General features: G+C 41.8%; 2 protein-coding genes across 3 annotated transcripts; both read right to left on the bottom strand.

The window, feature by feature from the left end:
* Positions 1 to 11,350: 11,350 nt before the first annotated feature.
* On the bottom strand, positions 11,351 to 74,866 carry lrp2b (low density lipoprotein receptor-related protein 2b). Its single transcript, XM_015361864.2, has 77 exons — positions 74,809 to 74,866; positions 73,484 to 73,606; positions 72,031 to 72,147; positions 70,494 to 70,604; positions 70,095 to 70,208; positions 69,821 to 69,937; positions 69,142 to 69,285; positions 68,426 to 68,542; positions 67,091 to 67,219; positions 66,529 to 66,698; positions 65,679 to 65,902; positions 63,826 to 64,032; positions 63,524 to 63,726; positions 63,034 to 63,174; positions 62,071 to 62,274; positions 61,339 to 61,531; positions 60,559 to 60,684; positions 59,849 to 59,979; positions 59,047 to 59,184; positions 58,422 to 58,703; positions 57,804 to 58,043; positions 56,910 to 57,029; positions 56,392 to 56,508; positions 55,829 to 56,206; positions 55,128 to 55,376; positions 54,527 to 54,738; positions 53,946 to 54,130; positions 52,917 to 53,145; positions 52,378 to 52,555; positions 51,891 to 52,019; positions 51,136 to 51,302; positions 50,756 to 50,899; positions 50,373 to 50,482; positions 49,805 to 49,982; positions 48,969 to 49,182; positions 48,496 to 48,732; positions 47,889 to 48,080; positions 46,657 to 47,577; positions 46,119 to 46,284; positions 45,467 to 45,625; positions 44,797 to 45,086; positions 44,098 to 44,301; positions 43,234 to 43,476; positions 42,047 to 42,172; positions 41,542 to 41,661; positions 40,606 to 40,737; positions 40,026 to 40,227; positions 38,546 to 38,841; positions 37,401 to 37,917; positions 36,906 to 37,058; positions 36,058 to 36,228; positions 35,226 to 35,449; positions 34,091 to 34,268; positions 33,140 to 33,336; positions 32,476 to 32,718; positions 31,950 to 32,078; positions 30,923 to 31,042; positions 30,009 to 30,125; positions 29,264 to 29,380; positions 27,606 to 27,743; positions 27,131 to 27,253; positions 26,256 to 26,384; positions 25,681 to 25,812; positions 25,105 to 25,230; positions 24,088 to 24,231; positions 22,949 to 23,117; positions 22,208 to 22,336; positions 21,258 to 21,478; positions 19,768 to 19,950; positions 19,045 to 19,164; positions 18,166 to 18,253; positions 17,902 to 17,966; positions 17,073 to 17,196; positions 15,446 to 15,524; positions 14,173 to 14,289; positions 13,349 to 13,408; positions 11,351 to 11,618 (listed from the first exon to the last, which is right to left on the bottom strand). Exons 1-77 carry the CDS (start codon positions 74,864 to 74,866, stop codon positions 11,586 to 11,588), a joined length of 13,533 nt encoding a protein of 4,510 aa, XP_015217350.2. The 3' UTR covers positions 11,351 to 11,585.
* A 3,953-nt stretch (positions 74,867 to 78,819) lies between these two features.
* On the bottom strand, positions 78,820 to 118,183 carry LOC107079266 (mucin-13). 2 transcript variants are annotated; one of them, XM_069185727.1, is made up of 15 exons: positions 117,845 to 118,179; positions 94,268 to 94,921; positions 93,552 to 93,695; positions 92,898 to 93,041; positions 92,244 to 92,387; positions 91,360 to 91,476; positions 90,813 to 90,922; positions 89,706 to 89,764; positions 88,966 to 89,096; positions 87,952 to 88,089; positions 86,212 to 86,254; positions 84,172 to 84,209; positions 83,445 to 83,532; positions 81,886 to 82,066; positions 78,820 to 80,630 (listed from the first exon to the last, which is right to left on the bottom strand). In XM_069185727.1, exons 1-15 carry the CDS (start codon positions 117,921 to 117,923, stop codon positions 80,496 to 80,498), a joined length of 2,205 nt encoding a protein of 734 aa, XP_069041828.1. In that variant the 5' UTR covers positions 117,924 to 118,179; the 3' UTR covers positions 78,820 to 80,495. The 2 variants fall into 2 exon arrangements, with proteins under 2 accessions (XP_069041828.1, XP_069041829.1); XM_069185728.1 differs by lacking the exon at positions 93,552 to 93,695 and having other exon boundaries at positions 117,845 to 118,183.
* Positions 118,184 to 128,318: the final 10,135 nt, after the last annotated feature.

Below are 128,318 nucleotides of genomic sequence, written 5' to 3'. Positions count from 1 at the left end.
GCCCGCACACACACAAACACACAGCCAGGGGAGGAGGAGGGGAGATGGTAAGGTCCAAGGGGTAGGCTGTAGGTTGTATGTTAATTAGCATGAACTGTACGTGCCATGAAATGGTTAACCCATGAACAGTACTGCTCTTGCACCCTTCAGAACTGTTGCCTTTGACCCAGTGAATTTCTGCACACAGTATGAGAAGCCAGCTCTAATATGCAGTGTTCTCAGATGCAGGTATGGTACAGTATACTGTACCTTCAAGTAGTTCATCTTTAGACCAGCTAATTCAAATGCATCTTTTATATTTTTGGAAACAAACTGTTACCATTTAAAAACCTGGTGCTGTTCCATAGAACAGAAATGTGTAAAAAATGAAAAATATGCTCACAGAGCCCTGGCTGTAGAGAATATGACAAATTCTATCAAAGCACATTTAATAAATCTGTGATTCATCCCTTAGAGCCAAGTATTCTTCAGTTTTCCTGGGAGACAACAGCAAGCATAATCTGAGTAGAAACCACTATGTCAGCATCACTGGTTACTTACAGTAAAGAAACAGAAAAGCCACATTTTGAATGTTCTCCGTCTAACCCCCATGCTCCGTGTTGAAGAAATTTCTACAAACTCAGCTTCGGTTTATGGTTTTAATGTTCTATGTAGAGCTTTAGACCTGACAATCCACTGACTGAATCATTGTGAAAGGAACATGTTTGACAGCAAAAGGCTCAGCCAGTTTATGGCAGAGTCTGTTTGGCATTAACAGTCACATCTATGGAATTGTTACGAGCGGCCTGATCAATGCTTAGATTGCTTCAGTTTTACTGGTATTAAGCTAGTTTGTATCCAAATTTGAGCTACACGGTAATCTTTCAATATGTTTTGGTTGATTTTTTGTAAACAGAAGAAAGATGTGTGGCACCTAAAATTAGCCATTTATTGAACAAAAGAATCTTCTGTCCCACAGGCCACTCAGCCTAATAATGAGGTACAGTATGTCCTGGCTCACACAGAAATCTTCTATTAATAATTTAACTAATCATGGGTAGAGTCCTCTTATTGCTAACGTATTGGCAATATTAATTTTCTTTTAGGTTATAAACTATTTATAAGGTGATTTCCAAACATGAATATAAAGGGTAACTGTTTTGACTGCCACATAAAAGATATTCATATTTACTCCTTGGAGCTCTGGCCTGCCACTGAGAGAATCTGTTCATGTGCAATCCTGTTACTGGAACCAATGAGTGTACAATACGTGTCAGGTTGGGATGACATACTTAACTGTTACAAGTGTCATAGTAAAAGGGTACTTATACAGTATAAACATATATTTCAAATACATCAAGACACTGGCAAAAAGAAATAGAAGTAAAGATGTCCTAAGCACAACATTGTGAGCATCTACTGTCACTGTATTGTATTTATGGGAGAGGTGTTTTTTATTCTACTGTCAGGGTTCTGTCCTTCAGAGCAGGCTGGTCTAAATAGCTACTGTTTATCACACAACCAATCCTTGATATTGTTGGCAGACCTTAAATTAGATGTTTTTTCCTGTGACTACTGAAGTCTTAACAGCTATTGAATTCACTGTTTGCTGTACTGGACAATAGTTTAATATCCAAATAACATGCTGAAATTAGTTTCATAAACCTAGTTTGGCATAACAAATTCCTGCATATTTAAAATTACGTTTAACGCATACAGAAATGATATACAGTAACCAAGTAATATATTGGCTTGATCAGTGATTTGGAAGTGCAGTGGTTAGCATTGCTGTCTCACAGTGCTGGGGCCCTGGGCTCAATTCTGGGCCCACAGTGCTATCTGTGTGCAGTTTGTATTTCACCCCGTGTTTGTGTGGGTTTCCTCCAGGTGCTCTGGTTTCCTCCCACAGTCCAAAGACACACTGGTAGGGAAATTGGCTTCTGAGCAAACCGTCCCTGGTGTGAGTATATTTCCCCTGTCTTTTACAATGGCCTGGTCCTCCAGCGAGTGTCCTGCCTTGCGCCTGTTGCTTGCCAGGCTTGGATCTGGTTCCCCTGTGATGCTGAATTGGATGAAGTGGTTAGAAAGTGGATGGATGGATTAGATACAGTAGATGGATTTGCCAGACCTTAATTGAGCAGTTTCGTAATAATCCTATCTAACACCTGTCATCTCTGGGAAATTAGGGAGACAAACATCTGCTGTTTTTGTTCAGGAATTCCTATTCAAGACTTTTACAGGTATGGACTCTTTCTCAATCAGCACAAACATAAGGAATGTAGCTTGTGTTAGAGCCTACGATATTTTGTTTTGTTTAAAACCTTCCCCAGTAAGCTAGTAAAAACCCTTAACACGTTACTGCAGCCTCATTCACTTCCTGCTCCATTTATGCGGCAGAAGATTAGATCTTTTTGATAGTCTCTCTCTCTCAAAGTTCTGCTTGAAAGGGTCCCATCTGTTTACTCTCATATAAACACACGTTGCAGTTTCCCGAACTGCAAAGACTTCATTAGTGTGGTTTGTTGAATGCTCAGGAGGTATAATTGAAAAATAATGCCTTGAACCAGTATTTAATCATAAATTAAGTGCCACATTTACTGAGAGCTGCAAAGTGAACAATTACAAAACATATAGGAGAAGGAGTCAATGAACAAATTTGACTACATATGGGCATACAGTACGAGGTTTGCCAAAAGTGGCATCCGAGTCATCTCTGCCGTCACCTTTCTCGGTCTCAAGCAGAGGCGTAGCTAGAGAGGAAGAACGGGACAACATTTGTGATAATAAGGCCTTGCCACCCCATTTTAGGCATTACTTAATATTGTCCCCCTTATTGTCTTAAATTAATCAACAAAAGAAACTGTCCAAGCTGTTGACTCTGGTGCAGTCATAAAAGTTTAAGGATTGGTAGGAAGGATAAAATATCAAGGACTGCAAGTAATTAAACTGCATGGGCGATATTAAACTGTCATGGGATGAGGAGAGATCATCTACCATGAATGTGTGCTGGCTTATTATTTGGGAAGATGTAGTCAACGACTTTAAGGGTTTTCTAGCAGTACAAAAGCAAATTTTAGCCACAGTGAAGCTTGCAAAAGAAATTGAGGTGGGGAGTTTGAAGATATGAAACAGGATTTCCAGTACCAATGATGAACCAATGAATGAGGAACAAGAGCAGATAATATCTGATTGTGATATTTACTGTAAAATAATGTTGCTGAAGAGGGCGTGTAGGGGCAGTAAAATCCTGTTGCTTTTTCCGTAACATTAGTTTTTTACGGTACAGGGTTGTTAGCCTTGTGCCCGACCTCCAACATGAAGAACCTGGCGCCCAACATCGTACATGAACCCACTTCCCTAAGATTGAGTCTCATGCTCTACCAACAGAGCTAGTCAGAGCCTGAGCCAGATTATATACCCATCCAAATTCATATGCAAGGCAGACCCACCCTACAGGGAAATCTTGATTGAAATTAAAACAAAAGCAAAACAAAACGGCAACAAAAAGTCACTGTATTTTTTCTATGCCTGAAACAGCCACTTTAGCTCCTGATGATCCTCAGCAGTCAATATCTGCAGCATGTCTCTATGATCTCCAGCCTTCGTCTTCATCCATTTCAATGGTGTTTGAGGCCAAACTTCTTGATGATCTTGAGGATCCATCGGCCTCAAACAATTAAAACCTCAGCTTCCAAATGCATCCGCATCAAGAGAAGTCTTCATCATCACCATTCAAAGGTAAGCATTTAATAATTATATTACTCTATGTTAATGTCATAAAGGTTTATGCTATTGTCGTACAGTATATTTTTTTATTTGTTATTAGATGTTAATTTCATCTAAGGTTCAGTATAGGTAGGGCCAATCATTTGTGTGTATACTATTATCTATATAGGGGTTTACGGGAGACTGTACATGGCTGCATTCACATATTCCTGTATAATTGAAATGAACTGGACAGTTGCACTTCATTTAATTTCTCGATCTAGGGAAACTGCTGGAATCAAATTAAACACTTAACCGTAAAAATGAAGAGGGCAATAAAATGTATGAAACTGAATTGCAAAAACTTCCAATTAAAATACCAATAGCCAAAAACAGTGTGGAATTAGGTTCCAAACTACCTTTCTAATGCCAAATGTAATTGCAGGTCTCCTGTTCCTTCTCTTTTTATTAGCAGCAGTAGGAGCAGGAAAGTTAAATTAGAATGCAAAGCAGGTTTTTAAACCCTCCAACAATGACAATATCACTCGTGTGGATGTAACATCACAGTTTTCAGAGGAAACATTAAACGTCAGGGAAGGCAGCTGTATCTTCAATAATGTTCACACAGCCAAAAATAATTTTCTAGAATAAATCTGTTGTGACCTACAAATAATATGAAGCTCCATTTACAGCTGCCAGTGATTAATTGTCATCTCTCAAACCCTCAGTAGTTCTGAAGAATTCAGAGCTTTTTAGCAAAAAGGATATAATTCTGACAGCAGTTTAAAATTCAAATGGTGATTAATGGAAGTAATGTAGTGTTCAGGTCTAATAGATTTATGAAGTTTTTTGTGAAAAAAGATCAGGGGATCAAATCTCAACCACATCCACTCTACTACATGTAAGTATCTTGGGTTGGTTTCTTCCATCTTTGCACACTGGTTTGTTGGCTGCATTGTTTTCCCATTCTTCTCAGCAGATTTGCTCAAGCTCTTTCAAGTTGTCTGGGGACTTTGGGACTTTTGACTGAGTCACTCAAAGAACTTTCATAATCTTAGGCCAACCCCCAAGCTTTGAGCTTGTGCTGGTCATTGTCCAGCTGAAAGGTGAATTTTTGTCCCCCATCTTAGGTGTTAAGCAGGTTTTCCTCTAAGACTTGCCAGTTCTATACTAAGCTTTCACAGCCCCAGATGATGAGATGCAGGGTTATAACAACATTGCTTCCACTGTGCTTGACTAGGTTTGCATCAGATGTAACACTCTGTATTTACAGGTCCCCTTTGTGGAGTGACTGAGATATTGTTGAGCCTAGAAATTTTCTCCCCTTCTCAGCCACTGAACTCAATGAACAGTTGCAACCTTTTGGTAAGTCTTCCAATAACTTTGAAGACAATTTGAGATTATTTTCTTCAAATAAATCTGCATCTGTAGTTCATTCTGCTTGGAACTGTGGGAGCAACCTACTGCTTCTTAAAAGGTACCCCATGACATCATTCACTGCAAGATCACACAGATGCACAGATAGGGTCACTTTTTTCATGACAGCGTCACCATTGAGGAAATAATCATACAATGACTGGCCAATGTCCATTTCATCTTGGAAAACGCAAGAAAATAATAATAGTCTTGTGTTGTAAAATGAATTGTGAGCTTTTAATTCAGATAGAATTGACACAAAACAATGGACAATTTACACAGATACCACCAGAAAGCTTAATTATTATTGACATCTTCCATTTTCAACCCTCACAGCATCTAGATGTTGAATTATGTTTTCTGATTAGCAGCAAGGCTGGTGAATTTCTGACAAATTTGAGACCTGTGAGTAATTCAGCATGCTGGGAAATATTAATTGTATTTAGTGCAGAGGTTGCAGAGATGAGCAAGTAGCAAATGGATCAAAGTGAATTATGACCACCTTCCACACTGGAACTGAACGAACATGCCAGGTAATATATTTAGGGTGAGAGGTGATGACTGGCCAAGATTCACTCTGCTTGTTATTTTCTCGAGCTCTAATGGCGTTCCAGCTCCTTCTTGTTATGCTAACAGTCCCTTATGCATACTGTATGTCTATATGCAGAAAGCCTTGAAGATTGTATGCATCACACCCTTTATGTGGGGTTACTTTCAAAGTGGAATATTTAATACATATGTGGAACAATAAAGCAGTGATTGTGTTGTCATTGTGAAGAGTTAAAAATGCTTCCAATGAACACTGTTTTAATCTTAATTTTGTCATAAAGTTCACTCTTCTGTTATAATGTAGCATAATGTCGTTCTCACTGCCCCCCCAACTAAAATCTTTTTTTTCTTTTGATAAAGAAATTATAGTGTATAGTGCAGTCCTCTTTTGCTGTAATCAATGCTACAATTCAGAATATATGAAAATGTTTGTAAATTAATGTTCTGACAGACCCTTGAATACCAGTGACAGATTCAATGTCATTTTCAAAATGCAGCAATCCACACTGTTAGAGGTAATTTTGAATTTCCTGTTTAGTGGTATGGGATGCTTGTTGTGAATTCACAGTTTTCCAGGTACTGTGTGTCAGAACGTGTCCAGTCTCTCCTTGAATGGCCATGGGCACTTACTGCACCGCAGTCAGCTCTTGTCTTTTCACTTTAAGTGGAGGGAAGGAGGATTATTGTACCAGCTCTCACAAGCATAAAAATGCAATATATGCAGTACTGAAAAAATAAAGGTTAAAACTGTATTAAGGTTAAACTGTAAGCATCTTATTCTTTTAAGTCTTACTAGCAGCTCTCTACAAAGTCAGTCCTCGGAAGCATACCTAACTTTCATCTCTTTTCCATTTAGGTAGCATTTGATATCCAGCTATTATTCTTCCTATACCAGACCACCACTACTCTTCTTCCAATTCAGGGCCGCGGGGGAGCCAGAGCCTAGCCCAGCAAGCAACAGTTACAAGGCAGGCTACAGCCTGGACAGGACAGCAGGCCATTGCAGGGCACACACACACACACTCTCACACCAGGGCCAATCTTCCTGGAAGCCAATTTACTTACCAGTATGTTTTTGGAGTATGGGAGGAAACCAGAGCGCCCAGAGGACATGGGCGATACACACAGTACTGCATATCATGAAAAAGAAACTGAAATAACATTCATAACAAGTTAGCCCCTCATCTAGAGATAGAGGCTCCACCCCCTTTAGAAAATAAGAAAAAGGATAGTTATATTCTGGAGAGGCTGAAAGAATAATTCTGCACAGGTTTAAAATTGGGCTTTAGAGAAGCGAGCTGCCTCTGGAATAGCAAATATTCAAAGCAAGAAAAGGCAGAAAAGATCATTTAATAGGATAATGAACCCAAAAAAAGACATGACAGGCAAAGCTGCTGATGTCAGCTACTTTAAATTCAAAGAACGGAACAGCAGACAACCTGTGGACACGCTTTCTAGTTTTAATGTCATTCCCCAACAGTACTGCTGCAAGCCTACTGCCAGAGTCAACAACAGCATCTCACGTCAGGTTTAGTTTGTAAAGATGAAGTCTGGGCTCATATTACACTTCAGTCGATATTTATTGGATTTCATTCTTGTTTCACAGTTTAGGTAGTCAAAATGACTCAGAGAAGCTCTGAGCTGTTAAGTGGCCTATCGATTTTCATCTCGGGTTAGCGCCCAGGGCCTGAACACGGGATTCCCAGTCATAACGACCCCCACGCTCCCAGCTCCCCAACCTTGGATGGAAAACCCGGTTCAGTACAAGGAAACAGCTTCTGGTTGTGGTGGTGTTTGGGGTTTCCAAACGCTACTATTGGAGAGTTCAACAATGCCGAAATCTCATGAGACACACAGTTCCACAGATAATTAAGCAGCAGAACCTACTGCTGTCACAGATGTTTACTGTATATTCCACACTGAATATACCCAAGCAGGAAAGTCAAAATATGTTTGTTAATGCTAGTTTTCATAACACATCTTATATTATAACAGGTAAATGAGGGAAAGAATAATGTAGCTGAATCCATTCATTATCAGAATCTTACTTATTCCTGGTAAGGGTTATGTCAGCCTGAGCCCAGTCTTGAAAGCAAAGGGTACAAAACAGAACTACACTGTGGACACTGAATACAAATTGTATTTGGACATATTGTACTGAATAACCCCACACAGAGACTGGAAAAGAGAAAGGATTACAATATTTCCCCTGTAGATGTCCTATTGCCCCAGAATAGTAAGCCTGTGCTGTAAGAGGTTCCATCTTTCAAATAAGTTCAATAACCCAAGGTCCTGACTACTTGGGTAGTTCACTGGGGCTAGAGAATTTAACAGAGGGCAACACAGTGGTTAGCGGCCCTGGTTCAATTTCAGATGGCCGGGTCCTCTGGTTTCCTTCCCACGGTCCAAAGACGTGCTGTTAGGTTAGTTGCCTTCTGGGGAAATTGGACCTGTGTGTATCTGTGTGTGTGTCATGGGATGCTCCCCTGCAAACCAGAATTGAATGAAGTGGTTAGAAAATGGAATTCATCAAAGATCTGGCTTCTGTGTGTTTCTCAAAAATATAGAAATTCAAAAGAGCCAATTCCAACATCATAGGGTGTTTGTTTAGTAATAGGCACTTCGAAAATTAGGCAAATGGGAGTTTCACGTTAAAAGGGTTACATTAAGAACCTGTTCTGCAAATCCTTGCTCCTTATATCCTACCACTTCATCAAAGTTATGTTCATGTTCTGTATGAGATAAAGCAGTAAAGTGTCTCTCTGTCTTTTCCAAAACTGTGCAAACCCACAAGTAAAACCTTCTCTCTGGCAGAACATGAAGGGAGTGCCCTTGGCTGTTTAGATTCAGATTTCAGTTTTGCAGGCTGGCACATGGCTTCTGTAGCTACAGCCTTCTGATCCCATCACATTCCTACGTTTCTTTACATCAGTCTGTAAAAATTTCAATTGGAATGAACTTTTTCAAAGTAAAAGAACTAACAGGCTTACTGCCATAACTTCTTTAATGTAGCAGCCTCCTGTCCAGGAATGTCTAGTTAAAATCCCTTGTTCGATATTAAATTAGCAGGGTGGGCCAGATAACTTCCTCTCATGCGATCAGTCTGCTGATACAGAACATACAGTACACAACAAATAGGAAACGGAAGCTTGCGACAACCTGTGTTCATACAGCTTTCCTTAACAAAACTGTCCAGAAGTTTGGAAGTGTAGGTGTGTTTCCCCTTTGATGGAAGGCTTTGAAAGCAAAAAAAGTAGATGGGCCATATAGCCTGTAGAACAATGTGTATTTAGTATGCACTTTTTCCATTTAAAGGTACAGTACAAAAGTACAGTATACTGATTGAGTTTAATTCTAATACCATGTACCAGATAAAGCTACTGTTCCTACCATTTGAAACATGTCATTTGCAAACCATTTTTTGAAAGAGGCAATGGAATTAGATTTAACAGCATAGCTGGGTAGCTAATTACAGGCTTATATTTACCTTACATACTCTTTTCTTGGTACTCTTTCTTTACAATATCCTGCACAAAATATTTTTTTAATTCTAAAACTAAAGAAATGCTTAGAACAGTATATGAATCAAATTTCATATTTCCATTTATGTCTAGAGCTGACATTACTGGTTAAATCTGCTTTTTTTAATCCTCTTCAAAATCTCAGTCAAGACTCACATGAGCCATCGTCTAGTAAGGCTAAAAAGATTTAGTGCTTTCAATCTGCTATGTGCTTTTCTGCAGTCACAGGGATTATTCTGAAAAATGAAATTTCTCAGTTCCTCATTTTGTAAGGAAATTATGGCAAGCATAAAGCTACTATGAAACTTAATATGAATCCTTCTTGTGTGATAGAATGGTTACCTTCATAGTTTTTTGTAGGATTGTGATGTAAACGCTTTTACACATAACATTCATAATTCCTTGTATTTTATACTGCCTTCAATTCCAAAGCACCCCAGAGTTTAACATATTGAAGGAGACCCACTTCCATCCACCACTGAAGTGCAGCCCTACCTGGGTGATGTGTAGCAGCCCTTCTGCACCAGAAGCTAGGTCCTTTATCCCATACTGTATCAGGTAGAGCAATGGCACATAGCTAAATCAAGAGGGAACTTAAGAGAGGTCAGTTTGCACAAGCCCAGAGTGAACACGGAATTTAACACTCCTCCTCTTTTGAACTCTGCCATGGGATCTTTGATAACAACAACAGTCAGCACCTCATTCTAACTTCTCATCTACAGTACAGCACAGTACAAAATTCAGCTCCCAGAGTGTCCCCTACTGGTCTCTCAACACCACTTACAGCGCCAAGCTGAGGTCTCCCTTCCCAGGGCTGACTAGGTACAGTCTTGCTCGTCTTCTGGAATTTGATAAGAAATGTGGCACAATCTTTGTGTAATTCATACCTCTTCAAAAACGTATAAAATGCGAACTATTCTGTTTGGATTCTGGCAAAGGATAGAATAGGATGAAGAAGTTTAAGCAAAAACAGAATCTATGGGTTACTCATGCAGTCATCACACAGTTCATCCACTTAACTAGTTCAATTACTGAAATCAGAGTGCGGAGACTGTCTGTATTACACTTATGAACTTTGTAAATGCACAGGGGAACTTTAAAACTTTCTTTTGGATATCTTATCCAGTGGATGATGAGCAAAGTCTTCTATACAGGTTGCAACCGCAATGGCTGATATTGCGGCTTTGATCATGGTCTGTGACTAGTTATAATTATATCCCCAAGTACTCATGTCTGGGCTCTTGGTTTCAAGTTGAAGATTTTTTGAAAGAAGCTGCTGGGTTCTAGAATGCAACAGCACAGCCTCTTCTCTGCCTCAGTCATTTATCTGCATCCTATCTATGGCTGCCTTCCCTGACTGTTCCTCTGGGGTGCTACAAGGTCAGGCTCTTCTTCCAAACAGCTGCAGCCAGGAGCAAAGGCTTTAAACTGGCTGATATTCCTGTCAGCACTTGAACTGCACTTGAGCGTTTCAGTTTGTTCAGATAACATTGCTGGGAATCCCTGGGCTGTATGAAGGTGTTTTTCCATCGGAAAGAGGAGGTGGCCTTCTGTAGTGGGGCGGAACTGAGAAGAAAGATGAGAACTTTAAATATTGATGGCGTCTCAGTAAAACTTCAAGAGGTCCAGTCTACTGGACTGGAGACTGTTACACTGAGCATTTTTCCTGGGAAATTTCCATAGTAGTTAAAAGAAAGTGTAAATGGTCCATAAAAACTTTAACTGGATAAAACTTTTGTATCCACTATAACTTGAAAGTTTAGCTTGGAGAATTTTCCGTAGAATCTTTTCCATGGTTACGATGGGTTTGTTGTGGTTTTCCCTACATATAACACACCTACAGTATGCTTTGCTGTACTGGACCGTGGCGATGTTGTGATAAAACGTGTTCCAGGTTTCTGAGAAATGTACTATACTGCTTCACGGTATTTGCAAGGATCAGTGTGGTAAAGTATTTATCACCCAGTTTAAAGCCAAGGCTGACCATACCCCACATCACAGCTTGTTCACTAAATATGTAGATGCATTCTGGTTCACAACTTCCAGACCCATCTGAAGTATCTATTGGGCAAGCCATATGGCATATGCACCAACTGCCCAACAGTATATGCTTAAGGACTGTATATGGCACAGACACTCAGTTTCGTCTGTCATTGCCTTCCAAATTTGAAACCAAGCCATAAGGAATCAAATCATTTATTTCAGAATTGTTACAATGAGTCCATTTACTGTATAAGACAAATATAAAGAATTAATTACACAGTTACAAAGTCATAGACTGGGTCTCGCAATAACCTTCTGATGGTATTCCGCAGTTCCAAGTGAAGTGCTTTGCAGTAGGTGTAACGTATTTCCGTAATTACAGCAGGTGAAACTTCCAGATTGCACAGACCTGTATTTTCCCACAGAATTTAATTACTGATTCTCCGCATTCTTGTTTGCTGAATCCTGTAAGAAAAGCATGAGGATAAAACTTCAATGAATAAATAAAAAGATCTTATTAAATTACAAAAAAAACTTGTTAAACAAGTGACAGAATACAAAAAATGTGTAAAGAATCTAGTAGTTCAAAGCATTTGTTTAAAAATGCCAAGGAGGTTGGCAATTAAGCCAACTTCCAGACTAACACAATCAACAGCGCATTTTTCTTCTAAAATAAGACTAAACAAAATGACCTTTGCAATTACTATATTAAAGAAAAACATGCTTAGTAAGGAAGAAAAATACTATAAAAGTTTAGCAATTAGATACAGAGATTCAACAGCTTTATTAAATCCATATAGCTCTCTCCATACATACAGTAGATATTAAATTTTACATTACATATTTAAAACCAGAGGAATACAATGCATTCTTATACTTTTCCTATTTAATTTGTATAGATAAATTTCCCCACATATTCAAAGGTTGTCTAGGTTTAAATCTGAATCCAAGGGGAAATTTGTGTCTTTTTTTTTATTTTTGAACCTTGCTGCCCTCTCAATTCAGACTCTCTCAAGGAGAAGCATTTTGTTTTCACCTTCCCTGTCCGGGACGACCCCCCAACACTGAGTGCTGTGCAACATCCATGTACTTCCCTGCAGCTTGGGTTAACGAGATTTGATATGCCACGCTATTTAGCCATTCGGTAAATGACACTTCAGTATGAGGCACCATCGGCCATCTATTTTCTAACTGCTTTATCCAATACAGGAGCGTGGGGCAGCTCCTGCCTACCCCAGCAAGAAATGGAGACACCCTGGACAGCAGGGATAGTTTTCCCAGACATCAATTAACCTACCAGTATGTCTTTGGACTGTAGGAGGAAACCCACACAAACATGGGGAGAACATACAGTACAAACGCCATGCAGGCAGCACCCCAGGAATTGAACCCAGGGCCCCAGCACTGTGATGAAGCTTTGCTAGCCGCTTCACAATTATGTTGAAAATCCATAAAGAATTAGAAAGCTAAAACCTAGAAACCCATCAAGGACTGGGCTTACCACCTCTCTGCATGCCACACACCCCGTTTCCTCACCCCACCCGAAGTGTAATGAATGTTTTCTTTCTGCACTATTTATCACTTTGCTGCTGCAGTTCATCACACTGTTTTTAGTGTCAGACACGCTATGCAACTGTCTAAAAAGATAAACTGCAAACATGAATCATGAATTGCGAGCAGATCAAAAGAGTCCAAAAGGGCAGAACAATCAGTCTTATTTTCAGGAAGGATGCACTATATTATCGGGCAGTAGCTGTCAGTAAGTCTTCAAGCTGACAGACTCTCACCATGGGCAATTCCATTTTTCTACTGTATTGTCCCCTCCATGTCAAAGGACTCCAGAGCTTTCAAGCCTTAGCACAGTTTATAAGTAACACATTGGATAAAATCGGTTTATACAAAAGTGATTTCAGAGAGTTTTTCGAGCTTTTCAGCTTTTCTAGTGGATAGGGAGAGAGGCACAGCAGCTGAAAACTGTGGCAACAGAATTTATTTGACACCTTGGAGCAATGAATAAATCTTGTGATCTTGGCAACAAGTAGAAAACATGATTTAAGTAATTACTGGGTAAAGGAACACCCTCAAGCGTGTGAAGGACTTTTACTGTAAATTATTTGAACTGTTTTGGAGTCTTAAAGGGAAACAATGTGCATGTTAGGTGCACGATTGTTTTAACGCAATCCCCTTTGTCCTACCTCATAAAACGGATTGTCAAAAGCGTCACTGGGCAAATTATCCTTGAATAAACCTTGGATCTGCGGGAAGAAAAAAAGAACAATTCAACCAACTGCACTGTTATTCCCAAGCAACCACAAGCCTCGTTTACCTTATCCGTTCTGTTTGTCCTACAGCATAATGAACAGTTTGTGGTAAATGAGAAGGCTCCACTAAGTAGCAGAACTACAACACATTAAATAAACTGCCCCCAAAGCAGTGGAATTATGAAAAGCTTTGTGTTAATCCATGTACTGTAAAACCCACTGTAATGTTGCAAGTTCATTCTAAGTACCAATTCGCCATGATACTGTATATAGTCGAGAACATCAACAATCCTCCATTTTGTGCAGCCAGAACAATCCACAGCTTTCAATCCAGTTGAACAGCAGTTGAACCAGTGGACCATGCAGTTCAGTCTCACACAACGTTACCCTCCTTATGTCATCAACTAAAGCCCGTTCTGCTAGAAGAGTGTGAATGGGAATTAGCTGCAAATAGTTCAGAGCCACATCATTTTCAAGTTTTGCTCTTCTGAGGATCAACACTTTATGCATTTCTAATCTATTAACGGGAGAACAGAGTTCCAGCTCTTGTCCTGGGCCCGACTTTTATCCAAAGAGCACATTTTATATTTCATTTGGGAAAACTCTGGATTCAATTAGTTACCAAGCAGATGCGGGCTTTCCATTCGTTACAGATTTAGGATTTGTGAGTTTTCAAATAGATATAAGGCAGCATACAGTTTATGGAGCTATTAGGATCTAGTCTCTTGGGCAGTATATGATCAACATCATGCCAATACCTTGGTGGATGTGTTGGTAGCAGAGTTTGGTACCTCTCCGTTAACAGTCAAAGAGGAGTACACTGGGTTGTCAAAGTTCTCTCCGTTTTGTGCTTCAGCATCTGCAGTCACTTGCTGCTGAGAAGAAAATGGTTAAAATCTGTTAATAGCTAGCACAACCTCAGCCAGACAAGTGCCAGCCTGTGCCCTTCAGACTGCTAGAAGGTGCAGTGTTGCATCCTAATAAGCCCACAGTGAGAGAGAGAGAGAGGTGCATGGAGAACAGGCCCAGCGAGATGCCCACTCGCAGCTCTACTCCAGTGCTCTGCAATAAAGAGCCCTCTGGCTTCCCAAGGACTGCCCTTCAAAACTCCGACACAGTGCTTTGTCAGGCCTGAGGGACACAGCCAGCCTTTCTCTGGCTTCAAAAATAACTTGTGAAAAGCTAGAGGCCGTTTGAAAATTAAAAAATATGTATTCTAAAGGGGAACATAATGCCACAGCCGGTTTAAGCCAGTTTTCAATAGCATTCAGGCTAGAAGAAGCATTAGATTTTTATTTTGATGCTTTTAAAATGTACTGTACATGCAACACAATGCTAAAGAGAACAGACACATTCACTGCAGTAGTCGTTAGCCTGACCTTGTGACCTTGATACTGTAATAATGCTCATGATATTTATACATAGAAGGGTTTGCTCTTCCAAACACTTTTGAATCCCTATTTTATTTCAGGTTTGTTTCAAGGACTGTTTCATGCCTTCATTGCAATATCTCTGTTGAGATCTTTCAATAACTTGTTTACTTTTCATCCTGAGAGAATTGTTTTGGGTTTATAGGTAAATAGCTTTATATTATTATAAATAAGTATTGGCTGTTGGTATTTGTCTTTATCATGGGGAGAACATACAAACTCCACGAGGAGAGCACCCCAGGAACTGAAGCCAGGGCCCCAGCACTGTCAGACAGCAATGCTGCCCCTCACGTGAAAGATCAGCTGCCAGTTCACTCACTGCTACATGCCCTCTGTCATAAATGAAGTACAACATCTTCAAGCAGGCATAGCAAAACACATGACATTTTAAACTCTATAATAGTTTGATTATTATTGCATTGATTGCAATGCTTTGTTTTCGCTTTTGTATTTATCATAATCAACCAGATGTTCTTGGAAAATTATGCAGAGCTGCACTGACTTCCTCTAACCACCTGGTTGATTCACTGGGAAAGAGACTGAGATTCACAGGAAACAGATGTGAAAGAATACGTTCATAATGAGATAAAGTAATACAGACCGGACTGAGGTTTACAAAGTAGACTGCCACCTCTGCTGTGTGTGAGACATTGGAGGGACTGAAGTGTTGTGTATGATTCCTGAAAAACATCATTTAGACGCACAATTTTATATGTCTATCCAATATAAGCAAGATGATATTCCTGGTGAGGGTCACCAACAAAGAGCCTGTTCCCAGAAGCACAGGTTACAAGGTGATTCCGAGAGAATAAGACTGCTCACCCTGGACGGTAAACTTGTCCATTGCAGGGCCACACAGAAAGAGACAAATCAGAAGAGCTGATCAAACCTAACCAGTCTTTAAGCAGTGGAAGGAAAGTGTAGCACTGGAAAACACTCATGCAAAAACATAGGGAGAACGTGCAGCCGACAAGGCACCCCATCCCAACATTCAACCCAGGACTTTTCTTACTGCCTGTAAGAAAATACTTTTTACAAACCATTATGAAGTCTGTCTTCATAACATGTAGCATTCTAAGCTTCTGTGCTTCTCTGACATTCGGTTTCTTTTATGATTATTTAACAATGTGTGTGTGCACAAATCAACAGCACTTCAAAGGTGTTTGCAGCACAATTAGTATTTTAGACCTGGTCTCCAGCAGCTTGATGTATCTATGAGCCCTCAACAATAAACATAATGTACAAATCAATTAGCTACCACTGTTTTATTTATTTAGGCATTATATTTACTCACTAAACTGCACATTAGTTCATGGCAGCTACAGTACATAACATTTTACAATGAAGGACAGATCGTAGATAAACTTTATTAATGCAAAATATTGCAGCATATTTATTGTATGTATGAAACTGCTGTTATTTTTGGACTCGAGTGGATGAGTTAGTCTGTCCAGACATTGCAATGGGGGTTACGCGCCAGCACAAGGACCCCTTTTTGTGGCTGAAGAGGATGCTCCACCTGTGTGGCAGTATGAAAAGGTTTTGGAGCACATGATTATCATACAATGACACTGCAGTGTGAACTGGAGCTTGGTATAGTTAATATGTTAATAGTTTGATTCACACCAGCTTTCTTCTCTGTGAATGAAAATGAATGTTTCTGAAGAAGAAAGACTTTTGAGAGATTGTCTGCATCAACACTAAAGTATCCACCAATACATTATTTATAACTAAGAACTATCCAAACTTAGTTAATGAAAATAGTCATTTCCAAGTTCAGTTCATACCATGTTTTCAACAATCGTAATGTTCTCTTAATCTCTTACCGGAGATAAGTGACTAATAAATTTAACAAATGAAAATTATCCATCAAATTAGGCTACTGATTTTTGTGAAAAAGTAGAAAATATGAATTCACTGCATTGGTTTTGTATAATGATTAGGCAAAATAAAAGTTTCACAATCTTTTTGTAGTTATATATTATGATGTATCAACTTTATTCTATACTTTATTTTACCTTGTTATTTATCATACAACCACATTTAATATAGTACATATTATAGCTCTGCGTGATTTCACCCAAATCACATCATTCACTCCTACAACGAAGGCTTACACTTGTAAATATTTTTCTTTATGGCTCAGAAAGCGTTTTGAGAAGAAGAATTTGTAAAGAGGGACATGTGCTTCTGGTCTGATTGACCGGTGGCCTGGTGCACAGACTCACCTGAAGAAACTGACGATGCTGTCGTAGCTCATGACCGACCTGAGCCTGGATTTGGTTTGGGCGGCATAGACCAGACATGCCAACAGAACCAGCACGGCCAGGGACACTCCCACAGCAAGACCCACTACAAACACAGACGACAGTGCATCAGCCTTTATCCGCTGAGGGTACAGGCTCTACCACCGCAGAGTGTTCTCCTCTGCCCTTCCCAAAACCAATCAGGCAAGACCTGGCGAAGGGCAGATAATCTGACACCCAGCCCCTGGAGGCCTAAACTCAGATGGTTTTCCAAGTCTCTAGCACATATCCAGAGGATATGGGCTCTATCATGAGTCAAACCTGAAAATATATTACACAAATCCAAGACTTAAGCTAATGATTAAGGGACCATTTAAACCCTTGGGTTGATTATCCAAGGATTTTATTTTGTATATATTATCCCTCAGATGGATCATAGTTTTCCATCCATAGGCCGCTAAGGTCTCACACCAGCTTCCTGTAGAACCACCTTGAGTCCTTTGCTGCAGGGATGAAGGGGCTGCAATTAACCAGACTGCGTTTCTGTCATCTGGGGCTTTTGCACCACCACTTGCTGCTGCATTTGAAAAGCACATTTCCCTTTCTTCAAGACATCAATGGACAATTCCCTTCAAGTTGCATCTCTGTACCTGATCTTCATTGCATGACAGTGAAGGGCATACTTGACAATGCGTGAACCAAAAGCATCTGCATCAATGTGCATTACACAAGGATATTATGTGGTTTAGTTGGCAGATCTCTTACTGGTTGTGCTTGCTAAAGGAGACTGTTATGTTGACATGTACAGTACCTGACTGCTGAAAGTGATGGTTCTCTCCTATCTGGCAGAAATCTCCATGCCAACCATGAGCACACCTAGAGGGCAAACAAAAATATTGGTTTGTTGATTTTAACATCTATAAATTCTAGTAATTTACTTAGGAAATAGCTGCTCTCCCAGAGGGAAGTGTTTGATCCTGATCTGTTAGGATTTAAGAACAAAAATGAATACAGTGAAAAGAAAAGAAAAAGAATGCAGCTGCTTCAAGAAATTGCTGCTGCAGCAGCTCCTTACTTGCACTTGGCTTGACCATCGTCGTAGTAACAGGTGGCGCCATTCTTACACAGACACAGGGGAGGTGTGGGAGGCACAGGATCGGACCCTTGCAGAGATGAAAGAGAGCTGAGAATTAGAATTTGCTTGAAAATAAAAGCTTGCAAAGTCGTTTTGCATATGTAACTTAATGTAGAGAGGTGTCCTGTTGATAGCTTGGGAAAGCCAATGCGAGAATAATGTACATGAGAAATCAGCTGAATGTAAGCACATTAAGCCTCAGATAACCCATAACCATGAGAGAAATCAATCGATTGTTTAAACTGAGATTTTAAGGCAGCCATACCAAGAGAATGTATGATAAATGTTAGAAATAAGAATTAATAACCATATATATATATAGTATTCATTATGCAACTTCTATATATTTCTTTCATGCAGTGAACCAAAAATGAATCACTGCATGGATGAACAATACACAACACAGTGTAATTTCTATATGACTAAATTTTGCAGCTGTGATCACAGATTCAGATCAAACCCTGAACTGGGACAGGAAACGTTGCAAACACATTCACACTACTTGGCCTCCCACAGCTCATAGCACAGTCTTAGATAAGCCTGTCCCAGCAGACAGGTACTTATATCCTAAGAGTACAGGACTAAAGGAGATTTGTATGACAATAAATCATTCAGATACAGTGCTGTGTTGAACTCCAAGGATATATTGGGTTTTAAACAGTGTCTACAAGTGGTATGATAAGGCTTCACACAATCAATTTAGTCAGGACACAAGCAGGGCAGCTCTGCACAGTCTAACGTCCAGAGTTCTCCATCAAGGGAACTGCAATGCTCAGTTTGTGAAAACCGTTAAAAATCCATTGTGGAAAATTCACCTACCTGCATCACAGATCATGAAGCTGCCCAGGAAGAAGTTTGTGCCCTCTGGGCATGCACATGAATACCCCCTGGGCTGCAAAAGGCACAGGTGGCTGCAATTTCCTTTGCATGGGTTACTGACTGAACCAGACAAGACACAGGCCGATTGTCAGTTCCTGATCACAGAAATCGAGCCCTTATCCCCAACCCAAGTGTCATTACTTGCTACTCAGTTTCCTTGATGGATTGTGTATTCTCACTGTTCTGAATTCCATAAACATTGTAAAAAAAGGAATGCATCTACAGTGTGCGATTGAACCTCATTTACTTGGTCATGCCTTTTAAATAGGGAGAAAATGTAACTTGTGATTTATGACTTGGAATATGTCTACATCACAACAGACAATCACGGTAACTGAATATGGACATGTTTGACCATGCTATGGTGGAACAGTCTTCTGGAGCTTGAAAGGCATTCCAAATATGAGGGGTCACCTGGATGGGTTTTTATGCATGTTTGCTTGCCTGCTCTATGGAGACGGCAACTAAATCCCAAAAGAGGCTGAGATGCGCACAGTGAACCAGTACAGAAGGTGTTAGCATGGGAAATACAGTATTTTGATTACTGGAACATTAGACTCAATAGTACAGACATGTGAATGAAGGGCAGTACAATAGCACAGAAACCTTAAACTCGGTTGTTTGCAAAATTTGGGATTTCAGTTTGACTGTGCGTGTACTCACTGTCTTTGCCATTGTATTTCTGCTGCTGATAGATGTTTACTTGGGTCAGCCATGGGCCAGCAGTCAACAGTTTGACCTTTGACCCTTTCCCAAACTTGTGCTGCCTGAACACTTCTCCTTTTTCTCGAGTGCTCCAGTAAATCTGATCTTCAAACACACTCAGGCTTATGGGATTCTTCAAATCTGAAAGAATGACCAACACAGTAATAAGTGATGTGTACTGTACCTGTTTGAGGAATGTGATTTGAGAGTAGTCTTCTCCACCCACAAGAGGGAATCAAGCTCATGTTCAATTAAGATCAATACTAATAGGAGGATCGCGTCACGCTAAGAGCAGCAGGTGTGTGGGATGTGCCCTCAAACTTTGTTGTTGAAATAAACTACCCTACCTGATTCTGATTTTCATATGCACTGTATTGAGCGATACATTTGTATATCATTTAAGAATGTTTGACTATTATTCAAGTACGAATGCGCTATTTCTGACCTCTATCCAGTAGACCCTTAAAACACGATTCTGCAGGCTGCATCTGTAATCCTTCTCTCTGCCTTGAGTCACTTAAACCTACAGTCCATCCCCAGCACTACGCTACTATCCTGCAGACGCAAACACCTGTTCTTGACTTTTTGGTACTTTAAATGATCAATTATGGTTGTGCATCATGCTTAGTAGCTAACATTGTATATCTTGCACTGTTCCTTGGCTCAGTGGTGTAATTTATGCATTTGTTTACTGAATTGTGTAAAGAAACTAATCCGTGTGTACTGGTGCCAGTTCCCAAGGATAAAGGCTTCATGTAAACTAACAGTAATTGTTCTTCCTTCAGATTAAGATTCCTGAACCAGACAGGTATGTCTCTGTAAAGGTTTAATGTGGCAAATGATGGTAAAAGCTAGATAAAGTATATTAATTTACATCAATGCACAGTGGTTTGGAGGATAGTGCTTCCTACTCATGACATCTCAGGACTAACTGGAAGGTGGGGATAACATTATAAGGAATAGCCACTGGATCCTAACTGGAAGGATTTTCTATGAGTCCAAATACAATTGGTAATTGTCACTCATATTCACCTTGTGTGTATCCTGGCCTAGTTTTCTCCTGAAATGGCCAAACAATGCAAATTAAACTCATCTCAAACCCTCACTGGACTGCGCTTTGACTCCTTGCTTCCCTACAATATAATGGCCTGTTTTATTCAGGAGTTACTTTTGTCCTACTCCCCACTTTCATTTTTCTAACTGTGGTCTCCTGTCTGTCCTCCAAGCCCATCTGTACACTGTGGGCGACAGGGGCTTCTCCTGCTATGCCTCAAAGCCCTGGAATTCTATCCTTTAGGATATCAGAGTCACCTTTCCTGAGCTCTTTCAAATCAAAGACTCAACCTCAGAGTCTGCCCCTTTGCTTTCCTTCCGTATTCCAAACCCTCATTGTAAATACCTGCCAGGTACAGTATTTACAGTGGTTAACTCCTAAACGGAGTGTTTACCCATATACAAGGCAATACGCCGGTCTTCTCCAGATGGCAGGATGGATTCTATGAGGTTCTCCTTAGCATCAGACCAGTAGATGCGGTCGTTATTGGCATAATCAATGGATAGTCCTGTAGGCCATCCTAACTGACTGTCCACCAGGACTTTCCTCTGCTGTCCATCCATCCAGGCACTCTCAATCTTCGGGGTGTTGCCCCAGTCAGTCCAGTACATCATCCTGCACAACAGGCAGGAAGATAGAAACTTGAGTTCACGCAGTCTCTTCATATCTTAAACCAGGGCTGTCCAGTCCAGGTCCAGTGAGGGGGCTGGGGGGGTCAGGGGAGTCACAGTCCGACAGGTTTTATAGGTCTTTCCATCACCGGCTCCACGGGAGAACCTCAGATCAATTCACCACTCACTACCACCCACTACTCATTGGCCAAATGGCCACTTCTACTTTGTAACCTCTCTTTGCATTAAACTGGAATGAAACAGTGGTTTCCAGGACCATAAGGTTATAAGGCTGCCAGCTACCCTGATGGATGGGAGTGCAAGACCAGGTTTGAAAGTTTTACCTAAAAAGTGTATATGAAATACCATCCAATTATCCAACTATAACACTAATATAATATATTACTACATAGCATCAGACAATACACTATTTCCTATAATCTACTAATATAAATATTTTTTTAAAGATCTTAAATATTTATTAAAAATTAGATTTTCCTATTTTTTTCCTGATGAATTCCTTGGTTGCAGTGCTGTATGTTTTGAGTCATTGTCGTGCTATATTTTAAAGCACCACCCAAAAGAATGGATAACTTTAACTGCTGCCATCATTAGTTACAACATCAAGAGACAAGTTGCAGGTACAACTTACTATGACCAGGATATTTGCATTTTTGGAAGGCAGCAATACTGCAGACAGAAAGATGTGGTAGGAAACCCTAACTAGACTCACCTCAGCCTGGGGTTCACTGCCAGGGCAGTAGGCTCATCAATGCCCGATTTGATCAGGTGTTTTCTGTAGCGCCCATCCAGCAATGCCACCTCTATCCTCTTCTTGCCTGCATCTGCCCAGTAAAGGTTTCTGCAAACAGTTTCAGGGTGCATTTTCATTTTGGAGATTTTTGCATTTTTGGATATATAAAGCATATTGCAAATACAAAGCTGATTTATTTTTGCTACCCTTTTGCTTCCAAGGACATTTGAGCACCTTGCAGTACAGATTTAGAATCTTTGTCCACTCCAGTTACAAACCAGTACTACAAATTTACATAAGCACATTCAAGGTTTTGGGTATGGAATTTCAAAATTCCTTTTGGTAACCGGAAGTGCAATGCACAGGCAGGAATAACTGATCAAACGTTCAAGCCCCAGCCAACTTAAGAAAACACAGACAGATCTGTATTTTTGGCATTAGGGAATAATTTGTATATATAAAATAATTACGAAATAACAAGCCCATGAAAACCTTTCAATATTAGTGTAGCTTCTTTTTAAAAAGAACTTCAGACACTAACCAACACAACAGGCAATGTGTTAAGACTGATTCTAATCAATGCAATTGTGAGCATCAAACTAACAAAATTGCAGTTCAACATGATTTTGCTATGAAGAGCAAAAAACTATTTTCCAGTCTCCCAATATAATATTTTTATCTGAAAAGATAAAAAAAGATATACTTATAGAATTCTCCTACCTTCCTACCCAATCCACTGCAATGCCGTTGGGCTTCATAATGTATTTGAGGTTAAGAGCCAAGGCCACAGCAGCATTGTTACTGTGGTCACTGTCCTCAGTGGGCAGGTAGGCTCTTTTGATGGCTCCCTCACTGGTACCCTTCCCCTCTATTGTGAAGTAAACCATGCCTAAAGGCAAAGACAAGAAAATTCCATTTTAAACCCAGAGAACATCTCGCTAAACAAACCACAAATGTATTTGCAAATATCTGCATAGTTCTAAGAGAAAGACTGAAAACGGTCAAATCTCTGCTGGGCTGCAGGGTGATAAATCAGAGAAACCCATAGAGCCAGAGGAGCTGCATGCATGTTCACAGGCAAGATCTGTGATGGGCAGTACAGTAACACAGCTTCCGTGTCCCTCCATGTGCTCTGCGGTATTGTGCTCAACAGCACAGTGACAGCCTCAATGACCCGCAACACAACTGCCATTGAAAAGTGAATAAACAAACTGACACGCAATTAAATAATCATTATAACTTTGGTCAATTACAGTGAGCAGCAAAAAAGATAGAGACCAGCTGTTCATTATTCACGCCTCCAATCGGATAGAATGAACAGCTCATCAGTAATAAAGATTTCATTTAGGAGAGTCAATGACACTTAGGGAGACTCATTAGTCTATGGCAAAAGATAATTAGCACTTCTGAAACATGGATATCTGGGGTAAAAATGAAATAATTAAGCTGAATGAATCATAAAAAATGTTCTAATCCTCTCCTTTTTCTATTATATATCAAGCCTGTTGTCCTTTTGCATGGTGCATAGCAATATTGCATTTTAAAACAATTAAAAATAGTGCACAGCTGTTTAAAGGCATCTTTAAAATCCTGTCCTGTCTCAGTAGGATACGGTTATTCGACTAGATGGTTAATTCTGCTTCAGGGAGAATCTTTCCGTATCTTGACTGATACTGTATTTTTCAATTATATTTCAATGCTTTATCCAAGGTGACATACTAACAGCTGCGATTACACCTGTGCTGCGTTGACAATTTTCAGTTTACAGTAAGAGCGCACGGCAAAACCCGCTCAGATCCCATGGCCAGATGGCAGCCCCTGCTGTGAAGGGGGAGGGATATGGGAATGGGAGCTCTTACTGTGCCCTGTGTTGTTGTGGTCCCAGTCATAGTCCAAAGCTACTATGTGCTCCTGGTCCTCGATGTAGTCGCGATACTCCTCCAACATCAGGTTGTATTTCCGGATTCGAATGTTCTCCGGGAGCAACATCAAAGGGCTGGCTCCTAAGAGACAACACACACAGACAAAACACAGGGGGGCTTCAGCTGAATACTATTTCATCCACCTCCATCTTCTAACCGCCCCATCCAGCTCAGAGCCCATCCCAGCAGGCGGGGGTACACCCTGGACAGGTCACCAGTCCATCTCAGGGCAGATACACAAACAGACCTCAGGTCCGGAATCGGGCGAGGCAGCAGCGCCAACCACTGTGCCACCGTGCTGCACAGCTGTCTGGTTTCTATAAGTCGCAACTGTTCTCTCTAAAAACATCAGCATTACAATATTTTACATAAATATGCATTTTAGTGCAGCTGAAAATCTGTGAAATGTGATGCACTGTAATAATTTAAAGAAAAATGCTTCAGTGACCACCCTGTTGTAGTTTTGGATTACATTTTGACATCAGCCCAAGGAACAGGTGCAAGCAACTGCTTCTGCCAGTCTTATCAGCAGATCTTAAGAAACCATGAGTGTATGCTACTTTTACTACCAAATTATAACCAAGGAAAGACTATATTTGAAGATCCAGTTTGCAGAGCCCAGTCATTGTTATAACGTTTCAACTCAATATCTCTCAAACTGCAGAGCTCTGACATATTCAGACAGCCAAACAAAAAACATAATAACAGTGTTCAAGTTCTGAAAAACATCCATAAATTGAGTAGAAACATCATAAATGCATATACTGTAGGCCAAGCTAGCAAATGAACTGTTGTGTTTCGTTCTGCTGTGCCTTTTGTGCTAGGGGTTGTAAGCCCTCCCTCCTCACCACACTACCTGGATGTCAACACTGCTTTTCTTAACATGACCCCTTTTTCTTCAAGCCAGGTATCTGGCCACTCAAAACAACATGACGTGTCAGAATTGTTGCTTACCTTCTGCTTCACACTCACTCCCTGCTCCCACCTTCCTGTAGCCCGAGGCGCACAGACACTCATAGCTGCCCTTCATGTTCCTGCAGTCCTGAGGGCAGGTTCCGTAAATGTCACACTCGTTGATATCTGGGGAAGACCGAAAGACGCCTTACTGCTAAATCACAGAGAGGACATTTTCTGTTCAGAAGTAAACAACACCCATGTTTGAAAATACCCTTGCCATTTTAATCTGTTTGCATGGACAGCCAATATAACAGAGTATTTTAAGTCCTGGAACAGAAGAAATACCAACAAAGACACGAGGAAATGAGATTGAATGAGAGACGACGCCCCAGTTCCAAGTTCTGACTGAAAAGCAAAAAAAATTGCCGAATACTGCAAAACACCTGTCTGTTGTCTGCTGGGGGAATCTGCTCTTTCTGACTAGACGATTTGGTCATGGTTAAAATATTGTGGCTTGCCAACGGAATTTGAGCAGAGGAGGTGTTGTGGTATCTATATACTTTTAATGCAGTGAAGCTGTGCCGTGGGTAAATGCTGGGGTGCCAATGACAGGTGTCTGGTTTCTGAAGCTACCGTTGCAGTTGAAGGGGTTCTTGGGGTCCACAGAGAAGCCTGGCCGGCAGGAGCAGATGAAGCCCACTCCACTCAGGCTGGTGCAGTTGTGCTCACACAGTTTCTCCTCGCAGCTGCGGTTGTGACCGAAGTCTTGAAAGATAGAAGTAAAAATAAAAAGAACTAGAAGGAGCTGTATTAACAACAATAAAGTCAGCTCTTCTTTGCTCTGAAATTAATTGTAAAATTAAAACGGTACAAACCTAGGATGAGAAGAGATGTGAGTGGAATTACACATTGGTTTTTAGCCTGCCTAACTAGCAGTTTATTTGGAGTACGGACAAGTGGAATAGATTTATCATGAATCAAAAGGCTTCAAAAGTTGCTTGGTCAATTTTTTTAATACGTTTTCCTTAAGTAAAAATTGCTTCAGCAGTTTTACCGTACCTTGTTTTACCCTGCTACTGTTATTGTGAACACTCCTTGTACTGTCTGCACTTGCGGTCATAGAAAACGTTCAAGCGAGATGGAAAGAAGAGCGAGTCCAGCGACGCCGCCGAAGCCGAGACTCAGCGACGCGAACATTGCGTACTCACTGCAGCCCAGCTCGTCCGACAGGTCCCCGCAGTTGTCGACGTGGTCGCAGACGTGTGTCAGTGGTACGCAGCGTCTGTTTGCACACTTGAACTCCTGGAGCGTACAGGGTGCAGGAGTGGGCTCCCGGCCTGCAGGGCACAGACACATGCACACACTCTCACTTATGTGTGTATAGCCCCTTCCGTGGATAAGTGTCTTCAAATGACTGAGCTATGCAATAACAGTGGGAATTAATGATTAGAACAAAGGCACCCATACAACGTGAAGCAAGGCAATAAACTAAGCAAAATCTGGTCATGTGGGAAGCATTGTTATAAAGGGGACTTGTATAAACAGAAATAGGTATTACCTGCTCTTTCAAAATCAGGCTCTCTGACATCCGTTGGCAGTGTGGATTTTATTTATCCTAGTGAGAAGCTCTAAATGAGGGCTTTGAGGGAGTTATTACCGACATTTTATTTATTTTTAAAATAACATCAGGGATATTGGCACAAAACCAATCAAACCAAAAGCCAAAAAAAACAAATAAGCTCACAGGAATTATCCTCAAAAAGACCTAGTTTCAGCAAGATAAGTGACATTTCAACAAACGGAAAGAAATCAACAAGCAGACAATATCTTTGATCTTTTAACATGGCAGTCGAGGACATGAAAAAACAAATACAGGGTAATAAGGTTACAGAAGAGCAGACAGGAATGAGGAAGGGAAACAGAACAGCCAAGGAATTTGGTTTCAAAGTCCCAGCAGAAACAAGTGCTTAAGTTCTACAAAAAGTCAACATCTACAGGAAGTGAAGTGACAATTACATGGTTTGTAATTGTCCAGTAACAGACATGATGGGAACGACCAGTTTGAAAGCACTGCATGACTCACACAGGTCTTCTGTTTCGTCACTGCTGTCACCACAATCATTTTTGCCATTGCATATCATCCCAGCGTAGATACAGTAGCCATTGCTGCAGCGGAATCTCCCCGGCGGCTCACAGGGGAGGGTCACTGCAGGATCACAAAGACAGAAACCCCCTGGGTCAGTGGACTGACCAGCTAGACAAAGACTCTTCTCTAAATTTTGGTTTGAAGACTTGGTTGAAAAGGTCATAGGTTTTAACTTTTTCCTTCATGTCCTGAGTCCAATAGGATTTCAGTGAGCACCACTGGAAATGTTACCATTTTGTGCAGCTGACTTTAAAGGTCCCTTTAAAGTGTGTAATCATATCACAGATTGACTGTTCAATGCCAAGCACTTAATAGGGAGATCTTTGTTAATTAAAGAAGTTAGATCATAGTGTGAGAACAGTGCTGTACTAAGTTCTAGAGCTTATTCTAGTGCCACAGAATTTCCACCTACAGCAGAGTCCAAGCTGCTCATCTGACTGGTCCCCACAGTCATCGTACCCATCACACACCCAGCTCTTGCTGACACAGATGTGGTTGTGACACTCAAACTGGGTTGGTGGGCACCATCTTCCCCCAGGATAGCGTGTCGCTGTGGGGCACAAGAGCAGGAAGAACAAGAGCTCAGTGTAAGACGAGAGTAATGGAAAGAGGGCATTTTCACCGAGACCTGGTGTCTGGAAACAGTTCCCTTGCTGTGGTCCTGCTGTCTGACATCCGAGGGCCCCCAGTCCTGCAGATGCAATGGATGCAATGGACTAGCATGAAATGTCATGATACTTCCAGAAAATCTTATAAGAATTACAACTCTTAAAAGTTACAAGTCTTACAACTTTTCTCATGTAATTGCACTTTTATTTTTGCATCTATTTATAACTGCACTTCTCATTTGGTTATGGATAATCTCAGAGGCTGTAAATTAATCTTTGACAACCACTCTTATAAAACCATTATAACACTTTGCCATTCATGGTCAAATCAGAGCTTATTTCTGTGAGCCGTACAGATTATACTTAGCATCAAAGAATGTTTTCCACACTAATCAGTTACTTTTGGTGTTAATGTGATTTGTAAGAAGATTTGAAAGAGAAAAGAAGTCTGCTAATCTAATAGTGGGATACCTGTGCCCTGCTGAGTATTAATTAAACCCTTGGGTCCATGTTCGATTCTGGGCATCTTCCTGATGAAATTCACATGGGTCCTCCCTGTGCTGACAAGGTTTTGCTCCAAGTCCTCAAGCTTCCTTCCCGTCTCATGCCTGCTCATTAATTCACCCTGTCCTAGACTCTGTCCTTACCATGACTCTGAAGGAGAGCTATCTGTCATCACTGTCTCCTGAAGACAGCATTCTTTCATCAGCTAACAACATTCATTTCTCTTCTTTTACTCTAAGCAGAGATTATTAAATTACTGTTAATTTACTGTAAGCATCTGCTATCTTGCTGCCTGTTCCCACTTCATTCTTCAAACAGCGTTACCTTCATGAGGTCTCAAGGAGGGTGGCGATTCATGGGATGGAGCAATGCTTTTTACCAGATTTAATGGTTTTCAATAGGACCAAGAACAAAATTGTTCTATGGAAGGGTGACAGCTCTGTGAAGTCTTCCCCATGTATCCCTGAGAGTCCGTTCGTTGGACTGGAGGCTCCTAGCATTTTGACCAATTAGCATATTAAAAGTTCTGCCAGAACAAAGTAGCTTTCTCACAACATGAGGCTCCATGACAAGTGTTTGTGCTTACTCCTCTTTGTGCTTTGCAATTCACTGTACACATTAACGGAGCTCATTAAACTACAAGAGGACTCTACTACTCTACTAGAAAGAGGATAGATGATATTGCTCTTGTTCTTTCCTTACCTTGAATATCTTTTATTCTCTAATGTGCCATTCTTTTTTTATTTTGTCTTGGCTCATTAAGCTGATTTACCAAACAGAGAATGTCTGTGAATAAAAAATGTCCCTCTCCTGGACTGCCACCGAGGTAGCATAATACTGTACACAGCAAAATTGCGCAAGTCAGCAAATAAATATAAACATCTAATTGTGTAACTAAGATCAATAAGCTGTATAAGTTCAGAATGAATACAAATCGCAGTCCTGGGCTGACACTCACGGCACATGGTCTCGTCTGTGAAGTCCGAGCAGTCTGGCCGCCCATCGCACTGGAGAGAGGAGGAGATGCAATGACCTGAGTCGCACTGGAATGAGCCAGGAAGACACTTCTTCAGCTCTGGGATGAGAAATGCCCATTAAGGGGGTACCCGTTAATTTCCCAAACTCTTTTTTCTGGCGTATGAGGTCTTGAAACGTTTAGCTCCAACACAGGCATTCATTCGAAGCACACGTTCCACCTCGGTTTAACAACCTAATGAATGTGGATGCCCAAATCAAAATTTGTAATGGTTCAAAAGTGAGTTCGTCTCCCCACAGTTGTGAGTTTTTCTGCATTTTCAAAATCCAGTTTAAAAGCAACTTTTTCTAAAGTCTCATTTTTCAGAGCCAGAGCCATGATTTATATTGCATGATGTTGACAGATCATGGGAATTGGAGGCAAATTATTTTTTTACAAAAAATGAAAGTCTTCAATTATTATAAAAACTGGGGCTGAAAACTTCTAAAGTATTAAAAGTGACTCATTTCACCAGATCCATGCTATAGCACTTGGGGTAAAAATGTCTTGTTTTGGGGGAATCTTCTGTTAGGGGGAGTCAGTCTCCGAGGACTCCTGGTTGAAGAGGTCCTGCTCTCCAAAACAATTGAAGAAAGGAGACATGCTTCATGGGAAAAGGCAGCTTCCTTCCTACTTCCTGGATCCTGCAGGCTTGGGAAGAGCAGGAGATGAGGGCGTGGGGCCTCACCACAGTCGTGCTCATCCGAGTTGTCCCCACAGTCGTTGTTATAGTCGCAGACCCAGGCTCCTGGGATGCACAGCTGGTTGCTGCATCGGAACTCACTCTCTGTGCAATCTCGTGGCACTGTGGAGACAGAGCGGAGTGGGTCACCACGCTGTCGCAGTACGACGTTCTGCATCCTTTTTCATCAAATCCAATAAACAGCAGCTCTCAAATTAAAAACATGAGGTACATAGAAAAGCAGCTTTTTAAAATCTTAAGTAAAAGACACTGTCGGTGTCAGTGCAGTCTTTTTTTTTTTTTACCAGAACAATGTAATATTGTATATCTTTACATTAGAATACTTTCTGTGAATGAAAAACAAAGAAAATCAAGCTGTAGTTCTCCAAATGCAAAACTGTCTCAGGCTCCACTCAACCCCTTAAGACAGATCTGGATTTGGGAAGGAAGGAGTGAAACACGGAGTCCTGCGGGATCTTGTACTTTTCAGATTTCTTAATCTACATTCTCATTCTACTGCAAAACAGTGTATACTGAATGATCCACACATAAGGCCATTTTGATTGCACAATTAAAAAAAAAGTTTAAGACTTTCAAGTTAGGCATGATTTCATATACAACGTTGCAAATGCAAAAGAGTCATAAAAAGGTCATAAATTGTTCAATCATTTATAAATATACTACAGTTGAGCAGTTAATGGGGTACTTGGCTTGGTCAGGCTTGGAGTCACTTCTGTTGTGGTCCGTGTTGTTTGGGAGAAGAACAATGTCTATTACACTTTCATTTGCTTGGGAGGCCATGATTCCTGAGGCCTTCGGTTTCCTGAAACGTGCAGCGTCCCCCAGATTGCAGCCCATGCTGTGGGAAGAACTCTCAGGTTAGGTTGGGCCCCAGCCTCTTGCACCTCCAGCAGACTCACCGCAGTCGTGCTCGTCGGAGCCGTCCCCGCAGTCGTCTTTGCCATCACACCGCCAGCGCACAGGGACGCACAGGTGGTTGTCGCAGCGGAAATCTCCCTGAGGGTGGCAGGTCACGCTCTCTGACAGAGGGGGAGGGGGAGGATTTCATCAGGCATTTCCACGACAACGTTGATTTCGATGCATCATGACGAAACAGGGATGAATGAAGTAATCCTTATTGTCACATTGCATGCACCATTCTTCTAATGTGGACTGTACCGAGACTGGCACTACACTGTTACTGCCTATGACCAGTTTCAAAAAAAAGATTCATATCTGGCATACTTTAAAATATTTTTCCTTTACTTTTTGCGTTTTAAGGCTAAACATTCATGCAAGGGTAAATTAAGACCACTATTTGTTCTTTACTGAAATGGCTATGTTAAAGGCATAATTTCTGAGGTCATTAGAAGGAATAATCATCATGTACATTTCATGACATATTTTAGTTTTGGAAAGAGCATATACAACCACAAGGAAAAGATTTTAATGAAACACTTCAGCTTTGGTATTTTCAGATGCTTACATTATCACCAAGTGGTACTTTGTAACTTTTAAATGGAATTTATGCAAATATAAGAGAACAGGGAAAAGCCAAAAATAGTTAATTGAATAATGGATCAATGATCCTCTAAACCCTTTGCTCTTTTGTCTAAGACCAAAGAGAAAAAATCTTGGCTGAATAGTATATTAGTCTGTAGTATGCAGTCTTTGTTTTAGCATTCCAGTGAGGTTTGTACAGTTTAGCATGACAAGGATAGAATAAAAAGTGTTCCTAAAGATTTCTCAGAGAATTCTTTTTTCCTTTTTCCCCAATTTGTTTCTGAATAGCTGCCCCCACCTCCACATTCCTCCCGATTCTTCCCAACAGAACTGGGTCAGAGTTAGGCTTGAAGTCAAGAAGGCTCATGCCTGCAGCACAGTGCCGGCTCCTGAGACTGACAGCACTGTGATCCACAGTCCAGCAGTCCAGCTCTCAGCGCTTACCGCAGTCCTCTTCATCGCTGTTGTCCACACAATCACTTCTCCCATTGCAGACAGCCCACTGGGGGATGCACTGGTAATTGGTCTTACAGGAAAATTCTGTCTCTCCATCACACCTGTGCTCGGGACCATCTAGAGAGATAGAGAATACGAGAGAAATAAAATCAGCTTTATTATGTCTCCTCCTCTAGAACACAAACATAATTACAAATGAGGGAAGGCCTTTCAGCTTTCTGAAAACCATGTGGTACACCTTGTGTATCCACTTCAGTTGTCGTTTGTTCAAAGAACTCTAAAAGGGTGGAAAGATCTGCCTTTTGAAAATCCATGTTGACTATTCCCTAGATTGTTATTTCAATATTGGTGTTCAATTCATTTAATTCTGATATTTGTTACCTTAACTTTACTTGTTCAATAATTACTTGATTCAGTTCTCTCCCCCTTCCTACAGATGGGCACTACATTAAGAGTTCCAATCCGGAGGAGGGCTGGGTCCGAGGACTGGGCCTCAGGCTGCGTCCAGACTCACTGCACTCATCGGGCTCGTCAGAGTTGTCCCCGCAGTCGTCTTCCACATCGCACACGTAGGCCTGCGGGATGCAGCGCCTGTTGGCACACTGGAACTCCCCGGGGAGGCACGTCTTGGAAGGGCACTCCTGGACGTTTTCATCACTGCCATCGGCGCAGTCTGCGATGCCGTCGCAGTGCCCGGAGAGAGGGATGCACTGCTTATTGGCGCACTGGAACTGGCTCTCCTCACAGCGGTGATCGCCTGGAAACAGAGCACGGGTCTCCTCCTTTTCTGAAACACTTTGGCTAACAGCACAGCCCACAGCCCTCCAAGGAATGTGAACAACAGTTTAGCCCCATTTGTTAAAGTTTAAATGAGGAAAATGAGACTTCCATCGAATAAGAACGTGTTCCATTTTAAGTTTAAAGAACTGTTCAAACAGAAAAGCAAATAAACATACCATCTTTATTATGGATTGTGTGTATGAATCTTATTTAGCTTTTTATCCAATTAATGCATAGTGTGTATATTCTTGTGCAACTGTAGACAAAGTGTGAATTGATATTTAGTTTCTCTCTTCCACCTTATCCTCCTTCTTCATCTAAAATAAGACAAGGACAAAACATACTTAGTAACGCTGACAGGATTTCTACTGAATTTAAATGGAATCATTGGTACGAACTGCAAAGGGCTGGGTCCTCATCAGATCCATCAGGACAGTCGTTGTGCTTGTTGCACAGAAGGTGAGGGATGATGCAGTTTCCATCATAGCACTGAAACTGGCCTAGGGGGCAGTAGCGAGTCGGGCAGGACCTGGGTTCATCTGAGCCATCCCCGCAGTCTGATTGGCCATCACACTTCCACCAAATAGGAATACACCTAATGAAGAGTGAGAGATGGCAGTGAGGATTGTGGGTCTATCTAATTTTATATTCATATTTCACTGTCATTTCTGAAGTCCATTGTCTTGACTTTTTCAATGCCTTTCAGGATTATTAATGCTTTAATTAGGCTCGCTTCCAGCTCTGAGTCTTCATGTACAAATCTGAGATGCAAAACCCTTATTAAAATCAGTTGAGCTGGATAGTGCAGCATACATTTTGGAATAAGTACTTTTAATGTTTAAAATGATTCATCCTAATTCATATTGTTACTTACAAGAACATGACAAACAATTGTCAATAGGCTATGCCTATGAGATTCCTTTAACTCTGAACTATTTGTTACAATACTACCACCATGTGGCTTGCATCAAGAAAATCTACTCAAACCTTTTCATCTATGCACCATAATGAAAAATGGCAAATGCAATCTTTAGCTGTCCCAAACTGTGGTAACCAGTTATTGATTCTGATAACGAGCATGTTGTATGACTCGGTGAAGCTTTTAGTTTACAGCAAGGTACTCATAAGCCCCTGTACACAAGTGTTTTTGGGTGGTACAAATTAGCAAAATTATCCCTTGGTTATAAATGCAGTGATTCAAATACAACATTTTCCTTACTGAAGAGGATAAGGGAATTCCTACGAGGCAGAGGCCACAATATATCTTTATTTTCTTCAAGTAGAATAAAGAGTGCATTATTCTAAATTAAACCCACTTTATGAAAGCAACATCTTTTTCTAGAGCTCACTTTTCATTGTCTCCGCAGCGGAACTGGGTGCTGGAGCAGTCGGCCACACACTGGATGGTGAAGCCGATGAAGATGGCGACGAAGTGGTTGGGACACTCGCAGGACGAGAGCCGGCCCCCCGGAGCGATCAGACACAGGTGACTGCACTGGGTAGAGCTCTTCTCACATGGGCTCTCCACTGAAGACACAGGAGAAACATCCCAGCTCAACAGCTCCACTCTGGATTAAGAGGCTTTTCCAGATGGCTGGCAATCACACTAAAGGGTCTGTAGATTCCAACACGGACATATAGCCTATTGCAGGAGAAAATCAGGAGTGGTGATGAAAGATTTTGAAACTAAAAGCATAAGAATTAAAAACTTTTTATATCAATATACAACTGTCCTCTCTTAACTCCTTCAAAAAAGTATATCTCAATGAAAAAATGCTCTATCATGTGATTTCATGTTTATTTCCCCTGCTCCTTACTGTGCCACATTCAGATGTAGGAGAAACCCTTGTAAACATCTTATACAGTATTTCAAGGTGACGTACAATTCTTTAACCTTGCTGTGCACGTTATAACTACAACATGATACGCCATATATACGCATTTGATTTTTGTTCACCTTATATTTCCACCCAATTTGGAACCTGTGGTTATTTAAGAAGGAGTTCATGGTTACTGGTGGTACATGGCACAGCAGAATGGCCTCGCCGGCACCGGCAGTTAGAGGCAGTTGACATAGCAGTGATGGGACGAGCAGCGTTTCTCATTGCTGTGAGTGCAAGCCTACAGCTGCCAGGCCGGTGGCAGGACTCTGTTCTCCGATGGCAGAGAAGTGGACCCTAGCTGACGCGTCTTACCCCTGCGGTAGTGCTCCCTTGCCTGTGAGCCACTGGTGTGGAAACCCCACACTTGGAGGGGGGCGGACACGGCATGCCCAGAAATATCGGGCTCGTAGGGAGTCGCTTTACGGATCAAACAACTGGGAAGCCTCAGCTCATAAATGTTTCACACGACCGCAGGCGCTTTTATTGTAACCATGGTGACACCACAGGAAAGCCACAGTGAGGCTAAAGGGAGAAATAAAGAGGACGTGATGTGAACACTCCTGGGCAGGAGGCCCCGGGAGGCGCTGCGCGGAAGACCTACTGCGCGGCTGTCTGTAGGGGTGGTAGACGCGGATGTCGTGGGGCCGGTGTGTGTTGTTGACCATGGAGGCCCGGCCCTGCCCCGTGAACTTGTGAGCCCGCTCCACAGTGTGGGTGTTCCAGTCCGTCCAGTACACCGTGTCCTCGAACAGGGTGACGGCGAAGGGGTGTGGCAGAGTGCCCGCGATGGCCGCGTGCCGGTTCCGGCCGTCCACATCCGCATACCTGGCAGGGGAGGAGGGGACACAGCCGCCTGGAGCAGCTTGTCAACATGAAAGGAATGAAGAACTAACAGAAGGGCCCAGACAGCCCTCTTGTTACTCCAAGGCAATTATTGTTTTAGCATATTGAATATTATTATTTTCCAAAGATTTCACTTTACTTCCGCACTGATAGACTCAAGGTATAAATTATACCAGACATATCCCAGCTCTCTCCTAGCAGTTCTGCTTTAATTGTGACCATGCACTGGATTTATTGGGAACCAATTTATTTAATATGTTTTACACCAACAGGCAATAAAATTCACACAGATTAAACAAGATTTTTTCAAATGCAGCTGATGTCACACAATTGTGTTGTAAATACCACAGCACCACAGCTATTATTTTCTTAATGTAATGCAACAAGAAGAATCCAAAGAAGCCAAGAGATCAGTTTACATTGTTATAACATCTCTGTGTTCCTACCATTCACCTCCATGTTCATCCTTAATGCTACATTGCATAGAAGGCCCTCTGGTATTACTAATGGTTAAAATAGCAACTAGAGAAAATCTAAGGAAGGTCAGCCTGGGTTTCTGATAGAAGTGTGGAAGGGCTGCTTGGTCTTACTCCAAGTAGTCGAGATGGGCATCAGCAAAGAAAATCTTGTCCGTAGTGTAGTCTATGGTCAGGGCTTTTGGCCACGCCAGCTTGGTTGTGATGATGGCCGATGCCTCCTTGCCATTCATGCCCACCCTGCCAATAAAGGCCTTGTTGCCCCAGTCTGTCCAGTAGAGCCACCTAATGTGAAGACCGGGAAACAGAACAGCACATATCACTCTCCAGCTCCCTGTGCCCACTCCACATAGGCATCGCCCCCTTGTGGCTGAAGCAGAAGCTTCCCGTGCTCATCAGAAGAGCACCATCTCTCACCACCTTCTCTGGTCAGCATGAAGGTCTTTTTGATGACATAGTTCATTGTGATGTTTTGATTCTGCTGTTGGAAGCTGATGAAAATGGCTGGTAAGGATGTATATTTTCACATTCTTCTTCAGTGCTGTCTCACTGATGTTTGTTTTTTTTATAAAAACAGTTTCACTGCTGAGAAAAACTGTACTGTTGGATTTACAGGATCTTGGAGATCACTTGCACGTGTAATACATATTAAATTAATATGTTGTTTATGATGATGCAAGTTTAATTTTAGGGCATTGTGACTGTAACAAGTGCGTCAAAGACTTGCACTAAGTTCACAGAAAGCTTTGCCACACAATCACTGGCCTGAATACAGGTAGAAATACATACAGTGGTAAAAGCCGGCTAAATGACTAATTTTTTCCTGTTCATTTTCAGGCACTGACCCCATTGTGTCACGGAATAATGGACACACTGTGGTCTAGATTCATCATCAGCCTGACCTTGGAGGTGGTGTTTGAGAGGTGTGCCAACTGCAAGACACCTGCTGCTTGTTCTCTTACCCCACTTTTGGATTCACCGCCACTGCATGGGGGTTTGCAAAGCAGAAGGTGTTGTTAGGGGGTAGACAGCCACTCAGGAGCCTTTTCCGGAACCGGCCGTCCAGCTCAGACACATGCAGGGCATCTTGGTTGGCATCTACCCAGTACATCTTCCTGTAAGAAGCAAGTCAGGGGGCAGAGAGGCATGAATGGCTGATAAACAAGCTTGGACCTTAAGTTTTGGGTAGCCCGTACAGTAACCCACCAGTGCAATTCTCTTACTATGGAGATTGTACATACGAACGACGTATAAAAGCCCTCTTAACTAACACTGAACTAACCGTTGCCTGGCATTGCACCACACCCACATTGTGCTTATAACAAGACTGCTCACTTTAGCATTGCAGATCTCTGTGGTTCGGGAGCATTTGGAGATAATGGTTCCCGTGTGGAAGTCTCCGATCCTGAGAAGCGGTGTGAAGGGAACAGAGAATCAAAGGGCTGCTCCCCACATACCTGCCCACCCAGTCAATAGCCAGCCCCTCTCCCTCAGGCACATCGTGGGCTATTACATCCTCCCTGCCGGTGCCATTGAAGAACATGCGTTCGATCTTCCCCCTGCCGTAGTCGATCCAGTACAGCCTCTGCTCGTAGTGGTCAAAGTCCAGGGCCACAGCATTGGAGAGGCCCTGCAACACCACAGACATTGAGCTGCCATCGGTGGTGAGGTTGCGGATGTAGTAGCGGTTACTGTAGAGCAGGTAGGGCTGGATGCCGCTGTTCTGGCGGCAGGTGCGCCCATCTGGCTCTCGGATGTAGCCTGGGGCGCACTTGCAGAAGAAGGAGCCCACTGCGTTCTCGCAGATCTGGCTGCACACCCAGGGGGTCTCAGTGCACTCATTGATGTCCTCACAGGCCTTGCCATCGGGCATGAGCCGGTACCCAGGCAGACAGGAGCAATAGTAGCTGGTCAGGGTGTCTGTGCAGGTCTGGGCACACTGGCTGATGGCTGGATTTGTGCATTCATTAATACCTTTTATAGGATGAAAGAAACATTATTAAACAATTAGATTTGGACACTCATCTATATACAGTTCAATATATTCCGTACGCATACCCCCGACAGCCTTGCTTGGGTAACTTGGGCATGTACATAGTGCAGGGTCAAACATGGATGCTCATGCAGATAGCTGGTGTTTATACCATGAGAGTTTAAAATCCCACTATGTAAAGCTGAACAGAGTTGTATGTTCATATACAATAGGAAATGGGAACAGTGTATCTAATAATAAGATCAATAATAGAGTTTAAATGTAAATTAAGTACATATCCCATGAACAGTACGAGCACAAATGCTGTGGTACAAAACCATTTTTACTGTTCTGCAATTTTACCATTTTAAATACAGTATATACATACCCCTGCTTATGGTATCACATGAGAAATGTGACATACAGTATATAGGGCCAGACTGTTGGAAATCAATGCTTAAGTGCATAGACATTGACTGAAGACAGGTACCAGTAAAGAAGGGGGTTCCGTTGTCTAAACATATTTACTGTATATGAAATGCATTGTGATCAGTATAAACAGTGTATCCCTGTACTACAGTAAATGAATGCCTTTGTTAGGTTTTGCAGGAAATGTCTCCATCTCCTTACCACAGCCCTTCTCATCACTGTCGTCAGGACAGTCCCTCTCCCGGTTGCAAACTTTGTTGATGTCGATACATTCCCCGGAGCGGCACTGGAACTGCCCCGGGGCACAGGTGGGCTGGGTGCTGCGACACAGGCTGTCCAGCTCGTCCGAGTGGTCCAGGCAGTCGTACTCCCCATCGCAGACATAGGAAGTGCTGATGCAGGCCCCGTTCTGGCAGGTGAACTGCTGCGCGGTGCAGGGGGGATACTTGCAGCCGCGCTCGTCGCTGCCGTCCCCACAGTCGTTCACCCTGTCACAGCTGCGCCAAGACAGAGGCCCCTTTCAGTCACACCCACTGCGCAGAGGAATGTGCAAAAACTACTCTTGTTTCAGGAGCCTTCCCTGGGTCCAGTGGTTTTCTCTTATCTAAAGACCTACTTTATTTCTTATAGTCTGTGCTACCTTAACTTTGCACCAGGAAGGATAAAGGTCAATGCTTTCGTGTGTGCTGGTATACGCTTGTGTGTGCAACATATATCGTGGATCTGGAATGAGTCCAAAGAATAGCAATGACATACATTCCTGTCTTAAAGAAATGTCCTGCACAGACAGGCTGGAAGAACTGAATCTGTTTAGCGTTAAACAGAGAAGGCCATGAGGAGACATGATTCAAGTATTCAATCATTTAAGTCAACCCACTGGATTTCTTCAGAATCAACAGAGCACAATAAAAGGAAACTATGTGAAAATTTAAAACTGAGAAGAGGAGACATTGTTTCAGACAAGGGGTTGTGGGAATCGGACAGCAGTTACTCAACCATGTTCTTGAAGATGGTATTACTTTTTCTTAGAACATGGCTGTATGAGACCCACTTCCCAACTAGAAACTAAACAAACTAGATGAGCCCAAAGGTCACATATCATTTGCAAGCTTTATGTTTTTGAACAATGTTCCTCTGTATCACATTATTGTTCTAAGCATTCCTGTGGTCACATGCTCAAGCTGGTTGCAGGATTTTCCCTTTCTCCCACAGAGACCTGGGAGGAGATAACAGCACAACACATCACAATAATACCTAGCATTTCATGTTGTATGAAATCAAGAGCTTCACGTCAAATCATGGAGAAATCAACACAAAAAAGAAAACTCATTAACAATATAATGCCTATTGCAACTTGGATTTGTCCACTGTTTCAAAATCTTAGCCAATGCAGACAAAGTCCCTGGTATGTCATTCTTTGCAGTTCTGGGGCTCATAGACCATTCTTCATCATTTGTAACATGATAGGAGTCTTATATCTTATATAATTTGTACCCATCAAAGTGTGGTAAAACCACATTTGGTTATCTTGATTGCCTTTTGTTGGAAAGAAACTTCCATATGGGACCTTGATAGAACCATCATAGTCTGCAGAACCATATGGGTGCTCAGCTGAGCTGATCAAGGCAGAAGGCTCTTCTAATTCTATTATCAGATGTCAGAGAAGAAAAGGCAAACGCACTGGAAGCCCATTAAAATACACAGCCCGTTGGCGCAGCGGAACTCGTTCATGTGGCAGGTGCGGTTGGGGCAGTTCTGGAGCTCGTCGGCAGCATCGGCACAGTCTCGGTCTCCGTCACACACCCAGGCCTGCGGGACACAGCGAGGGCCAGGGGACGAGGCCGGGGGGCAGGAGAACTGATCCGGGCTGCAGGTCCTCAGCTCTGCCAGAGGAAGGGCACGTGTTTCATGGGAACTATTCCAACCCTTCTTTTACCCATCTTAAAATTTCTCATCTCTGGGTAAATTCAACAATTAATTTCCCAGAACTATACACTCTTGTCACACCAAATCAGATTCAGTAAGTTAAAAAATTGAACACACAAAATAGAACCTGGTAACTATATCTCATATCAGTAAGCAAGTGGGACTGGCTGTGCAGAACTTTAACTACATGAGCTTTAATAGCATGAGCTCACCAAACCCAATTCCACACAACCTGTTATGGTAATAAAGTATTAAACTTGAGCTGTGATCTACGAGCAAATCGCAAACCCAGCAATGGTGAAACAGTTCACTGCCTCTCCCCACCCCTCCCTTACCACACTGGAGTTCAGGGGCCTCATCGCTCACATCTCCACAGTCATTGTTCCCGTCGCACACCAGCGTCTCAGGGACGCAGTTCCCATTGACACAGGTGAACTGGTCTGAGTGGCAGGTTCTGGTAATGTCCTCTAGAGGGAGAGACAGACCAGGTGAGAGAGGAAATCTAGCACAAGTCGGATCGATTGTGGAGTTAGTCACTCCTACAGTGTGTGCCTAAAGTGTTAATCGTTTTAAAACAAAAACGGCATTACAAGATGGCAGCTCCATGCACTATAGTCTTAGTGGTCATTCAGTTGGAATTTTGTTTTGTAGAATGAAATCCACCCATTTTGTAGCTGCTTTAACTGGTGCACCCTTGCAGGGAAGCCGGAGCCCAACCTGGCAGGCAACGGATGCAAGTCAGTACCGACCCTGTATGCCATTTCATCACAGCTCATAGAAAACACTGATTATTTATATAAATAAACACTTTTTGTAATCAATTTAGATAAATAAAGTGGAGTGTATTTTTGAAAATATTTCATCGTCAGGGACTACTGAAGTCTGAAAGTACAAATATGGGATATCTTGTAAACTATAGAATGCAGATAATTTGGACTACACATTACAAGCCGGGATATGGGTTGTGAGGAGGTACAATTTGTTACGTGAGAGGCTATTCTCTTAAGCACTTGATAACGAGCAGTTTTTTTTTTAAATCTGGGATAGACTTCCCTCTACTTAGGGCCAGCAATCACGCAGTATATGCAGATGAAAAATTGAGAATGCTTTATTTATGCAACTGATATATCCTTTATGTACAATTTCCTTTCCATTTACTTTGACTTGACTGTTTCCAGGGGGTCTGTTTTACCTTTACTGAAATGCACTCTAATTTTACCATGGTCTATTACAGTGGATGTTTATATGGGTCTGTGCATGTGCTGGCTTACCACATGAAGGAGGTTCATCTGAACCATCCTGACAGTCAATGACGTTATCACACACCCAGTAGGAAGGGATACATTTGCCAGAGTCACACCTGTGCTCATCAGGTGCACAGGTCCTTTCATCTGCAGAAAGAGGGAAGACTCCATTCCAGAAAGCTGTCACTTTGAGACATTAACATTCAGCTTGGGTTATCCATTACAAAATGAGTAAAATTCAAAGAATAGCAACATAGAAAAATCCCTGGTCTCAGATGTATTCAATTTACAAACACATTCAAGGTGCCAAATCTCTTTGGTCTTTGGTCAAGGAAGAGTTTGTAAAGAGATTTGCACACAAATGCTAGCAATGCATACCTCATGCAGATGGTTTCATTATTTCTTACAATATCCAATGAACAGATTTAAAAAAATAAATACCAAACCTTTCCTGTGGCACATTGCCAGTGAAAATAATTAAACTGAGGCTGTGCATTACTCTCAGAGGTGCCTGGAACAAACTAAAACTCACGGCAGTAGATGGGGTTCTCATCACTGTTGTCTCCACAGTTGTTGTAGCCATCACACAGAGTGCTGGGGAAGATGCAGATGTTGGTGGTCTCACACTTGATGGTCCCTGAGGGGCAGGTTCTGTCCGCTGGGAGGGAAACAAAAAATCACATATCTATTCATTTCAGATTTCAGAAAACTCTATGTACTGTAGTGTAGGTTAAGAGCCGAGGTTTGCTGTACAGATCTTTATTTATAACTACTGAACTGTGAGATGAGGTTTGCTCCCACTTTAATTGCAACTAGAATGTGACTCCTTTTCTTTCTTCTTCCGTCTGCTGGAGTCAGTGGCTGTCCATTTTTCATATTGATTGAGCTCTATGGACTGCACTCCATTGTATGCTATAAGTTTATCATAGGCACTTATTCTTCATGCTTGTTAACACTGGTTTGTAAATATCCAGTAAATGGTTTAGAAAAAATAATACCAATCTGTGCCCGTTGTATTTTGCCAGTAGTGTTAATTAAAATGATCATGAAAACAGCGCTAAAATGCCGTCTAGCACACATACTCTGGTACCAAGATATTTAGCCAAAATCCTGGTTGCCCTTCCCAGAACATGTAAATATGGCCTCTATAGTTCATATCACGATTGTTTGCATGCCAAAGCATCTTTAGGAGTGTTCCACCAGCCTAAACAAAACAGGAATATGGAATAAAGTCACCAGCATGCCTTTCAGAGCTATACGTGACAGTTAGGAAAAGGAAAATTAATCACCCCAGTACATGCTACTACTTGTATGCTAACTTTGTGTTTGGGAGAATTCTCGTAGACATGTCACTGGAGTGAAACTATAATAATCCCCCTCTATCTAGCATCTGTTTGCTTGGTGTGTTTCTATTTCTTCATTGTCAGCATTGTTTGTATTCCTATGGTAGGTGGATCTCCCCGTCACGAGAGTTAGTATGTAATGTGGGCAATAAACTGTAAAAAACATGGCCACAACTGGATCTTCCAGCAAGACAGGGACCCCAGGCACACATCAAAATCCACATAGAAATGGTTAATTGACCACAAGATCAATACCAATATTCCACTGATGACATCCCAGTCGCCCATGCACTGCAGAGAGTCAGACAGATACAAGCAGAGCAGCACGGAGCATGTTGTGACCAAGGCGAACCACCCCCCGAGCGTGGACACTCACGACAGTCCCTCTCGTCAGAAGTGGCGTTGTCGCGGCAGTTGTCGAACCCGTCGCAGACGAAGTGCTTGCTGATGCAGCGGCCATTGCTGCACGTGAACTCCGTGGCGGGGTCGCAGGTGGGGAAAGGACAGCCTTGCTCGTCACTGTTGTCCCCACAGTCGTTCACGTAGTCGCAGACGTAGGACAGGGACACGCAGCGGCCGCTGTCGCATGTGAAGTCCATGGGGGAGCAGGTGTGGAACGCTGGGGAACAAGAGGAAACAGCTCAGTGCATTCTCCAGCTACAGTGTTTTGTTTTTTTTTTTGCTTTTTAGTAACCAGAAAAAGGGTTATTCCTTGCTGAAAAGAAAATTCAGCAAAGACTATTTCAGACTTCGATCCCATTTAAAACCTGTGGTGTTAATTGAAGAGGGCACTCCATAAATAAGCTCAGGCCAAAGGATATCAAGGATCTGGAAAGACTGTATGGGGGAAGAGTAAAATATTCCACCCAATGTGTTCTCCAATCTAGTAAGTCATGATTGAAAAAGGCTCATTCTTGTTAACCCTGCACTGGGGGACCGCACAATTGACTGAAAACAGGGGAGTCGATATGATGGAACGTTTTTAAATTTAAAGTGTGTAATTTGGTCTGTTGTGAAAAACATATTCCATATCTTGGAAAATGATAATGGAGCTCAATACCCATGTTGTTCAGTCTTTTTTGTTCTTTGGCATCTTTATCAACGGTGCCAATAATTGTGACAAGGTTCTGCAGGAATATAGTCCCTCAAACAGCAGAAAGATATTGTCTGTAGAAACACCTAACAGCGTAGTGGGCAGCTGAGGGTTTGTGAGAGGTCATCCACCCTCTGCCTCTCTTACCGCACACTCTTTCCAACTCATCTGAGCCATCGAGGCAGTCATTGTACCCATCGCACTTCCAGCGCTGAGAAATACACCGGCCATTCAGACAGGTGAACTGGCCCTGGGCACACCTGGTGCCCCCATCCTGCACACAGTCCTTGCCGTTGTTTGCCAGATACCACTTGCCCTCCAGGGGGCACTGACACTCTGGGCCTGAGGGTCCTGCAGGCAGACAAGCACAGATTGTCATCACAGCTTATGTAGAAAGTCCCAATCTCCAAGCATACACGGCACTTGAGAGAACTATCAACGCACAAGAGGGTAACAGTAAAGAAAAATAGATGAGAAAATGAAACAGTGATGAAGTAATGAGGCCATTGTCACATGTGGCCTCCTCAGGGCTCCAGGGATTCTAGTTTAGATCAAGAGGAAGCAGCAATCAGTTTGTTGATGAGGTCAGATAGAACACAGTGGCTGGATCTTAATGGTAGACATTGTTTTCAGCAGGGACCTTCCCTTAGCTGGAACAGACTCAAACACATTGAATCAAGCAGATTGATTTCACAGACTGCACTAGCAAAATCCATGCTGTACAGGAACACGATCATGATCTATATCAGGAATCAGAATCAGGAAAAGTCCCATAATGGGCTGGACTTGCAGAAGCGGTGCTCACTGGTCATTTGGACCAAATTAACGGAATCCCTCAACTCGCACCTGGTACACAGACATGGCTGCAGCCCCCGTTGAACTTCTGACAGGGACTGGAGCAGCTCTCCTGCTTGGAAGGGGCTGCCACCTGGATGTCATTGGGCTTGTACAGTAGATCCTGGATCACTGCCGTGACTCCAGAGCCATCGTCCTTGTTAGCCCTGTAGATGCTGCGAGTGTCCCAGGCGGTCCAGAAGATGTGCTGCTGGTACACGGTCATGGCGAAGGGGCTGTGCAGGTTGCTCAGAACCACCTCTCTGTCCTGACCCGTCAGCGAGGAGCGTTCGATCTTATCCCTGTAACACAATGCCCTTCTCACTCGGGATTTTGCTGTTTTTTCCAGATATACACACAGGAAAAGGAACGAGTGTGGATTCTGACATTCTTTAAACCTAAATTCTGAACATAGTATTTTGGTCAAACAAATCTGAATGCTATGTTAATACCTGAATCAGGTTACTTTTTTTCAATTCTGTGCATGATTGTTACTGACAATTTCAACGCAAGCTATGGAGGAAAAGCAAAGAAACTACCACAACTACCACTATCACAGCTGACTTACATTATATACTAATGAAGAATTGTCATCAACTTTAGATCTTTATAAAGAAAGACAGAATCTGGCAGGGGTTTCTATAGGCTAATGCTTGCATATTGTAAAAAGTTCCATACATACAGGTAAGCATCTGCCCAGTAAAGCATCCTCTCCTCATAATCAATGGACAGTCCACTAGGTCGAGACAAACTGCTGTTGATGATGGAGACCCTAAAACTGCCCCCCAAGGTGGCACGCTCAATCTTCGCTGGGAAGCTCAAGTCTGTCCAGTACATGTACCTACAGCGTGCACAAAGGGACACACACATAGAAGAAAGTACTTTAAAATAATCTAAAGCTGGAATTCTAGTTGATATACCCAGGACTGGATAGACCACGATTTACCTACAGTATTTGTACATTTAAATCACCTACTCTAGAGCCTAGACCAACTGCAAATGTTGTTTATTCAGACTTTTGTAGTGTGCATGCATGCCAGTTTCAAGATGGTGAAAATGGTTAAATGAGAAATGGTTCGGAGGACAGCACGGCTCTATCAATCAGAGAACTGGATGATAGCTACACAATGAGTGATGTTTTGTAAAGCTCAAGGTGAAAACGTCCTCAGTAACTTAAAAACCCATTAAAGTCCAAATGTGTCACTTTTTTAAGCAATGGAAATAATGCTTATTTTCTATTTTCTCTGCCTTTTAAGGATCTACCATTTTGAAATGGCAAGCAGCATAGAAAGGGGCACTAAGCATTTGTACAGTCTAGTTGTTGAGTAGCTTACCCATAGCAAGGATCCAACACAATGGCCTGTGGGCCCAGGACGTGGGCAATGTGGGTTCGGTTCTGTCCATCCAGTCCCATGGCCTGGATGCTCTTATTGTAATAGTTGCTGAAATAGATCCTCTTGTTAATCCAGTCGAACGCTAGTCCTTTCGGGTCATTCAGATCTAAAGAGATGTAGGATGAAGAAGTAGCTTACTCAGACTCGTTTTAATCAACTGAAGACATCCACAGCCCTGACTCCCCTGAGAGCTCTAGAGAGGGCTGAGGTTCCTCTTAGCTGTCTCTTCAGCATTAGGTAAGTGGACCCAAGTTTGCTTCATTAACGCTGTACAAATCGACTGGGTAACGTTGCTGCAACCCATTCAACGTCTTAAGCCTTTTTTATTCATCAGGAACAAACTGGACCCAAGAGGACTTATTAGCACACTTCCAAGGTGATTAATGTGAACCCGACTACTGTTCATAGTTCATTGTTCTGTTGGGCTCAATGTCTACAACAGAAAAACAGTGATGCTTGGGGGCTCCCCCTATCTTACCAGATTCCACAATGACTGGGGAGATGGAAGGGGACGTGGTGCTGAAGTATCCAATCTTGCTGTAGCGATAGCCATTGCTCTGGGCAAAGTAGATCCTCTTGTCCTGGAAGTCAAAGTCCAGGGCGACCACACTGTAGCTCAGTGTGACAGGGGTAAAGGGCAGGCTGTGGTCTTCTGGATCCAGTCGGGCACTGTGGATCGAGTAATCTGTGGTGTAGATGAGGAACTCGTCCAGACCATACCCACATGACACCCCATTGCTCAGGAGACTGCCGTGGGCACACCCGCACTGCGGCTGAGCGATCTCGGGCAGGGCGAAGCAGATCTGCTGGCATCGGCCATGGTCTTCCAAGCAGGGATTAAAACCCACCAGGTTGGCCGAGAGGGGCTGGACATGGGCGTCAAAGACGGTCACATCCGTCAGGTCACTGAGGTTGTCACGGATCACTTCCGGGGCATCGGAGTTCCCTGGCTGCTTGCTGGCCTGGTACACCCTTCGCAGGTTGCGGTCCACCCAGATCATATAGTTGCCAAAAATAGAGATGCCACAAGGAGAGGGGTAGCGGCTGCCGAAGCGGACGATCTGACGCTGGGTGCCATCGAAGCGCATGCAGGAGATCAGGTCAAGGGTGTCATCAGTCCAGTAGAGGTAGTCACTAGTGTAGTCTACCGTCAGGCCCTGTGGTGTTGCCAGGCTCTCAGATGCCAGGACTGTCCTGTTCCTTCCATCAAGGAACGCTCTCTCGATCTTGGGCGTCTGGCCCCCATCGGTCCAGAATATGTAGCGCAGGCGTGGGCTGACAGCAATGTCGTGGGGCCTGTCCACACTGCTCTTCAGCAGAACCAGGCGGTACGTGGTGTTCAGTCGGAGAACCTCAATGTAGGTCTGGGTCTCGAAGGCATTGGTGAAGTAGAGATTACCTGCAGGAAAACATTGGAGAGACAGAATTCTAGATGATAAATCTGGTAGCATATTTCACATTATAGCAAGATAAATTTGCCTAGCATATGTGGAATGACAAACTGTTAATGGTTAATCTAATCTAATGTTTAAATGAATGGCTGAATATGTATGCACTTTCACTCTTCCACGTAAAATTACACACCCCACCCCCTTAAAATTATTTAATAATTTCATTCAAAATTTGTTGGAAGAAAAAAAAAATTAGAAGGTTACACTCTTCTTCTGTGTTGTTATAATTCATCAAACGCTTGAGCTCCTTCTGACTTACCCGCGACCCAGTCCACAGCAATGCCCAGTATCCCATTCCTTCCAATTCCAGAGCTGACGATGGGGGCATACTGTGAGCCATCAGTTCTCACCCGGAAGATGCCCTTGTAGGAGGAATAGATGCTGTTGTCTGACCAATAAACAAACCCAGAGGCCACGTGCACATCTGTCTTGTTAACCTCAGAGTAAGTGACTGCAAGAAAAGATGATCACTGTCATTAGGACCGCAGTACTTCATTAACTGTAGGATAGTAAAAGTAAACAGTTTTCCTCTATCTTAATGTGTGCAGCCAGTCTCGGGCATGTCTGGAAACTATGCTGTGACTTTAAGACCTTCAATTTTTTTAAAAACATGCACTTCCTCTTTCAGTTATCAAGTCAATAGGGGTCAAGAAACTGCTCCTCAATATGTATGGTCTAACATTTTCAAGACATTGGAAAGGAGTCAATATGCAAACATCACTGAATACTAATGTCCAGAATTCTGTGCAAAAGATTTAATATGCAAGTTATTTTACTTAACAGATTTGTATTTGAGGGCATAGGGTAAATGCAAAAATGGAATATACCCAGAATTTAATTCATATTTACAGAAAGTCAATACTTACACTGTGAGACAGGCACCATGGCCTCAGAGTGGTCGGAGCTATTGATGTGGAAGCCTCGGATTTCAGTGAGAGTGGACACCACAGCGAAGGAGTCGTACTGCACACAGCTGGCACCAGCCTGGGAGGGCACAAACCCAGTGGTGCAAGCACACGTCTTCTGTCCACTGGGCTTGGGCAGGCAGAGGTGTGGGCACCCTCCATTGCTGGAGCTGCAGGCATTGGTGCTTCCAGATGAATCTGCAAGAGAAATCCCACGACTTATGGCTCTCCACAAGACTGGCTTCCATCATCTTTTACAGCAGACGATCACAGTTTCAGGCCCACCTCTGTGTTTTCTCTTAAAGTCAATACATAGTTCATGAGAAAGCGCCACCAGCTTATTTGCACAACCATTAATGCACACAAATGCACAAACCAAAGGGTGAGTCTGTATGAAGTCTGGATTTTGCATCTCTGGGTGTGCCTACACTCACCATCTCTGTAATGGACTTTGAGAGCCTTCACTCCAGGCATGCCACTCCTCATCACCACCATGTTGGCTCCGCTGGCCTTGTCTACTCTCTCGATGACCTCATAGTCCAGGTCGGTGTAGTACAGGAAGCTCTGGTGAACAGCCACACCCCAGGGACGAGAGAGGCTGTGCACGATTGTTGTACGACTCACACCATCCATTGTCCCACACTCGATCTACAAGAAGAAAAAACACAGACATAACCAAGGGCAAGATGAAATTCTAAAGGTCGTATTGCTAGCCTTATCCAAAAACCCTGTAATAATCTATGTCACAATTAGCCCGCAAGTGACTACAGACAAGCACACCAGTATCTTAATCTAAGACTTTGCATAGATATTAAGATGTCTAAACTAAGACTAGTACAGAAAAAACTAAATCAGAAAACCATTGGCAGCAGATGCTATAATTATATTCTTAATCTGCCTTTGCTGCATGTACTGTTTCTGCTATGTCAGGCACATGCAAAACATTTCATTCTCGAATCTTTACACCCCATGACCTACAGATCGGCTGTAAAAGCATGAACCTGCAATCTTACAGATTATACAGCACATGTCAAATCCTAACAACACACCACGTATTTAAACTAATAAAGAGAGTCAGATATTATAGACAAGAGATGGACCATGGGCAGAGATTTACAAGATGTTAAAGATTTTCCAAAGATGGGTGCTACCTCAGAGGTCTTTAGGTTTGTGCTTTTCCTTTCTGGAAAAATCAAAACAAATAAAAATATTGTTCTAAAAAAAAAGATGTCTTTCACTGCACACCTGGCCTCTAAGCGACTCTACCTACCACCCCAGTGCTGGTGACTCCCCAGTACAGCTTGCTCTCTGCAAGGTCGGCGGCGATGAACTCGACGTGCTCCAGTCTGCCGGTGTACAGGTTTCTGGGGCTGCTGCCATCCATCTCTGCTGTGGCCACCTTGGGAGGGACATTGCGGCTTGTCCCTCGGTCTGTCCAGAACAGCCTCCTGAAGAGACATGGCCAACAGGGTGAAAACACCCGCTCACGTGAAGTGACACTTACAAACAGCCAGAGGGTTTCTGTAGCATTCAATTATTAGCTAGCTAGACTATTTTTTTATTAGATACTACTCTTAGTATCTAGCATCTTGTAAAAAATAAAATCTTACTTGAAATGATATCAAATGTTTCTATTCTTTTTGAAACATCATAAAAATGGTCATAAACTTAATTCTAATCATCATAAAATTTAGGTGGGTAGTTGCACTGTTTTGAATTGTCTAAGCCCAGCCGGCGGCCACAGTCATGGACAATGCATGGACAAAGGTAAGTGTACAGTTTCTTTTTGTGCGTTTGCAGCACAGTCTGTAGGCTGTGCAATGGCAATGCACACCTACCCTCTGGCTGGATCCAGAGCGATTCCAATCGGCTCTCCAGCCCCTTCAGGCTTCCCAGTGTTGGCGATTATTGTCTTTCTGTAGTGCTGCTCTCCATCCACCCTGATCACCTACACAACAAAATTCTCATTTTGACATATGACAATACCTCACAAAGGTTAATTGGACCAATTTAGCCATTCTGCAGATGATGCTAAAATGTTTGAATTATGCAGTAAGTATTACTTTCAATGGTTTGAAACTGTCATTTTGAATCCAGGGGTTTATGAAGCACTGCTCTACATTTGATACGTGATATTTGTAGATAACCAAAACCAAACTATTGATAAAGAGACAAACAGGTACTGGACTCTGTGTTCAATGTAGTAGTTCTGAAGTTTTACCTCAATGGTCTGGCCGGTGGGATTGGTGTAATACATCATCCGACTTATCCAATCAAAAGCTAAGCCAGAAGGAGAACCAATCACTGCTGCTGGAGCGAACTGCGTTCTGTTGGTGCCATCAGTCTTCACTCGGTGAATGGCTCCCTGTTTGAGGAGTACAAAAGCCCTCCAGTCATGAGACTATCCTTACCGCACAAATCCAATGAGCAAATATCGAAGAATTTAGCAACTGTGCTAAAGAATTATTCACCAATCTCTTAGATGTACTGTAAGTCTATATATGGATTTCAAAACCAAAGTAATTGGCCTTGCTATGGTTGGTTAGACATGTTCACCACTCTTAAGACGACAGCAGTTACAATCGAACATTCATTACTTACAGGGTTCTGTACCCAGTACACATACTGCTCCTGGTCATCAAAGTCCAGGTCCTGCCCATGACTGATACCCATCACGGGGATCATGGCGTTGTCATTAGTGTTGTTAGGATCCAGAGGGATGCCGAAGATTGTGGTGTCTCGGAGAACCATTAAGAAAGGGGTGTTGTCTGAAACCATGAGGTCGTGCATCAGTTACAACCACAGTCCCGTGAAAAGAAACAAACTCCTTGGGAATGGTGATTCTATTCAGCTTCCCACACGTATGATTCAGTAAAGTTTTGGAAACTTCATTTTGTGTGCAACTAAGTATTTTTCAAAAGTGAGTGTGGAGTCACTCTTTTCTTGGTTAGGAAACAGTTCCCAACTGAATTCCAGATGGATCATCATGATGAAATATTACAAGTCTGTTCATCCATTAATTCACTTACTGTGTTAGGATGTCTAACACAAATACTGTACGCAAAACTATGGATTTTTCAACTTTGCATTTATGTTTGCTTAATTACAATTTGAATTTAACAGCATTTATAGCACAAAATCATCAATAAAATTTGGAAATGAATAGTACTCCTGAAATGTAAAATCAAACATTTTCTGAAGCTTGAGCTGGACCCAAGAAGCAAAGTGGATAACTCTAGAAACCAGACCAGCATGGACTGACTGGCTGGCACCAGCTCAGTTTATAATCAAGGCATTTCTAAAGGAACTGAACCTTAGGTCCATGTTCTAAACTGATACAACAGTAGACTTTGTACCTTTCTCACATGTGCGTCCATCACTGCCAAGATGCCAGCCAGACTGGCAGGCGCAGGAGTAGTACCGAGGCCTTATGCCCGCCAGCAGGCACAGCTGACTGCACTGATGGTTCAGACAAGGGTTCCAAGCTGTGAGGAATAGCAAAGGATTTGGGTATTGGCTAGACCACCCAAATCAATCAATCTGCATCAAACAAGTGAATATTACTTTACCTTGGGCTGCACCGTGCTTCAAGACTGTATGTGTATATCAACCATTCTTATATACCAGGAAGAGTAACTCCAAGATCAGATCTTCTCTAGATTGTAAATACTACTTCATGCATTATCCAGATAATTTAATAAGATTTTAATATCTAAAGAGGAATGCACAAAAGGACATGTTGTGGACCTGAAGTTTGTCATTTCTTACACTGGTACACTCATACGAGTCTGGCAAGAACGTCATTAACCCTTCTGCCGTTTCTGGCATTCCGCTCAGTCCCACCTGCAGGCTGTTTGACAGGGTGGTCCAGCACGATGCCCATGGGCTGGTAAACGTTGTTCAGCATAACCGTTTGGTTTTGCCCATGCCACTTGTTAGCCCTGATGACTTTGCTGGTGTACCTCTCAGACCAATATACATAGTCCTCAAACACAGTCATGCCATGAGGGTGCTGCAGGATCTGGACATGTCAAAGGACACAACAGGAGAAAAGAGTTTGAGTGAAGAACATGAAAACAAAAGGAAGATTACAAAGAGGAAGCTGTTCACATACATGTGGTTGTTGGAAGTTAATTGGTCCAACTATCTTAATACTGAATAACGCCAATAATTGTGTATGTGAGTGTAGTCTTATCTCATTACTCTTTCTCTAAATTGGGAATGCTCTTCTTTTACATTCACTGAAGATTCATTGGATGAAGCAGGTTGTAGCTGGATGAGAGCCCTCTAATCTTTACTGCTTTTCCATATTCTCTTTAATTAACCACTTAAATAAACCAAAGGTTTCTGAGAAATGCTAAGCCAAGACAGTGCCAACTCACCAAGTCACTGGCAAAGACTTGCTGGCGGTTGTTGCCATCGTAGTCACAGTAATCAATGTAATCCAGGTAAGCATCTGCAAAGTACAGCCGGCGAGTGGGGTAGTCGATGGCCAGACCGTTTGGCCAGTACACTTTGTGGGTGAGGATGGTTCTGCGGATGGTTCCGTCCATGCTTGCCCTCTCTATCCTCGGGTTCTGACCCCAGTCAGTCCAGAACATCAGATTGGTGCTGGTGAAGAAAGGTGACATTCATCATGGCTTTTTCAAGCACAGGGTCTCCTTAACTTGCTGTGAAATATCTGTGATGCTTCCTCCAGAGCAAGTCAGGTTGGAAACTTAAAACACTCTTTCAGTTCTCATCTGTACACCTGTGACTCCTGTAACAATGTTGTTAATGATCTTAAACACCATTGCCATCTATCCATACATGGCAAAAATCCAACAGTAACCCAGCCAATGCTTTTCTACATACAGTTCATCTTTTTCTTCCAAATGTGGAATTAATTCTCAATTTAAACCAGCCCACATTGAGAGGCTCCTGTAATCCATATGTACTTTGAGATATACTAACTATCCAGAGGGTGAAGTCATCCATGGTATTTATTACCAATGTTTTGAGATCAACCACAAACTTTTTTTTCCCCGATTCCTGAAGCCCTGATATCTTTGATAAACACACGACACAGGACATACAATGGGGAAAAAAACATCAAGGAAACAGTCAAAATGTAAACAATAAACAAACATACCTAACTGTATTAACACTGTATTAACAGGAAAGAACAAAGGATCCCAGGAAAATATCCTATGGCCCAGGAAGTAGTCAGATGGGTCTATTTGGGTTTTTCCCAATCAAAAGTTTCTGAAAACCATATACTGGTACAATTTTTAACTGGATATTTTGCTTCATGGCAAATGTGTATTCAAATGTTGGTTCATAGCAAATAGTGTCCATCTGTTGATTAGAATGACCCACGTTAGTGATTACAGCTTCTAATTGAAGGAAATCACTCTTCATCTGGAACCTACTGGTTTCGTGGGTCCAGAGCCAGCCCTCGTGGACTGGTGATGTTGTCACTCAGCAGAACAGTGCGGAATCTGCCTTCCAGAGTGGACACCTCGATCACCTCCAGCAGTGAGTCAGTCCAGTAGAGGTTCCTGCCCACCCAGTCAATGGCAATGCTCTCTGGTGCCGTCACCCCACTGGAAAAGACCTGGAAAGACCAGGAATAAAGGGACACACGACTGAGTAGGTTGCAGCCACTGCGCTAAGCACTAAAGAAGGACTTGCTGGAGTGGTCTGGATAAGTGCTCTCAATTCTGTACATATACTAATTGCATTTCCCTCTATGATGGAAACCCTCCTTTTTTACCACCTGCTAATCAGCTTAAACAACTGGATATCAAAGACTTCCAGGCGGAAAATGTTTGGAATGGCATCACCAAACTCCCTTTAGGATCACAATCCAGCAGGTCTATTAAAATCAACAGCTTAAAGCCAAAGGAATATCACTACAGTGATGCAAAAAAAGGCTTACCAAATACTTCCAAACACAAATGTGAATGTAATGTGTGCAAATGGAATACAACAGCTATCTTGGACATCCTACCTCTTTGGTGTCAGTACCATTCTGCAAAGCACTCCAGATTTTCTTCTGTGATGCATCTGCCCAATAGATTCTGCTGGTGACCCTGTCAAAATCCACTGCCACAATATCTGATCCACCTAGAATCACAGGCTGGATGATGTTGGGCTGAGCACTGATATTATCTGAGATGATCTGGTTCCTCCTGGTGACGAGGAGTAAAGCATCCCTTGGATCTAAAAATGCACAAAATCTTCATTAAGAATAACAATACATAATCATATCACTTTACAACACTGCATCACTGTGCAGGGCTTGTGCTCTCAGTATTGTACCACTATTCCCATTTTTTTAAGTCATCAATAGCATTATTAGCAATAGCAATAGCGTGTGGCACAGCGGTTAGGGTAATCAAATTCCATGGGTTCAAATCCCAGGCAAGACACAGCTGTTGTACCCTTGAGTAAGGCAATTACAGTACATGCAGATTGTTCCAGAAAAAAAAACAGCTGAAAATGTGTGCGTAAAAGTCACTTTGGAATAGTGCATCAGCTAAATAAAGTGTAACATATTCCTAGAAAACTGAACCCCTCCATGAGTTTCCATTAACAAAGAGGAAAAGCACCTGTAGCTTTGCAGACTCTGCCATTAGACTCTAGAGTATAACCATCCTCGCAGTAGCACCGGAAGGAGCCACGCTCATTGTAGCAAGCCTGGCTGCAGGTCCCAGGGATCTGGCACTCGTCAATGTCCACACAGGTCTTGGAGTCGTTCAGCAACTGGTACCCAGGACTGCAGGTGCACTGGGCTCCAAAAGGCCCCTGCACACAGCCACCAGTGCAGCCCCCATTGTTAACCGAGCAGTCGTCCTCATCTGCAGAGCACAAGCGCCAAGTTTACCCACCTTGCCGAGCACCTTGGATTAAATCCGTGTTAGACACTAAATCAATTTAGGTTGGGAGCTGCTTCAGCATGCGTAGGCTGCAAAGGAACAAGTAATAGGTTTATTCCATGCTGAAAAAAAGAAGAAAGAGAACACAACGTTTCGGGAGTGGAGCCTTCTTCAGGTGTAACCAAATTCCATGGGTTCAAATCCCAGGCAAGACACAGCCGAAGAAGGCTCCACGGCTGAAACGTTGTGTTCTCTTTCTTCTTTTTTTCAGCATGGAATAAACCTATTACTTGTTCCTAAATCAATTCAGCTTATTTCCAGTTTACGAGGAAAAACGAGAAGAGCCTGAAGCTCTCAGGGAGCAGGATCTGACATAGACTAGTCACGCCCTGAGATCCCGGGGCAGGAGGCCAGGGGAGGAGACTTGTACTCACTGCAGCTGGGAGACTCGTCCGCTCCATCTGGACAGTCTCTCTGCCCGTCGCACAGCCGGTCGATGGAGACGCACACCTGGTCGGTGGGGCAGAGCCACTGACCGCTGGGGCAGCTGAAGGGGGGCGTGGGGCAGTGCCGCTCGTCGCTCAGGTCCCGACAGTCGTTTTCGCCGTCGCACACCCAGGCTTCGGACACACAGTTCCCATTGTCGCACAGGAAGTAGTTGGGGCGGCAGGTGTGCGGCGGACACCCCCTGTGCTCGTCGGAGCCATCCTGGCAGTCTGGATGCCGGTCACACTCCCAGCTCTCAGGGATGCAGAAACCATCACCCTGGCACTGGAACTCATGGTCGTGGCACATCCCCGGGGCCCGGGTGGCTAAAGCAAGACCATACATTTCCATCAGACTGGCATACTGAGGCACACCAACTTCCAGACATTCTTGTCATCTTCCCTACACCTGACCTCTTCTCTTCTGGATGTGCTGCTGGACAGATATTTAGAGGAAAAGCTAACACTTGAGCCCCAGGATAACTTGAGCGCCCCCTTCGGCTTTGACTTACGACATCCCAATTCGTCGGAGTGGTCCCTGCAATCGAACACGCCATCACACCTGTAGCTCATCAGGATGCACTGGTTTCCACTGGAGCAGGCAAACTGAGTCACAGGGCATCTGAACACTGTTAAGACACAGCAGGAAAGACACAAGAAGCACTGCTGAGTGGAGTAGGGCAAAGGAGAACTTGGACAACCTCCCATCAACCAGAGCATAACCATACTTGAGAAAGCAATGTGCTGGAAGCAATGTTTTACACAAAGGCCAGTGTCTCCCAGTACTGGAAAATTCTTTAGTTGAGTTGGTGAAAATGTCATCTCCAGATTACAAGATATTGCAACATGAAAACACAGAAAATGTGAGAGATAGTAAATCAGTCATGGTCAATATCATCACTAGTAATCATCAACAGTAATGATGCATTTTTTATTTTCTGTGAGGGATAATATTAAGGCTGTTGTGACAAGAACTTGCACTGGCACATCATTCTGGGAGAGAGAGAAAAACCACAGTCTTCACTCTTACCGCAGTCCTTCTCATCTGAGCCATCTGCACAGTCCAGGTCTCCATCACACACATACACGTCCGAAATGCAGCGATGATCGGGGCACAGGAACTGGCCAGGACGGCAGGTCCCAGACACATCTGAAAGGTGGGGAGCACCCCAGGGCAGGAGCAAGACAAATGGCAGACAGGCATAGTTACTTCAGCCCTCCACTTCTCCCTTTTTTAAAAGGTGCTGTGACACTTCAAATAACATTACACATTCTTGCCACACTTGGTTTACACTATCTGATGCACACCTGCACTTACAAACTTAATGCAAAGCAATATTCTTCATTTTAACAGCTATCCCAAAGAGACTCATCAAATCCTTCCACAGACACATGGAGCTAGAAACTTGGAGAATGTGGTGAGTTAGAATGATTTTCATACACAGCCCACAGAATTTAGGGCTTCTGTTGAAAACAATCAAATTTCAGTCATAAGTCAACTTATATGACTTATGTTAGTAGAGCATAGGGATGGCTGGACGTTGCACAGATCTGTTTCTCATTCACAAAATACTCAAACTGTGACCCAGCAAAAATGACACCTGTAGAATAAGATCTAAACCTACTTTATTACAAATGAGTCTTAACATGTAAAAGATGTTTGACTGGGGAAGGATTCCTTGAATTCCTGACTTTCCACTTTCAGAAGAGTGTGTGAGAAAACCACAATGCTGATCCATGGCTCTGCTATGATTCTCTGTGCTTATGATGTAAAACATACAAGGGTGTGCTAATGAATTTGTGCTCCAAGATGCAAATGTTCTTTACAGTAAGTACACTCTATTTTGACGAGGTCACCATATGACTTTCACAGTGATCAGCTGTGCTTTGCCTCCTCTAGCAAGGCCATGCTCTACAGACCCACCACAGTTGCGCTCGTCAGATCCGTCTTCACAGTCGTTCTCGGTGTCGCACAGCCAGGCGCTGGGGATACATCTGCCGTTGTCACACCTGTAGTAGCCATCCCGGCAGGAGACCGGCCCCTTGGTGGGGCAGTGGTCTTCGTCCGTCCCGTCTCCACAGTCGTCCTGGCCATCACAGCACCAGGCGGAGGGGATGCAGTGGCGGTTCCCACAGGTGAAGGCGATCGGAGAGCACGTCATTCCTGCAACAAAAACATCTCATATCAAATATCCAAGCCTCCATCCAAACATGGAGTTTGTGGAGCCTGGAGACCTTATTCTCTTGCTTTTCACTTTTCCTGCCACCAGCCTCCACAGGCAGCTACTTGTAACATCAGAGGCGGCTGAGAAATCTCTCCCTTCTAGCAGTGCATCCTTACCTCCCTGGGAATTTTAGTTCACCTGACTGAAACACACTTCTGCATAAATCACAGACAGATTTGGACAGGCTTAATACTTAACCTCCCTGATTTCCATCGCGGATCTGGGTCTTGTTACGAGCGGGTCTGCAGCTGCTTGTCTATGCAATGCTCTTTGGATAATAGTACTGATTAAACATTGCTATCCTTGGGAACCCTCACCGGGGGCGGTGCAGTTGGCCTCATCTGACTTGTCATGGCAGTCTTGGATGCCGTCGCATCTGTAGGAGTTGGGAATGCAGCGGCCCTCATCACAGGGAAAGGAGTACGCCCCACAGCTCTGGTCTGGGGGCTCCACAGAGTCATCCGGGATGCAGTCGCGATGGTTCTGCTGGAGTTTCATGCCATAGGGACAGCCACAGTGGCGACTGAACGGCACTGGAAAGCAGAAGTGACTGCAGAGGCCATTGGGAGTGAGCGCCCCATTGCACTGGCTGTTGATAGCTGTGAATTTCAAGACAAAAAAATGTATAATACTGACTCGTCTGTGGTGCTATGCCAGATAAGTTTGAAGTTTCCTCTTAACAATCTTTATGAGATTGTCAAGAGGAACAGTTCTCGGTCCTGAAAAGAAATGCAAGTAAACTTTATTTTCAACCATTTGCTAAAAACTATTTTAGCATTGATAACCACTTTCATTTAGTTTTCATTCATATCACTCCTGAGATGAATTCTCTATTCCCACAAAAGGGAGGGTTGCCATTAGTGCAGATGTACTGGTTTCTGCTGTCAAACACCAGGCATCTCTTGATCCAAACGGCACTTCTCGCCAGGATGTCCGTCTCACCTGTCTGAACGTCAGCACTGTACACCTTCACACTCATGAGGTCCGGGACCCCCCGGCGCATGGGCAAGAGGCTGCCGCCATCCCTCTTCCGCAAACGGTACACAGTGCTGGTCCTCCAGTCGGAAACGTAGAGGTGATCTGCATGGGAGAGAAGAAAACTCCAACCTCACCAGAGATCCTGGGACAACTGTCTTTTCAAAGAGCACATGGTCACCCATTCTGGTAAAAATAAAACATCCTCATTCTTAGTAGTAAATTGTTTTTACAAAATACTTTGCCTACCCCTCCATTGCACCAGTTACTTGCCGAGATAAGTTTAGGTGTGATGTTGAATATGAAAGATTCAACACCTAAACACAAATGACCCATCATAAAATCCATAGAAAAATGGATTTCTCTAACTACCTTAATGAAGTCAGGATTCAAAAGTCAGTTTCTGTGATTTGCAATTGAAGTGCTTAAAAACCTTTTAAATGATACATTCATTCATTCACTCATTTTGATAGTGTGAAAACATGCAACAAGAATGAAGACTGAAGACAGCCAATACAAAGTCAATACAAAGTCCCCCCATTAGTTGCCAAAATCATATTTAGGGTCGATTATATCCTTGTGTACTTCTTCAAACTGCCATGTGTGGATTAAAGAAAAGAAATACTTGATGTGTTTCAGTGAAAATCCTTATCTTGTTAACAATAAAAATGAACTAATATCTCAGACAAAAAGTCTTCAATTTTTCAACTCATGTGTTTGACAATTGTGGACCAGAATTAAAGATGTTCCTTCTCTCAGTATTGCTCACCCAGGTGTAAAGATAGACTGTAGGGATGGGTGATCTGTCCCAGGTTCGAGAACGTCTGTCTGTCCAAACCATTCAGGTCACTGTGCTCAATCCGGTCGAGCAGAGCATCCACCCAGTAAATCCTGTCCACCCTGTTCCAGGAAACATCGACCTAGAAGTCACATCTACAACCTTCACAGATCGAGCAAGTGCACAGTACAGTGTAAACATTTAAGATCAAAAAGCACAAACCACATGGGTCTATAAAATCATGGTATTATATCTGATTTCATCACTTGGATTTATACATCCGTCTACTATATACCACACACAAAGCAAGAAGACAAATGGAATAACAAGAAGCAAAATCAGCCAGATGAAAGAGTTCAGAGTCATATCTGAGTTGCCCTTTTGGTTTGTACTTTTTGATCTCTGATAAAATGCCAATATCACCTCCTGTAGGCATTCCAAGAACTACGTTTTATAATTTCTGTGTAACATTTTATCTGCTTTAAACCTACAAAAGTAAATTAATCTTATACTGGTTAAAGTATTCTATAGAGTTAGGATTTCCATACCCAGAACCCTTTCGCTCTTTCAAGTTACAGTATATTCTACAAACACTGATCTAAACACCTGTTTAGGGGGTTAGGATTAACTAATTCACATGCACAACTCGGGTGTCCTCAAATCTGACAGACTAGACAGATGGATCAGACCAATTCCCGTACATGTAGTCGATGGCCAGACCATTAGGCCAGCCCAGAGTCGTGTTGACAATGGGTTGAGCATTCGTGCCATCACCCCAGGCCCTCATGATGGTGGCAGGCCGATACCAGTCTGACCAGAAGAGGTAGCTGAAGGAAGAGACAGAGAAGCATCAGAGATTACATTTTTGTTCCCATCTCATACAATTAGCTGTTAAAAGTTGTCTGAGAGCAAGATGGTATAACTTAACATCAATATGTAATTTCATGAGTGTCATTGTAATTTATACCTCACAAAATAAAGCATTACTGTCTTAACCTTGCTAAACAAAGCCAAATATTTCAAATGCTCTTAAGCAAATGAACAAACTTAACTGACCTTACACACCTCGAAATGATGGTGAGCTGCGTTTAGAAACATAAACCAGTGCAAACACTTGGGGTTGAACACACAGCTGTCGGTTTCCATTCCAGATGATCTTAATTACTTAATTAAAGCCTTAGTTGAACTAATAAGCTGCTGCTTGATTGGAACATTTGCGGGTTCTTTTTCAACTCATGAGTTAAAAGGCTATCTCCAATAGGATTTAAACCTGAAAACATTTACATAGTTCAAATGAATCGCGTTATTAAGGATTAAATGCCGTAACTGACAACTTGGCTGATTACAACCCAACAGGTGTCTCCTGGACCAAGACTGAGAAGTGTAGTCTGGGCACAGGAAGAAGCAGGCAGCGGCTCTCTTTGAATACTCGTGGATTTCTGTGAGCTGCTGAGATCTCTAAATAACAACAACATCCTCACCCTGCCCCTGGATGCGCCACAATCGCACGGGGATTTCGAAGATCCTGGACAATGTCTCGACGCGACTTGTCCGTCACTCTGTAGGCGGCAATCAGCCGAAAGGAAGTGGATGTCCAGTACAGAATCTTGGAGGTCCAGTCGAAGGCCAGGCACTCAATAAAACCTGTACGATGGCCATTCAGAACCTGCATACCTGAATATACACCAGCGTTAAGCATTTGTGTGTGTTGCACAACTCCCTAATGACAATTTAGTTTTATTATTGATATTGCCATTAATATTAACACTACCACAGCTATAGGTGGAGTGCAAGAAAAATCAGGATTATATTTCACACTGATGCAAAAAGCTTTTGGTGTAATTTAATTAGTGAACATTTAAAGACTAAGTGGTCCAAACACAATTGGAAGGAAAGTTACATAAAAAAAGATATTCCAGATTTTACATTTTTTCCATATTGATGGGTCATTGGCAGGCTGCTCAGCACATTTTGTAATTCAACTCATTAATCTCAAACTGCATCAAAGATTAGGCAACACATCCTTCCCTAAAGATCTTTCAGATCAAGAACTTGTCTCAGGATGCAGTCGAATCTATATACTGTATGATTTGAAAACAAATCTGAGCTGCAGATTATTTTATTGAGAGCTAATTGGACTCTACTTGAGACACTGAGAAACAAATGATTGGCAACACTGGACCTGTGGCAGATCGTCACTACATGAGCCCTACCTGTGCCATTGACCCCAGCCTGATACACAACTCCCCGCATTCTGTCAGCAAAGTAGATGGTCTCCTCTTTGCCATCATAATCCACGCCAGTGAAGAAGGAAGGACTGGCAGTCAGGGGTAGAATAATGTCCTCTTGCGTGGACACATTCAGTGGGATCCCCCGGACAGCAACACCAGAGGACATCAGGAGAAACTCCTTCACCTCTGTCAGACAAAGAGCAGTGAAGACCTTTGTGCCCTATTTACAGATGCTAGGTCCACAGGCACTGGGGATGCCAAAACAAATTAACCTGTAGTAGGCTGATGAGTATCTGCTTATAATGTGTAAAAATATGGATAAAACTGAAGTAGCAAGTGTGTATGTAATTGTAATCCTCTGTTTCAAATAAGGAGATAATTTCCACCAAGAAGAGGTACTTTTCTCCTTTTCCCTTTACTTGAAAACCCTCAAATTCAGTTCAACATTCAATTATCTTCCTAAGTGTGTAATACAGGGAGAAGGTTATTCTCCACAATGGCTGGAACACCAGTCTATTGCAGGGAATACACAAACCTATTATAGATTCCATGGCCAGAATTTCTTTGGAAGACAATAGTGCTTGGAGACAAATACAGGAGGAACATGCAAACTCTACAGACCAGTTTCCCCAACTCCAGCCCTGTTGAAGTGTTAAAAACCGACTGGTCCAAACACATTTGGGAGCAAAATTTTTGTTTTAAATGTCTTGAGAAAAAGTACTTTTAACTAAAGAGATGTATCAGGCATGTCCAATCTATGACCAAAATAGTTGACCAAAATAGCACAGGTGACTGGTTACAAGGAATTTTAAAATTTGAGGAGTGAAACTGTTTTTGTGACTGTTATTTTGGCTATCATACAGGTATAAAACACATGGTCAATGCTAAGAGAATATGAGCCCCTGGATATTCGCTCTCACTTTGGGCAGCTGAAGGGATACGTACTGAAACAGGTACGCCTGTCAGGCTGCAGGTCATAGCCCATCCTACACTTGCAGCGAAAGCCCAGGCCATCATTGTCAGTCCTGTGGCTCAGCACGCAGATCTGCTGGCAGCCTCCATTGTGGCGCCCACATGGATTAATAACTGAATGGATGTCAAAGGGAAAAGAAGGTTAGGGTCATTGTTGTCCATTACATTCCAGTGTATGAACAGATGGGGTACAAGCAAAAATGCTTCTCACCCACTTTGTGATTTGTCAAGAATTATTGACACACACAGTCACAGACATGTAGTGTCTGACCTAGGCTGAGAAGCAAGACTTCTGCACATCTGTGTCCAGACCACTGCCAGGTTCACTCAAACTTGCCCATTCACTCATGTGAGCCCCATAGGGAAGGAATGTTCTGTCATCCACTGTATGTTTCTGTCACATACTGTATGTTCTCGGGCTTTATCAGCATATTTCAAACCTAAGTGTCTCAATTTTCATTACCGAAAGGCTGCAGGACGGAGTGAGAGATGACCAAGTGGTTGGGCTGGTCTGTGGTGCGATACAGCAGCTTGGGATTGCTCCCATTAAACCTGTTCGCCTGAATCACCCCCATCTTGGTCCAGTCGGTGAAGAAGACGTGGTTCTCGAACAGTGCCACTCCATAGGGATGGGGCACATCTGCACCCCCACTCAGAATGGATTTCCTAAGAGAAGAGGAAAAAAATCAAAACATTATGTATCATCAAATTAATTCTATGTACATTGAGCTTTTCACCTTAAAAGATGCCCTTGTCCCATCATACCTGTCTAAGCCATTGTAGTCAACTGTTTCAATGTAGTCATAGTGGCTGTCTGTCCAGTATACTCTCTTGGTGAGGATGTCCAGCGATATTCCTGATGGTGATCCCAGCTTTGACTTCACTAGATCCAGCCTGTTACTGCCATCCATGAAGGCTCTCTCCAACTTGGGCTCATTGTTAAAATTGCTCTTGTCTGTGAAGAACATGTACCTGTGGAAGAACGCAAAAGCACCGATTTGCCTTCCACCTGCCATAAGTAGTCTATTCCTAATCTTAACAGTCTTCACGTCAGAGTTTTTTTCTGGTTTCGGTAACAGCAAGTAGACTGAGAGCATGTGACTCTCCCCAGATGGGAGAGTACTCCATCGCAGGGGTACCACCAGCTGTATTCATCTACTTTGCCCTTGCTGACATGATTAGGAGGCAAGAAATACAGCAGTTTGAAAATGCTTATTCCTGTTTTATTAAATGTCTATAAAGCACAAAAACTAGTGGAAAAATAAACAGACTAAAATACAGCATCATAACACACTGTGGTTTCACAAAAACTGTTTTAACCTTTCATACCCTTCTGGGTAAACTGACAAAAAGTGATTGAATCAGATCTCCAGCTTATAAAGAACAGCTCTTTCTTCTGTTCCTGAATTCTGCAAGTGAAGGATTGATGGGTAAAACTGCACAGAGCTGCACAAGCAAAGTTGACGTGCTCACAGCTGGAGACATGCATTTGCACATTTGACATGCCTTTAGAATGGAACAAAAACAAAAGAACTAAAATAAGACACCTAATACTTTGGAAGGCACGATCCTCACCAGGGCAGGTGGAATGAAGACCGATCACCTAATAATTTATAAAGTTTCTCTGATAACTGGATCTTTAAAAAATATTCAGTGTACAGTATGTGAGCAATGGCTTTTATATGCCCGTTCCAAACATGAAATAAAGCCAAGAAATGGATAGAAAATTCTCTCTTCAAAAGTTGGTATCCCTGACCTCAGCAAAATCTGATATTTGGGATCATCATACAGCATGAATAAAGAAGTATTGCTTGCAGACAAGAAAGTCTTTCTGATGGTGCAAAGAAAATATCATAGAATGTTTGTGATGGACCAATGAAAGACGCTATATGAATCCCAGTTCATCTGTTTGAGGAGGATGGTTGTGTGCTCATTCAATAGAAAGATTACAAGAGCTGACCAACAGACCGCACAAGCAAGACCCAGCGAGATGTTTCTATAAGAGCTTATAACATTAAACTCATCTTTACTCCATTAAGGATGGTAATGTCCATATCACTGCCACAGCAGGTCATCAGGATAGACCTCATCCTAGGTCCTGTAGCATTAAGCGAATTAGAGAGCACAAGATTCCCTTTGCCAGATTGGACCCATACAGTTGGGTGGACTGGGGTAGCCAACGTCAACTACCTTACTCAAGGTACATCAGCAGTGCCTGAAGTCATGAGTCTGACTGGCTTACACTTTGTGGCTTGGCTACCCATGTCACCTGTAATTTCTACCTATGGGCACACCTGAAAGATCAGATATTTCTGGATTACCATATTTGAATTGAATCGGATCCTATTCTGTTTCCGTCAGAGTGTATTTTTTAAAAATTGACTTTATGCTTTAAATGAAGTATGAATTTTTAATGTTCGGCAATAATTCAGATTCTAATTTGGTACATTTTGCCCTAAATTATTAAAATATAACAAGCTTGTGAAATGGTCATATTAATAAAAAATCTTTAGACGTCATTCAGTTTAAAAAAAAAGTGGAGGTAATGTTTCTACTGAACCAAAGCCCTCACTGGTGAAGCGCACACACATAGTCAAGGACTGAGACCGGTAACGTACCCCACTGTGGGATCCAGAGCCAGTCCATGAGGGTTCTGGAGGTTCTCTGCTATCAGGGTGACCCTGTTTCCACCATTGTAGTCACAAAGGTCAACCCTGTCGACTGCGCTCTCAACCACATACAGTTTGAAGTTGATCCAGTCCACAGCGATGTTCTCTGGACTGTCTATGGACATCGAGAGGACCTCTGTCATATCTGTCCCATCATATTTTATGGAGTACACCTGGGGAAACAAGTGGACTAGATCAAGGCATGATGTAGCAAGAAGCAGAGTTCTGGAAAAACAGCAGTCTTCCCTAGGTGTCACTGTTGTTAAAGTATATTTTCTTTCCATGTTTAAGTTCCGGACTTCTTTTAAAGATAAATGTTTACGTGGTTCTTGGTCTTGTTGTATGCACTGGGTTTTGGACATGAACAGGCATTTATATTTCTGGTATACATCACATTTAAACTCCCCCAGAAAAGAGAGGTAAAGAAAGTGTTTTGAGGCATCAGGGCCCAATGACATTTTCATGGGATTTGTCCGAGATTAGTTCCAAGTTGGGGACAACAGGAATGAAACAGTCTTCATCTTCTGGAAGGGAGTAAAAAGAGCACTAGAATCTCACTAGATCACAGCACAAGAATAAGAATAAGCTCCAGCCTTTTACTGTAAAAATGTTTGCCACAAAAAATTACAATTACAACAATTACAGACAGCTGCAGCAAATGGACATCTTTGCTGCCAGACACAGAGAAGTCTGAAGGTTTAGTTTTCAGAAACCAGATGCTTTCCCTGTAAGGCAGGAATCACTCAGCAGAGGAGCATGAATAGCAGGTTAAACCCATTAGATATACATCAATACAAACCTTCTTGCTGGTTTTATCTGTCCAGAAGAGGCGCTGGCTCACCCAGCTGTAATCGACTCCCACAGCCCGCCCTTTGCCCTGCGAATGGACCAGAACCCGCATGTTCCTGCCATGAACGTCCCCAATCATCACGTCTCGGCCGTTAGAGAAAATGAGTTGGGGGAGGCCAGCTGCAGGCAGGCACAGAGAGCAGCAGTGTTCAGGCTCATTTATCAAATCAATTTCAAAGATACCTACCTGCTCTCCCAGGTGTGTTTTCATGCAGCAGAGATTCTAATTAAAAGATCTACCATAAACCTGATTGTTATTAACAGTTTTTCACAGTTAGACAAAGGACAGTGTAATCAAGTACACACATTACTGCACCCCAAAATCTCCCCTAAAAAGTGCACAACTTAACTGACCAAGAGATGCAATGCAGGTTTTAATTTAATAATACCTTTCTTGCAGATTAACATCTAATGAAGTACTTGTTATAACCGATATTACACAAAGCTCCATTAACCATTTGTTTCAATATGACTGGGGCAAGGAAATAAAGACATTGCCTGTTGTTCCTCACCTGAGTTATTGGCTTTGCAGTGACGTCCCTGTTCTAGAAAGTACCCACTGGCACAGCTACAGACATGTGTGCCAGATCGATCCTCACAGAACTGGTCACACATCCCCCAGATGTTACAGTCATCATAGTCTGTGGGTGCAGTAGGAGCACAGCATTATAACTGGAGTATAAGTGAAACATGAAACTATGGACACAGATGGAAAATTTGCACAAAAGCCTGTGGGAGTCTTAAAGAAATGGCAGGAAAAGATCCATGGATCCAATAAAGTCTGGAATGAAACAAGCTAAATGGCTTGCATGGTCATGTAGAAACTTTCCCATTTTCTTATTTTCTATATGTAAGACCTGCCAGCTTTCACCCAATCATAGGTATCGACCCTTGTCTGCTTTGTGAACTGAAATTGTTTTCAGAATTCAGGTCAGAGAACTTCTGTGATCTGTACAGAAAAGACTATGCATGCAGGCTGATTACTCATGAGCCCAGAGGTGCTCGGTTCTGGCGGATTCTAGATGGCATTGCAGGGATGCAAGAGGTCTCACCGCAGCTGAGTGCATTTTTTAAATACATTTATTACGAGAGGCCTTCTGGACAGCTGAGCAGGGAGACACCATTTTTCTCTTCTTCCCTCAACTCTAAAGCTCAGAAATTTCTAGCTACTTTTTATACCCTGAACACAGCTTGAACAGCCTCTTTTGTTACCACAAATATCAAGCTAGGAAAAAGACATTCAGAACATTGCAAAATCCCAAAAGTTCAGCTGCCAACCACGTTTCATCAATGATTGGAAGGGCTTCAAATATATTTTGGCATCATCATTTATTTAACTAGAAAAGGCAGACGTGATTTAATGATGCTTTAAGTGAGCCAATTGTTGACTTCGCTGGATTAATCAGGTTTTATTTCCAAGTCTTTAATTCTTGAGTTAATACCTCCTATAGAACAGGAGTTCTTAAGTCATTACATGTTCAAGTAAAATTAAATCCAGAAGATGCTGTGGCTCTTAAGCACGAAAAAGCTTCGTGACGTTTTATTAGTGATCAGTCATTTGTCAGAAACCCCCATCTAAAGAGATTAAGGAAGCATTATTATAACAAATGTTTAAAACGTTTCTATTGGATTAATTTAAGGCTGCACTAAGAGTGAGCACTAAGTGATTTGTTCTTCATCTCACGTGCAAGACAGTAGAATCAGCACTCCTTCAGACAGACACCTGCGAGAGTGACGGACCTGAACCAGGAATATCACTGCTCCACCCAGCCTGCACAGTAATTTTAGATGGTTGTGGGTGATTTTTCCTCCTATTACAGCTGAGAGCTTGAGACCAAGAGGCTTACCGACACACGTCCGGCTGTCGTTGGCTACGATAAAGCCATCAGGACAATAGCAGGCTCCCCCCTGAGGCGAGGGGTGGCAGCGAAACTCACAGCTCAGCAAGGAGCAACTCTCCAGCCCTGAAAGACACGCTTGTTCTTAATCTGGCTCCTTTCTTCCAGCTTTTTGTCTAGCACACATGAAGCAAAACTCTCCTTTGTGGACATGTCTTCCTCACTTTGCAGGTTTTTGAGGTATTGATTGCAAGAGAGGGAAAGGAGCAACAGAAAACAGATGGGGGACATTTGAGGAGTGTAACTGGACAGTTTAATTTTCTAGAGAATGCTCCACTGTTTAACAGCCTTAAGCCTTAAGACAAACCTGAAGTGATACAGCACATAGACCAGGCTGCATTATCCAGACAGACACATTGACTGATGCTACACCATGAGGGCATGAACCTCTTGAACGTCTTGATGATGTTCAGGTATGCTTTAAGCATTGCAAACCAGAGGTGAGCCAGGTGAGACACACAAGAGACAAGTAAATTACTTGTTGTCAATACACAACAGATAAGTTAGAAACACAATAAAACTGACCATATCCAATGTGCATATGAAAGTAACAATACTTGTTCATTTAATAATAAATAAAAATTCTAAATGTTCTTTCCTTTACATGCACAGATGGATGGTTTTATAAAAGTCTTTGCTTGCTGTGGAAGGGAGTCTGGGCTCACCACATGTCAGGTGTGCTGTGGTGTTGGTCTCATCAGTTCCACCTGGGCAGTCAACATGGCCATCACACACCTTGCTGACTGGGACACAGAACAGAGATCCGGGGCAGGGCCACTCCCCAGGATAGCAATCCCGAGAGCCAGTATCTGAAACAGACAGGACCATAAGACTCCTAGCACATGTCTGTGGTATGGCCTGGTAATGATGCATAGAAATATCCAAAAAGCATTATTTTTAATGAATTGAAAAGACAACATCACATCTTGCTTGCCTGCTTAACATCACCGAAGTATAAACTTGTATTTTTTATTTTAATGGTCATCTGAAAAAAATGGCAAAAAAGTGTTTAACTGCATATTTTATGTTCCTGTCTCTTCTCAAGTTATAAATAGAAACAAAGTGTCAAGCAGATACAGTATACATCCCTAAAAGACACAAATAGTAACCAGTTGATCATCTGCTTCAGATGCACATACTGTACAAAGCCTCTTTTTTACTATCCAACGTCTGCTTTGCACCTCATCCAGGAGGAGTACAATTTTTATTCATGTTAAAACAGTCTGAGATGAGCAGCAACATTGCCTTCTGGAGCCATGGCAGGTCAGTATCTGAGAAAGGGGGGAGAAAGGGAGGGACCCTCTCTCAGGCATGTGCAGCTTCGCGCCCCCTGCCCGTGCTCACCACATCCCTTCTCGTCGCTGGAGTCCCCACAGTCGTTGAACCCGTCGCACACCCAGGTGTGGGCAATGCAGCGCCCGCCGGCGCAGGTGAACTCGCTGCCACTGCAGCTCCCATACTCTGAGATCAAGACAGACAGAGTAATAATTTCTCATTGCAAATCTCCCAGGGCTTTCATGAATTCTAATCCCTCAGTTCCCATGTTAGATGACCTAAATTCCACTGACATTTCCCTGCAATCTCCTTGCCTAGGTCGAGCTGTGGCCTCACCACTCACCACAGCCATGCTCATCGCTGTCGTCACCGCAGTCATCCCAGTGGTCACAGACAAAAGACAAGGGGACACAGAAGCCATTGTTGCACTGATACTGGTGCATTGGGCAGTGCTGGGCTGTGAAATAGTAGAAAAATGTGTTGTAGACAATAATAATGTTGTAGACAGGGGAGATCTAGACAGCTGTGTGTTATAGACAGTAGTGTTATTGCCAGATGTGTTTGGATGTCACGTTTTACAGTTAGGGCATTGGCCTAACCTATCAGACACAAAATGGACATGTATATTTTGGGTAATATGGACGAACGTTACAGGTTCAAGTGCCTGATACCAACACTGCTGTTGATGTCCTGACCAAGTGACAGAAACAGTAAACCATTTCCTGAAGTATTTTCGACTTACTGCAGTTGGCTTCGTCAGAGCCATCTCTGCAGTTCTGGATGCCATTGCAGTGCTGGGAGTGGTCGTAACAAGCTCCATTAGCACAGGTCAGCTGAGAGCAGCTCGGGTAGTCTGGGAGGAACAAAAGCACAGAGTGTGAGAGTGAACTTTCCGGAAAGCATGAGTCAAGTTCAAAAGACCATTTTGGACCCCAGACAACCAAGATCTGGTGACAGACAAATAAATAGAGCACCCGACCAGACTAGCTTTTACACCTAACGTCTTTGCGTCACACTGCAGCGAGCTGACAGGGCATGACTTGGGGTATCTGTGGGAGTTTCCGCAGAGCTGAGGGAGCAGCGAGACTGAGGTGAGAGCTGGCAGGCTGGGGGAGGCCAGTAGGAGGAGGGCTGCTGGATGAAGAGTGCCCAGAGTTTTGGACAGCAGGGCCAGGCAGACAAGGCAATGAGGGAAGAGTCTCATGGGAAACATCAGTAATGCTTGTTTGAGGCCAGTAAACCGTTTAGCTGCTTGGCTGGGAGAGTTAGGGACTTTGAAAAGAGGTTTAGGCAGGAACTCAAAGAAGAGCTTTGGATTTTGTTTCGGTGTTTGGTTGTGATGCATTTGTGGTTTTCTCTGCACTGCGAAATAAAAGGCAAGGGTATTTTTCTGAACCTTGGAGCTATGTGTTTGATGGTTCTGTGGCCTGGACCTGCATATTTTAAAGATATGGTGTCACGGCACACCCACACTAGGTAGGAACTGTAGCACAGAAAAAATCTATAAAAAGTAGACTTAAGAATGCAATAAAAACAATGAATCTGAAAAGATTTTGCACTACAGTGCAAAATAGCTCAACTATTTACAATCAAATAGCTGTAATTAAAATGATTGTCTGTCTTTACAGACTGCCCTTTGATACTCACATTTTTTAAATGACATTCTTTTATTATAAAACATTTTAAATGAAGGAATAACTGTTGTAAAGCTTGCTCAATGACAAGACAAGACTCGTGATTCAACATACTAGAGATGTTCCACCACCTGAGTTTCTGTTTAAGGGCTCTGGTAATGACGCAGTCAGCCCTGAGCATCAGAATACCTATTGCCCTCATTGAGAGACTAACTACATGAGTCAGCTGATTTAATAGAATGCTTTTAATTTCTTACAACCTCCTTCATTGTTGGTAAGGATTAAAGAGTCGCACTGCAAATAAAAATTATGAAACATAGTGAAAACCTGTTTTAAAAGTGATTAATTTAATGGACAAGGGTAAAAGACCTAGACCTGCAACTCTATAAACATATACATATACATATATACCGCATTCATTATTTCTCAATAGAGTGTTGACAGCTCTTAAATTAGTGAAAACCTCATTCCAGAAGCATGGTAGCAATTATTCCATGTGAGTGAAATGTAATGTCCATGTACCCAGATTCTTTTTTTTTCCCCAACTAAAAAATTGCTTTAAAGCCTTAATCCCCAGCAGAAATAACAAGCCAATAACTCAAGCTGAAAAGACAGTCCCATCAGTACCACAACAGCATCACTTACTGCAGTTGTGTTCATCCGAACCATCCACACAGTCCTGGACTCTGTCGCAGCGGAAGTTTCCCGGGATACACTGGCCCTCCTGGCATGTGAACTGGCTGGGAGCACACTCCTGGCCATCTGTGGATGGAGAATCTTACTCAACAGGAATTGTGTGCATTTGGAGGTTTTTATATCACAAAATAGATGGACTGTTCTATGATTCTCAGCCAGTTAGGTGAAGCAGCCTTACTACATTGTGAACAAGCAGGCTTGTGAATACGTCTTTTTTTAATCCAATAGAAATATTGCTCTAGACTTTGAGACAGTTTTTTTTAGGGAGCAGATCATCTTGGAACCAACCTATACATCTAATTACATTACCCATTACAGTGACTAGGGAGTGGGAAGGGTAGCTTCAAAATTCATAATTTTATGCTTAATTCAAAATGTTGTAAAATTTTGTGATACCATCACTTGATTTATTTTGCTACCAAGATTTAATAAACCATTCTGGAAACGTGTAAGTGTAGTTTCCCTTTAAGAGCTTGGGGGCACAGGGCTGCTCTTGGGTAAATTAATATTACATTACTGTGCACTGGTGTTATGATTACAGCTTGGCCTGATCAGCATCTTTCTCTAGTGCCAGTAACTATTCATCCTGCCTGCATCAGCAGGTATAATATCTAGCATGCAACAAGTGTAAGATATGGGCTAAAAAGGGAAGCTATTTACTTTATCTACTCCACACAAAGCACTGTAGTTTCTCTTATCTTAAGAAGTCTGATAACTGAGGTGGCGACACTCAGTGCTTTGCAATTGCCAGTATGCAGTTTCGCTTATCAGTCTCCGCATCAAAGCAGTTTTTGCTACTGGGAAACTACTGCTTAAGGAGTCACTATCTGTAAAAGCTTGCAAAACTGAAAATATTTCAGGAATTAAATCAGCATTAAATCAGCTGTGGAGGAGTCTTTAATATGATTACACGAAAGGAGGACATGTTGCAAATATCTGCTGGTAGACCGGTAGGTGACACTCTGGCACTAGTGTTAAAATCCTAACCTCCTTCTGTGATCAAGAGTGGATCGTTCAGAAGACGCTGGCTTTTGAATGAGAAATTCAGCTGAAGTCCTGCCTGACTTGTGGACGTGCAAAACCCCCGTTTTGTTCTTTATAACTTCACAGATATAGCTCTGTAGAGTCAAGTGGCAGCCAAGAACAAACCTGGATTGTCTTCCTTCGGGTTAGCAGATAAAATAATTAGGATTTGCATTGACTCAACCAATCAACAAAAGTCAACATAGTCTGCCAACCACCCTTATGGCATTGTGAGAGTGATCAGCATATGACAAGCAATTTTAATGCTGATAACGGTAGCACTTCAGCTGAAACATTAGTTTCGCGAGAGGTTGAGTACTCCTGCTTTGTGCGTCCATACTGACCAGCTTCGAAAGCTGGGACTCGGACCGATACGCACTGCAAGTTCTCTGCTCATCCGAGCCGTCTGGACAGTCCTCCTCGCCGTCACACACGAACAGTATGGAGATGCATTCTTTGCCCTGCACACAGGTGAACTGGTCTGAAGCACAGGAATGGGCAGCTGAAAGGGACACATGCAGAGCAGCATTACCACACCATCCAGCCCACCCTTGAGCCTCCCCTTTTAACACATCAAGACAGCACAACTATGCTCAGAGCCAACTAGAGGAGAAAGGCACCCCCCGCCAACGGTGTCACATGCCTACAAGTGCCAGCAGGCAGCAGGGAACACCGTGTCCCCAAGACATCCCTGGCGAGCCTTGTGGTGGAGAGCTGGTGCCATGACCCAGGCTCAAACCCACAGTCCCCGAGGTCAGTCTCCACGCAGTTAACACCTTCACCAATTGCGCCGCTCTGAAAGCTCCCACATCTCATTTTTACGATCTCATTATCAACAGGTATACTGTACTCCGATTCTCAGCCTCACTGGCTGTGGATGTAGATGCAGCACTGTATGTTTCCTCCACTGTTTAATAACATTACAGGTGTGTCTTCTAAATAACTAACCCACCCTGCTTAATACTAACCTTCATTAAGATGGTACTAAACTACATTGGAAGCTTATATGGTGTTGTTAGGTGTATAAAACTCTGAATGGAGCAGAAAAATGAAATGATCTAATGCATAAAAAAATTGTGTATAAGCTTCACTGAAAACAAACCAGACTCTTTAAGTGTCCTGAATGAATTGAACAACCAAGTTCTAAAACCCATAATAAAACACCATTCCTTTAAGCTCTATTAAATTAAAAAAGGTGTTGATATTGGATTGATTCACACAGAGACGTAGCACTTATGTAAAAAGCAAGAATGCAATGAAAATGTAAAGTTTTTAATAAACAAAGTTAACAATCCTTTCGATTGTAGCCAAATGCCAATGTTATTTTCTTTTTTCTGGAGCATTTCTTGCCGAGAGGCTATTAAGGCTGCAAAAAATAAAGTTTGTAAAATACCATCTCCTCCCCCCAGAACTGTACTCGGTCTTGATTAAAACTTTTCAAGCCTGTATCCTCCTGACTCCGCACATCTAATTACACAATAGCATTTAATTCTCATTTTTCATAGTGTTTCAGTACTTTACATAGGATCACCAAATGTGAATCGTAAGTAATTTAAAATACATTATAATATACAAGAGTACAGATGTCTATTTCTAGTACAAATCTAACACGCAACCCCAATTAGTTTGAAAATAAAAAGTGCTAAAAATACCACTAAGGAACACATCCCATGTGGAACATCAGCTCAATGTGTCGAGGCCTACCTTGTGCAAATCGCAGGCACTGACCAAACACGATGGATAGGAGGATTCCTCTCATCATCCTGGAATGTTGTTACCCGTTTTATTTCTCTCCTCTTTTTGAGAAAGTGTTAATTCTAATGCTTCACTTCAAGCATTGTGGCATCCCTAAAACTGCTCCAAGTACCTGCTCTCCCGGAGCTGGGGCGAACCCTGTGTGGCAATCGTCCCTGCGGAGCAAGGACATTTACACCTCCCCAGGTGTGTGGGGATTTAAATTAACAGACACGTATGACTTTTATGGGTTCTCCTTCACAAGCTGGGATATAAGATTAACTTTGCCAGGTTAAAATGTTGATGATATCAGCAAAATGTGGTTACTGTCTGTCTTTGTTGTACACATGGGAAGTTACAAGCACAGCATTAAACATTTCACTTTAAACAATAATGCAATTCTGCAAGATACTTGCAGTATACCCCATAAGAGTTCCTCATTTCCAGGTAGTCATACTGTCCAGTGGGTATGTATAAGAGTATGGGCAATTTCTCCAAAATGAAAACCAGTGGCAAGTTGTATAAAATAATTTTGAGTTGTAGGGGAACATTGCATGGACAAATGTTGGATTTAAGGTAGAATCAAGACACTTGAACATAAGGCAATACCAATATTCTATTTAACAGATAATAGATCTTTAAAGCACTTATATTTTCAAGCACATAAGGACAAGGCTGCACAAATCTAACTCTGAACAGTGTACTACACATGCCCTGGGAATGAAGTCATTATCCTCTAGAGTTAAGCCTGAAAGATCTGGAGATGTTTGAATGCTTTCACACAAAACCTGTCCTATTGAGGTAGTAGCTTTCACAGTAACACATGCTCCCTGTTGCATCACACATTCTCTAAAGGAGAAAGACCTAGCCAGGTAGATGAGATGTTACCTAATTATTGTATTCGTAATGTGGAGAACAAAGTGCAACAAATACTCAGTTGAGAAAATATTATAGAGGATACTGATAGTTTCAGTTACAGCTTTGCAGACAAGACATTCATTCTTGTTTAGTCTTAAGACCTGTACTTGGGTCCTCTGCACTTAACATAGTGGAAGGGAAGCTCTTCAGTCTTTCTTGCTCTAAAAACAAATTGCCTCCAAGGACGTGTTTTGTTTGTGGATGATGGATGCATGATAGAGCACTTTGCATTGGTTCAAAAAGTGCTAGACCTTTTCAGCACTACCTAGAAGACGTAGGTTGTCCTTGAATATAGATGAAAATCATCCATCAGCCTTCCCCCAGCAGAGCACTGGAAAATGGGAAAGCTCTGTAATATCACTGATTTCTGCAGCCACCCCTCCCATCCTTGTAATTTTAATAGCTCCTTCTTAGTTTTGATTATGAAGTCCAGCACTGTGTCTCTGTTTCTTTCTTCAAATTATGACAAGTACCTGAAAGTCCTGCAGGATCCAGGATACAAGACAACTGTGCTGTTCATTCCCCTCCACTACAGTGAAAACTGGACTTCTACCAATGCCACATTAAGATGTTTAAGATGCAATCAGCAGTGATTGCATCAAGTCTTAGGGATTACAGGAAAGGACCAGTGGACCAATGAGGGTGTCTTCCATTGTGCAATATCCACCAGCTTTGAAATGCATTCAAATATCCCAGAACTGCTTACCTCCTCAGGTTCTCTTCTCGCATTTCTCCGCTGGCCATCACTCACCTGAAGGAAATGGTACCGAGACCCATTCAAGGTCACCCTCAAGTAAGGTGTTAACATGAATGACTGGGGGAGCCCCATTGGTCTACCTGCCACACCTGCTCCATCAAGGCCAACATTCTGGGCCAAAGGCTGCAGCAGAAGGAGGAAACCCAACTCAGCCACAAATCCCACTCCCCATGTATTAGGCTGCAGCTAGCTGATGGGAGACTGGCACTTCCTTCCAAGAGGTTGGAGAACCCAGTGCAATAGCCCACTGAGAGCTCAGAGAAGGCTGGAGGCTGGCAGAGACTGCTGAAGTGGAATGAAGACCAGCAGAAATGCAGGATGTAAGGGGGCAACTGAGATCTGACATGACTGGAGATGAGCTCAGTTGTCAGGGCAGATGCAGACAGGGGTGCTGAGCTGCCGTGGGGAAATCTTGTGGGGACCTCTGCCAGGGGTCTGGTGCTGAGCAGATGCATTAGAGACCGCCAGAACAAGTTCAGGACAGCCTCTTTTCAGGCAGATTCAAGGAGAGTATCCTTTGGTGAAGCACACTAGTATTGCCAAGCACACTACCTTGGTTTGAAAGCATCTCACCAAAAGAGCACCAGATCAGTGGCAGAACAGCATTTAAGTAATGGAGCTCCCATTAAATGGATGAAGGGGGTTGTAACAAACCAGTTTACGTATGTCCAGACTGCTCTGCATGGAACACAGCTCCATGTGGGAATGTGCCTGGATTCCAAGGATAGAAGCCTGTCTATAACACTTCTGGAAAGGAGTTTAATGTTTAAATAAGAGTTTTGTTATTTGCACTTTACAGTTCTTTGATTGCAGAAGACCAGGATGTTGCAATTCAGTTAGTAACAACCTTGATGCCACCAGACTTTAGCACATAATAAAACAAGCACAACTATCTTTCATTGTACTTCACAGAATCCAACAGGCTCGTACTTTGTGCTTTGGCACACCTGCAAAAATTTCAATAAGACCAGGAAAGAGGAAATTTCATAGATTAGCGACAAAGCACTTAACACATTTTGGATTAAAAATACAACAAAATGATCTGCAAGAATTAACTTTATACCATGAGTTCTGTGAAATAAGAATTAACCTAGTAAGATCTCCATTGTTGGACTTCCATGCAGCTGTTTTCATAGGAACATGTAGTTGACACAAACAGCTAAATAATGGGTGACAGACCTACCTCTTTAATGGGTAATCACAACAGAAAACCAAGCCCTTTACGTCAGCAATATATAACAACTATCTTCTACATACAACCAAGGCCTATTTTAAACAACCAGATACCACCTCCTCAATGAATCCCTTTACATACCAAATTAAAACCCATGTGAGAATGTGACTCTAATTTCATTCTCCAATTATTTAATTAATCAATTACAGGACCACAGTTGAATCTATTTACATACAATAGAGGGCAAAATGACCTCAAGTGGCAGGTCAGCTGAAATTAAGTCTCACTACTCATGCCCTTGAATTGCCCTTGCAGACCTTCCCGATGTCATTGTCCAGGACTGACTATTCAACTTGATCTTTATTCTCTGCCTTACACTGTTGGGATTTTTTTATGCGTTTGAGTGTTCATCCTAGAATCTTTATTGCCACATGTGAGTACTCTCTCTTTCTCATTTAGCAGTTCCTCAACTTCTCTCATCACCCCCAGTTTGTTATTACCATATTTTCACCCTTTTACGTGGCATAACGATATCCTCATAATAACCGATACAGCTAGAAATGGCCTCTGTAACCTGGTTAATGACCAAGGATTCTTTTGATGAACTTCAAGAATGATGTTTACATATATCTGCAGAAGTGGGCCAAGGAAAGGAACTTTGTGTCAGGTGTAGATTCTGGGACAGTATTGCATTATACACAAACTGGGACATTATAGTACAGACTACAGTGTAATGGTCATCCCCCATTCCAGAGTGTCTGCACATTTTCTAGATTTATTCACAGCACCAAGAGCTAAGACAAGTTCTTAAACTGGTCCATTTAAGCTAATAATGAACTAAGTCAGGTCTTCAAAAGCCCATCTGGACCAAAACCCTATAGATACACTGGCCCTCCAGAAGCAGGATTGGGGACCCGTGTCTTTGGCAGTACCGCTACAGAACAGAATAAAACCTGATAGGTAACAGTTCTCACTTTTCAGAAACAAATACAGTATTTTTTCAGCATAATCATATGTATTCAGAATATGTGCAAGAATATGTGCAAGTCTGTATTGAGGTGAATAGGCACCTCTAACACAAAGCTTCCAACCCAGGTCAAGAAAGAACAAAGATGTGGAGAAGCTCGCCAGATCTGATCAAAATGAGAGTTTCCACACATTTTATTTTTAAACAGGTCAATAGCTTTCATCCTGAAATAATAATAAGACAAACACAAGGGGCTCTTCTTAACAAATGACTCATTCATATACAAATACATCAATAATAATGACAACAAGCACAATAAATTAAAGCAGAATCTGCAATACACTATTCTGTTGAAGATGCAACACATTGATCTGGCCCAATGGAAAGATACTGTGAGAAAACATCTTCAACACGACCATAAGGGAGAAAAGCCTGAACCAGCTATACACTTAAAACATCTCAGCCTTTGAACAGGTTTAAATTACAAATTTATTTCCATTTGTTTTCTTCTTCCCAAGCATAGCTCTTCTCACATAGAAAACATGTGAATCTGTTTGTACATCTGCAGACCCAGAAGAAGCACATTAGGCTTATATATATACATGGCTACAGCATAAGTGTGTGTACACTCCCATACATTCAAAGTAATACAAAAACAAGTAGATTGGCACATCATTAGCATCCTTTCTAAAAAGGAGTTTGGAATTATTCCTGTTATTAAATCCATTTTAAATAATCCAATGAAACAGGCACTCTGGGTTATAACAAAAGCAGCCAGCTTGCATTAAAGTTACCTATATATGTTTGATTTATTCTTCATTATCTCACAATCACTAGGTTTCTAGGTAAATGGTAACCTAGAAAATGTGGATTAAGCAGAGGAACCAGCCCTTATTCAAACAAAGGAATTGTTTTAGACACAATGCAAGCATTCATAAATTAAACATAAGTAAAAATACAAAGTTACATTGTCACATCCCTTACAAAAATGTACAGAACTGTAGAATTTCTAAAAGCAACTGAATCTTTAGGGAGAGTGTTTTATTTAGAATCCACAGAAACCACATATTTTACAAGGGATCTTGTGAAGGGATAGAAACACTAAATTTCAGGATTATCTCCTCCTTGTCAATATATTCTTACATTCCTTCCTGAACTGTGGTTTTAAAAACTAATTTAGTGGTTATTGTATAATTCAGCTCAGATGTGATTGCATAAACACACAGAGAAAATGCTACAGCACTACTTAAATTGAAAAACTACATTTACCATCTATAATAAAATACAAGATCACTGATAAAACTAACAGCCACCTCAAGTGCATAACTAGTAAAAACTAATCTGGAAACAGTGACCTCTACTGGACGAAAAATTATTTGGTTTCATTTGTTTCCACCTTACGAACACTTAGGTTCACTCCATGTTCTGGACTGGTGGGCTTCATAGGTATTTGGAAACTGGTACATTATTCTAATTAAACCACTGATTCTGAAAAAGTCATTAATAGTTACAGAGGAATGAAAACCTGGGACCTCCAGCACCAGGAGTAAAAGTCAGTGCTTTAGAAGGCTGGGGTGGTCTGTGACAGAACCTCAGGCATTTGAATTGATCATAAAAAGAGCTAATTTTTAAGATCACAGAAAAAAATTGAAAAACTTTACTTAACTTACTTAATTTTAAGAAATCGATTCTGGCCCAACAGAAGTGGTAGATGGATTCCAGCTGTTTAGGAGCCACAATCAACCCTGTCCTCATGACAAATGACTTTGAATGAGGTATCTGATTTTTAAAATAAAGTACAGTGAATGCTGTTCCTTTTCTTCTCTCCCTCTTCACTGGTCTTACTTCAGTGCTTTCTTGTCTTCATCAGCAACAAAGTAGGGGTTTTCCTGTCCATGGCACAGGTACGAGTAGCGCGACTGGTTCTTGCCTTTGAATGTCTTCAAGTCTTCTGCATCAAGATCATAAGATTCAGTCTAAAATGCAAAAAGATTACCATACATTTAGCGCTGACAGCGTTAAACTGCATAACATTATCCAGCTCTTCCAAGGAGTTTGCAGTATGGAAGCCAGAAGTGTGTGCGTGTTTGGTGCCACGGTTGTGTGAACGGCGCTTTGGTGCCAATGCCACACAAATCTCGGGTTCACATCCAGCTCGGGGCAACTATTTGTGTGGAGTCTGTGTAACCTCTCCAAATGTGTTTGATTTTTTTCCAAGTGCCACTGATTCCTTCCATGACCGAGACACATGCAGGTTAGAGGCTAGGTTTAACAAAGTACAGTCAAAGTTGTGTAAATTATGGTGGAATCTGAAGTCAGGTTAAAAGTACTTTATATAGTACAGCAAGGAAACCATTTAGGAAGCCAAAATTAGCCATTTTCTAATTGCTTTAATCAGTACAGGGTCACGGAGGGAGCCAGGGTCTATCCCAGCAAGCAATGACCACAAGGCAGGATATAAGCTGGATGAGATAACAGCCTGTCACAGGGCACACACAGACACAAACACACACACAGAGCCAATTTTCCCAGAAGCCAATTAACCACCAGCATGTATGAGACTTGCTTATAGAATCGAAAAAGAATCAAAGTGTTTTACATTAATTTCAGCCCTCATCTCCACAGCTCATCACGCAGAACCATGAAAAGCCATCAAGTCGACACAGTTAGGGATTGTGGAGGCGTCAGGGAGGAGGGTGCACAGGCGATCTGTGAGTCAGCTGTGGAGATACAGCTCTCACAGCTTTGCAGGAATGCAAGGTGACAGGAAGAGAGATAACTAAGCGTATCAGAGCACATGTGCTAACAAGAACTGACCAGTAAGAACACTGGACAGTACAACAATACCCAGCTAAGTGGTTGAAACTGATTGCTTGGGCTTTCATCAGAAAATGACTGCAGGGGATCCTTAAGATTAATTAACTACTAAATACCAAACGGGGCCAGATGACCACTGGCCTCGCCCTGTTTTTGAACTTTCTTCTGTTCTTACAGCTCTGAGCACAATAGATTTCTGGGGAGGAAGTTGAGGAGTGGCAACAAGTTCCAGCCTCCCCTGTCATCCATAGTTTGTTTTGGTTGGTTTTGTTTATTAGCCTTCAGAGAGATGGTGATCCAGTTACAGGCACATCAGCTTACTGAATAATTTATTTTGCTGTGGTCTTATTTTGGTTTAATTTCCAGTTTTTGCGTGTAATAAGTGGGTGCTCAGCATCAGCCGTTGCCACTCACCGCCCCGTTGCCCTGGTGATGCTTGTTGACCAGGACGCGTGTGCTGCCGTTCTCGGTCATCTCCATGGGGGCGGGGTCCCAGCTGGTAGAGGCACGGGGGATTCTGGGTACTTCCTGTTTGGGCCACACCAGGAAGTCTTCGGCTGGGTATGGGCTTCCGTAGGTAGAACCCTTACTTTTCCTGAGAAAAGGCACACGTTTCATCAGTGCAAGTGTGGAACTCGAAGAGGTGACAGTCTTCCACATCCTTGCAGAATTTATAGAAAACGTAAAAGTTGTCTACATTCCAGGACAGCATGATAATTAAGACCAATTAAGTCAGCAGATTTAACTTGTGGCAAGACCGGGCTAGTGGAAAGGATAGTGCTGTTGCCTCCCAACTCATACGTTCAGGGTTTGACTCCAGACCAGCTACTCTCTGTTTTGAGCTAACGTGTTCTCCATACTATTTATGAGTTTTCAATGGATGCTCCAGTTCCTCTCATGCAGGCTAGACTATTTGGAGTCTCTAAACTCTGCCTTTGTGCTTGTGTTCTGCAATGGATTTGTGGCACATCCAGAGTGTGGTCATCAGAGTGTGCTCTTCCAGAAGAGGCTCCAGCTTATTGCTTATACTCTCACCAGGAATAAACACCTTCCAGATAATAATTGAATGGCTCTTTTTTGACATCACAAGAATGTAATACCATTTAACGTCTGAACGACGCTAATGTAAGGTGGAAGACCAATTCAAGTTTGCCTGTAGGTAGAAATGTGCATTAGCAATGGTAATCATACGACCTTTGGAGTTCTGGCCACAGTGAGGTGTGTGATCACCATTGCTACTACACAGCGCCACCTAGTGGCACTCTAGAGTAAGTCCTCCACTGTACACTAACTTGCTGTTCCTCCTTAGCTCCTAATATCAGTGACATGTCTCAATTCAGAGATATCCTAGCTGTGTATGTCTACTTATACACTATCCTCAATGACTAGTCCCACTCACTGGCTCCATCATCGAGGGACACTTTGAGGAAGGACAGAATCTAAAAGCTGCCCTTCAGCTGAACAAAATTTTATGTAAACCAACTGTTACATCTCTACTAAGCTGATACAGCTGTTTGAATAAGTGACTGTTTAACTGATAACTACTCTGGTCACTGGTCAGAACAACTGATCATTGTAGGTGGGACAGTCAGTACCAATATAGGAAAAGAGATATGATATTTGATTAACATAAAAGAAAGGTCAATATTAAATTCCGAGTAACTGCAAAAGAAAAAAAATTGAATGTATCTAAAAAATAAACTGTAGTCCACTGCCTTTACATTTCATATAAAAACTAATATATGATACGGCAATATAACAAAACTAGAATTTGATTTTAATTCTATTTTTTGGTCTTAAAAAAAAATCTATCTTTAAAATTGTGGGCTCTTCCAGTTTTTACAGTTGCGAGACCAAGGATTTACTGAAGGCTCCGGCATTAAATTTGTCAAACTAAATGTGTTACAGCCGCAATGCTGAGACTGAACATGTGTAACACTTTTACAATCATAAGTAACTTAATACTTTCTTACCTACAACAGTAGATAATAAACGCCAGCACTACAATTAACAGCAATCCACCAAGAACACAGGAGATCACCACAACTGCTAACAGAGATGCTTTAAAGATAAAAGGAGATAACATAGATAAGTACATATTTACATTGACAATTTTTTCCACCCTTTCACATTTGTATTGTCTGAATTAAGCACTCTGCAACCAGAGGGATTTCCTTGACAGTACTAGGGCAGTGAAGAGCAATTTGTCCAAGCACAAAGACACCACAGATCAACCAACAGGAAGTCCACAGACCACTTTCACTATGCCAAATCTGAAGAAAAAAGCAGCTTTATTTTCTATAGAGTTAGAAACTAAAGTGTCTGGCTCCCAATGCTACTTTACAGGAAACAGCGGGACAATAGAGCTGCCTAAAATTAGACACAGTGGGTGAAAATAGACAGGCTCAACTGATCAAATCCCAAGAGCTGTTTATTAAAACCTCCATAGTTTTGGAGTAAAAAATATTTTAAAACACCACTGGGTTTCTCGATTGGTTAGCGCACTTCAAACCAGTATTCTCTGGTCTGTAGAAGTCTGGGCTATGTCATTAGCTGGTCATTACTCAGATTTCTTAAACAGGGGTGCACTATTGATTTGGGAAATACATTTTGACCTGACTCAACTAACAATTGCCAAAACCAGAAAAAAAAGCCAACAGGGAAAAAGCACACAATTCAATTGGAACTGAAGATACTTACAGTCACTGCAGTTAAACCCAGCATAACCAAACGGGCACCTGTAAAGATAATGAACAAAGTTAACCACAGCCAACCTATAATTCTTTACAGATTTTAAACAGGAACTGTCATCTAAGCACTCCATGAGGGGAAAACCATTCAGAAGCAAGCCATAGATGAACCTGGGACTAAATAAAAATACAGAGGCAATTTGGGAGGGAGCTTCATAGGTAGAACATACTGTAACAGGAAGTAACTTGATCCAGAGGAGAGGTATATAGTAATAGGCAAATGTTTATATAGTGGAGTCAAATTGTTTCCAGCAAATATATGTGCTGCAACACTGAATAAACTGCACTTTGTTCCTAATCAGCTATGTCTTTCATCAATAGTCAATCCTTATTATTGACATGAGTCCATAATAAGTGTGAACAACACAAACACAATGATGCAAACTATATAATTACAATGTAATCACACAGAGATAAAAGAGACAAAGTGTGGATACCCACATACTATAAAAGACACAGTTTAAAGGTTCAAATCAGACATGTTCATTTTACTCCTCCAAACTTAGCCAGAGACATGAGAGCCCGAATCTCTCTCTCTACTCTCTGGACGAGCCTCTTCCTTGCTGCTGCTCTTTGTCTTCCCAGACAAACTCCTCCTCTATTCCACAGACATTCTCCCGCCCATACGCCACCTTCTGATGGATGAGACGCTGTGCAACCACCATGTCAGCCGTACCTGGCTGCAGTCTCAAGAGAGACCAAGAACACAGGTCCGACAGTACTGGATAAGAGATGTGCCAGCACTGTGAGATAAACCAGAGGACAGTCCTGCGCCTTAAGGGGCACAGATACTAGTTTTCCATCCTACTTCAGTTCTTAGTTATATGGCCAAGCCATGGCCCAACTGAACAGATTAAGTGCTGTTTCCAGGTTTTGCCTGGGTACAGAGCAGTACCACTGTCTAGTATGATCCGTTTAGATCTCTTAAGGAAAACCAGACTGGTGGTCTGTACGGTGCATGTGCTCTGTCAGGTGGCACTTTTCCATCTGCTCCACAATGTCCTAACCAGCACCCCAGTATGGCAACAGAGGACACTATGTTATAGAAGACATTGGCCTTTGGTTGAGATGTTAAGTTCCTGGCCACTTGTTTATTAAAGATCTCATGTCTTATTGCTTGTAAGAACAGGGTTGTTGATTCCAGTTTCCTGGATAATTTCCACTCTGAGCTCACACAATCTGTCCTAGCCAAAATATTTACCCACTGAGGAAGCAATTTCTCCACCCGATCTACAGAGTATTAGGGCTGTTAGAGCATAGTGGCTACTGTGCATTAGTAGGGTGCTGTGGATCCCTTAACATATGGTATACCTGCTGGGATTCCTCACACATTCCCAAAGACAGAAAACTTTATGAAGGTTGCAGTTGAATCAGAAAGAAATCAAGCAGTAATAATAAGTGAGTGAGACCAAGATCTTTCTGTAACTAAATGCCAAGAACATTGTTCATTTCCTTTTTAATTACTGGGCACCCCTTTACTTGCAATACATCCCTTGTGTATGTATACCTGGTATTAAAAATGAAAGTGATGTTTTAAAACCAAGATTTCTCTAAATTTTTCATTGTTTAGGTACAAGCCATATCAATTAAGTAATAAAAAGTGCTTGCTATACACCATTTTAATTCTGAATTAGATGACTTGAAACACCATTTCACTTCCAGCCTGGAGCCAGCAGAATACCAGCAGGAGTAATCTGGGAAGTGTGATTGTATCCTTTGGAACTAAAGCACTTTACTACAACTTCCACACTCACTGACTGTAAAAAAGTCCAGGCTGCTTCAGAGCTTAATTATATTCCTGTCTCACACCCGCTTGAGGGTCACATAAGTGAGCTTTAGCACTTGGCAGCTCCTGGACTTCAAGGACTCACACAGTTAATCTGGCTGCTATCAGACCAATTAAGATTATGCACCATGCAATGACATTAAGCATGAATATTAATTCTGGCCTCAATCTTCACATTCTTCAGAAATAAAATACTGTACTTACTTCACACATTGTGCACCATCCTGCTTGTAGCCACTGAGACAAGCTGTCAAAATCAGAGTTAGATACTGTTAGTGGGTGTACATAATAAAACTGGAAAAATTTCATGAGCCAAATACAAAACTTCACATCTGTGATATAAGATTGGTAATATTTAATTTCACAAAGCCACACTAACATGGTACAGATTCAGTTTAACTACAACTACTTTTAGTAGTTTCACTGTAATTACAGTAGCATAACAATTACATGGTTATACTGTTACTAACTACAAGTGAATTAGTACTGCAACACATCTGAAAAGCCAATAATATTCATAGTTTCAGTCTAATTCCAGCTACAATGATACAAATCAGAAGTTTCAGTCTCAGTTTCCTAGCCTAGTGTCTTCAGGCTTTTGTATCAAACTGAGAGGTAAATTAAACAATCGACTTAATTATTATTTTAAAACATAAAAAGGAATTGTTTTGGGATGTTTAACAGCTGAAAATATCCCAGACTCTACTTAACAGTGTTACAATTGCTGTATGCAAAAATTAGGACATACAGTATGTAACTGAGAACTAAAAGAACAGATGACAGTGAGCCATCCTGTTACAGATAATTAAGTGGTTTCAGCAGTCCAGAAAATGAATGAAAAACCCAATGAGTTTGAATTTTGCTTTCTGAAATAGGACACCAAGTGGTAAGCCCTCATATTTGACCATAAGACATTTTCAGAGCACATCACCAGGAATCCTGTGTTCAAATGTCTTTGTCAGTGGCTGGAACACTAAAATAGCACATAAATGGAACCTTGTCAAGTCTTAATCTTCTCTGTTTATGAGTTGACTTGATGGAACTGAAATCTACTGGCAAACTCAACCCATGAGATTACAGTAAGGACAACGACACAGGGTGAAATGCATTTTGGTCCATAAGCAGTAAGACCCAAATGAGCAAGATGTACTGAATATCTGAAGCCATTCTTACATTCCTGTGTACTGAAATGAGTTTGTGGGGCCGGAGCTGGGGAAATCTTAACACTGCTATGGGTAGTTCCTCTCTTTACAAACAACAACAAAATTCTAGGAACTGGCAGGAAGTGTTAATTCTTTGCTTGTATCCATAGAAACTGCTATGGAGTTGAAAAAAAAACACACAGACTGCCAAGGACACACAAGTTCTTGTCAGCTGCCCTCATACAATGTATTTTAAAGGGCCTACAGGCAACAGGTAATTTTCCCTTCCTTACATTTATATGAACTGGCTAATGTAAACAACCATACTGAAACGGAGAACTCTAGACTGTTCATATTTTTAAAACACTTGTCCACCCTCTCAATAGAAATGCTCACAAAACATAATTGCAGGAGAGAATTCAGCTATGGCAAAACACTGAGCACAAAACGCAGCAGGCCCTTGGCAGGGATATTAGCCTGGCATAAGTTGCACAAACTGATGCTAATCAGCTGACTTTTACTCTGCTGATGAGTTCTGCTCTGTGGGAGAAATCAGAGCTCCACAGAATTGTGGATAGTTCTCTTTTAATGTTGGTGCTCTTGTACCAAGATCTACAATTCATGTGGGCAGGCAAGAATAAATAACAGAAGTCTACTGTGGGAGCCATGAATAATGCATACAAATACTCCATCCGTGTCCATGTTTTTGGAGTTAAAACCACCATAACCATATAGATACAGATTCAACAAAAAGCACATCATAACATGATGAGTATAAAAGGGTTGTCTAAGAAACACTCACCCATGCAAGATCTGTTAGAGTACGGAGACTCAAGAAAACCAGGTATGCAAGTGCACTTTGCGATTCCACTAGCCAGGTAGCTGCAAATAGTTGATGTTGTGTCACAGGGGCTCTGAGACCCCTGACACAGATCTCTAGCTGCAGACAAAAAAACAGTGACTTGGGTGAGTGAGATCAGCAATGAACTGGAGCCTATAGTGCACCAACAACTTCCTGGGAGAAAACTAGGGAGCACGGATTATTCCCTAGGGCTCCCGAGTGCCTCACCCCGGATAGCAGGTCTTGCTCAGGGCCCAGGTTGAGCCCTCCATCTGTATCCCACTGGCCTGTGCCTGCCCAGTGGCCTGCAGTCAGCCAGGGTGTGCACAAAAACCCCAGACATGCAATGTCCAGAGTCTCCACCCTCCCTCCTGGACTTGTGGAGGGGCCAGGAGTGGCCAGCCAAACGTATGGGCAATTGTCAATAATAAAGCACGAGAAATAAAGAGAGAAATGATAGATAGATCCATCCATCGCAGGGGAGCTGGAGCCTATCCCAGCAAGCAACAGGCAGAAGGCAGGATACACCCTGGAAGGGATGCGAGTCCATCGCAGGGGTCGCATAGTGTCACAAACACACTAGGCCAATTTTCCCAGAACTCAATTATCCTACCAGCATGTCCGTGGGATGAAACTCACACAAACACGGGGAGAACATCCAAACCCCACACTGACAGAAACCCGGGTCTGGAACTGAACCCAGGGCCAAGGCAGCAATGTTAATTACGGTGCCACCGTGCCGCTGAAGAGAAATACTCGTCAAGCCTAAATTAAAAAACAATGGGCCCCTTGTCAACATTCTTCAACTTCAACTTCCTCAACTACTGAGCTTTTCAAATGAGGGTTTCAAACATTTTGCTTTAAATAATGTCTGGCTGAGACACCTACAGGTATGTTACCTTTACAGCTATGGGGAATTAGATTGCCTCATTTCCTGTTTTACTTGTCTTTTTAATGAAGGAAGAGGAAAAATACCTGTATATGATGCATTTAAGAAAAAAGATGAATTTTGGATCGCCTTTGTAATGTCCTCCTTGACGCTGGAGACAGTGGCATCAGAGCTGGGTTCGTAAATATTCTGTATAGAGGCAACAACACTCCCTTGCCTGGGGAAAATGAAAAAATGTGTTGTTGTTACAGCAGCACCAATATCTTTACCATTTAATACCATTTAATACTGACTGACTGTTTTGTTACAAAAATCCTTCCACACAGAGAAGATCTTTTATTTAACTCATAAAAGACAAAAGCAAACATTGACTTATAGATGGGGAAAGAAATTAGCTGAAAGACCAAAACAGAATATAATTTCGTCCTGTAGATATAAACACGTTGTATAGTCCATCGCCATTCTGTTATGATCTCTTCCTTGGCATTCTGCGATGATATGGAATATAAATGACTGTTATATCAGCGTGTTTGGTTATTTGCACAGGGTCTGAAATCTTCTTTTGCATGTGTGCTATCAAGGGAACACATAATTTCTAAAATAAAAATTCAAGAATAATGAAACCCACATACTGGACACGTATCAAATAACAAGTTCAAGGGGGTCTGTACGAACAGAGGTGGGGTGAGAGTAAACAGGTCTGGGAAACAGTGTTTGCCCCTCATGCAGGAGGCACAGTTGTCTGGGCATGATAAACATAAACCCGCAAACCGAACACAAGTGAAAAGGGATTTGCAACACACATATGCACAACGGCAATACTCACTTGAGTTCCAGGACAAGAGAATTCAAATAGCCTTTGGTATTCTTCAGAATCCCTCTTAACTTGACAGGAAAACAAAAGTGAGAAAAATTAAAAAAGTAAGAGTATGTTAGTACCTGAGAGCAAATGGTACCTGACTCACCTGCCAACAGTCAAAAACAAAGCAAGAGCTCAACAGAGTCCTTTAGCTTGTCAGGGGCTGTCCAGCAGAAACTGGCAACCAAGTGCTGGGATTATACTTTTAATCTGGTAGGATGGGTGACTTGGGTTAGACTGCAGGCTTCAGTTTTTAGGTATGTGCTAATGGTCGCCATTACCAGGACTCTTGGACAATCTTTCTCTCAGCACAAAATATTAATATATGTGGTAATTTTTGTGTTCTTCAGGTAGTACTGCATGATCTGCAGTCATTCCACACCAATGGTTTTTTATTTATAGTCTACCGACCCTCACAAGGAATCACATCTTATCACTTATTGTATCTGGCTGGATACCGAGAAGCAATATCTTTTTTGTATGACATGGTGATCAAAATTACAACCAATATTCTAAATAAGGTCTTTCAAATGACTTGTACAATATCATTAACGTTTCCGGGACTGCAGATCGAAAATCCTTACATCACAGATATTAATCACGTATCGGCAAAGCAATCTGCACATCGCTCAGAGTTGTAGTTAAACACTTCAGTGTAGATGTCAGGTTGTCAGGTCATGTCAGGTTTTAATTAGTTTCTTGGGATTAAATATTTATTTCACTTTTTCAAGATTTTATGGACAAAGCAAGTATGCACTGCTATTTAGTAAATTCTGATCACAGATCAACACCCCAAAAATCATTACTCACACTGAATAAACAGTATTACTCTTGGTGATCTTCTGAACCTTCTCTAAGTTAAAGGTTTCTTTTCCCAAATACTTAAAATGCTTAAAATGATAAATTTACAAAGAAAAAAGAACAAGAAAAATAAGCTTTAAAAAGAGTTAAAAATTCTGTAGATTGCAGCAAGTATGGTAGTGTAAGGTTTTGGAGATTCAGTTAGAAAATTACTGAAGTAGAATAACTTTATATACAAAAGTCTACATACAAAAAAACTAAATTTTAACTTACCTCAGTACTAATTGAGAACGCTGTCTCTTTAAAGTCTTTGGAGCTTTTATCAGACATTGAAGTCTTGTAATTAATATTGACCAGATGCAAAGTTCCAGGAAAAACTTTTGCTGGAATTTAAATAAAAACAGATTTAATGAGGAACTCTGAAATGACTGCTTATCCTGTCATAGGGGTCCAAACAATTCAGTCAAACCTTGTGATTTCTTCTGTAACAACAAGTACTTTACATACACATACGTTAATACATAAGCTATCCCTAGATTTCAAAAATGTCTTTTTGGCCATGCAGGTAATTAATTGATTTTCAGGACTTACATATTAACTTATTTTGGAAGCTGTTCAATATTCCCCTTCAACACTGAATGCAGTTAGATTAATACAGCAAAGGCATAGAGACAATATGAAAATACTCAAGAAATGCGGTTTTCCTGCTACTAGTACACATATGCATGTATTACAGAAAAGGAATTAAATTATGGTGGTATTCAGGGATCCTTACGTGTGTATGTTTTTCAGAAACCCTTTTGTGCAGAGTAATACTTACCATCCACACAGTTTCCCAAAGAATCATAGTAGAGACCAGGCAGACACTGACAGGTGTAATTTTTGAAGAGATCCACACATGTGCTTCCAAAGGGGCACAGGTCAGGACTGCATTTTCCTGGAGTAAAGCCAGCGCAAAGGAAAGAGCTGTTGGGTCTCGGAATTAACATCCACATCAGTACAACCAGTGTAAGATTAAGACTGTCTTATACTGACAAACAATTAACACATTTGTGGCCGCTGGGTAAGTAGGTGGGAGTAGCTGCAAGGAAAGCAACGAGCTTCATCATGTCACAACGTCTGTTTCCAGGTTTACTTCAATCTCTAGACGATTCACAATAAAAACGGGCTGGTACATTAGGAAGGAAAATATTTGAGCTGAGCATCACTGCAAAATTTTACTACATCTTTAACAGCAGAATTTCAACAGCAACTGACTGTCCTTTGTTGTGCTTCCAAGCTGTGATGTTAAGAGCGTTTGTTTTCTGAAGTATTGTTCTTGCCCATGGGTATGAATGTGAATGGTCAAACTCCATTCTGTATCTAAGCTTGAAGCTTTGCTGAAAAGACACATCTGTTAATAGGGATTAAGAAGGTAAAGGTAAGAAATGTGCATTACTCAGCCCCACTGAACAAATGTTGGTATTGTTTAAAAAATAATCATGTCAGCATTCTAGCCCCTGCTCCTCCCATTTTCTAAAGGTATTGTCAAGAAGTACATCGCAGTGCAGAGGTAACAAGACAAAGAATATAGTATATTCCAAGATGGACAGCAAAATGGGGCACAAAACTCTGATGCGCTAAACGAATGATGGCAATGCTCATTTCTGACGGCGTCTAATTTTCAAATGAAAGTCAACCCCAGTGGAGCAGACAGGTACGTACTGGACGGGGTGGCACTAGGTGGTGGGGAGGTCTGGACTGTGGCGGACGTGTTCTCAGGATGTGTGGTGGGAGACGAGGACTCTGTGCCGGGAGGAGAGCTGGGTGGAGACTGGACTGTACTGGTATTTGAGGTGAGGCTGGTACCTGCAGTAGGAGACAACACCTTGTTATTCATTTCCTGTTCTTCTACCTGTGCTGCAAGCCTAAGCAGCCCATGGGTATGGATGTGAATGGTTAGACATCATTCTTTATTGGATCTCTGATCTGTACAAACCGACTTCAGCAGATACAGATTGCCATAAATGATTAATTATATCAGTGAAGGGTTCTACTGCTGAAAGATAAGCCATGTCATTCTAATGCCCTAAACACCCTACACCCCCACCCTCTCGTAGTCCACCCTTATTCTAAAACTCTCCTCAACGAATAGACTGCAGTGCAGGGAAAACAAGTCAGAGGATATAGTACATTCCAAGATGGACTCCAAAATGGAGCAAAAAATTCTGATACACTAAATGAGGGAGGCATTATCTGAAAACTCTTGTGAAGCTGATAAAATAAACTGCAGTACAACACAAAAGGCCAAACACTAATTTCTGACAGCGTCTAATTTTCAAATGAAAGTCAGCCCCAGTGGAGCAGACAGGTACGCACTGGACGGGGTGGCACTAGGTGGTGGGGAGGTCTGGACTGTGGCGGACGTGTTCTCAGGATGTGTGGTGGGAGACGAGGACTCTGTGCCGGGAGGAGAGCTGGGTGGAGACTGGACTGTACTGGTATTTGAGGTGAGGCTGGTACCTGCAGTAGGAGACAACACCTTGTTATTCATTTCCTGTTCTTCTACCTGTGCTGCAAGCCTAAGCAGCCCATGGGTATGGATGTGAATGGTTAGACATCATTCTTTATTGGATCTCTGATCTGTACAAACCGACGTCAGCAGATACAGATTGCCATAAATGATTAATTATATCAGTGAAGGGTTCTACTGCTGAAAGATAAGCCATGTCATTCTAATGCCCTAAACACCCTACACCCCCACCCTCTCGTAGTCCACCCTTATTCTAAAACTCTCCTCAACGAATAGACTGCAGTGCAGGGAAAACAAGTCAGAGGATATAGTACATTCCAAGATGGACTCCAAAATGGAGCAAAAAATTCTGATGCACTAAATGAGGGAGGCATTATCTGAAAACTCTTGTGAAGCTGATAAAATAAACTGCAGTACAACACAAAAGGCCAAACACTAATTTCTGACAGCGTCTAATTTTCAAATGAAAGTCAGCCCCAGTGGAGCAGACAGGTACGCACTGGACGGGGTGGCACTAGGTGGTGGGGAGGTCTGGACTGTGGTGGACGTGTTCTCAGGATGTGTGGTGGGAGACGAGGACTCTGTGCTAGGAGGAGAGCTGGGTGAAGACTGGACTGTACTGGTATTTGAGGTGAGGCTGGTACCTGCAGTAGGAGACAACACCTTGTTATTCATTTTCTGTTCTTCTACCTGTGCTGCAAGACTAAGCTGGACCCACTTGTTGCCCACTGTCGTCAGCCTGCTCACTGACAGGCTTGATGGGCCCTGACTAAAGTTTGGAATTCAGAGATCAGGAGTATGTGAATACCAGACCTTCCAATACACTTCACTCCTGCATATGGCAGCTCCATGGTTATACAACCGACACCAGGAATGAGTGGCTAAACAAATAAAGGGCTGGTTTCACTTTTTCACATGGATTGGACAGTCTGGTATTCTCACTCTTCATTTAGCACAATAAGTATACTAAATACTACAAATCCATTTTGTTAGCTTTCATTGTAATAATTGAATTTATCATGAATTAATTAACAGTGATGAAACAGCTCCCTGGCAAGTAGTCTCTGGCTCCCTGTCATCAGGGATAAAGCAGTTAAAAGGGAAGGATTAACTAATTAACTAAGATAATATTTGCTTACATCCAGGACATGGGTAATTTAAGCTTGCCCAGTGATAAAGCAGGACATGCAGTGAAATGAAGAGGACTGCTACATACCTGTAGGAGTCATTGTGGTGCTACTGTAACGAGACGTGGTGGTAGATGAAGAATTGTCAACCTCAGTGGTAGAGGCTGTGCTGAGAGAGGTAGCTGTAGTAGGTGAGAAGGAATCTGTGATGGTGCTGTTTTCTGTGGCTGCTGTTGTGTTGTGGATACTGGTGGTGGGAGATTCAGGAGCTTGAGTAGTGGCCAGCATGCCTGTGCTGTTTGTTGTAGTTTCTACCCCTGTAGTGGTATGAGCTACAGGTGGGGTTGTCCATGTAGTGGACATCGTGCCAAGAGTGCTAACTGAGCTATCATTTCCCTCTTTTGTAGTCATTGTTGTTACTGGGGGGTTTTCAGTAAGGGTAGAGGTCTGATCAGTGCTGTTGGTAGAGGTTGTACTATGAGGCACACTGGTGGTCGAAGTGGATTCTGTTGATTCTGGTTTGCTGGTGCTTCCATGTGTGCTATCAGATTTTTGCGTAGGATATGCTGAAGAGGTGGTCCTGGCAGTGATCGGTTCTGTAGATGAAACGTTCGAAGATGTGCTCTGTGCTGAACCAGAAGGGAAACCATCAGTTGGAGTGTAGGGGGTTGAAGTCACAGTTGTCACCAAAGTAGTTGTCTGGGTGGTCTTAGCACTTTGTGTTTGGCTTGATGCTGTGCTTCCTACAAAGAATGAAAACAAAAGACTTTAAGCTAGGTAACTGCAGTCAGTGATGAAACATTTGCATGATTTTATTGTTTACCGTGTACTTTATGATGTACTGGACTTTGAGAATGAACTTTGAGATTATTACAGGTAAATGTCTTGTGTCCAGCCATCCTGCAACAGCTGACTTCATACTTGTACACCCAAGTTACACCCTAGTGGCACAGTCACCAGGGTTAGGCCTGATACCTGCCCACAGGGAAGACGAATTCACAGTCCGTAGCTAGCAGACTGAGGCCTGGGTTACATCCCACCTTTGACCTTTTCTGTCAGCTGGAAAATTCCAGACCTTCTGATTTGCATGAGGCTGACAGAAAAAAAAGCCTCTGAAAAAAACAAAACCAGATTATATTTTAGGAATTTTCTGTCTGCAGGAAGATAGTCTTGATTTTATCCAGGCTATTAAACATGCTGTTGTTTTGGTCCTTGGGAAATGCCACATTGAGCAGAAATGAGAATGTCTGAACGTAATCATTCCTTGAACTTTCAACTTTCAACTTGGGTTCGTGTCGACTCAGTGGAGGGCACAGCTGTTGTCAGGGTGGTCTCAAGAGTTTCCTGCCTGCGTTGTTGATGTGATGACTAATGCAAAAGAATAACACAAAAGTACATCCTGAAATGGTGAGTCACCATTTGAAATCACTCCAGGGGTCCCTAAAGTGTAACTTGGAATGACCAGTTGTAGATTAAAAAGGCATGCAAGTGTTAAAAAATCCACAGCAATGATTTTACTTAATATCATTATCTTCATCTTTCTCTTCTGTTATATTTTTTTCGTATTAATGGAAGCACAGGGACTCTCATCAGGCAGCCCTAACGCTAAAACCAAAACTAACCTTGTGCTGCCAAATGCTTAAACCTATTTTGCTAATGACAGACAACTTTACAGGTTACTCTTGTTCATACCTGAAAAGAGCTTAACAGACAAAAAATGCTTTTTTTCCTATTGATCAGCATGCAATTAATCTTTATTTGTAATTTTGTGAAAGTATGCAGAATGAATCGTTTTGTTGCTAAACATAATCACGGCCTTCTCTATTGAAAAGCAGACACGCCACCAGCAAACAAACCAAATAACTTATTCGGGAGACAGCAGGCTAGGATTTGCTAGTATTATGCTCTTTGTAGGTCTTCAATCCCTTTAGTTACTGGGCTCCTATCAGGGTTAAGGTCTGAGACAGGATTTACAACCCTCCACATTTGAATAGTGTCACTGAATTTTGTGTGCTGTATGAAAAGACTAGATACAAATTGTGCTGTCTCTTATGTGTCCTTTCAATCTCTATCTCTAGCAAGCAGCATATACTGTACATCAGATCCAGAGAATGTTGTGCACACGTGCACCAAAGGTTGTCAGGAGGAATCACAGATCCGTGTCTCGTAACCCCCCGCACACACGATCTTCTCCAAGGTCAAAGTGTTGTGGAGATGAAACACCTGTTCTACGATTCGCTATGTGGGCTGAACATAGTCCTACACATTTTTGGAAGCAGTCTTCACTCGATGGAATAAAATTCAGAAAGGTAAGGATCGGTGTCCTGAAGATATTTCTCTGCACAGCTTTGGTGGTTTATTAAGGGAGACTGGTACAAGCCTGGATGGATATCTCCTTAAAAAGAGCACATCTCTTGGAAAAAGGTCCTCACGTGATGCTTCACTGGAAGTAGACTTTCAAATTGACCTAATGTAATACTTCAGAGCAAGTGTTTAATGACAAGGGACAATTAGGGTAAGACATGAAAAACAGCTTTAAAATACTGTAACTAGAAAACTAGATTAGACTCTTTACCCATAACACAAAGAACACTTACAAGAGCCACTCTAGGAAAAAAACAAATGGTTCATGCCATAAAAATGCAACTATAATACAAATATTTCAGTAAATAACTCAACCAATCAAGGCTCAACAATAGCAAAACCAGTGCACTGTTATTCTGAGAGCCCAGGATTTGAAAGTTTACTCTGGGAAAAAAAGTATGAGAACCATCTGAGTGCAGGCCTCTCAGTCCACACAGCTACACTGTCCTCTTATCAGTGTGACAGCTGTTTAAGATCCCATTGCACTTGTGATGAAAAACAAAGCCAAGGAGGAGAGTCGCCGCATTTTGTCTGGGTCACAAGATTAGATTACACTTTCTTATAAAAAGCCAACCTGGGGTTTTTCAAGGCTTTGCAAATGGAGCAGCAATATACGGCAGAATTTTTAAAAGCAATGTGAGAGTGTATGTGTCCAACACACCTGATGTGTCAAAAGCAGCAGCTGACTGGGCATGGTCACCTCCAATTTACACTCTAGTGCAGCAAATATAGGAACCGTTACAAGCAAGAGGAAGCCATTTAGCCCATCTAGACCATTCAGTAGTTAGTAGCTGCTGTAATTAATCCAAGAATCTCAACCAGACATTTCTTGAAAGATGCCAGGAACTTAGCTTCATAAACAGCTTGATCCAAATCCCCACTCCCCTTTGTTTAAAGACATGTATTCTGTGCTAAATAAAACATCATTTTGAATGCACTTCCACTTTTGTAGTTCATGTTCCTTTGTTGATTAAGAAGAAGACCACTGGGTTGATTTCATCAGTGATTTAAAGGATGCTGAATACTTCTATCAGGTCCCCTAAAACCATTTGGTTATTTTAACCTATCAGTGCAAGACATTCCTTTAAGACCAGGAATTTATATGGTCGCTCTTCTCTGAATTTATGGAAAGTGGTGACCAAATTTGAGCTAAAATCCAGGTGTCACTAGTTCAAGCCTGGGTCATATCAATAGCCAACAATGAATAAGATTCTCAGAGTAGAGCACAAGAATGGCTAAGTGCTCTTATGGCTTTCTGGTGAACAGCAACTTCTTTAACTTGGCAGGTGTCTGCAGATGTCTAATGATGTCAGTGAGAGATACAGTACTCCCTTCAGTTAGCACTAACTCTCCTGTTAGTGTGTCAGGTGACAAATGGTTGTGTAGGTGGGCTTAATTCAAAGAGCTTGTCTGCATGTCTTATTCTCTCCTGAGTGGGATCATGTAATAGTGGAGGAAAGAGGAGTTTTAAAAACGACAGATAGTTTTAGATTACATGGGTATACAAAGTAACATAATTTTTAGGAAACAAAATAATACCTTTCTCTGAACTGTAATATTCTAAATGGACTTTCCATTGGTTTGACACAATGAGGAAGCTTGAGATTTGCTACCTGCAGGGCACGGGTTTCTGTTTATTCGAAACAATATGGGCGTTATGCTTTGTGAAGCACGACTGGGAACAGAACCTCTTATGTCTGACTCTATGACACATCTCCTTCATCCTGGTTTTGTCTGGAAGGTTTATGAAAGCTCACAATTTGGAGTGTACTAATCATGTTAATTAAGGACCCTGCAGAAAAATGAAGCTGTAACAAGAGTAAACGTCTCTGGAAGACAATCAGTACAATGATCAAGGAATGAAGACAATCAGTACAATGATCAAGAAATGTGAGCAATCAAGATGTTTCTGCCTGTGTTAATAGGTAATCTGATAGGAAGACTAACGTTCAGAGGTTACAATCTGTGTGGGCAGCATTGTGAGGCCTGGATACCTCAGGCACAGCAAGGTGACCTCTCATAGGTCACAGGGGACACTGTCCCAAGAGTAAACACGCCTGGAAACCGCCCCTCAAACAGACTACATCAACAAGCTCCAATTCCGCCCCAGCACAGAGTTTCAGAAAGGCTATGCTGTAAGCAGGTAAGACGTTTTAACCACTCAGGAAATCCTGGTCATCACGCTTTGCTTGTTTGCACCAGTGCGTGTTTCAGTTTTAAACATGTGAAGATGGCTGGCTGAATCCAGCCTGCTGACGCTTCCAGCTCAAGCCTATCGGCTTCAAGATCAACCTGGTGGATTTAAAAGTAGTTTGTCTCCCATGTAATTCAAACATGAGGATGAAAATAGCTGTTTTTGTGATAACCCAGCCTTTTCTTAATTTCATGCATTTGTAGTGCGAAAGTTGTATAAGTTTACAAATACCTTCTGCCATCACGTACACTGGGCTGGTCAGTACAGGTAGGGGAAACAAGGCTACTGCTGTAAGTGAGAAATTCCACTCAATTCTCTCTCAATCCTGCCTCCTTAAGAGTTCCACTTAAGAGTTCCATTTTTTTCTTTTGAAAATTAAGTTTTTCATTTAAAAACTGTTTTTCGCTTAGCAGTAAAAGGACTTTCACTTAGCACTGAAATGTCAAGAGTAAAAATAACATCTGGTAGCACCACACTAACACCAGAAAAAACCGCCTGCAAGCAGACTCTCTTCTTCAGATATGAGAAGTAGCAGCAGCCCTACGTAAACACACACTGTGACGTCATTTAAAGTAAACACAGGTGACAAAAACAAGCATTAACCTGCCTTAGCACTTAAAATACTCCACCCGGAACAGCAACAAATATTACTGCGTTTGAAGCCTTATTAGTGAAGAATGGAGAAACCACCTAGCTATTCAAAGCCACAGTTGGTTACACCCCCATGGCCTAGATTCACTGTAATCTGAGCACCTTTTTCACAAAAGTGACTTTTATTTCTTTGACAATAGAAGGTACAAAGTAAAAAGTCACACAAGTGGTTAAATGTATGGGTGTATGTTTTCCGAGTAGCTGCATTTATTGAGCTGATGCCCCACATCAATCAGTCCTGCCTGAGCCCAGATCTGCTCAAAGGTTCATTCTCCTCCTGCAGGACTGCATCAGCACAGCTACATCTGCAACCAAGGTTGTGTTTTAGTCTCATGTTTGGAATATCCATCATCCGTATTCCGACTGCTTCATCTGATTCAGGGCTGCAGTGGAGCTGGTGTCTAACCAAGCAAACAATGGCACAAGGTGGGATACCAGTCTATCATAGTGCAGGCATATTAAGCCAATTAACCTACTAGTATATTTTAGGACTGCCGAAGTGAACTAGAGTACCCAGAGGAAACCTAAGCCAACATGGGGAGAACATACAAACTCCCAATAAAGAGATCCCAAAAGAAAGCCCAACAAAAAAGCAAGTTTCTTAAGAAGGAGGTCAACTCGCTGTCTCGCCCCACTCTGATGAGCTGTGATCTATCAAACCACTGCAATCCGAGGAGGCATGTGGTGGGAGGCTTGGCCCGTTGCCGGGCCAGAGGGAGAGCACATCTCGCAGATCAAAACCCCCCTCGCTGACAAAGAGCAGGCCTCTCCAATCAGTCCTCATCCCCAGACTCCCCCAGTGTCTTCAGGTTTCTTGATCTAGAAATCTTTCTGGCTTAATGTAGGCAGATCGCTTTAACTGAACATTTGTCACTTTTTCAGCTGTTAAAATAAATTGGTTATAAATCAGTGCTGACACTGTACCAAGAGTTGGTTTCCTCCTCTCCCCTCATGACCTGCTGTGTAGTGGGCTAGCTGGTGTGTAAGGACTGCTGTACATCACCACGACAGCGGTTCCACTTGAGTGGGGCATGAACCGGGTCCGTGAACTTTAAAAGGCGCTACATAGAATACCAGAAATTATAAGCGTTGCTTCAGAAAGCAAGGATGCAGAGTTTAAGCACCTGAATCCTTAAAGATTCCATCTGAAGCAGATGATCTGATACAGTGCAATTAATTAGAGTATAAGAAAACAATTTTAAAATATCAATAAGAGGAGATCTATTAGCCATCTTGCGTGTTTGATTGCTGGTAGGTAAGTAAGTTGAAGGCAACGAGGTAAATCTTCTCCTTCTGTCTTAAATGCATAATTTCCTTATTTGCACTTGTGACCCAGCTGACCGTCTCCCGTCAGTGAGATTGAAGTAAATCGCATTAGTGGAGAAATAAGCACGGAATTACTATCGTACTAGACCTGCGGCTAAGTTTACATTCTGCCTGCCAGGACACAGAAAACCCTGCTTATCCCCTCCTTTAGGCTTGTAACAAAATGATCCTCAGCAAGTAGAAGCCATTTTATTTATTAGAAATGCTGGCTGGATAACTAAATTCAATCCCTCTGCCAATCTGCCAAGGTTTGTTTTAGGCAAAATAACTAAAATTACATTTTGCGCATGTCTCTATTGTTACTGTTGACCATGATTTGAGTTTGATTCTAGAGATGATCACTTACTTAAAGCAGATGCACAAAAATGCAATGCCAGAATAATCTTGTTGTGTCTGTAACCCTGGAGCTGGATAGCCAGGTTAACTTTTACTAAATATGTCAATGACTGCTCCAAACACACCATTCAGAGCACTGCTGGAATAAGAACATATATATATACAGTAAGGGTATCAATTCTTTACTTCTCTACTAGAGAAAAATGACAATGAAAGAATGAGCAGAACATTTTGTGGGCTTTTTAATTTTAGAATGGGTTAGAACTGGTCCCTAGTTTATAGTTTGTTGAATGAACTGTGTAACGTATATAGTTACAGTTACCTGTAATCGCGATGCTTCATTGTGCAAAATGTGATTCTTTTAATCAACTTGACTAAATCCATCAACTTGAAAAAAAAGTCTGTGCATGGATTATATTTTATTTTAGCCTGTCTCAGGTAGAACAACCCCTTAAACAAAGAGGGAAGAGTGTCCATTTGAAATCTGGCTCATTACAAAAAATGTCTATATAAAGAAATGCTAAGTGTTCTTAACGGTACTGCAATATTCCCAAATTAATCAAAAGTACGCTGCAGGAATTTGAGCACGATCTGTGTTTCGCACAAGACGCCTCAAGGTGTAACATGTAATAGTGAATCATCTCATTATTGACCCTCCTCCAGCTGATTTCCTTCTATTCCCAGAAAAAATGCTCCACCCAGAGCCCAGCAGGGATTAAATGGCACACATTAGGCTAAAGCAAGTCCGATCCTGATCCAAAGAAAAACCTCACAGTATTTGACAGAGCACTGAATCTGGAGCTGGAGGCCACTGGGGTTCCAGAAGAAAAACTGGGATCAGGCACCACTAGAGAGGGAAAAGAGAACAGGTTTACAAACAAGAGCCATCAACTCAATCTGGTAGCTAGTAACTTATAGATTCAAGGATCTCAACCAGACACTTCCTGCAACACACCTGGGCAGCTTGTTCCATACTCCTACAACACTTTGGGTATGGAAGTGCATTCCGTTCTTGAGTTTAAATGTACTTCCTCTTTGGTTTGTGTTTCACGGTCTATTCTGAAAACCTCCATTGGGCTGATTTTGTCAGTGCCTTTTGTTTTGAAAACCTGTTTTCACATTCCCTAGGTTCTCAGCATTGCAGTCATTAAGAACACCCTTGAAACTGTAGAGATGTTCAGAGATTTATGGACACTATCAGTTCAGCTGGAGGGCATGACAGAAAAACAATTAAGGGGAAAAGTTAACTGTTATGTACCTTCTTCCAGTAGGATCCTGTTGCTTTCTCTAAAGTCCCTCTCAGTCCCTGAACACAGCTTCAGTCACGAAATCATATTGATGTTTCACCCTGAAAGCTTTGTTTCTTTTAATAACAAAGCAGCCTGCAGTGTCACACACCCACATAGAAGAAAGGTCTAAATACTTCATGGACTGATGTGACTTCTGTGAGAATCTGGACCATTTCACTGCACCGGGACGTGCTCATTTTAATATGGCCAGACTCTCCAACTCAATTATCTCAGAGTGGGTTCCATTAATGGGCCTTTCCATCCATCCATTTACTAATCCCTTCATCCCATTCAGGACCGCAGGGGACCGCTGAACGGGCTGCCAGCCCATCGCAGGGCACACACACGCACTCACACCAGGGCCAGTCTTCCCATGAGCCAGAGGAAACACCCAGAGGAAACACCCGTGAACACGGAGCGATCATGCACGCTCCACACCGATAACACCCACGTCCAGAAATGGACGCAGAGCCCCATACTGTCCACTTCTCATTGACCCTCAGTGTTAATGCAATTACAGAGCCTTCAGAACCGCAACCTCGCACATTACTCTGCAACAGGCACATTTTTTTAATTGTTCATTCGGTTACAACCAGCCCTTTAATCCATGTCACAGGGCATTTACATTTTTCCGGCACTTGAGTACACTGCAAGAAAGAGCAGATTTGCTGCTGCAACCGATCTGCAAAGATTGTGTAAGATGAAACGGCTGCGTCTTTCACTACAGAACAAACTCAACCCTGATCTGATGAAAACTCACTCACTTGACCTGAAAGAGCCCATTCAGAGAAGTGCTGGCTGGTTCCACAGTGACAATCCGCTGGTAGACCCCGCATCTGGACTCCAGAGCCCCTTTGTCACGCTGACTCCAGCAGTGCCCCTCCGCGAGTCAGGTCAGCCTTCCCACGAGGGCACCTTCAGGCCGCCTGTCTGCATTTCAACATCACCCCCCCCCTCCTCTCCAGCAGCAGCTCATCTGTAAAGTACTGGTGCATTAGACCAGTAATAAAGAAAGCTAGTTCTAAGCCTAAAATACTCTATACGCACCTTGATAATGTCAAAGAATTTAGCAGCTCTGTTTCCCAACAACAGGATCCTTATTTAAATATTTTTTCGCAAACCAAAGTGAGTTCCAGCAGACCAGGTCATAGTCTCTGTGGTTTTTAATCCCATGGCATTCGTACAGATCCCTGTGAAAGAACAGTTTGCTTTTCTTTGTTCTGATCATACCTGCTCCAATCTGGTGTCTTTAATCCTGTTAAAATGCAACACTGAGTTTCTGCTGGGATGGATGAAAACAGGGACCACTAAAATGACAATGTACAAGCAGAATATTTGCTAATGTGACGTCATTTAAAAGTACCCCCTGAGTACAGACAGCAGAAATAACACACGTTTTGAAACCATTTATGTGTTTGACTTTGGCTTAAAAACTAAAATCTGCAGGATTTCTGGGCAATTCACTGTTACTATACATTTCTTTCACACAGGAAAGTGTTTCCCTTTTAAACCAGCTGAATGAAAGGCAGAAGGTATCTGCTCACCCAAAACCAACTTTATCACATATTTCCATTGGGAAACTTTCACCCCCAGTTTTCCTAATGTTATATATTACAGTAAATGTTTAAAGTGAAATCCTAGCAAGAGTCTATTAACCACTGAATTAACCAGCTGAACCCATGTAATGTGAATAAAATTCAATGAGCTTCTACAGACATACAGAAATAAATAATAAATAAAAGTATTATGTAATGTGCTACATGTTTTAGCAGCCTGCAAAGCAAATTTCCCATCAGGGACAATAAAGTTAAGTGAGTATAAGCATTGTGTATCCAGTCTATATAGTTTCATCAGGTTTGGGCCTTTGTTCTCCTCATGTGAGATACACTTTCATTACCAGTTGCTAGGGGAATTCGATGTACCAAGGAAAGGAATCACTGTCAAATAAGTTTATCAGTGAAAAACACTGATAGAGATAAGGGAGCACAGATAATTAGGTCTGCTACTTTAATTTTGCAATGCTGCAAAAAGCTTTAAACTCTGAATCCTTAATGTGGGATGCTGCAATATAAAATTAAATTGCATCGTCATTGATATTTTGCATTACAAAGTGGAAAATGATTCACTTTTTATCTTTTTAAAGGCTCAATGCTATTTTCCATACATATGGAAAACAATTCTGCTACCCTGTCGTAAATCCTTCATCAGACCACAGGTCCTCCGGTGAAACAGCAAAATATTCCAGCCCCAGAAAACTAAAACAGCCAACCGTGATAATGATGTGGAATATTTCCTTTTTCAAGAGGAAAAGCCCAGCAGTTCCAGCATGGACAAGAGAAATATCAGGTGAAAATGGTTGGGTCAGTAGGTCACCATCTGCACGAGACCAAATCACCTCTCTGAAAATAACATCATATAAAAATAGTAACAGACACTACTGGAGGAAAAAAATTTTAAACAAAAACTTTCACATTCTAAAGAGAACAATCCATCTCCTGGAGTAATGAAGGAGCTCTGTAGGTATTACACATTTAAAGACACCAATGAATTCCCCTTCTGTAATATGTTTGGGTAACTTGTTCATATCACCCACCACCCTCTGAGTAAACTAGTGCTTCCTGTTTTCCCCCCCTGAACACTCAATATCTTTAAGAAAACAGTATTAGATTTTGATTTCAAGTTTCCTCAAATTATTTTACTGAAGAAAGTAGTGTACAGTTACACTTAGGGCTCTGCACTTCACACCAGAGGGTTGTGGGTTTGAGTCCATATGCCAGAGGTCCCCAATAGCTGGTTCATCCAGTCCTTTGCACAAATAATGACCAGTTTCACTGGGGCAGTGGTTGTTGACATAGGAGTCATCATCTTCTGACACAGTGAAAGTCTCACCAATCTCAGCCTTGGGCTTGTGGGCATCCATATCCAAAAATAATTGTATTAGCTTTGAAAAAGCTACAAACATTAAGTTCTATTTATTTTAACAATAGTCTGAAATGGTTGATAATATAATATTAATACTGTTGCAAAACATTCAAATCACCTAAATAAAATAAGATTGAAATAAGGAATACCCTCCCTCCTTTATTATCTATTGACCTCTGCTAATAGGTTGGCGGTTAAAGAAGTACAGGATCCCCTCTGGTGATCATTAACCACAAGCTTTGATCAGCTGAGGTCTGTGAGCAGAGAGAAGGGTCTGTGTTTCTCTTGCTCCAGGTTTTAGCCCTCAGGGTTAACACTCAAGCCCCCCCCCCCCCATCCCCACTCAGACCCCCTCCCTGGAAAAAAGCTGCCCACTCACAGGACACACCCCATCACATGAGCCCCATTGAGGAGAACCGTCGGGAATTCCCATCTTCCCCTTTCCTGAAACAAACAAAGCCGAAGCTGATTCAGCCACACAAACAAGTCTGAGGTTCATCCACTCTCAATGTCAAACTACCACGTTCATCATGTGGTTTCGGCAGTCTCAGTTCAGTGTTGCGGAGCCTCGTCTGCATTCCAGGAGAAGCAGTACATCCAGGGGCTCTGACCTCTGATTCCCTCGGTCCTTTCATCGAGAGGCACTTGACATACCTAGGGACACACTGAAGGCCAGATGTTTTCCAAAATTGTGATTTTCAGCACTCCATCACCAATAAAAATGAGCTGGTTTCACTTTTTATTGCCACAATGTCAGGGTTTGTTCCTTACAAGCAAGGATATCTCCCATGTTTTTATGCAAGTTTGTCTCAGAGCGATTGGTTAAAAACTCATTTCTAAATTCACCAAAACCTGCATCTGCTCTCAAGTTATTTTTCTTGATTGTGAATTTGTACATTTAGCTTTTTTCTAGAAACACACGTGCAGGACTCCTTGCACACTATATTGACATTCCAATCTTACAAGCTCTTCACTATGGTATTGAAAAATAAGAACTTTGCCTTGTTTATTATGTAGCATAAAATAACCTATAATAACAGAACAAGAAAAGGTACAAATGGGAGAAAGCTATGTGGCCTATCTAGCTCATTTGTTTCCCAGTAAGATTACTGATCCAAGGATTGAAATAATATGACTGGCAAGCTTGTTTCATACTCCTGAGTGACTGATTCCAAACATCATTGTAAACATATTGAAACAAATGTATAACTCCATCACCAACGTTTAAGAAAACAAAGAAATACATTAAACCTGATTTCTGCAATGGCTTTGCTAATTAAAATATATGCGATCCAGGAATTGTGACATTTCTTGTGCCTTTTAAAAAATGACTCAATCCTACTTTTGTTTGCTTGAAAATGTATAAATCAAACCTATCTGCTCCATCAGAATTGTACGTTATCATAGAACTTTCCCTAGCAACAGGCTATTTACAGTTCCACCAAAGGAACAAAAACCACTCTCGCAGAACACCTGTAAAGAACTGTAAATTAAAATTTCTCTTTTGCTATCTCATGGCAGTTTTAAATTAAGCTGCAGCTCTCGTAAAGCTTATTCTGAGCTTGTTAAATAAAACTGTAATGAGTCTATGCAGGCTCATTAAAACCATGAAATTAAAGGGAACCTCTTTCAAGCAAAGGATGTGGAGGCCATCAATTGAAAACAACAAGAAGAAATGAATATGTAAATGTATACATACCTGTAATACCTGTACCTGTATGTAAATGACATACCTGAAGAAAGCTCTACAGCCAAAACATTGTCTTTTTTTTCTATTATTTTCAACGATTAAACCTTTACATCTGCAGACAGTAGAAAAAATATGTATTATCTTGCCTAGATTGTTCACAGCATAGCTGCAGAGCTCCAAAGTCCAATGGCAAAACCCAACAGGTTTCCCAGGTCTCTCTAAATCAGCAACAGCTGAAAACCTCTGAAAAGGTGTTGAACTGGGCAGGTTAAACTAATGCTTAGCTCAATTACTGTGGGTCAGTTAGAGTGGATGTGGAGTGAAACCTCCAGGACTGGAGGTTATACCATGGGTTCACAGGATGACTGTCCTCACTGCACAGAGTGTTTAACAGGCTCAGAAGAGGCATCATTCAAAAAGAATAAGAGACGATCTCCATATCTTGTTTGAGAAGCATATTCTATGTGGCAGCTGGAAAGAGAAACAACAGTGTATTGAGGTAATGAAGAAAAAGTAAATGTTTTTAGTAAGTTTGAAGTGTATGTTTCGTTTATAGTTTGCACAGTACAAGGGACAACAATGATGTGCCATTGTATTTAGTTATGTTTCAGGGTGGAGATTTTGTTTTTTACAAAATAAAACAAGCAAGTGTATTGTGCCTCTCAGTTTTAAACCAAGGTTTAATAACCTGTGATGCACCTGTAACTTTTCGGCACACACATAGTCTAAACACAAAGGCTTTTTATGTTACCTTTCTTGCATGCTTCCTGCACTGCCCTTTGACACTGTGGATCAGCCTGACTCAACAGTGACTGCAGTCCACCAAGAGCTTTTAATACAACCGTCCTGTCAGTGACAAAGAAAGCACTCATAGTGCTACAATAACTCACCCTCCCCATCTTACCCTCTGGGGCATCAGCAGATTGAATGGAGTTTTTCGATTGCTGAGGTCTGCAGGCAACCAAGCAATGGAGATAAAAGCACTTTTGCATAAGATGTCAGGTTTGCCAGAGTAAACAAGATTGGCACTGCTGACCATGCCCTCGTGCCCATCAGAATAAAGATCAGCTGCAAACCACAGCGTGGATCAGAGGAAGTTATACAGTTCCTACACTGTCAAAACAATCCACATGAAAATGAGAATCCATAACTTCTGCATCGCAAAGGCCAAACGGTTTACACCTTGTTAATCTTTAGACCTAAGCAGAAATAAAAGATTTGGAAACTTAAAAAAAAAACCTCAACCAGAACATTGCAAAGTGCTTATTTTAATAAGCAATTAGATATTTACTGTTAATCACAGTCAAACCATCGTTAACCCAAGTACATGGAAGATGGCACGTAGTAATAAACCGGTAAAATTTCTCGTCATTTGGGCTTCTGAGAAAATAAAATAGGCATCCATGTTGCAATCTGTAACTTATACACAAAACGAGTCATCTGACTGGAAAGTAACACTGAAGATGCACAACTGAAACGTGACCTGCTTGATTTTACTAAAACAGAACTGCAAGCAAAGTTCAGTTTATTTTTTAAAAACAAAGCAACTGCATTCCTGAACTCAGTTACAAATTTTTACCACATCCCCCCCATAAAACCTGAAGTAAACATGTCCAGATTGCCTGTTGCAGGGAGAAAGGGACCTTGAAGAGATTTTAATTGAGGAGTTACAAATTCACCAAAGGCCTGAGCCAGATTCATGCGTTACCAAGGAAACCTCCCTGGCTACACAGAAGGATTAGAGTGCATTCCTCAAATACTTTGTCACACTTCAGGCACCTCCATAGTCTGATTAAACTGCTGACACAGAGACTGGCCTGTTCACAGGTTACCGTTCCAGTACTGTAAAGGACAAGATATCTACAATTAAGTAGCCAAAGGGTCTGGGCTTTGCCAAATTGTGCTTGATACCTGAACCGTTTCAAAAGTAAAAAGTGGGGTTTAGTGTTCTTTCTTATTTTAGGTTTCACTTTTAACATAACACTCGTTTTAGTTTGCTTTATAAAAAAAAATAAGACAGGCATATCCTTTCAAATTTGGCTGACTAATCAGTGTTAAATAAAGCAGGTGAGGTGAGTCGAGAGAGGAACAGTCAGAGTGTCAGGGCTGCAGAGGAACAAGCGAAGGTTAATTCCGCACTGAAGGGTAGAGTAACAACACAAAGCATTTCTTCTGATGAAGCTTTTTTCAGACGTGCTCTAATGCATGTAGTCAAGCTACAGAAACGTTCCAGTATACCGGCTTTATCAGTACAGCTGACTCACACAGAAAGTCCTTCTGCAACATACAACATGCAGTATATTATTGTGCAAATATTATACGTGACTGTAAAAATGAATGCTTGTATATAGTTCTTCAACTTGTCTGGGTGTTCAGTATCAACATGACTCACACTCCAGAAGTACACAAACTGACAACATCCATTCACTTTCTTACCTCTTTATCCAACACAGGGTCACAGGGGAGTGGATGCCTATGTCAGCAAGCAACAAGCGCAAGGAGAAATATACCCAGGACAGGACACCAATTAGCATTTAAAATATACAGCTACTTTTTAGGGAAAAAAATAATAAAAACAGGCTAGATAAGACATAAAAACAGCTTAAGAGGACTTAACAGTTCGAGTCATGCTCAGTTTCCAATATTTCTATTGTTTGATCTGCAATGAATCATATAAGATACTAAATTTAGACCATATCTAAAAATGTCATATATTCAAATCAGATAGGATCAGCTCTAGTAATTCTCTGCTTCTGCCAATGCACTGCTGTTCCAGGCTGAATTTCCTATTTCCTAGGTCAAGTCTACACTCCTTTACACAGAACCAATCAACCAGACATCTGTGGACCACAACTAGAGAGTCAAACACACCACTGTCAGTCACAACTGTAAGTGTTGTAAAACAGCTTATCTAGAACTCAGGTAATCTCTGCACAGTGTAGGCCCTCTGCCTGGTTCACAATAGGTCACACAGTGGGCCAGTGGCTTCCACCTCTAGCCCAGGAGAAACTCTTAAGTCTTGTGGTTTTTGCTACAGCCAAGTTAGATAAAAATGTGAGGAGGGCATGTCTGGTACTGGGGTGAAACCACCAGTGTCTCTTCATCAACTCAGGTAGAGTGAAAGGCAGCAAAAAGTGTTCCATTGCAACAGGCATGGGATTAGGGCTAGTTACTTAAACACCCGCAGTTAAATTACCTGGCTTTTGTTCTTAGCAGTAAGACTGTTAGCCCAAGTAAACTTTGTGTCAAGGCTAAGTAAATAATACATTAACGGTTCATTACACAAAGAGATGTTGGGTTGCTCTGAAACATTCAGTGGACTATTATGGCAAGCATGTAAAGGTTTATTAGAAGCTTTTTAAAATTGCACTGGTAGTCACAGGTGTGCCTGTATTAGTTTTATTTGTGGGAAACGATAAAAAACTACCATGTGGATAAATCAGATTATATTGACCACTCTGGGGATGTGGCCTAAGGGTATTGCAGACAAGACCTCAACACCTTGAAATCAATTCCCTTGTTAAAGGGTAACACTTCTACATTAAAATACTTGGTTTTATTCACAAAGATCAAGATCCTTCTGTTCATCAAGGAAGATAAAGGCTTATTCTCTGAGCTTACAAGTCCCCCCTCTGGTTGTTATTGCTCTTTGGGAACAATGAGCAATCTCTCCACTGTTCCACACTCCGAATACTCCGGATTTTTTGGCACAAGAATTTCTTCATTTTAGTTTTTAACAGAATGTGCATCTGTATACGTCTTCGTCCTTAACCTTCTTGACAATTGCCTTCGAGAAGGTGTTTTCCAAAGTTGTTTGCTGGGAGAACTTAGGTCTTTTGTGACCAGTGTCCAGACAGCAAATCAACGTTATAGTGGTTCCATTAGAACCCAACCAGGGCCAGTTGTCACCAACACTAAAGTGTTGCAATAGATCAATAGTTTTAGAAAAACAGCTTATAGAAAAAAGACTTCAATGTGCAGTCATTAGGACAACTCAAGGTGAGGCTAGGAAAGACTGAAAATACAGTCCTTTAAACTCGCGGCGGGGTTAAACATTACTCTTATCATAAGTACAAAATAAACCCACTCACGCCTACTGCTAATAGGTTAAGTGCTTTGACCTTGCATCTGTATTTGTAAAATTACATTTATCTTCTTTTCTACTTTTTGTTTTTTTTGGCTGTGGGCTTTGCTGTAAAACCTACTACAGTAACAGAAACTGTAGGTGACATTTTCAGTCCCACGTAAAAGCGCATTGTTCTCCACCTCAGAGGAACATGAATCAATCACATGAACCATCAGACAAGAGGCAGTTCAGCCATCTGAAACTGTTAAAGCAGAACAGCCATCAGTAGATTTACTTCTGGCTTTTAAAATGGGGTATTGTGGAAACTAATCAGTGCCATCTCAAAGTGGGCATGGGCTCAGGCAGAACTTGTTACTGTGTGCCCGCCTCACATACTTCAGTGGTTTCTCCTTCTCCCTTCCTGGTCCCAGCGGTGTGTTTTAAACTCGGGGCAGGCAGAGTCATGGAGTTTTCAGTTTCCGGGGAGAGGCCAGTCCAGGAATCGGCCTCAGGAATCACTCACCCCCCCCAGATAGCCCCTCATCCAGGCTGGGCTGTGGTGCACTCTCTGCATGTCCACCCTGATGTTAATTTTGGCAGTAGTTAGAGATACTGTTACAGGATGTCATTAAGCAGAAGTTCCATTTCCTTTGTTTCTAGGAATGGCTGGAGGCTATATTTTTATAGTCAAACATCAAAGATAACCGGCTGATGTCTCTCTCCAACCAGGCTTAAAGACATTAACTTCCTTCATCACCTACATAGTAGTAGTAGCCTACACTTTCGGTTAGCAGTTGTGCATGCTTTTTTTTTCATGATTCTAACATATATCCTAAGTGGTGACACAAACACCATGTTAGTGAATATCTTTTGTGTCATAAATAAAAAGGTACTTCTGTTATTGTGTTTTATTGAAAGTTCCCTGTGAACCAGAAGCATTAAACCAAGTTCCGGTTTTTTTTATTTTTCCTCGATTAACTTTATCTAATGAAATCATCGAAACCAAAAGTTGTGTTTTTCAAAGTCTCTTAATACTGATGTTTACAAAATGCATCCCCTTTCCAGAGACATGTTTGTCAGGCCAGCAGGTGCAGCTGCAGACCGTACACCAAGTTCTGCAGCTGTTCCATAAGGAAAAAGGGGGATTCCCCATTTCATGCTTGAAGCAAGGAGCCCCACCAAGGACAGTGGCTGAAACACTCTGCTGGAGGGCACCCTGGCTGTCTAAAAGAGGGCCCCTGGAAGCAATGGCCTCCTGTGGCTGTTTGTACTGCCCACATGACAGATAAGGGTGCAACAATGCGGCGCTCAGGTCTGTTAAGTCTCCGCAGGATCCAGGAGGCAAGGTTATTCCTATCAGGAGGTCTGGATGCCATTCAAGACAGGTGCTGATGAACAGGAACCAGACTGCCCAGCCTTCAGGACTGACAGACAGGATCAGTGATCCACAGCCCTTGGCTTGATTTAGGCGTTAGACTCTCCTTTCGTCTAAATGGCTCCTTACTTTTTCACGTTTGCTTTATGGAGTGCATGTTTGTGGTATTTTATTTCAGAAATACATCAGAATTAGAATCAATCATAAAGACTGAAGACATAATTTGCAGTACATAAAAAACAAAGTCTGGTTTGCAAGTTGTTTTATTTGACATTTTGTTTCTAATGAGTTCAGTTGAGTAATGCTGCCACCTAATATCCCCAAAGATGTTTCTGCCTAACACAATATAACACGTTAGAATACATAACGAATAGTCTCTTTTACTGTACTGTAAAAGAGAGAATATATACTTTCATCAATCCTGGTCCTTGAGTGAGACCATCCGGAGGGTTTAAAATACCAGTTTTCTGATCAATGTATATTCATTTATTCATGGTTTTTCAGAGCCGCAGGGTGTTCGTGATTCTTTCTTTGACAACAAGGGCAACATGATGTCTAACATCCCCCACAGGCTCCCGAGTGAGATTCTGGTCTTTGGCGGCTGTCTGTGAGGAGTCTGCATGTTAATCTCACATTCACTTGGCTTCCATCAGGTGCTCATGTTTCCTCCTACCTCTGAAACACTTATTGACTAGGCTTCACTGGTGTTTCTTAATTTTGCCTTTCTCCATGGGCCTGAAGTGAACCTCTGGAGCAGGCCCTAGAATTGTTTTAAAATCCACATCCCTTTGTTTGAAAACTGTCTCCTTCTCTCCAATACACCCCCCTCCCATAGTTTCCACTGGTGCACTCAGGTTTGTGTTTCACAGTTGTGTCTGAAGAATTCCATGGAAATGGCGTTGTTAAGGATTCTGAATATGCTATTAATAAAGTCCCCTTATAGTCACTTAAGAGTTGGACATTCCTTAATAAAATTCTCCAAGCTGCCAAAGTGTAACTCTTCCAGTCCAGGGTTGGCCACTCCAGTTAACAACACAAAAGAAAATGTTAGTCAAAACTCTTCAAAAGTTACAGAGAGCAGCTACGTGGGCCGGTGGTTGAGATAGAGGTCTTGCTACCAGGAGTTCTCTAATTCAAGTCCTGAGCCTGGCACTGAATTTCTCTGTGTCAACCTGAACCACTGACTGACCCTCTTTGTGCTTCAGCCCTCGTATAAACTTGGGCTCCTTGTTCTCAGCGACTGCAACTCCAACTCCCTGTTAGCCACTAGGCAGGACAATTTAAATAACTTACTATTAAGAGCAAATTTTAAACCAGCTCTAATTAAGCACATTATTAGTTTCAGGGTTCGACTGAGTAATCCAGAGCTCAGTTTGAGTAAAAGCCAGCAGATGCAGAGGTACTTGAGGATCAGTGTTTAAAAGCATTGCTGTTTTGAAAAGTGAATAGTAAGCCTTTAGTAAAATGTACATATTATAATTACCTTGCACTCTGTTGCAGAGCAAATAAGACCTGCTTATCTGCCGTCCTTTGTAATGCGGACTTAATGCCAGGTAACAGATGGCACCTGCTAAAATCCTGTGTTTGCCGAGGCGACTCTATAATATCCTATTAAATCTGTGGTCATCTCCATGTACTTCCCGGTTACAGAACAAGCTTACCCCTCCTGAGGCACACAGTAATCCCACTGCATGTGGAGGAAGACTGCCAGCTCAGCACTGCTCTGCTGTTTCAGAGGCAGCTGCTGACATTCAGTGAGCGAATTCACTCAGGCAACATGCAGAGAGAAGAGCTACTGTATAAAGCAGAGGAGTCAGCTTCAACTGAAACAAACCGGGGAGTTTGTTTCAGACATCCCACTAGCCTTTTTCCAAAAGAGCACCTCCTGTTTCCAATCCTAATCACATCTGTTTTTACTTCCACCTGAGCCCCTAGCCACCTCCTTCATCGCTGAGCATGAAGCAGTGACGAAGTTCGCTTGCTACCTCCTTTGCTCAGGACTAGAGAGACCCTTGTCATCAGCCAGCTTGCAGGAGAAAATTAAACCTGCAGCCAAACACCATCTACAGAGGAAAAGGGTTCAAACTGCATGTGCTGTCCATAGCACCTGCCATTCCAACCAAATGCTGGCAGTATTTGCTTGTGGCATCCCTTTTATCTTGTTATTCAATCGATGGGTCAATCATTCGATCTGAGCCACCATCGCAGTACCCCCACAAGAAAGTGCTGGCCTGCCCAATGGAGCCATCTTCCTTGTTCCCTACTCTGTGTAAATAAAACTCCTTTGTTCCAAAAAGGCTGTTGAAAGCCCGATCTCCAAGTGTTTATGGTCTCTTATGTGTGAGATGTGTGAGAGCAATCGCATCTCCTCTCTAGGAGCTGGCTTTTGTTTGTAATCACACCTTAAAGGGGCGGTTTAAAACACAAAACAGGACACTTTCTTCCTGAGCTTCCAATAATTTAGCTCGCTCCTCCACGACAGCCTGACTCAGTGAAAGGTAGGCGTAATGGACTATCAGTGTTATTTAATAGAAGCCGTTTCTATGAGAAGCATCAGGCGAGCACTCTTGTGCAGCCTTTTTAAAATGCAAATTAGGATTAAATTCTTCTCGCACAAAAGAACGTCATCTCTTAGTATTCAATCCTTTTTCAATCTTAACGATGGGAACCCATCGAGTGAGGATCCGCTACCTGTATAATTTCCTCCTTCTCCTCTTACACAAGCCGTTTCCCACTGGTATAGACCATTCGTGCATGCGGGATTCCAGTGCATATCGCATTTCCGAGACAACACTGAACTCCTCAGGTGACGACATGACTTTCTCAGATCAAGAGCCAGCAGCTCCTCAGGGGCCAGGTATCAGAACCGAAACCCTCCTTTCTCCGGGCTCACATTTCACGTGACTCCTGAAAAGATTTTACAAGTGAGCCTCGGGCTTCCTATAGATTCGCAGAATCTGTGCAAATATTAACTGTCGCCCTTTTTCCGTCGTTTCTTAGACTCTTCAAACGACGTGATGTGATTAATTAGCATGTGTTCTCTGGACTGGTTCCACGCACCAGCTGTCAAAGAGCTGTAATCGGGAAGAAATTAACACCGACGTTTTAACTATTTTGCGACGCAGCTAGAGAAGTCTTTTGAATTTAATGAGTCAGTTTTATGTCAACCTGGGCCTAATTATTTTTAAAAAATAGGGCAGTATGATGGGCGACACTTGAGGTCTTGTTTGTAGAAAAGGTCTGACTTACCAACAAAAGTTAAGCGCAAGCCTTTAAACAGTCACCTGCTAACGAAACAGGTAGTATTTCGTTAAAAACTATATGAAAATACATTTCAATGAATTCTTCTTGTTAAGTCTTCTACACTTCTAAACTTCTAAACAAAATTGGGCTATATATCAATTAATTATTCCTTCTGTTATTGTGAGAAATATGACATACATATTTCGCTAAAGATAGTGATAAACTTAAAATAGAACCTCAATTATGAAAAGATAAATTGAGCCGGAAAGTTGCGACATCCCCTGCCTTTTGTGTCCATTAATGACACGACTGTGCCATTGCGCTTCCTAAATTCCAAACTGTGGAACTCGTCTAGTCTTCGTCAAGTACCTTCTGAAGGAGTTAAGCGTAACTAATCATTAACTACAGTACAAATGTTTCTCCTCTTTGATGGGCGCGTTGCGCAATACTCTCCAAAGATTTAACTATACTAATACTGATATGCAAGGAGAACACACCAAAGGTATACATATTACGTATTTTACACCTCGATAACACTGACCCTTATATATTCTAATCTATTCGCAATTTCGCTTCGCTGTAATGGACCTGTTGTCCTTGCGTCGCCCTACAGCACCCAACACCTTGAGACGTGTAGTCCCTGCGTTTATACCTCTCTGGGACAAAAATAGTACGCTGGATAAAGTGTGAGCATTTTGTGCCACGGAAGGCCCGTACTTCTGGGCTCAGAAGTCGACACGATTTGATGAGCTATACTAAACTAGACTGGTATGTCGACACTCATGAATAAACGTAAGCAGTCAGTGAGTTGTGCCATATTACAATGAGCAGCCTGTGACCCCTGCATACACTAAACATAACACTGAGAAGCTACCGTATCCTGCAGCTTCCCTCTAAGCATCAGACAGGGCCTGACGCTGACGCTTTCGTGGAAAGATGACATGCGGTAGAGGGCGGAAGCTTTCTGAGGCAAATTGACAGTTTACACATCGAGTTATCACTAGCTCTTTTGACATGATGTATTACACAGTTACGGGCAAAGCATTTGTACAGAACAGAACTGTTTTACAGAATATAAGTGCAACGCGGTTTGTTTGCGGGGGGAGGAGAAGTTTGTTTTACGGCACTTTCAATCATGATTGAGTCGCTCTGAAATCTGTCCCCGGCTCCCTGTCGAGTCCTGCGTCTGCTTCCTGATTCACACCGTTTTGCTCTGCGGAGACAACGCGTACGCCTGGGACCGACCAGGATCGACTGTTCTCTAGGCAATGTTAAACATTTTGAATTTCAAAATAACAAAGTCGCCCTTGAACATTTACGCCGGAACCGAACGCTTATTAATCTTAATTCAACTTTCTCATCAGATCCAAAGACGCGCTCCTGCAAAATCATCACCTAGACCTCGGGGAGCGTTATCGCTTCAAGAAACGTTTTTCCTCTTGGTTGACCCGCGTCAGGTTTTGACCTTCTTTCTATTCTGGGGTATATGGCTCAGTGAGTGCTAAGCCCATTAGTTTGGTCTGGATATTGCAGGAAACAGGGAACAACTCTGTCGCGGGCTGAACCGCCGGCTCTGTGGAAAACTCCCGTTATCTTGGGTGGTGGTTTTCTGCCACTTCAAAGCGCTGTTAGTTCATGCAACTTTCCATCAGCACGAATGTTAGATATATCCCCCCTCATCAGTCCCAGAACTCCTGACATGCGATTTTTAGAATTCGAGGTATTAAACTGTTGTGGATATATATATATATTCTATTCTGGATGTATCGCTGGAGAAACCCTTTTTTTTTTCGCTCCGATTAAGTGAATCACTGACAAGTGTTGCCGTTGCTATGAAAACGGCAATGAGTCACTCCAACAATATTCCGAAAAAGAGCTTACAAAACAGCCTTCAAGGGAGCGTTATGTATTCAGGAGAGAACCTTCGGCACATTTTTTAAACCATTCAACACAAATGGAATAAATGGAAATAGTGTAATGGTCTTCAAATACATTTACTGCACAGCAACATCGGGGTAACAGTAGTTATGCTTATATAATGCCCAGCTGGCTAGAATAATCATTGCTCGGGGGCCCTATGTACTGCACTTACTGATAAATGAATATCAGATAAATTGTACTTTTAGGTTGATTTGTCAGATAAAGGGTCTTTCACAGCTGTCTCGCTGTTTTCCAAGCTACACATCAATAGCCAGAAGTAAGGATCTTACCCGTTTCAGTTGTAGTGTCCGTCTGTGCCAACGACGTGGTTACGAGCCAACACAAGACAAGATGCTGAAGCCGAATCATTTTCACAGCCTGGCAAAACGACGAGACGCACAAATCACCGCCGCTCCTTAGATGTTTGCGTTCAATGGAGCGAAAACAAAAACCTTCGGGACTCGAGAGGCTGAAAGGTGGTCTCTGGGACTCTTCGGGTTTCACGTCTCTCGAAAGTTTCTGCGGAGTTCCGGCGCACTGACCCAGGTGTTTCTGTCTGCTGGCCTCAGCGGGTTCCTAGCGGTTATAGAGTGGCCACACCTCGCTGGGGCGGGACCTGGAAGCGCAACCGGCGCAGCTCTGTCTCCACACTGGAGGCAATGTACTGTAGCCGTTTTAGAAAATGAGATTCAATATGCATCCTTTAAATGAGAAGAAAACAACATTTTTTTTTAATTCAAGAGAGGTCGACACAGAACTGTGTCAAAGGGAGCTTTTTAAATTCGTGTTGAATATTACCATAAGAGTCAATAATAAACTAGTGACGTTCAACAGGTTAACCTTAAATAGCGAAGGCTATGACTGCATGGAAAACGAGTTAATTGTTCTTTTTATTTTTTAATTTAATATTTTAGTAAAGCTATAGACATTTAACCAAGCATAATTAGTATTAGTATTATAATTATAATTATAATATGGGCTCACTATAACGCTTATCAGGCAAGATGCCTGGGGTTCTTCGTTAAAAACAAAACAATGTTTTAACTGTTATAGCCCTGAAAAATACGCATTTATGATTAGTTAAAAAGCTAATTGAAACGGGATGTAAAAGCTGTAAGGTATGAAAGCATATAGTGATCCTAGAGGTTCCCTTTTTAATGATCAGATGTAAAAATATCGCAAACGATATTTTTCATCAAATACGTGGAGTTAGTATCTGTAGCTTTTTAGAAACTCGTGGACAACTCTCAACAAAGTTTCGGCTGTCCATTTCAATGACGACTACAACTCAGAGGGTATATAATGCTACAGTGCGAATTCTAATTCGTCCAAAAAATACCCCAACCAAAATAATACATTTTAATAATCAAAATCTGAAAAAATAAGTGTTAAATCGTTTCCGAAAAGAATTCGGTATATCCTGTGACTTTTGACGTGTGCTGTCGGGAATGTCAGTGAAATAATCTTCCACCTGCGTCATTGTGCTCGTACCCTGGTTTCTTCTTCTACTGCTGATGTTTCAGTGGCCTGAAACAGTGGTCAAGACTCCGGACTCCGGGTCGTGCGGTCAGATAACTTCCCGCGTAAAAGGATCTCCTGATGGGTACAATAAACGAGAAATTGTTTGCACTTCACTCACCTGACAAAATCCAGTACAATAAAAAATTAATTAAGACTGGAAAACTGTAACTCCTCGCTCACAGGGCTGTCTTCTAAGGTACCAGACTGGCTTCACTATGTCCACAACTTGCTCATAGGAGGTCCTCTGAATCAGGATATAACTCCCATCCACTGTAATTTGCACTGGCTTCTACTGTAACACCAGAACAGAACTGACTTTCTTTTTTTTGGCCTCTTTTTTACTGTTAAAACACGAGGTGGGCAATAGAGCCTTCTTGTGTGCAAGACTGTCTCGCTGCCTTAATCCATTTGAGTCTCTGCAGCTGTCACCTTTTTTATATCTCGCTTAAAGACCTGTCCACTCACTAATTGTATAATTTAGTCTTATTCCGACTTTCAATCTGCTATGTTAATAGTTGTTTTAAATTCAACTATGGAAATGCAATTTAAAGTACTGTACTTTGTGACAGTCATAAGAAATAAGCAAGACGTTTAAATGAGTAAATGATGCAAACCAATTAAATAAATCTAAAATTTAATTTCGGATTTACTGAAAGTTAAAATAAATATTATTTATTTACACTGCCGTGCAAAACTCAAACATCTTAGACATAATCAGGAAATACAATGTACACACATATGAAGCCTACAAATAGTGTCTGGTACTATTATAATACCTTTGACTGTTATTAATACAGTTAAAATAGTGTTAGAGTTAAATAAGCTTGTCATTAAGCAAAATCGTGAAAAGTTTTATCACAATTACTTAAGGTAAACTATGCATAACCTTAAGAGTGAAAGAAATACCCAGCATACTTAATGGGGTTTAAATGCTCTTCCGCACAATTTCCATTTGTGTCGTCTGGTTTGTGCTTCACTATTAGGAAGCTCGGTAGATTTAAGTTTAAGGCCTTTGAGGATGTCTAATTGTCAGATTCAGGTTCCCTGCAGCCTCTATACAAGATTAAAAACGTGCTTTCAGCCTGTCAGTGCTGGACATCCAGGAACGCACCTGCTGTATCTTCTCTGGCTCCTAGATCAGCGATGTCTTTTTCTTATTTGAACATCATGTTCGAACAGACTTCGTTCTGGTCCACGGTGCAATTTTCACATAACATCCGGTGATTTCAATTCTTCTCTTCTTAATTTCTATCAATGGTCAAGGTTTGTGTATAAGTTGTAAATTAATAATGTTCAGATAGGATACCAAACAAAAAAAAAGACGACAAGCTCATTGTGCAGAAGTTGCAAAGGGACTTCAAAAAGAGTTACACATGATTTAGAGCTGGCAGGTGGTATTGCAACGTACAATGTACAGAGCGTTACATGCAGGTAGCCAAAAAACATAAATTATGTACAGTATAAAAGATTATATTCTGTTTGTAACAGTATGTGTTAATCACCACAGATGAGTACCATTGTGTTCGAACACAAAACTACCCCAAAATACAATGTGATCAATGCAAAGTTGCCTGAGCGTGCGGCACGTGTCTCACGAGAGAAGGTTAAAATGTTTTACAGATTTAGGTTTTTTACCGTAATATTTAGAGCATGGTGTTGGACGTTTTATATGTTGAGAATTTTATTTATTTTTTAATGAAAATATCGTATGCGACCCTGTGGATGAGTGAACTACACGTATTCCACTGAATACAACCGGTGTCCTGTATTGTGATATTCAAAGGATTATCATCGCCCATTGCTAAATGCGTAATAAAACCATTTTGATGTTGTGTGGTCTCAGACAGCAAGGTTTTGAGCCGAAATGCCGAAACTAAAAATATTTAACCGAATATTACTGGATCTGCTATTTACATCACAAGCGTTCTGTGTATGAGACGCACGGTGTGTTTAGAGGGTATTAGACACGGGGGTGGTAAGCTTTTATAACGACGCATCATTTTCGTCTTTTATTCTATTTGGGGAAGCAGTAAGTTATAAGGTAAAACCGTATAACTTAAACCGACGAATGCTAAACTTGTACAATTCACTAGTAAGAGAAAACGCATGTCACTTTGGATACAATTGTCAGCCCAACAAAATCATATATTCTTTTTACCGAATCAACTAATGAAATGCAGAATGGTGTAGCAGTGAAGGAACTCATTGTAACACGCCTTCTGATTTTACGTTTCCCAACAACTTTTACTGAGGTTAATTATTAGGGTGTGAGCGCGTGAAGGTTACTTGATACAAACCCCTGGTTAAGATTTACACGGGTTATTCATTCGTTCAGAATCTTGTGAGGGGCAGTCCGTGATGCCGTGTTTGCTGTCTTCCTGTTCCTTACTGGAAAGACACTCATTCACCCCAAGGAGAATGACTAAGTTTAAATAAAAGCTGTACAAGAGAGCGTTTGCTGCTGGATTGAAGTTCTCCCATAGTTTAATTTGCCAATACAGTACTTTCCTGGATTTTTTATCAGTTTGAGCAGCAATACTAGGGATTCAGAAACCACCAGTCTCGCATTCGATGCCTCAGTACTACGTGATCCCATGTCCCTTGTGCTGTGAGAGGTAGATAGGTGGATGTTTTGCATGTTTGGAGGATGTGTGTTTGTTGCTTATGCCTCTTGTACAAGGTTGGTAGTATGGGCTAGGTTAACTCATAATTAGTCATTTTTAAAAACACAAAAGGTTCAATTTCTTTTGGTTCTCAAACATGTGACTGAATGAAACTGACAAAGTGAAACCTTTTTTAAAAATCAATGAGGAAACAAATTAGAGAACACAAGTGAAAACTGTGTGGAAGTGCATTTCAAAGTGAGAACACAAGGTACTTCTGCACAATGTGAGAATATGGAACCCGATTTTTTGTAAGGTGATCCTTTTTTCTCTCTCAAGAAATAGCTAGATGGTCTCTCATCTATGGCTTTTCTTATATTCTTATGATCATACATCACAGACCTTTATGATATGCATGTGTTGGCTTTATCATTCAGCTCCTGGAATTTAAAGGTTCAAACCATGTCTGTATACGAGTTGATCTGATCTGTAATCTAATCTGCGCTTGTGGAGTTCAGGGAACAGTACAGTTAGATAAGAGACATGACAGTGTAGTTCCTGCTTAATGCTGATAACCTGGTCCTGCTGTTGTCCATAGAACAGGGCCTGTAAGAGAGCCTGGCACTGCTGGAGCAGTATTGTCAGACCGGGACAGTGACAGTCAATCTGGACAAAACCAGTCATGGTTTTCCAGAAGAAAGAGGGATCTCAGGGAAACAGGTGCCACTTCACACTGCAGAACAACGCATTGGTACACACAACCAGATACACATACCTGTGCCTAAAGATCAGTTCATCAGGTAGTTTTTATCTGGCAGTGAGGACTGAGGGAGAAGATCAAGGCAAGCAGGACTTTCTGTACCATAGGAAGGATACTCTACGAAGTCAACCGAGTCCATGAAACTCAATATGTCTATGTCTGAAAACACTTCTTAAAAATGTATTTCACAAATTGCATGCATTTGCGTTTAATCTAGCAAACACCAGCCTTACCAATTAAGAAACAAGACAAGTCCCTTTCACATAAAGATGCAGATTCTACTTATTTAGTAAAGGTAAGAATGGATTTAAATTTAAATTATGGCATAAAGCAGGCCTAGTGAAATGACTTTGTTCGATGTGGTTTCCATCTTTCCAGCGTTTAAAACATCAAATCACAAACAAAAAGTGCAGGCAAATAGCTCAGTCAGGCAGCATGGTCACGCAGGGGTCAGCATTGCTGCCTTGTGGCTCTGGGGCCCTGGTTCAATTCTGGGGACCTGGCGTTCTGTTTGTGTGGAATTTGCATGTTCTCCCCATGTTCACATGGGTTTCTTCCAGGTGTTCTGGTTTATACTGGTGGGTTAATTGGCTTCTGGAAAAAATGGATCTGGTGTGAGTGAGTGTGTTTGTGTCTGGTCTGCGGAGGACTGGCATCCCACCCAGGGCGTACCCTGCCTTGCGCCCGTTGCTTGCTGGGATACACTCCAGCTCCCCTGCGACCCCGAATTGGATAAAGCAGTCAGAAAATGGATAGATGGTTATTGGAAATGGCACAGCCTCAGCCTTTTAAAGGATTGCATGTGCTTCCATCCTCACTTCTGAGGAGCCAGGACAGCTCTCATCTGGCAACCACACCCTTAGTAAAAACGTTTCAGCAAATATTCTGTCCCAGTAAGTCATTTTTTCAATAAACACAATTAACAGCCAATAAATAAGAAAACTGCTCCACTTTATTATTTGCTAAATATTCAAAGTAAAAAAAAAACCACTACTCGATAGCAGGTGATTTGACTCCTATGCACAGTGGTGCATTGTTGGCCATTGGCAGGTCACAGTCAAATTCAAACTCCATGGCAGCAGATAAACTATTAGTCCCAGTGATAAGACAGTCAGTACCACACACTGCGGCTTTTCTCTAACACTAAGAGACAGAAAGAAGAGAAAATGTCAGAGGTAACACTGAGCCACCACATGATCAAAAGAGAAAAAAATCATATAGCGCCTTGGAGTTGTGCTCCATATGTCCTGCTGTACAGAAGAATGATGTCAGGCTGTGAATGTGCCATGTGACACAGGAAAGCCTTTCTTTTCAGTAAATGACATATGTTCAGCCTTCTTATGAAAATCAAACTATAGATTGTTTATTAATTAATTTTTTCTACAGGACATTTTGATTAGAAAGGCACAAATATAAAAAAATACTTTAATGATGATGAGTTTAATAAGAAAAGTGGCAGAAACATGGTGAACTCTGTGCATTTCTTGAGGACGAGGTGTAGCATTAAATTGGAATTTGTAATTCCTGCAAAGTCAGCTGGGGCATACAGTATGTCCCTTGGGACAAATATACTTCTCGCAAGATGTTTCTAAGAAACACAATACTTCAATGAATACATTTTGAAATGAAGGAAAAATAGGACAATTGGTTAAATTAAATCACCATTGGACCATTTCCAGCTTGGAAACAGGTGTAACAAGAAAATACAACTTCTTCTCAGCAATAATCCATTGTTCAGGAATGTAATACTGAAACACACCCTGTGTCTGAAAGCACAGAATTGTGAAGGGAGGAGGTGACAGCCTTCTGAAGAAATATTATGTGGTATCTAAGAATCAATGCTCCTTGTCCCTGAGTACACCATATCCAGAAACTACTCATCTCATGCATGAATGCTGACTGCTGTTTTTATTTCCTTGGAACAGTTGTGCAAAATAAAGATGAATACATTGTTTAAAATTTGAAAACGTTGTTTGGTTACATTGAAAGTCAGAATTGTCAGATTAGTTCATATTTCAAATCACTTTTCAATTTGAAATATTGAATTGAATTTGAAATTCAATTTCAACTTTTCAATTTACTTTCATGAATTGTTCAACAAGTATGAGGATATGGGCTAAAATGTTACTTTTGTACTTTACTGCAAGACAGTTAGTTAGCACAGGTGTGTGTGAATAGCACCCCCGTGGACCGTTAAATCAATACAGATTTTATACTATTTGGTTGTGAAGATGCTAAAGCTGTTCAGGGAAATAAAACAATAAAGACTTACTCTAATCCTTTGGCATTTGTCTTATTTTATTCAGACTCTCAGCAAAATATTAAAGATTTTGTGGAAATGTAAAATAAACTTTTTTGTGACATTATGATGATATTTTTCTCTTTTTCCAGTCAATTGGAATCAAGAGATTCCAAACCCACTGAAAAGATGTTGTTCAAATTCCAGCTTTATAGTACTCAATGTAGACAGTTCTGAGTGCTAAGTGAAAAGGAACTTTGTGTTGCAGCACGTCACTAATGATGTTGTTTTATTGTGTAAGACTGGTCCCTGCCCTTAAATTCCTCCAGTCATAAAATTATTGAAAGGAGGAAGACAGAAAATCCAGAAATAGACCACACCTGTGCCATAAATTCATTCTTTTACCCTGTTATTCTGTGATCGCTGCCTGCACTTGACTCATCACCTGAGTTTAACAGTATAACCTCAGTGTATTTGTTCAACAGTATGATGGTGGTCAATTACAAGAAATACAAACATCACTGCTATGGTACCACTGCTGTGAAAACAGCCATCATTGCCAAGCTGTGTATTAAAGAAATACAAGATCCCAGATGCCATCGAAGTTGGAAACCAATCACATTACAAGGCTCAAACTATTCTGATCAGAAGAGAGAAACTGCTTGAAACTGTGAAAATCCTACAGATCATAACAGTCTTCACACCCACAAGCCATACCTCCGGTTCAGTTATGGGCATATGCCAGAACTGAACTTCTGTTCGGAATACTTGATTGCAGTCATCTGAATTTTGAACATTTCCCAAAGGTTTACATATAGCAGTTTTACACTGAAAAGCAAAATAAATGTAATTCTTTTAGCTAGAAAACTGTCAGAAAAATGTTCTATATCTGAAATCAGGGACAAGGTTAAAAAATTGCAGTCATGTGGGTTGGGTGTGATGAACATGCAGAGAACCAGATGTAACATGAATTTTAATTGAACACAAAAAGAGTTATCATTCATTACTTTTATACCATCTGTTTAAAAACAGCTTCTAAAGAAATCGAGTCAAAAACAAAGCCAATCATGATAATGTGTGCTTTAAAGTGTGACTTACATGTCAGCCTTGAACATGATAAATGAAAAGACTGCTTTGTTCTTTGATTGCAGAGCTGTAATTATAGTCTCTAAAGATTTTATGCAAAGAACAATCCCTCATACTTTAACATGATATTCATGGATTGAACAATAAATTACGGAGATATAATAAAGGAGATTTTAATCCATTTACACTGAGAACTAATACTATAATCGTTTCCTTCAGAATAAAAGAAAACCCAAATGTTAAAATAGCACTTCTTCAGCATGCCACACTTACTTAATTCCTTGATAAGAGACTGGTGATTGTTTTTCACTTTATATGCTCACAATCTTAAAATTACTTCACAACACAAACCACACAAAACTGTCAGACATGCTAGAAATTTCATTAACAATTGAATGAATCAGCTAAACATTTATTTTGATTTATTTTCACAGTTGTTAGGACAACGGAGTAAAAAGTCTTCTTTTGACTTCTGTAGAATCAGAAGACGCTGTTTTTCAACCTCTGGCTGTTTATGCATGTATGTATAGGGGACAAGTCCACTCTTGTCTTAAGGAGTCTAATCAATGTCCTTATGCACTCAGTCCTTCCTCCTTGAACTCAGAAGGAAGAAGATTTCTGATTGGAAAAGACCAGGAAGTGTTACCTCCACTGTCACACGCTAATCACCAGCCAGGCAGTGATCTGTTAATCATCATTAAGGCAACAGACAAGCGATACACAGGCATAATGATTCATTCTAAATCCCCAGCCAAAATATTAAAATTCCGCTATAAAAAAGAAGAGTTTTTTTTGCCCCATTTTATCACTAGTCTGATGTAGCTGTTTAAGCAACATGTGCTGTGCCGTGTACACAAAAATAGCATTAAAGAACAATAGTTACTAGACTAGAGAGGCAGGCAGTCTAGAGATCAACCTCAGAACAAGTTGGCACTTCAAGGGAGAAACCGGCCCTGGTTTGTCTGTCTGTGCCCTGCGATGGACTAGCACCCCATCCAGGGTGTATCCTACTTCCTGCCTGTTGTCTACCAGGATAGACTCCAGCTGCCCTGCAACCCTGAAGTGGATTAAGCGGATAGAAAATGTATGAATGACAGTGTGGTATACGAGGTGATGAGACATTAAACTGACTATTTGGCTCTTCAAGACAAGAGCATAAGGTTTAGAAATGGGACTAGGGCATTCGGCTCATCTAGCCTGTTTGGTAGTGCAGGACTTTGGCACGTTTTTGGGTGAAAAATGATGAATAAATGATTGATTACTATTCACTACCTTATACAGCTCTACATATTCGTGTTCATCTTACTCTGTGTGTCCAGCATCCCTGGGATGAATAACAATGTCTTTAGTTGTTTCTGCTCTGTCCTGCTCTATCTCACAGTGACATGAAGTCCATTCTGGATCTTCCATAACGGTATCTGCCTACTCCCCGCCGACGCCAGGCTCAGCAGGAATAGTGCTGGGGTCCCCGCTGACGACCCTCAGTAACAAATATGCTTGGTTGCAGTTCTTAAGAATGGGTGGATCCACATTGGTATTGTGAATTCAAATTCTGAGTATCAATCCCAATATTTTTGAAAAAAATTGGATAAAACTAATCCATATATATAGGATTAATATTTGTCTTTTTTAACCATTTGATCACAGAAGATATCATAATGGGTGAGAATAATACTCAGAAAAAAATGCCACACAGAGTTTGGTTTGTTGGCATCATGTTTCTGCTTAGTTCATCCACCCATTTTCTAACTGCTTGGTCCAATTCAGGGCTGCAGAGGAGCCACAGCCTATTCCAGTAAGCAACAGGTGCAAGGCAGGACACACCCTGGACTGGACACCGGTTTCATGGCATAGTTTTTTTTTTTATTTGCCAAGGGCAGAGAAATGTTTAAGGAAGCTGATAAAAACTTACTTGGTGTGTGGGACTCATATTCAATTTACAATACGTCATAACAAAGTGTTTGAACTTTAGTTTACCTTCACATGCAAAAACACATTTTACTAGAGACAGTAATCAATTTCTCAATGTTTAAGTCAATAACAGAAAAGAATGCCATGTTCAATGTAAAAGCTGAATTCGGTATTTATGAAGACCTCCTCAGATGTACACTGATATCACACATGAAGAAGTATGGAACAGCCCGTGACAAAGGAGAAGCAGTTAGTTGTGAGAGTTGTACAGGGACACAAGAGATAAGCACATGAATTGTGAAGTAAAGGCTATTATTAGATGGAGTTCTTGAAGCTGTGACTGATTCACACTGAGTCAGCCGAAGAGTAAAGCACCTCTCTAGTACCCAATCCTGTATTGCTCAAGAATATTCTGATAATGACTCAGCAAAACCCAAGGCTCCAAATGAACATGAGCAATTGCATTAAGTCTTGAGGAAACTTAGAGGCTCTCCCGAAGCAACCTTTTCTCTGAGCCTTTGTCACGTGTGTGCTTAATCAGTTAAAGAGCAAAGTGGGACAGACTTTCAGGAACACACTCAATGTTGAAAATCTAGGGCCATTCCCATCAAAAAGTTACTGAACCATTAAGCTCTTTCATGCTA

This window comes from Lepisosteus oculatus, chromosome 28 (genome assembly GCF_040954835.1).
Source record: "Lepisosteus oculatus isolate fLepOcu1 chromosome 28, fLepOcu1.hap2, whole genome shotgun sequence".
NCBI lineage: Eukaryota > Metazoa > Chordata > Actinopteri > Semionotiformes > Lepisosteidae > Lepisosteus > Lepisosteus oculatus.
The sequence above is the reverse complement of the archived record's forward strand: the minus strand, read 5'-3'. Positions and strand labels throughout refer to the sequence as shown.

Excerpts from the sequence above, each read along its gene's own strand:
- lrp2b (XM_015361864.2), bottom strand. The coding sequence starts at position 74,866 with ATGATGAGAGGAATCCTCCTATCCATCGTGTTTGGTCAGTGCCTGCGA. Across the intron at positions 73,607-74,808 it reads GTGCCTGCGATTTGCACAAG|CTGCCCATTCCTGTGCTTCA; the intron begins GTAGGCCTCGAC and ends TGTCCCTTTCAG. Across the intron at positions 58,704-59,046 it reads CAGTGCTGACGTTCAGACAG|CTATCAACAGCCAGTGCAAT; the intron begins GTGAGACGGACA and ends TGAAATTCACAG.
- LOC107079266 (XM_069185727.1), bottom strand. The coding sequence starts at position 117,923 with ATGATTCGGCTTCAGCATCTTGTCTTGTGTTGGCTCGTAACCACGTCG. Across the intron at positions 89,097-89,705 it reads TCTCTTGTCCTGGAACTCAA|GCAAGGGAGTGTTGTTGCCT; the intron begins GTGAGTATTGCC and ends CATTTTCCCCAG. Across the intron at positions 80,631-81,885 it reads ATCACCAGGGCAACGGGGCG|ACTGAATCTTATGATCTTGA; the intron begins GTGAGTGGCAAC and ends TTTGCATTTTAG.